At 36.1% G+C, this 144,179-nt stretch overlaps 7 protein-coding genes across 9 annotated transcripts in view; 5 read left to right on the plus strand and 2 right to left on the minus strand.

Moving 5' to 3' along the window:
• Positions 1-12,712: 12,712 nt before the first annotated feature.
• On the minus strand, positions 12,713-29,193 carry LOC135684928 (integrator complex subunit 4-like). The gene is made up of 13 exons (XM_065200634.2): positions 29,064-29,193; positions 24,129-24,561; positions 22,910-22,977; positions 22,688-22,726; positions 21,979-22,155; positions 21,426-21,565; positions 20,579-20,768; positions 19,421-19,968; positions 18,370-18,656; positions 17,545-17,900; positions 16,844-17,278; positions 15,526-15,646; positions 12,713-14,589 (listed from the first exon to the last, which is right to left on the minus strand). Exons 2-13 carry the CDS (start codon positions 24,523-24,525, stop codon positions 14,384-14,386), a joined length of 2,964 nt encoding a protein of 987 aa, XP_065056706.2. The 5' UTR covers positions 24,526-24,561; positions 29,064-29,193; the 3' UTR covers positions 12,713-14,383.
• A 21-nt stretch (positions 29,194-29,214) lies between these two features.
• On the plus strand, positions 29,215-41,291 carry LOC135684932 (COP9 signalosome complex subunit 6). The gene is made up of 9 exons (XM_065200640.2): positions 29,215-29,682; positions 32,593-32,724; positions 35,512-35,600; positions 36,053-36,115; positions 37,282-37,329; positions 38,016-38,130; positions 39,759-39,952; positions 40,361-40,429; positions 40,930-41,291. The coding sequence occupies exons 1-9, from the start codon at positions 29,475-29,477 to the stop codon at positions 40,999-41,001; spliced, it is 990 nt and encodes a 329-aa protein (XP_065056712.1). The 5' UTR covers positions 29,215-29,474; the 3' UTR covers positions 41,002-41,291.
• Positions 41,292-41,444: 153 nt separating this feature from the next.
• LOC135684930 (regulatory factor X 4) lies at positions 41,445-58,247 on the plus strand. Its single transcript, XM_065200638.2, has 17 exons — positions 41,445-43,172; positions 44,276-45,002; positions 45,848-45,886; positions 46,252-46,315; positions 47,123-47,246; positions 47,975-48,036; positions 48,552-48,681; positions 49,164-49,286; positions 49,787-49,864; positions 50,296-50,409; positions 50,623-50,773; positions 51,209-51,267; positions 52,146-52,290; positions 53,178-53,272; positions 53,662-53,779; positions 55,043-55,171; positions 56,593-58,247. Exons 3-17 carry the CDS (start codon positions 45,868-45,870, stop codon positions 57,069-57,071), a joined length of 1,890 nt encoding a protein of 629 aa, XP_065056710.2. The 5' UTR covers positions 41,445-43,172; positions 44,276-45,002; positions 45,848-45,867; the 3' UTR covers positions 57,072-58,247.
• A 3,411-nt stretch (positions 58,248-61,658) lies between these two features.
• LOC135684931 (beta-arrestin-1) lies at positions 61,659-81,954 on the plus strand. Its single transcript, XM_065200639.2, has 19 exons — positions 61,659-62,092; positions 65,423-65,453; positions 66,627-66,687; positions 70,268-70,312; positions 72,945-72,972; positions 73,097-73,154; positions 73,509-73,619; positions 73,963-74,022; positions 74,297-74,364; positions 74,606-74,666; positions 75,072-75,146; positions 76,639-76,723; positions 77,240-77,312; positions 77,615-77,690; positions 78,587-78,654; positions 79,026-79,109; positions 79,369-79,475; positions 79,895-79,946; positions 80,123-81,954. Exons 1-19 carry the CDS (start codon positions 62,016-62,018, stop codon positions 80,217-80,219), a joined length of 1,317 nt encoding a protein of 438 aa, XP_065056711.1. The 5' UTR covers positions 61,659-62,015; the 3' UTR covers positions 80,220-81,954.
• Positions 81,955-85,262: 3,308 nt separating this feature from the next.
• On the plus strand, positions 85,263-132,159 carry LOC135684249 (ubiquitin carboxyl-terminal hydrolase 9X). Of its 3 annotated transcripts, XM_089115148.1 has the most exons (67): positions 85,263-85,424; positions 88,795-88,874; positions 93,040-93,310; positions 93,576-93,795; positions 94,205-94,317; positions 94,864-94,976; positions 95,343-95,442; positions 95,701-95,816; positions 96,132-96,198; positions 96,572-96,670; positions 97,004-97,089; positions 97,486-97,534; positions 98,612-98,701; positions 99,053-99,115; positions 99,892-99,981; positions 100,699-100,803; positions 101,187-101,285; positions 101,479-101,586; positions 101,900-102,022; positions 102,244-102,382; positions 102,742-102,829; positions 102,976-103,027; positions 103,572-103,643; positions 104,608-104,711; positions 105,427-105,544; positions 106,107-106,202; positions 106,441-106,640; positions 107,988-108,116; positions 108,679-108,790; positions 109,482-109,619; positions 109,802-109,919; positions 110,696-110,823; positions 111,228-111,290; positions 111,508-111,599; positions 111,866-112,106; positions 113,162-113,287; positions 113,617-113,780; positions 114,321-114,429; positions 114,717-114,863; positions 115,326-115,478; positions 115,749-115,809; positions 116,146-116,292; positions 116,677-116,798; positions 117,071-117,175; positions 117,470-117,666; positions 118,114-118,287; positions 118,810-118,951; positions 119,307-119,392; positions 119,744-119,995; positions 120,317-120,395; positions 120,753-120,814; positions 120,984-121,084; positions 121,304-121,473; positions 122,210-122,307; positions 122,541-122,682; positions 122,986-123,091; positions 123,356-123,507; positions 124,120-124,293; positions 124,628-124,722; positions 124,962-125,025; positions 125,200-125,259; positions 125,375-125,483; positions 126,826-126,934; positions 128,514-128,607; positions 128,957-129,024; positions 130,603-130,669; positions 131,212-132,159. In XM_089115148.1, the coding sequence occupies exons 3-67, from the start codon at positions 93,167-93,169 to the stop codon at positions 131,428-131,430; spliced, it is 7,629 nt and encodes a 2,542-aa protein (XP_088971274.1). In that variant the 5' UTR covers positions 85,263-85,424; positions 88,795-88,874; positions 93,040-93,166; the 3' UTR covers positions 131,431-132,159. The 3 variants fall into 3 exon arrangements, with proteins under 3 accessions (XP_088971274.1, XP_065055792.2, XP_088971276.1); XM_065199720.2 differs by lacking the exon at positions 88,795-88,874; XM_089115150.1 differs by lacking the exon at positions 88,795-88,874 and having other exon boundaries at positions 128,517-128,607.
• On the minus strand, positions 131,149-133,274 carry LOC135684384 (pterin-4-alpha-carbinolamine dehydratase-like). Its single transcript, XM_089115151.1, has 2 exons — positions 133,141-133,274; positions 131,149-133,054 (listed from the first exon to the last, which is right to left on the minus strand). The coding sequence occupies exons 1-2, from the start codon at positions 133,246-133,248 to the stop codon at positions 132,737-132,739; spliced, it is 426 nt and encodes a 141-aa protein (XP_088971277.1). The 5' UTR covers positions 133,249-133,274; the 3' UTR covers positions 131,149-132,736.
• The window catches only part of LOC135684382 (peroxisomal biogenesis factor 19), a 32,749-nt gene continuing 21,813 nt past the window's right edge, over positions 133,244-144,179 (plus strand). The window contains exon 1 of the mRNA XM_065199926.2: positions 133,244-133,495. Within this exon, the coding sequence (XP_065055998.2) occupies positions 133,390-133,495 (106 nt within the window). The 5' untranslated portion in view covers positions 133,244-133,389. The remainder of the gene's footprint in view (positions 133,496-144,179) is intronic.

The following is a 144,179-nucleotide window of genomic DNA, read 5'->3' on the forward strand; positions in this document are numbered from 1 at the left end:
GCGGAGTGACCATAAAATATTATTCTGAAAGCATTTAAGATGCAGTATTGACTATAATGTGATGGTCTATGTAAGTTGTAATTATGCAGAAAGGTCTTATGAATTTTGCTTCAACCAAACCGAAGTCTAAGATTTGGATAAAATAATCAGTTTCGCAAACTGACTGGAAGAAAATCGATGTCAACATTATTATAACATAAAAGACCAAAGGCCAGAAGGTTTAATCATCAACGAAAAGCCTATTCTGTATTGAGGAAGTTGAAACATGAGATCGTGTTCATGCATTTAAGAAACAGGCCCTTGCACGCCTAACCACTCTTAATCCGCCGTAGAAAATCAAAAGAAGTTATACTGTTCCATTTACCCAAATTCAAATAAAAACTTTTTATGTTTTGGATTAGCATGATAACATGACCAGCTCTGGTGATACTAAAAGAGCTTTTACAACAATTGATTCTATGTAAGGAGCGCAATTTCAATTTGATAATGTTTATCACATGCTTTCAAATCAATCAGCAGATACTGAAATTGGACAAAGATACAAGCAATTTGTGGACATACTTGGCAGTCATTTATTAGCAAGAAGAATCACAGTTGAAACATGCGTAATGAAAATCGCATGGAAACCGATCGATAATTGAGAAAATAATTTGTGCAACAATGCAAAAAAGCACATAGACTGTTACAAAGTTACTCAATCTAAATGTTGCCCGTTATCATTGCATTGTTTATTGAAGGAATTCACTCAGGAGATCAATATCTTTGCAAAAAGTAGACCCAGAGTGGTTTTCTCAACTGCTTCCAAGCCATGATCTGATGTTTAAAGAGCTACCCAATAGTTATTTATATTTTTAAAAAAACCAGCAAAATGGGCCAATCAAAAACACAAAAAGGGAAATAAAGACCTGAAATTCCAGCAACTGCTTATGGAGAGGATTTTTATACATTGCAGACCTTGACCAGCGTTAGGCTTAAACTGTTGCTGACAGTTAAATACATCAATTTATCATAAGCAGCAAAAATCAATTCAAAAAAGCAATTCAAGAAATAAGGAAGTTACGATATAAAAAAGAAAATAAAAGAGGAATTCGAAGATTCAAAGAATCGCAAGAATCTGGTCTGACCATTCGTTTCAATTCAATTCGAATTTTTTGTATAGCAATCCCTAATAATACAGCTAAATTATCATTGCCGTAAATCCTCGCATAAGCACTCAGATGCTTTTTATTTTAGGCACTTTTATGCATGGGGGCTAATTCGAGGGGGGCTTATAAAAATCATCTAAAAGTTTTCATGCAAAGTGCTCCTTTCGTAGCTTCTCAACACGTTTAAAATCATTTCACTTGCAATTCTACTTAGTTTCTCTGCTTTGTACTTAGGTATGATATCTTGAGGAATTAGGATCGTAAGATAAGCCTCGGCGAGACAAGAAACATCATTAAGTCCAAAACAATGTCGTTTCTTTTCCTATTTGTCAATGATTCGTTTTGTTAGTTGTTTCAATTGCTGATTGAATATGTTATCATTCGTTTAATAGAATTGTGTAGCTTCCTGCTGCATCCCAAATAAGGTCCATGTGGAAGCTTATTATAATGCAAAAATGGGCATACTAGGATGAGGGCCTTTTCGAGGGTCGGGGGCTTAATAAAAATGCTACTTCCAAGGTGGGGGCATTTCGAGCAGGCAAATTAGAGGATTGGCGGTATTTGCAACCAGGGGCGCCTACCCTGGAGGGGCTGCAGGAGCAGCTGCCCCTCCTGCCCTCTTCCAGGAGGGGCAGAAGGAGCAAACAGTGCCCTTGAATATTAACTCCCAAAAAAAGATTATAGAATCTCGTAGATATTTGATGACTAGTTTAGCCAACCTCATTATGTTAATTTCCATTAGAAATTAAAATAAATCGAGAAAATTTCCATTTTTGCTGTCGGTCTTTGATACAGGAAAATTCCTTTTTCGGAAGAGGACAATAAAATTCTTAAAACCGATGGCGTCTTAAAAGATACTGAATTTTTTGCACATTGCCAGAGCAAATTGTTACGCTTGTTTCATACCTTAAAGAAGGAAACATACTGAAGTAAACAATTATTTGATTTACTATTGTTTCTTGCGATTATGATTTTCCTTGTTGCATTCTCAATGATTCTGCAATTATAGAGTATTGAGACTATGCAGAAAATCAAATTTTTACAACCAGCTCACTTAGAATTGTCATGACTTTTGCAAAACAAGACAAAAGTTTAAATATAAAAAAAAAGAGCATTCCTTCAGGTTAATGGTCTGGAGCCACAGCTACTTATACACCTGGACAAGTTTAGACTGACTTAGTTTATTAAGTTTCTGGAGGAACAAGAGGGCAGTCTCTGTCTTAAATGCAGTTTCAGCGGGAGTTTCAATTATAAATCAGCAACAAAGCAATCTTATTTTTGCATTACCGTCGTACAAGCAGTTACAAAACATGGTAGTTCATCGACACGCCAGTGGCTGTTTTAGGGACTGCGGGGCCCGGAGCCAAAAAAATCTGCGGGGCCCTTGTTCTTTACAATTTCTATCTTCTTTCTTAGGTTTGAGGCCCCTATTTGGCTATCATAGGCGCAAGGGGCCTGGGGCCATGGCTTCCCTGGACCCTCCTTAAAGCCGCCACTGGACGACGCAAAAATAAAAATCAAGCAGATCCCAAGTGTTTTGGAGTTTTCCTCGGCCCGAAGCATCCTGGTTAAAGCATACTTTACACGATGAACGAATATCTTATTTAGAGTTCAAGAAAAGCATGATGATTGAAGGGAACACATTTTGGAGCATTCTAAACATTATGCCAAAATTATTAGTTCTTATTCTAGGCAAGAGGCGATTGGTTTGCTCGGTTTTGGTTCATCTTTTCTTGAATATTGACTACAAAAGCACAGAATCGCAAGTCTGACAGACATGATGGCATCTCTTTCCCGTTTCTTGCTGGTTATTCCTTGATTTTCATAAAAAAGGTGCGCCGAAGTTTTGATCACCGGCCTTGACTCTCGCCGTTTTGATCAGACCCTGGTGCCATTTTTGCATTGGATCTGTTTAAGAAACAACTGCTTCAAAAAGATTTCACGATACCCTATCGTATGCTCTTTATTCCTAACGACAATCCTATTTCAGTTTTAAAAGGAATGCCAGCAAAGTGCTTCATTTATTGGTTTTCATTGGTATTCTTGATTGTTTTCACTTATTTTCAATATGACCGCAAGTGTTTTCTAGCCTCTGAACGTGGTGATAAACTGATGTATGACTGATCTATATCTTATTCAAATTTATTCCTGCAATGTTGCCAAGATTTAGAAAATAATACCTGGGAGATTTCATGAGCGCAGCTAGTGAACAATGGAACTGGGGTCCAGAGTGGGGGGCAGAGGAATTCCGAATTTTAGTAGATATGGAGTGCTCAAATGGCTTAAAACTAGACCATTCAGAATACCTGAACATTTGTTTATTTCACATTAAAAACATTCCAGAAAAACACAGAGGCTTTTAATCGCAAGAATATACAATTGAAGCAGTGAACAATAATAATATTGATACATTAACGTGTTTGACAATCATTCGCGCGACATGTCCGGGCAATTGTTTGTCATAAACAATATAGTGGAATGGAATGTGTTCAGCAACCACTGCAAGGAGTATGATCTGAACTGAAAGAAGAATGAGGCCCAGGAAGAAATCCGTGAGAAAAGTAACTCCCGTCGTGAGACTGTGAGAAGAGGTGAATATCCGTGATTCTCATGGCCAAACCATGAGACTTGGCAACCTTGTCCTGTAAATGGAAATTGTCTACGATCTCCAACCCCACCAATAATGCCTTCTAGATTACACTGACATACTGTATCTGTAGATGAAATCTTGCTTTTTCTGAATGCCAGTTGACATCAACTCTGGAAAAATTTTCCTATTGGCCTTGATGCAAAGACTAGCCCTGGTCAAACGAACTGAGTATTTCACTGAGCAACACTCAACATTTGCAAACCTTGCTTAGCTTTGCACAGCGTGCTGCTCAATACAGGGTGGTCAAACGAACTGAACATTGCACCCAACAACACCGGCATACTACCGGAAAACAAGGACCCAGGACCTTAAGGCAGGACCGAGGACCAGGACCCAGGACCGAGGACCAGGACCGAGGACCAGGACCGAGGACCAGGACCGAGGACCAGGACCAGGACCGAGGACCAGGACCAAGGACCAGGGCCGAGGACCAGGACCCAGAACCAGGACCCAGGACCAAGAACCAGGACCCAGGACCCAGGACCAGGACCCAGGACCAGGACCAAGGACCAGGACCGAGGACCAGGACCCAGGACCCAGGACCCAGGACCGAGGACCGAGGACCAGGACCAGGACCCAGGACCAGGACCAGGACCTAGGACCGAGGACCCAGGACCAGGACCAGGACCGAGGACCAGGACCGAGGACCAGGACCCAGGACCAGGATCCAGGACCAGGACCCAGGACCAGGACCCAGGACCAGGACCCAAGACCGTATATGTTTTCGACGATGCACTCGCTGTTTCCTTTATAAGAATACCAAGTTATAGCATTGCATACCATGAACAATTGTTCATAAAATCCAAAAGTTTTACACATCGAACAAAAGACTGCACATCATTGTAAGGGGGAAAAGAAACTGATTTTATTTCTGACTTTGTGTGAAAAACGAAAACTCGGGTAGCTCGGGAATATGTAAATGTACGATTAAACGAAAGCAACGCCTTGAAATGTGAAATACTCTTATTGGCCACGCAAACCTGACGTGGTTGTTTTAGCATGAATGACTATTGCTATTCTTTAGTAGGATCGGGGTATATTTTATGCACACTGCTAACCTTATATCTTTAGTAAGCCCACATCATTAAAAAGCCATTTAAGCATAAGTAGTCTTAATATGTTTAAATAGCAAGACATTAGAACGTTTCTATGCTCTAGAAGCAGGAATGGCTGCACTCCCTTTGGTATGTTTTTCATGAACCGCGGAGCATATTAAAGAGTGAGGGGGCTGAACCTTTTTTTGGGGTGGGGCGCTAAGCATGCTCATAATCAAGAACAAGTCGATTTTGTATGATTTTAAGAACAGCCCCCTTCCGCGGTACCAGTATGTTTATCATTTCAGCATAGTTAGCTAGCACAGCAATTACTATTCTATAGTAGGATGGGGGTATCTTTGATGCACACAGCAAACCTTATATCTTTAGTAAGCCCACATCATTAACTTACTTACTTACTTACTTACTTACTTACTTACTTACTTACTTACTTACTTACTTACTTACTTACTTACTTACTTACTTACTTACTTACTTACTTACTTACTTACTTACTTACTTACTTACTTACTTACTTACTTACTTACTTACTTACTTACTTACTTACTTACTTACTTACTTACTTACTTACTTACTTACTTACTTACTTACTTACTTACTTACTTACTTACTTACTTACTTACTTACTTACTTACTTACTTACTTACTTACTTACTTACTTGGGCCAAAGATCAGCCAGTTAGCTTGAAAAATCAATTTTTACTAAATTTTAAGATAAGGTAGGCAAAAATCCTTAAATTCTGTCAATAACGAAAGGAATAATGGGCAAAGTTTGGTAACAAACCTTTTCAGGTTTCTTCACCCCAAATCACTGGCAAAGTATGAGTTGTCTGATTAGATTTTCATCACAACAGCTGTAATTGCAGCATATCCAGATGATTTTACGAAAAATTTGGAAACCGAATTGCGATTATTTGCAAAGGAAAGCAGAGTGAGTTCATCCTTTCCAGAAGTGTACAAATTACTAATTCTGTTTGTAACAATTCCAGTTGCGGTTGCCACAGCTAAGAGATCATTTTCAAAACCTATATTGATTAAAACGTACTTAAGGTCAAAGATATCTCAAGAAAGACTCGATAACTTGGCAATACTGTCCATAGAAGATTCAGAAGCCAAATCAATTGATAAGACTGAACTCATTGAGCAATTCGCACATGTCAATGCTCGATGGCATAAAAGAATTGGCATATAGAACTTGAAAGTTCTTTTTCCTGATAACATTTCAAATAAAATCATATTCATGACGTTTTTTAAGCATTTGTGAACAAATTTTCACATAATTTTACGGAAATTGCATTGATAATGTTTCTTCATCTGGGTCTTAAAATATTCTTCATTATTCATAAGGACCACATAAGGATAGAAAGTTTAAAGCTATGTTGGAATTTGTTGCAGAAAAGTAGTCTAGTCATTCAAATTTTGACAGTATCTATAATTTTGAAGGTCTAATGCCCATTCACTTTTACGAGTTGAACCGGCTTAAAATCAGTCATATTATTGAGTTAGGCCATCTTCTTGGTCTATCCAACAAATTGGACGCGTTTGATTGGTTGAAATAAAACTCAGTATAAATGTAGCTGGTTTAACTACGCCAGTGTGAAGGCAGCATAAGCAAACATTTATTATTCACACCTGCACAGATTTCTTTAATGTTTTGATATGAAGTTTCACATTCAAAGTATTACGTAAGAAGAGGAGCTGTTATTTCATTTAATGTGCCACCATTAGAGAGCATAAAAGTTTATTTGGCGGCAGAATCTCTCTTCGTATATTGTTCTATGTTATCTGTATGGGGTTTTTCGGGAAAACCCGAAAGAGTGAGTGATTAAGCTCTAAAATTTGACTCAACCTTAGTTAAGTATGGGGGCCCCAAAACACGACTTTCACTAAGGGCCCCCACACTGCTCCGTTACGCCACTGGTTTTAGTGAGCACAATGTCAAAAAAGCTCTCAATGTATTCTTGGTACGAAACTTAGTTCAACTAGTGTGGTGGAATTACGATTTTACCCGGACAAAAATAATAAAAAGCTGTAATTTGGCACATAGGTTCCGTACAATACTGGGAATAACCAGAAAAAAGCCCCATCAATTGGACATTGGGAATTCCGTATTTGGGCAAATCCTATATGGCGCACTGATCATTAGGGGTACCAATTTTGATGTCGCTAAAACCTTGAATATGTACCTATTCTGAAAGACAGTTTCATGCTGAACGACTTTTATTCAATATACACGCCCTTACAATGTTGAAATAAGTACTTTCTGGTAAAAAATAGCAGATAGGGGGTAACTGGGCAATAGAATGTATACAGTGGTGGCGCCAGAGGAGGGCTAGGGCGCTACAGTCTCTCCATTGGAAGCATCTAGCCCCCCTTTCGGAATAAAATTTTAGGTTATTTTCGGAGCAAACTTGACAAAATAACGTACGAAAACTGCATATTATAGTCAATTTAGCCCCCCTGTTGGAAGCTCCAACCCCTCTGTCGGAAGATTTCTGGCGCCACCTCGAATGAATGTATATAAGTTTATTTATGATCAACTTTTATATTAACAAGATCAAAACATGCGATGATGAAATCCTATCCAACAAGGAGCAGGTTAAGAATCCCGCTAAACATTTTGAAATTTCTGCAATCCTTGTATTATTTTGAAAAAATCTGCGTCCGGCAAGTATGTAGAATTCCCTCGTTCCGTTGAGAAATTGCCAGATTTCCGCAATCTACGAAAAATTTCCCTAAAATTCTGTTCTTCCGCAAACTCTGATGACATTTCATTTGGAGAACCTGTGCCTTGCAGACAAATATTCTTGCTGGTAATAACTGCGGGTACGGAGGTCTTTTAATGCACGTGAAAAGTGAAAATGTGAAAAGTGAAAAGTAAACACACGGGAAAAGGTGGACCACGTTGAAGTATAGATATTTGTCTCAGGATTTTCCAATTTCCAAGTTCGGTTTTTCCCTGTTTTTTATAACTATTTTCCGGGTTTTGGGTCCACTCAAAACACCCTCTGTTTCATGTGCACACTTCTCAATTAAAAAATTTGCAATTTTTGGGATTATACGTAATTTGGAAGTTATCTCTTTTTCTGGTAAAGAAGGGCATAAAGGGAATATTACTGGCCCAGCATCAAGCTGTAGTTTTGTGCAGCCACTTTGAATTTGCACTGAATTTGGCAGTGTTTTTCACGTCTTAGTAACAAAAATTACTAAGATGGAGGATGTCAATGAAAAAGTTGAAAAACTGTCCGAATTGAAATCTTCATCTTTAAATTAGTTTATAATGAAAAAATCATGTTTTTTGGACCGTTCGGTCGCGAGTTACTTTGTTTTGAATTTTCAGATATTTCTATAGATTTGACCGGAATTTGCTGCTGCAGTGAAAAAATTTCACTAGAGTCAGCCCTGGCTGAGTGGGCCCGGGTTGAGTCAGCCCAGGCTGAGTGGTCCCGGGTTCAGTCAGCCCGGGCTGAGTGGGCCTAGGTTGAGTCAGCCCGCGCTGAGTGGGCCCGGTTCAAGTCAGCCCGCGCTGAGTGGGCCCGGTTCAAGTCAGCCCGGGCTGAGTGGGTATTATCATACTTTATCTTATTCACACACTTAATGATTTTGCGTCGATAGAATTTGCGATATAAAATAAAAATATTCAGCAAGAGGATCAGCCATTTTTTCCGCGCGCTTTTCAATATTCACTCGTCCCACTTTCTTTCTGCCCAATCACCACTAAATTTGCATATTATAAGGGTACGTATGTTAAATAAAAGTTATTTAGCATGAAATTATCTTTCAAAAGATGTACATACTATGTGGTTTTAACAACATTAAAATTTTGAACCACTACTGATCAGTGCGCTATTATGGTATTTGCCCAAATAAGGAATTCCCCTGGCCATTTCCAACTTAGTATAGAACATCTGTGCCAAATTACAGCTTTATATTATTTTTATCCAGGTTAGACCGTTTTTATATCTAATTCCACTACACTAAACGCCCGAGCTAGGCATGCGTGAGTTGAGCAAAGTTCAGGGTGGTCAAACGAACTGAGCATCGCTCAACAACACCCCGAACAAAAGAAATATTTGATAACTCTCTCAACATTTTTGATCGCCGTCAAACAACTCTGAGCAGGACTAAGCAAGACTGAGCAGGGCTGAGCAAAGCTGAGCAAGTGTTCAAACGAACTGAACTTTTTACAGAGCAGGCATGTTGAGCATTGCTCAGTGAAATGTTCAGTTCGTTTGACCGGGGCTTTAAAATACGACGCTGAGCTATTCAAGAACCCGGTGAAGGGCTTTTAGCTGTAATTTCTTGACTTGCTGTAAGTCTTCAGTTCTTCCAAAGCCTGTGAAAGCAAAGTAAAACGTAACATGAGATAACATGAAACAGAACACCCTACAATTTACAAGGAGCTCTTCTTTCTATTTACCTACGTCAGTTAAACGGGAAATAGGTATCTAATCGTCGATAGGACATCTTATATAAAAATGAGTGTAAGGTTGCAAAAATAGCTTTAAAAATTGTTTTCAAGTTTTTGGGGGTGCTCAGATTCTGGTTGTTCCAGACATGGCTTTAATTTATCGCTCGGGTAAAAAGAATAATTCCTTTGTCCTTCAAAAGGGTGTCAAAGCTTTCAATGCTCAAATTGCAACTAGATTTTGTTTTATAATGTGTAGCAAGGGCATTTTTATGTTTCTGAAAACTATTTTGGGGTGAATGCCCCTCCGATTCCCAACTTTGACAAATTGAGCTTATCGCAGACATATGACTGGGCTAGTTGTCATCTCAATGGAATACAAAGGACAGTCCCTTTATTCAAGGACAAAGGGAGCTTAACAGCGATTAATTCGTATAAAAACAGAAGGAACCATTGTCCTTTTGGAATCCAATGACTCAAGGATAATCCACATTAGCGAACAAAAGGTGTGGTTCTGGAATAGTCGTCTGACCGGGAGTAGTGTTCACATGCAAATCACAAGAACGGTAAACAGCGTAGTAAGCATAGTAAAAGCAGCCAAAGCTTGAAAAGAGCGTAACAGCAATGGAAACGCAAAAGGGACATTCATTGCAAGAGCATGTCTGCTCGAAAAAGAATGCTGACTGCTCGCCGGCGAAGAAGCCTTCGTTACTGAGAGCAAGAAGGAAACTTGTCTTCGAAGACCGAAGTGAAGGTGGAGGTGGAAGTCCATTGCGTATGGAGTGCCTAATGACCGAACATAGAAATTTGTTATCTGATGTTCAAGCTTCTGAACGGTCAAGATGCTTAAGTAACTTCAACTTTGATTTGGATGCGGCACAGCCAGCGAAAGGACGTTTTAATTGGGAAAAGGTAGGAGTTGTTCCGCCACAAACTGATAGTGGAAATGGAAGTCGGAAATCCCTGATTCATTGATGGTCTCGCATGATTAGATTTCTTGTTGTGAATCGAAGCTTTTTTCAGTGTTATAATTTCCACATTGGAAAACAAAAAGAATCGTAACTGTTGCTAATGCAGAGAAGATAAGAGGCGTTCCAGCTAGAGAAAGACGATGTAGGTTGAGGAAAGTGCAGTTCGAACAACAGACAACGCCATTATGCGGAAACAGCAGGATGCTGGAATGATGTAATAATTACAGCCAGTGTATCATAGAAGCCCTATTTAGCCCCTTATTATCAATTGCTTTCCACAGTAAGGGTTTTTGTAACGGCCAGACAATATCCACCCAGCCTGAGCCTGATTGATATTAAATCTGATAATTGCAACCTTTGCATTCAAGAAGTTTGTAAGGCAGGATCAATTGAAATGGCAACTTAAATTGTCAATATTTTTTGTTGCTAACACACCAATTAAGGCATAGGCCTATATTTTCCTTCAACTTTTGAAAAGAGCTGTTCTGTAACAAGCCATGTCGGTATTAAATCAACCATCTAGGGCATATAATAGGGCTTCATGGTAAGCAAAAGTTTCCAAACTTTAAACAAATTTGTCATGGGGCCTAGCCATTAAGTTTGAATTGAATTGAATCGACTGCTATCTTCTGATATATGCAAAGGCACAATCAGGAGGCAGCATAATTATAAATGTTTCATGACCTAGACATGCTTCACCACTGACGTATTAATAAATCTGTTTTGATTGACATGCACATTTTTGCTGCAAACTGAGTTTAAGATGATTTCCAAATTTTAAAGATGCAATAAACAATCTTAAATGAGAAGAAGGTTTTTTTAAACCTGTCTTTAAATGTTAAAGTTTTAAGACCCAGCTGATAAGTCCAATCAAGATTTTTTTATACTTTGCAGATAATTATGTGAATGTCATTCTAATGGCATTAAATTGTCAATTAATATTATTTCATTCAATAGGAGGCTTAAATTATTAGAAGTGAACTGAATTTTAATTCACTTTAAAACAATGGTTTATTGTTAAACTATTTTTACACATATTGTGAGCTACTGCTTGTAATGTGTATTCTTGTTGCAGTGTATGTCAATTTGTTTGTAGAAATATTTCTTGTTCTAAGAGAAATTTTAATTTAACCTTACTGTTTTGAGTAAGATGATTAGTTTACAGGCAGTTATGATTAGGCCAACTTTTTCCAGTATTTACTTATTTTGGCTTTTTACAGGAAATTCAGGCAAATTGTCCTTTATAAAATCGCAAAAATTGCACACAAGTTTTTTTTGTTTTAGCAGCAAGCTGCCTATTTCCAAAACCAATTTTTGATATAAAAACAGTTAAATTTTTTTTATCATTTGGTGTTGGAAGAGGGCTGTATGCCAGACAAATACCTCTAAAGTTGGCCTAATCAAGATGTCTTTATTATAAACTATGGCAATTTGAATGCAGCAGAAAATAGAAGATACTGTTTTTTCCGAAGGCAATTTTAAAATCACAATGCATAAAAGCTACTTTGAAAGACACTTTTCACAATGTTTTCATGACAAAGATGTAGACACCTTGTTTTGTTTTCTAAATATTGATCATTCAAGCAATACATTAATTACAATACAAAAAGGATAACACAGTGTAACTCAAGGCAATGCTGGTCGCCAAGGTCGGCTGTATTGGTACAAGTTCTTGTTTTAAAGGACCCTCAAAATAATTTAAACACTTATAAATCACAATTTCACAATAATTTTGAAAGTGCTGTATTTGGTTGCCAAGTATATATTTTGAATTTGCTCAGATTATTGAGTTGTGTTACCTTAGTCTTTTTTCAAGGCATTTGTATTTCATATCGGATTTGGTATGATTATTCAGAATTGATTGTACAATAACATCATTTGATGAAATTCCATCTTTGATGGAAATTTAATATTGGATTCTGCATAATTTTTTTGTTAATATTTTAATGTACAATGTTACACAAATGTACATCAAAATGTGTAGTTTTGTTTCTTGAAAATAATTAATATGAGATTTGTGGTAACTCCACAATTTTTCTTAATCTTGAATTCACTAAAATGAACCAAGCAATTCTAGCATTTTTTGTATTTTTGCTGAGTTTTTCATGCTTGTTTGTCCTTCTTTATTATTCTTCCACTATTGTTCCCCTAACTGCTCTTCAACTATCACAAAGTTCCAGCTAAGCAGTGAACATTTGTTGGTTTGGAGATAAGGACATCAGATCATGTCTGGGGAGCCTAACACTTGCCAGAAGCTACAGTATAATCCGATTATAACGTACTTTAAGGGACCAGTGTATTAAGTACGTTATATCCGAAGTATGTTGTAACGAGGGTTAGTAAAAATTGACTCAAACCAAGCACACCTTTTGCCGGGGCCAAGCACACCAGTACGTTATATCTGAAAGTACGTAATAACTGAGTACGTTATAACGGGATTCTACTGTAGGAGAATTCATTTCATCAAAAACATATTGAGGGTAACAATTCAGACTAATTCAGATTTGCAACTGGTCCTGTTAAAACTAAATTTAAAAAAGACTACAATATTGTCAAATTTTACAAAGAAAACAAAGGGTTGGACAAATTTTAGCCTGACACATGCAGTACCAACGATTTTAATAATAGTTAAAAAATGTTGAACAAGGGTGGTAATTGAGCATTGGAGCTTAGCTGGTTCCATATGCTGGCCTGCAATATGAGAAGGGGTCCAGGACTCCTGCCTATTTGTAGTTTTCATTATTGCAACACAAAGATCAGACTAACATAGATAAGACTCTCATAGATTTTTCTTAACATTTTGCAACACTTTCTGACAAACATTCTGGTGCAAGATTATTTAGATTACGTTACCAGGAAACGCCCAACCCAAAATTGAATCAGTGGAATATACAGCAGGTAAACTGCTTGTGAACATTCTTGTGGCTCATATTTGTAATTTCTTCAATATTCTATGTATGTCTAAGTCCACAGAAAGGTGGACTCCAGTTTAGTAGCTAGTAGCTTATGGACCTGAAGTCAAGAACAAAATTGCCGAGATAAAATGCAAATTTTGTGACCAATCTTTAGATTAGCTAAAAGTGTATTTCAGGATATTTCTTGCAGTCATTTTCTTGCAATCGTTTAAAAAATTCTACCATTTTAATGCATGCTTTTGTTACGTTTGATTTATTCCAGTTTTTAAATGGAATTCATTACTTTATGAGGCCCCATAGACCTTGGCTTATTCCTTTGATATTAAGCAAGGCAATGATTTATTATGATAAACTTTTCTTCTATTGCTTTTTCTTCATTCTCTTCTAATTTTCTCAAGAACGTTATTTTGCAAAAAAATGGGGGGCTGAAGTGACGGATGGAATCATAATACTAGCAACAACATATGGTGTGAAAACATGGACACTGGTATATGCGAAAACATGAACCAGTGGCCCAGAGGAGCATGGGAAGAGCAATGTTCAACATCACATGGTTGAACAAGTGGACGTAGAAAACTCAAAAAATATGAGTGGCGAATGGGCAGCCATGTAGCCAAATGGACACAAAAAGGTGGAAGGAGAAATTAACAATTTCAATAAAGAGAATGCGAGAGACTAAAAAAGGGATGAAAACATTATCTGTAGAATATCGCATATACCACTAAGATGAGATGCAATTTATAGAACACAAAGCTCCAACATCTTCAACGTCTACAAACTAGAGCTAAAACTTTGATAGAGAACTCTAGGTTAAAGGATAGGTGGAGATGTAATTGGCTGTCAGTCTCAAATATAATGCAATATGATAGAGCAGTAATGATTCATAAATTAGTGAATGGTCTATGCCCGGACAGTCTAAACGGGAGACTTGTTCCCAGATCTATTTTATCAAACTACTCAACAAGAAATCAGTTAGATCTGGACATCCAAAGGTTGAACCTAGAGTTCTCCGAAAATAATTTTTATTAATTCTGGAGAAATCCAAAATCCAAATATAATTTATTTATAATTCCTTTCTTTATTTTTGTGTGTTGAAAACCAAAGCCCGCTTTCCAAAAGCACGTTGATGATTTAATAAAAAAACCCGCAGCGGGAATACGGTTAGTTTTTACTGTCAATGGTAAGCGTCCGGTAGCACGGCAAGTTTCACTGGCTCAATAAGATTAAAGAGTCCTTTTGCTATTTATGGTGTGCCTTCGGCTGCACGGTCAGTTTCACTGGCTCGCAAAGACTGATGAGTCCTTTTGTGACATCATCTTTTGTTGGTTTTGAAATTCTCACAACTTTATCCGAATTTTTCTTTGGCTGCAAAAATGCAAGAACTTTGTCTTCATTAACATCTATTGAATGCTTTGCCACCGGTACTATTTGAATAGAGGATGACTCTAAAAGTAAACAAAATGAAACGTAAACAAAAAGGAAAGTATCATAATGCTTGCAGTTTCAGACAAATAGATGAACTGTTTTCATTAAGAATTTGCCTAGGACGTCGAAGTGAAATTCACCAATTTTAGCATGAGCCTATTAGCATAATACAAAAATACTTGTAGTGTTCCGGAATAAATTATGATAGGATACGGAATACTTGATAGGAAGCAAATATGAGACTTGATAAAAGATAAAGAAGTTGCGATGCTTCGGATGAATAGCGAAAAACTGCAGGTCAACCTGATTATAATTATCTGGATTCAAAGATGGTCAAAAGAGGCAAAGAACTTCCGCATGTTGTTGGAGAAATATGTGTCAATCAGCGGTAGAAATGTTTCTTGCAAATATGTTTCCGTCAAATTAGCATGAAATCAGCATCTGAATTGGATTTTTCTGTAATTGCTCAAAAAGGCATCTCAATGGAGAGATGGTCGCATTCTAAAGATATAGGCTTCAAGGTGAAATGAACAGTTTTCGTTGATTGGGCTCAACGTATTCACAGCCAAAAAATGCAAAGGCGGGAACTGAAGATCTTCAGAAAACAACACTACACGAATAGTTATAATTTTGTGTGTTATGAACATTGGACAGGGTTTGTATTTAACGTGTGAGAAGGAAGAACCGCAGGATAGGCTGTCCACCGGTTTCTGTGAATCTTGCAATGAGTGTTGTTACGAAAGATATACAGAAACAAAGCAATACGACGACGAGAATCCAATGACACGAGATAAAATTTTCAAAATAAATCAAATTTAAGGAATATACTGATATTTCGCCCCGGCATACAGGGCTTCATCAGAGTAAATGAAACGAACGAGTTAAATTTAAGTATTGCTTTGTTCCTGTATATCCTTTGTATTCAACTCCTTTAAATTTATGCTAAGAATGCATACCACTCCATGTTTCATGGGAAATGACGACTGACGTCACCAAACGGTGCTTCAAGTTATTGATTCGTCGAAAATCACCAGGTTTTGGTTTGATAAGATCGGTTTTCATGTCCGGATAGATGACCTTGAAAAAAATCGTTTCTTAACAGTGGGGAACTTAAATATGTCGAAATAATGTTAAGACAATGCAATTGAACGCCGGGAAGGAGATCAGCTCAGTTCCATGAGCCCTCATCTGAACAGAAATGATGCAAAGAAAAAAGGCGATTATCTACGCCAAACCATGAATTAAAATTAGAGTGAAATTCTTAATGGGCAATACTAAATGGGCACACTTCTAAAGGGCAATCACAGAGAGCAAGCAGATGACAAGCTGTAGCTGAAGAAGATGAAGTGCTGAATCGTGAGCTACATCCAGTGACAGATTTGAACGTGGATATACTGCAGTAGAAAGAACGTGACGTAGCAATGAAAATTGGTAACTTAATTGCGAATGTTCAAAAAACTGCTTTGCATGTTTGATTGATTAACTAGGCAAAAGTTCGAGGAGCTAAAAACTGAAATACAAATAATTAGCATCTACAGGAAAGCCTTGTGACATCACGAAGGGGCGGATGGACTGCAAATAACATAGAAGGTTAAACAGTGTATCTTTGTGAAATAGATGGCCTGAGGCAACATAAAATAAGCACACAAAACTACACGTACTGTGGATTAGATAAAAACAATATCACAATACTGCCATGAACCTAAAGTTTAAATCAATATCATCCAATGATGCATACGTTCCTTGTACCACTTGTTCAGGCAATTACAAAGGGAAGGCTAGGGCGTAAAAAATAGCTGCTAGACATTCAAATTGAACTCGTGCACCAAATCTCTACAGCAGTGTTTTTCAACCACTGTACCGAGAGAAATTGTCTGGTGTACCGAGGAAAATTCTCCAATTTCGCCTAGTTGGTCTAAAAAACAAGCCCAGGGCCAGGTTTCACTTTGGGTGAATAAAAATATTTTATTTTATTTTCTTTGTGTTTATTTGATTCCTATTTAAGACACAACATTAATGAATCGTGGCTATAGGCCACGGATTTTCATATTTCATACTTTTCTGTTATTGGTGTGCCTCATGACTTTTTCAATGAACTGCACAAAAGTTTTTAGAACTGCACAAAAAGTTTTTAGAACTGCACAAAAAGTTTTTAGAACTGCATATTTTGTGCAGATTTGCACGTTAAAAACGGAAAGTAACGAACTCGCAGTTCAGAACTAGCAAGATAAACGTGTTCTTACTGATTCAGAAAGAAAAATAGACTAGACTAACCATTATAAAGATATTCGATATATCGCTTGTATTTTCCAGTGTACAGTCCACATGGATGCCAAGGGTTAGCCCAGATGTGAACCTTAGAACAGTGTCTGAAAATCTACATGGTTCTTCAATGGTAGCCTTGGTTTCCCTCAGGGGGTTGTCTACATCCATTGGCCGTAGATCGCAGTTCAAAAGAAGTCCTTGTAAGTAGGACACTGCTCTCGTCATTGAAAAGGAACCTTCTTCGAGCAATTTCTCGCATTTTAAAATTGCCTGCAAACCAGAATCGTTCAAAGATTCGATCGACAGAGGGGTCTCTCTAAAATGTCGTATGCGATCGAAGAATAACTGCAAGCAGTTCAAATCATGCTGTTTACGATCGATAGATTTGATTGAGCTTGATCTTGAGGTAAGCACCACCTGCAAGCAGTGTGCGAGAACGCGAACCTATCGATTAAATGAATTCGAAATTTCATTAAGATAATGATAATGAGATTTCATCAGTAAAATGAAAATGCAATGTCTTGCTTCGAAGATGGAAAACAGTAATTTTTGCGTTAAAGGTGTCAATAAAATTTCAGTGAGTGGTTCCTTCGCAACATTTTGTAAAATTCTTTTTCTTGGCTATTTAGGAGGTAACTTGTAACTTTTAAATATTTAACAAATATTTAGTTGTCAAAAGAGTTGTTATGATTTATACAAACAAAACACACCAGTTTTACTGAGGCCAACTCACGGTTGCCAAGGCCTATGAATGTGTTCTCTAGTCGATATGACAAAGACAAAAGCTCCTCCACTGCAGATGTGAAAAACCCGCTATTTTCGACAGTTATTGGGGTCGGAACAGCCCATGTTCTCTTTGCTCTTACTCGGTACAGAATGTTGATGCATTTGATGTACGTGGAATAGAAGTGAGCATTCGGTGCTAGACGCTGTGATACACGCTCAACATGGGTAAGATCCCGTATACATGATTCTAACACGCTTGAAGCTGCTGACAGGTCAAAGCTTCCAAGATTGCGTGCTTGCTCCAGCGTGTTGCGATAGAAAGATTCAATTTCCTTGTCTCCTGTCAGAAACAGAGAATGGTGTGCTTAAAACAATACCTCAACACTATGGACACTCAATTTTAAAAAAAAAATGTACATTGAAAGTCAGAATAAAGTTTACTGGAACATTTTCTTGCAAAAAATTAAATGTAAAATAGGTATGTCGCGAAACAACCTACAATGGTCAGAATTTGTACCTACATTAAGAAAATGTAGCCACAATATAGGTAAAACACGTGCAAGCATAAAAAATGACAATTCTTTAAAGTAGAATAATTGCATCCCGTTAAGTCGTACTCAATTAAGCCGAACTGATTTTCAATTACCATTGGATTTTCCTACCTTATTTGAGTCATAAGCCAGAAATTTGTTAATGTCGGATCATTTCCCTACCCCCACCCCGCCCCCTTGAAGGTCCAAAGAAAAAGGAATTCAGCTGTGTTTGTAAAATGTGACAATCTTGTTAATAAGATAGTACGCAGAACAAACCGACGCCATTGCTATTTGTCCAGCACCTGACATCCTTTCTTAGTTCTGGAACGAGTTCTGGCAGGCTGTCTCTTAAGTAATCAAAATGCCGCTTTGTGTGTTCAGGAAGAAGAGATGTCACGGCTGGGCATTTTACTGCGGCATTAAAAACTAAAATGGCTAACGCAGTGTATACTTGGTCGTCTAGATTTGGTTCAGGAATTGCGAAATAAGGATGGGTGGAAAGCAGCTCGGAAACTAAACTAGATACAGCTTCAGCATTGCGTTGTCCTATTTCTTTCATGCATCTACAAAAAGAAGAAAGAAGAAAGGGAGAGTTGATTAGTGCAAGAAAGGTTGGGCAAGAAGATCTGTAAAAAACTATATATTATTTGAATAAAGTTAATTGTAGAAGACTTATAAATAATTATTCGAGGAATAAACAGGAGAACAAATAATGTATTTTTCAAGCCAATAAATAAACTTGGAGCCTTTGGAACTTTTTGCAAACACGTTTGTAAGGCTAAGACTTCTTCACATCATTTGCTTAAATCATTTCTAATTTCTTATTTCTGTTGTAACAATTTGAAAAAATTATCAAAACAGCCGCGGTAGCATTTCTCTTCTTGAAAGTTGTTACCATGTATACCCTATGCAGAAAATTTTGAAAGCACGCTTTCTTTTCCTTGTTAGGCCTTGCGATCTCTCTATTTTTGAAACTTTCATCAGATGAAGATACTTCAAACCTCTCAATTCTTTCGTCTAGTAGATCAATCTGCTTGTAAGACCAGTCAATCATCCATCAGCGAGTAGAGCAATCATATATTTTCCATTTTCAATTAAATTCAGTACTTTTTCAATAAGAAAACCTCAGATATTGAACTAGGTTGATTAAACCATGTTTATTTCTCCTATAGATTCTGTGCGTAGCCTGCGCGCAGACTCCAAGTATCTTACCAGACCTGTAGACCTTACCAGACCTACAGTTCTGGTAAGATACTTGGAGTCTGCGCGCAGGCTATCTTTGCGCGGATATTTAGCAGCAGCACTTCTACGTCAACGGATGCCTTACCTCCATATATGAGCTCGATCCTGTGGGTACTTTTTCAGGTTCTGCATAAGCGCCAGTATTGTCGCGTGTAAGCACGATCTAGTCGACAGATGGCAGTGCGAAAGGAGCTCTCTAACTCCTTCTCTGATTTCCCAGTTTGAATCACTCAAAACATTGAACATTGTGTCTAGTTGTTCCTCGCGCAAATCAACGTGTTCGCAAATCTTTATCAAACTGTTGATCGAATTCAAACGGACACTTTCGATTTCATCATTAAACATATCAACTAAAAAGTCACATGACATTGCAGCAAATGCCGAATTCTGATTGGCCAATTCACATAAAGAGTCAACAGCAGCACGCCTCACTTCCATGAATTCATCTTCGAGTCCTCGCACAAAGGCACCGCAAGCCCCTATACTCATCAAGGTAACCTCTTCTTCATTGACGTGCTTTGCACGATCGTTATCGCCCCACTTTCTGCCTGTGCTCCAACCACTACTAGATGATGAGCCATCCTTTAGTCCACGGGAACGCTCCTTTTCTTGCTCATGATAGCTCTTCCTCTTCTACAAGAGAAAGATAAATGAATCAGTGAAAGCAATATTGTTCAGCAGCTTTTGCAGTACAAGCAGAATCCATATTAGCACGATTATACACATTATTGCATTTCATAGTTGTAATATTCTGCAGCTTTCAATCAACAAGGTATAGTCTGTTTAAGACCAAAGGTGCAAATTGTCTTCACGGCTCGCCTTCACACCAAAATAGCAAGAGGCTGAATTTAGGAAACTTAGAAAAAGAGGCCACCGTGCACTTGAAAGAGGGTGAGTTACAAAAAGGCTTTCGTTGCATCATCCTGAAAAATTAACAAGTCAAGTTGCACATCCCACTGAGAGGTTAAAACTCGAAGCTCGCTGACTATGATTTTGAGAATTCTAGACCAACAACATTAAGTCAAGTCACATTAACAGTTTACTACAAAACTAAAATCCTTATAAAACTAGTATAATCAAATAGTGAATATTATATGATATGACTTCAGGTTTACAACCTATTCTTTAAACCAAAGCGTCAAAATCATTGAACAATCGCGACATTCTGTTGGATAAAAATTCTGTACAAAAGTTTTCGTCAATCAGCACTAGTTTTGAGAATTATATGAAAGTAATAGCTTACCCTTAGATGCGACATAAGCTTTTTATCCAGCGTTTGTTCTAAATAGATGAAGCTGACAAGATGGAGAGAGCCAAGCAGTCCTGTTGCTTCAGCTCGCACAATCATGGACCCATCATTTATCATGTTACAAATCTTGATGAAAGCATCATCGACCAGTCTTTTCTCGTCTGGAGATGAGCTTTTGATCCTCCTAATGAAATCAAAAATCGTCTTAAGTAAATACTTCGGCCCGTTGATCTCCAGTGAAAGGTTATTGAAGAAACGTGGCAATAAAACATTAATATGTTTAAATTGTTTCTAAAGAAGTAAACGATCTTACCACTATCAGAGAACAATCTATGCTACACTTCAATTTAAAGCGAATCAAACACCAGAAGGACACTTCTCTTCAAACAAGATGTGTTGTTTAGAACAATTAGAGCCTGAGCCAAGGCTATTATTTAGAAAAACTACAAACTACCAACGTAATATAGAAATACTACAAAAGTTATGTTAAGCTTCTAGAAGGGAGCTTAAAAGCGAGGAGTTTCTTGGAAAGGGGAAAACATTTCAGAAGTTGGAGGTAGACATGCTACGACACTGACTATAAATCTCAACAGTTTTCTGAACTCTATCGAACAGCAAATTTTCATAGGTCGCGATAATCATTATATTGTTTAACTACATCAACTCCACCTAATAGACTGACATCGAATTGAATGTTTATCTTCATGTGAGTTCTTTAAAGAAAGACAACAAAGTGATTATCGTAAGATTAACACTGAAGAATTGGATGGCGAAATATCTTCAGTGTCATTTTATGAAGCGACAAAAATTGCTAGATGGAGTTCAGATCAATAATTTGTACCTTTCCGGGTAAATGTGACTTATGACCCAAATAATCTTGACAGCTGCCATTCTGACTACCTCGTAATCATCATTCAAAGCATTAGACGCTTTCTCGTAGACATTCAGGCCGAGGCTGTGACCACGGTGGTGCAGAGTAAGCTGTGATGAAACGAAACATTGAATTTGCAAACAACTGCTACATACACTGTTACATACAAAAGTAAAAATACTTTCATGGCGAAACGAATGCCAAGGATAGATGGACGAACACTTGTTTTCGTTATACTTTCAAGCACTGTTTAAACCATTTTAGCAATAAAAGCTGTTTCGTGGTCTTCGGTGTTGACGGAGATTTTGGATCAAAAAGCGATTTGGATCGTTTTATTGAAATAAACATACAAAAATGCATTTTCAGACACTTCTTTAACGACTTTTTGACTATAAGGTATAAACATATTTATAACATATCAAAAAAAGAGGTTGAATTTGTCAAAAATTCAAATACGAACTATGAATCCTTACAAATGATACAATCAGTACGGAGGCACTTTTCAAAATGGAAACCAACTTACAATCCCTTGAATGGCACTTGCACGGACCCTTGGATCCTGATCAGTGGAGAACTCGCAAAAAAGATCTGGAAAATCAACATAACGTCCACCACTCAGACGCAAGCCATCTTTAGGACACATCTGACTAAGCAGCTTTAGACATGCACATCGCACGTCCTGGTGTGAATCCGTCAGTCTCTATAATGAAAAACCCATGTTACATAATCGAATTTCTAAGAGGATGCTAGTATTGTTTTGAAATGGCCGAAGGAGCAAAATCCAAAAACAACACACAAAACAGGATTACGGGGAGATGGCATTTTCTGTTTTAATCCCTCTTCAAAGGCCAGGATATGCGGTATTGATTTGATGTAGGTAAATGAATATGATAGTCATTATAGAGGTAATATCTATCTTATAATATATATATTTCTTATACAGGTAATAAAAATATATCTATCTTTAAAATACAGGAAATTGGATGGCTATCTTAGATAATGGAGTGGAGAAGGAGATTCTACTCTGACAAGAATGGCTGAAGATCGGGAAGGATGAAGACAAGCTGTCCACTCACGGGTGCACCCACCGCCGCCTCGGCTAACGAGCAGATGATGATTATCTATCTTAAACATATGAAGAGGTACACACTTTTTCCAGTGTACGTAATAACAACATTCAATGCCGTGTCGACCCTTGCATGCATAACCTAAGTTTATAAAAAGTTACAAACCTTGTAAGAAAGCTTTAATATCTTTTGTATGATGTCTGCCTGCAAATGAAATTCAGTGTACGGAATTAATCCCATTAAAATTATGTTTTATGTAAAAATCGAGGATTCCATATTTTGATCTTCTAGTTGTATTAGAAAAGTTTATTAAAATAATAAAAAGATTATGTAATAATAATGTAATACCCTCAAAGTACTGGTTTCTTAGTAAAAGGTTCCACAAACCTTTGCCGGTATCAACTGCCCGATGGTACAAAACAACTTCAAGTACTGTATAAAGACGTTGTGATTTGCTAGAAAAAACATAACAAACGATATTTGAAACAGTTATGCAAAAATTTCAATGGAAACTTTGATGACCCTTTAGGTAAGAAAGGTTTTGCAAAGCAATAAATAGGTACCCCAAACAAATAGCAATTTCAAAGTTAATCCCGATGAACGCTGAAAACAGACCCTCTTATTCATGGCAATTATCAAATCCAACAAAAGGTTTTTCCAGCACGAATGGTTCAGTAAAACAAAAGTAACGATGCAAACTTTAGACTTCAAGGGTTGACCCCTTATTCAACCTAACACACGGCAACTTTTCAGGGGCTTACACGAGGCCCCAAATTTTAGAAAAAGTTTTTTCAGTCCTTAAATACCTCAAAATCATAATCGTATTCATTCTGTTTCCGCCAATTTCGAGAGAGACTTGCTGCAATGGCAAGAGAAATGGGCCCCTACCAAACAATACGAGTTGCCATTTAATAGAAAAATTAAGAATCGCGATCGCCCGGTAGCCCTACCGGCCAGTCCGCTTCTTGCTGTGGTAAAAGAAAACCAACAAAAGAAGCATTTTTACATATACCAACCTTCCATTGATGAGTAATTGTGTCAAACCCAATCTTACCTCATTCTGCAACTTTCTGCATCTTCTTTGTAATTACCAAGGAGCAATTCAAAAACAATTATCGAAATCAAAATTGCCCTTTGAGCGTGGAAAACATTTGAAATGTTGGTACTTTGTTTTTTTAGCTAAACTTGAGAGATTTTTGTGTTTTATTTAGTCAGACTCAGGATTTGATACCAAAACCTTTGTTGTAGGTGCTGCAGTACAGAAGCTATGAGAACCTGGGTGTAGTCCGAATGTCCCCAATTTCGGAAATTTTGCAATTTTTAACCTCACATAACTCGGAAACGAGTTAACCTAGAACCCTGCAATCTTTGGCGTGAGCTTTTCTTATGAAATTCTCCGCCCATAGAAATTTTCAAGAAAATTCACGAGTGTGAATTAAAAAAGTTTGATATGGAATATCCCAGCCATTGCATTAAATTGAGGTAAAACATAACATTAAGACCATCAATGCAAGAATAAATTTATGGTACTTTCTACTGTAAAAGATGAACACTTTATTTGAATGTAAAAATCAAAGTTTAAAAAAAAGTTTTTGCTACTTCATACCTTCCTTTTGAGCCATATCAACAAGATCGTCCATATTGACAAGCCTACTCAAATTTGGAATCTTCATTACATCTCTAATAGCTAAAATGATCCTTCCTTTAACACCATGATTGTCTTCCTTTCGAAGAACTTCTTTTAAAACCTTGGCAAGCTGCTCCCCATCATCAGTATTCAGACCACTTGTTGGAATGCTTGATAACCTCAATAGACTATTAAGCCGTTCATTTAATCTCACACTGCTAGAAATATCAGAGATCAGCTTGTGTGTAGACGAGCTGAGTGGCTCTTTAATTCTCAGTTTCAAGGGTGGGATACCTGGCACGGTTGTGTCATCCTTAGTTTCAACAGTGGTGGTACTAAAGCTAATGTCAGTAGCAGCTGGCCTCTTCAACGACATGATTTATGCAGAATGACATATGAAATCTGAATGCACCTGAAATATAAATAGGAATCTATAAACAATGTATTTGCGATTGAGGAAAAATTAATTTACAAAAAAGGAGTTCCATAAATATACTGAACCAATTAATCACTACAAAAACTAAAATCAGGTGTATACACACACAAGACTGGAAAACAGTAATGCAATTATTTTACACAACTTAAAGGAAAATGACAAACAAAGCGATAGAATTGGCACAACTAATGTACATTTAGACTAAAGGTGGTGAGAAAACAATTGATAAGCACCCTTTTGTGGCATTGTTATGATAAAATGTTATTTGGAACAATTGATGTGGAAATCTGAGACTAAATAAGACAAACAGTCTGCTGACAAACTTTCTTGGAGAAGTCTGTGATCAGTGGAAACAGATCCCCAGCGCTTATTATATACCTCAGCGTTTTATAATATGATGCTATTTGTCCAGAAAGCTCCTTTCAGGGGGAGTTGATCCTCTTTCCTGCAATTACAGGTCTTCTTTTTGCTGCTCTTGTTTTTCTGTAGCTTTGTGTTTTTAACGTGTTTATAGATAAGGCTGAGGAATGCTCAGTTGACGATAGTGGAAACATTTTTACTAACGGGTGGGTTAAACCAAATGATGTTACATTTACCCTTGCCCTTGTTAGCTTTAAAGCGTTTTTCAACATAATGTAGCTGTTCACTGGATCCATGAGATTTAAGGGTTTTGTTAGATATATGCAGTCCTGGTATATGAACTTTGTTGCCATGCTTGTAAACACACACCTTGAAAAGTTAAGGCATACAATAGCATGCAATCCATAAATTGGAGAGCTTACGATTTTTAAGAAGACCTGAAATGTAATATATGTATTTGTATCGTAATATATGTATCGTTACTGGAAAAGCAAATGAGGTTTTCATAAACCAAATAATTTTAACGTAATTTTAGTGGACATTTCTTGTGAAAACAAAGTAAATATGCAACAAAAAGCATACAGGTTTTAGGTCCTGTCTCCATTACTCTGTTTTCATAGGAGAACAGCTTTGGATGAATCTGTTTTGGATTTTGCTTTCCCATTAAAGTGCTCAAAAACGGTATCATTGGATCCCAAACTGGAGTCATTCAAAAACAGTTCAAAGTGGCGTCATTCAAAAACGGAGTCATTTGAAAATGCATCATGTTACTGGGAACAGCATAGACAGAGGGACTAGAAAACAAAAGCCATTCGAAAACAGTGTCATTTGAAAATAGAGTGATTCATTCTCAATTTCAAAAGGTGCTTGAACAAAAGATATGAGAAGGGATGGAAATGGAGTAAATGGAAACAACTAGTCTTTTCTTATTTTGACTAGGAGCAATGGTAACCGTTCAAGAAAATATCAAATGGAATGATCTGGAAACAGAGGCATACAAAAACTGAGCGATAGAAAGAAACAGGGTCTTAAAGAGTGATTAATGCCTCCCGGACAATGCTATCAAGATAACTCACACATAAGAAATCTAAAAAAATTACTCTAGAGAATGATAGCAAGAAATTGAAAGAAACAAAAGAGAAATAAAGAATAGGCAGTCAAAATGTGAGGATGCTTGTGTCTGCAATCACAAGCCAAATATTACAATGTCTGTACATAGGTGCTGCTTGGTAAAAGATCTCTTTTTCCTACGTTCTGTCAGATATGTGTCTGCAAATTGCTGAAGGCAGATTTTCGATTTTGTTAGGTGGATGGTTAGATTGTTCATTAAGATATATATATGGTTGGTTTCTAAATAGTTATATTTAAGTCAATTTTTTTTAAATTACATAACTGCCCCCATAGTTAACATCTATAAGCATTGAAAGTTCTGATAACTCCAGAGACATAACAACTAAATATAGTAAACAATAGTTGCTTGATAAACGCTTTAAGTATGAAACTCGAAGTAGCAACTTTGAACCATCCTGTTCTATACACCAAATAGTGTGTACAGCTCTGCCTTTAGAGCGTAGGGTATTTATGACAGACATGTAAACTGTAGCTTTCATTCATACACTCCTGCACTAGTTGAGCACTATCAACCTTCTGTTTTATAGACAAAGAAACAACCAAAAGGAGTCAATTTCAACTACTCGCTCAAGAACATACTGATCCTTTCAGCAAATGCTTATCAAATTTCTATTTGGACATTTTCATTTACTAGTAGATGTGCTATATGCTATACTTATTAGGGTTTTATATTTTTTCATAACATAAGATATTGATGTATTACAATATGGTGTAATGAATATGCTACATTGAAAAGCACAGCATTTAGGAACATGAGCCTGATACATTCTCCAAAATTTATCTCCCTCTATCCATTTACAATACATAAAAGACTGCAATGTTTGTACCACTCTTTACCTATTCAAGACCAATAAAAATATGCACAAATCAAATATGGCAATTTAGCTGTGCTTTCTAACTATGAATCAAGATGAATATAGATGAATAACAAGTTAAATGGGGTAAGCATAAACAAAGGTAGATGGAATGGCCTTCTTTCAGCATTCATGACTAGTTATGTCATGAATAAAAGAGGTTATCACATAGATGGATCACCTCATGGATCAAGCTGGGACTTTGCCTCCATAAAGTGCAAACACAAACACAAAAGTTGGCCAAGTAAAAGTGGCCAGAAACTGTACTAAAACTCAATAGAATACAAATTAAATGGCTCATTCACCTCTTCAAGGCTTACTTCTGTCAAGGGTGGTTATGCTATGGACAACAGAGCCTGTCTTACTGTGAGTGTGGCTCCAAAAGTGTGTTTGATTTAAGGGCACACAGGCTCAAATTATCAAAATGAAATTGTGGGTGCAAGAAATTAAGTTCCCTGTGTGGGATGAGGAGGCAGACCCCTACAAAATGTTGATCAGTTTGCAGTAAAATTTGTCATAAATTTCTCAGCAAATTTGCTTTTTTTGAAGATTTTGCCAATGTGAACAAATATGTCACAAAGCATTAAAAATGCAAGATTATGGGCTCATTTGGCCACCCTGCTTGTCATTTGGAGGTACAATCTTTCTAGATTTTCAAAAACATTTGACAATGTGAATCATGAAGTTCTTTTAACTATACTTGAGCACTATGTAAATAGAGGGACAATCTTGGTTTTGTTTAAATCCTATCTTTCTGACTAGAAACAATATGTTTTTAAGATAATCAAGCTCAAGTTGCCTTGTCAATTGTGGAGTCCCACATGGTTCTGTCCTTAGTCCTCTCCTTTTCCTGATATACATAAATGATTCACCTTTCATCCTCAAAACTAACATTTTATCTATTTGCTGATGATACAAATATCTACAGTGAATCTGAAAATCTTTATCAGCTAGATGTACAAAGAATGGATAACACAAAACTTGAACATTGAAAACAAAAAATCTTTCAGTTGTTCTCTTGACATTGGTAGTCTTTTCACAAATGTCCCTTTGAGTGAGGCCATCAAAATATGTGCTGACGCTTTGTACCGGAGCGAGCTTAATAGCCTACCATTCCCAGAGGAAGTATTCATTGAACTGATGGAAACTGCAACATGTTCAGTTGAATTCAGTTTTAACAATCAAATGTACCAACAAAAGGATGGTGTCGCTATGGGCAAAACTCTGCGACCTGCCTTGGCCAATATCTTTGTTGGCTTTCATGAAGAGCGTTTGTTTGACTGCGACCAAAAGCCAGGTGTCTATTTTCGGTATGTGGATGACACATATTCCATTTTCAAAACAGAGGCTGAGTGTGATATTTTTCTAAAACACCTTAATAGCCTACACCCAGCCCTCCAAGTTACGTTTGAAAAAGAAGAAAAGGATTCCTTGCAATTTTTAGATGTTTTGGCCGAAAAGTCTAACTCTGGATTTCTTACCAGTGTATATCGCAAATCTACTTTTACCGGCCAGTACATAAGCTGGAATTCATTTTGCCCAAAACAATGCAAAGTCAAACTTGTCAAAACTTTAGTGCATAGGGCACTGATGATCTGCTCAAAATCAAAACTACACGCTGAACTGGAAAAACTTAAAACGATCTTCCTTGACAAGGCTGTCCAGAAGACGTCATTTTATCTTATACTAAGGAGAAGATCGCAAATTTTTTGGCCGTTTAAAAGTTTGATCTGCAAAAGTTCCCAGTTTATTTGAAACTACCATGGATTAGTAACACTTCCTTTCGATTCGAGAGTGACATTAGGCAAGCCATAACTAAATGTTTCTTTGCTGTCAATCCTTGTGTTATTTTTTGTTTCTATGTTCTTGTAAAGTATTTGAATTTCATGTATAAATCTGTATTTTGAATTGTTTGTTTAGTTATTTTCACTTACAATATGTACTGAATTTAAATGAACTGAACGAACTGAAATGAAAAATATAACATTCGTTGTGTGATGCTATGCTGAGAATGGTGATATTTTGCTTTTCAATGTTCTAAGAAATTTTGGGTTTGTTTGAACCCGCTTACAAGTTTATCACCAAAAACTTGCTTAAAGGTATTCTGTAATTTAATTTAAGAAAGATAAATACCCTTTAGCTGATTGTTTTGGTCAAGTCGTCAGTTCAGAGGTGCTCCACAAAACATCTTTTGGCAGCCATTACATTCCCTCGATTTCTGCATGGGATCGAGGCTCTAAAAACTTTTTCAATTTAAGTTGTTCTACAAGTCTGTTAAAAATTAGAGGTTTTCTTATTTTGTGTTTATTATCTCTTTTATTTTTTAAGCAGCTAAAAAATCTCTTTAATGTTAGGTCGAGCATATTCTTAGAGATCTAGACAGATGATCACGAAATTATCACCAAAAAGTGTTTTGAAAGGATCGAATTCGAAACTCTTGGCCACAGCCTCGTTTCAAGATTGGATGAAATCTGCTGGAAACTTTGAGGCCCTTTTTGAAAACGCAGCTGAAATTCATAAAGATCAAAGAGAGGAAGGCAACTGATGTTTGCAAATAACAAGAGGCCTAAAATGACAAGTGATACAGCTGAAGATATCCCAATGCAATCAGAGGCACCCGAAGTTGATTCAACAGTAATGGCACCCTCTGGATCAGCCAGTGTTAGCATTGCGCTGCATCCTTTGGTAATTATGAATGTGTCGGAACATTACACTCGAACAAAAGCTCAAGGAGAGATCAGAGATGCGAAAGGTGTGTATATGGGAATCGATTATGAATTATTTCATTTGCTAACATAGGGGGGTGGATGCAATCAGAGCAATTTTATATTACCCAGTTTCTCATCCAGTTAAAGTATCGATGATGTGTTGAAATTCCATTTTAATATACAGTTTAAAGGAGACAATCAAATAATCCTAAACTTGAACAAGCATTTGAAGCTTTCCTTTCCAAAATAAACAAACAAGTATGCATTTGTTTGTCGATGTTTAGGCAATCTTGGTGCAGAGGACTCTGCAAATTCTTCATGCTCCAAGGTGCGTTTCATGTCAACTGCATGCCGAAGATCCACTGGGGCATTTTTTTAGGTACGCCAAAGATATTATCAGTTAATAAAACTGTAAGTATTGTAGGCCAGACAAAAAGAGCTGTGTAATAGAGAAAACTGTGGAGTATAAGTCATTTTTTATTCTTTTTCATGTTAACAAAAAAACCTGAGTTTATGCCATTGGCTTTATTTTCTTGGCCGCAAGTCAAAGACACCTTTCCATTTTCTATTTAACACTCTCTATCTCATAGTCATAAAGAGAAAAGCAAAAAAAACAGGGTATGTTTGATCTATGGCCACGGTCAGAGGTATGTTTGATCTCCAGAGCAATATGGCCCATTGTCAGACTTATCAGACTAATAATTTTGATACTAATCCCAAAAAGATTGTAAAGTTGCAACACGTTTCTTAGTTCTGAATAAAATTTAGCGGCATTTTTTCAAATTTTTACTAGAACAACCTTCATTGGAATACATCTATAGTTCCGAAGTCATGTCTACACATTCAGTCTTTCAATTACGACTGCAGCATGCAGATAAATATCATCAGTTTACAGTGAAAAGGCCCTCTGTCTGTAGCCGTTGCCTCTTTTTTGTTGCTATTAACGGCCCTCTTTTAAAAGCAAAGTCATATCTGCAAGTAAAGAACATTGAAATACTCCTTAATGAGAACAAATATTTCTGTGAATACTTATTGTTAACATACCAAACCAGAGCACCATATTTTTTAATCCAATTTAAATGCAGATTTAAATTTTTGATGAAACTAACATGAGAGCTTGGGAATAAACTTCATAGTGCTACGCCAAAAAAAATAGTAAGAGAGCACTATCCTTCATATATTTAAACAAAGTCGCTGTTGGTGCGTTTATTTTTATTGTGAAGAAAGGATTGTTTATCAGTAAGTTGTTAAAACCCCCAACATAAACTAAAAAAGGCCATATGATTTATTTTAAGGGCAATATGCCACAGGAATGGAAAGGCGGCGAACAGAGGAATTTTGCTATTAAAGTGATCCAGCTAAATAGCAAGTCCACATATATTGGGTCTTTCACACAACATAATTGGCAACTTTACGTATTACAAGGAGATACAAACAAAGGTGGATAAGAAGGTTGCTATTAGGATTCACAAACCTAATAGCAAAATTTCAGGGGTGTGGCTGTAGTATTTGTTTGAGACCATCCGATGAATACATCACAGTAAGTGTGATAACAAGTGTAGGAGGGAGGTCTTTTTTTGAAAGGATTAAATCAGTTTCAAGAGTAGCGGCTTCTGCTCACTTTACCAAAGCCATAATCAGGGCCCCCACCATGAATTTGAAAGTGGGGCAGTAGCGGATTTAAGGGGGGCAACTGGGGGCACTTGCCCCTCCCTCGACAAGTTGAAGCAAGTCTGCCGCCCCTTTTTGGAAATTGTGTGCCTCTTTTGAAGAGTAAGAATCAGGTGAAAAAGTTTCTGAGAGGGATAGGTTAATTTGCTTCAAGGATTACCTCAAAGTTATGTTGTTTATCGTTTCATTTTCAAAATACATGACCTGTAGATTATGAGAGCCTTTGCTGAAAAAAATTGCTTTTAGACCAATAACGCCTATGAAACTCCCAGCCGCCCCTAAGAGAGAGGCATAATAAAGAACATAACCACAGTTTTCAGAATGATTCATCGGATGGTCAGTCCCAATTAAATAATAATAATAGGGGTTGATGTAATATTCCTGACTAAGGAATTTTCAAAGAAAGATTTTACAGACAAGACAATTACATCTCCATTGGAAACTGTTTAACTTGATATCTTTAAAAAGTTCAAACACTGAATGCATCATAAATACTAATATTGTGGAAATCGTCATGCATTGCAGGCCGAGCCAACAAACTCCTTTTTCTTGCTTATGTAGATAGATTCCAAAACTGCTAGATGAAATGACCATCAGGCTCTACCAATAATCCGAAACATTTTGCCATTATAGTTTTTTGCACAATCTGGGTTTTCTAGTAAATGCTGCATGATAGCAGAATCACAGGTTTTAGTTGTACTTTTAGACCTGTGAGTAAATGATCATAAGGGTGCCCGCTCTTTTGTATGACATTTCGAGTCACAAATCACAGGTTGCAAAAATGACCGTACCTGGAGACCATGCACCAATGAAATATAAAAAAGATGCCAGTTTTCATCATTTTAAAGATTCATCTGCTATATCTGATAGGGATGTATCCCCTTTTCTCTAACTATAGTCTCTTTAAAGCTGGAACAAAGCCACTGCTGTAGTGCACACTTGATACAAACACAAAAGCGACACAGAACTTATGTGCACTGTGAGCAAAGAGATTTCAGGGCAATTTAGCAATCAATCATTTAATCAATCAATCAATGAAATCAACCTTTCTTGACAGAGTTGCCAGATTTTGAAAGATGTCTTTAGGAAGACAAATTACCTCAATGTAACCTTATTGCTATATCTTACCTAATGATATGTGTGTAATAAAGCCACCGTTTGCACTCCCTCCAAGTCCCTTCACAGATTTCTATGATCTTGCAAATTTGTGATGTTGAAAATTCCTTTTCTCACAAATCATTCTAATTATTTTGTAAATTGGTTTTCAATTTTTTCCCCCTTAGTTGTTGGAGCTCTTCTTGGAAAACAGGAAGGAAGAAACATAGAGATTCTGAACTCTTTTGAGCTTCAATATGATTTAATTGAGAAGGATATTGTTATAAATATGGAATATTACAGAGCAAAGGAGGAGCAATGTAAGCTACTGCTTTATCTCACCATTTATTTGCTATTGATTAATAATTTTATATCCTTCCTGTTTACATTGGTTTATATTAGATATATCTTCATTAAACTAATTTATATTGTTTAAAATTTGTTAAGCATGAGCAACAACTATATCAGCAAATCTGCAACCTCTTAAAATCTTAATGGGCATTGCTTGTGCTCTACCAACCATCAAGGGTTGTACATCTGTGGACATGGTTGTATATAAACACAGGCCTTCCTGGGAGTAAATTAGCACAAGTGTGGCATTTTGCACCCCTAAGCCTGGTTCATAGTTCTGAACTTATTAGCTTACGCTAAATTCTGCACAAGGGTAAGCTTTGAAGCATACGCCTTTTCATCTTGCATATCCAAAAAGCGTAAACACATACGTTTTCCGCATGTCCATGCGGGAAGCTTGAAACGATACGCCATAAGCTTTTTCGGTTCATAGTTTCCAGACATGCCGTCGAGGAATGTTCCTCTTGCCCTTCTACTTGTACGGAGAAAAAATAAAAAGAACAGCAAACATGCTGGTATATTCTACCTACAAATACTTTACGAACCGTTTGCGGGAATTGTGCCGTTATTGTCAACGATTCGCGTTTGATGTCAATGATTCCGGTATAAATAGCCATTTTTCTCGCTCCTGTCCAATAATTTAATATTTGTCCCGATTTCTTACCCTGAGTTCCAGACCGATGGTTCTCTAGCAAGGAATCATACATGTGCGCGTATTTGTGTATCTCTTCACAAAGTTTTCCTTCAAAATCGGCCATTGCTAAGAAATTTTCCGTACGGAAGGCAAAAAAAGTTGAAGATTTCTCAACTCGATAAGTTCGAGGCATACGGGTTTGCGGAAAACAGAATAAACTTCCGTACGCAAGACCTATGCCTCTGATATGGGGCGAAATTTAGCGTACGCTAGCTCTTTGGCAAGCCGACACCAGACAAGCTGGCGCCTCCTGCTTAGAAATAAGGTGTACGGGTAAAAGTTTTGATGTAATGCATCAACTATGAACTGGGCTCTAGACTGTTTTAGGCATGTGATGGAGTGCTACTGATGTTTTGTCTTATTTTTACAAAAGTTTAATTACATATTATATGGAGCCTTGAAAAATCCCATTTCCTAAATCATTTCTTCAGTTTTCACTTCAATTTGATGCTTAAAATATTTAGATGCAGTCTCCCGCAATCCCTCTTGCCGCTAATGGGAGCTCTCTGAAACCCTTAAAAATTTTAATATTTTGGCCCCCACTTTCAATTTTATCTCGTCAAAAGGAACATGAAAACAATTTTGAAACGACACGGTTATAAAACAGCACAGAACATTTCAGTGCAAACTCTTGAAACAGAACAAGTCTATTGCAGCTTTCCCTCTCTTTGAATCCAGAGCACTATCGTTCTGTTTCTAAGTGTAACCCTTGAAAATTACGTGCCTTTGTCGCAACCTGACTTTTTACATATTTTTTCACTTTGACCGGTCACAAAAACGTTGTCAATGAAATAAAGAAGGGCATGCCTTTTTCATTTACATATAAGACAACATCACATTGACTAATTTCAGGGGTCGTGAGTTCGAGCCTCGCTCGGGTCGGTTATTTTCCCGCACTCTCTATTAATTATCTTCAAAATCCTGTTGTCTGTAAACTGACTAATTTGTGGAAAAATGGGACATTACCTTCGGACAAATATGCATAACCCTTTCTGGGGAGGGTTGTAACAACTTGTTTAGCACTGCGCTTTGTGTCACTTATATTTAACCCAGCTAGTGCTAGAACTGGACACTGAAATCAATAGGCAAAAAACCAATAGCATGCACCAGAAAGCGAGCTTTTCAGCATTGGCCATCAGCAAAGGCTCTCACATGAAAACTGCAGCTCCTTAGAATGATGGATGCCTCTGATTACGATACTTTGCACACAACTTGCACCAAATCTTTGTTACATATTGCTTGCTGCCATTGGCTTAAATGGTATGAACTAAAGTGTCATTGTTGCCCCATTTCAGGAATATCACAAGCTACTTTGTGACCCCTTTACTTTTCTTGCTAAAAACAGACAATTTATGAGTTTAAATCAGAATAAATACAGCACAAATCTTATCTAAACTGTATGAAAATTCAACCTAATTTACCATATGAAATTGGTATTTAGAAACATGTACATTTTAGAAACAGGTCTATGATAAAAATGCGACTTAGTTTTCACGAGCACTGGGCTTGAAGATGATTGCAAATTGTTGTATTAGAATGGTTTCTGCAACCTTAGATGTAAGAATGAAATTTAGTGGACTGCTACTTGTCCCAATACTATGGGCATTTGGTCCGTGTTTGATTGCATCCAAGTGTGGCACAACAGCTCTTCAAAATTATTATGGTGACCCAGGACGGTGGACAAGACCGGTGAAACACAACAAAATTAAAAAATTTCTTGTTTTTGTCAACTTATTAGTTTCCAACACCTTGGGTAAAAAACAGACAAAAAGTTAAAAAAATAGGCATACAATTTAACACACTCCTCAGTGTGGAGAGACATGTACCAGCACATGCAAGTGCAATGGCACACTTTTCTTGGGAAGGCCAGTAAACAGTCACAAATATAGTTGCAGAATGAAAATATTAAGTTGAACTAGGAGATCCATAATGTATAAATTATTAGATTATAATTTATCTAGAATGCTGTTACAGTTTTTTTCAGGTATCATATTTGAAAATCAATTTAGAAATATTCTTCTACAAATTATAATCTTTGCTATAAAAAAGTAATTTTTTGTAGTCAGGCAAGTTTTCAAGGAATTGGATTTTATTGGCTGGTACACAAATGGTGGTCCCCCAAACCCTGGTGATGTTCATATCCATAAACAGGTTGGTATAAAATTTTTGTTACACAAATTTACATGCTATTGGAGGTGTTTATAACATCCTAAAACTTGTAACTATACCAAGCACTTTGTCTGAAAATTGAACATGATTTCAATCAGCATTTTTTTATGTAAATTTCTTTCTGCTGGTGATAGCTATTGTAATTTGTACCCTGCTGTAATACTTTTATTTAATTACTTTATGGTTGTAAAGTGAGCATCTTGGGGGAGCAAACTGATGTCTATGCTATGTCTATGCAAAGTGTTTTAAAAGCAGCTTTAGAAATGTGCAGCCAAACTCATAAGAAATTAAGTTTTATTGGTGTTACTAGTTACCAGTAAGAGGACATTAGCTTGTACTGACTTTTCTCGAATCAGACATTTTTGTGGAAAGGGTTTTGGCATTTTTAACCTGAATACCAACTGTTGTCTTGATTAGAAGTTTTTATTCTCCAGATGTCACAAATAAATGAAAGTTCACTGTTATTCAAGCTCAATCCACTTTCAAAGTCTTCTGATGTAAGTTTGCTCAATGTTTAGTTTGATGATCTTGTTTGCATAATTAAAAATGCAGAAAATCCTCATTTGTTTACTCCTGCTCTTCTTTTACTTGTTTACATATTGCCTCTTCTTTTTACAAAGATGTTCAATCCTTTGAAACCAAAAACCGAAACTTAAAAAACATTTTGTGATTAAGAAAATAGCTATCATTCTTTGTAAGGTTTTGTTTATCCAAACCAAAGAACCCTTCATGTTGGCTTTGCAAACCTAAAAGAATGCAGAGGTTAGCAAAAAATCTTGATGGACAGGGACAATTGTAAATGCCTGACTAAAAGAGTTAGATATAGAAATGTTGTCAGCACATCAACAAGTTACTATGGCTCTATTTAAAAAATGTTGAACCAAACACGTCAAAACTTGTGCATAATTCTCATACTTTCTATATGTACATTTAGGTCTGATTTGGTTGAGATGTTGCCTCTGTATTGTGCAGTTTTAACCCTAACCCAAGAAATTTTATTGTAAGCTGATACCAACAGCAGTTTATAGCAAATTTTTGGTAACAAAAAATGTAAGGACTAGGTTCTGTGATGGCTTAAATTTCAATTCCAAATTCCTTTGTACCATCCAAAACAGCAGAAAAACTGGAGATGGGAGAATATCATGTCCATCATTTTTGTATATTCAACCTGATTAACCAACCTTGCAAGTTTTTTTCCAAATGTTGAATATGTTAGGATTGAGAAAGAGGCAGCTCTTATTTACTGCCACAAATAAGTGTGTGAAATGCACTTATTTAATCTGATATGTAAAGGAGTTGTAAACAAAAGCATTCTGGAAAGTTCTATTTCCTAAAGAGGGCTTTGGATTGGGAATACTGCAGTTACTTTATACCAAGATCACTTTGGCTTAAGTAAGCAATGTGGGCTGAAGCATTTTTTGTCATAATTTGAGCATTTTTGGTGCATCTTATTCCGGCTGCTGCTGCATATTATTTTAGACATTACCTTATTTTGGTGTGCACATTTATATTAAATTTACCAAAATTCATTTTCAAACGCACTACTTTCTTGTTTAGTATATCTCTCAATTTTTTTAAGGCCTACAAATATATGAATGAGCAAAGCTATCTTTTCTTGTTCCAGGTTGTGAAATGATGATTACTGTATTTATTTTCATTCTAGCTCCCAGTAAACATATTTGAGTCAGTGATCGATTTGGTTGACAAAGAAGTAAATATGTTACGCTAGTTTTATTCATTTTACTTGTCATTTATCTAGTATTTTTTATGTTAATAGTAGTTGTATACTTACATTATTGAGCAGTAAAAACACTTTTAAACTGCAGATCTTTGCAATGTGTATTCTAACCTGGTCAGTTTTGTACTTTTTTAGACAACTGCCTTATAACTTTCCCACCAATTTTTCTCCACCTCTTAACTCGTTTTAATTATTTGTGCTTAAAAGGTTGCTTTGTATAAAAGTTACTTGTTCCATAACTTTAAATCGACTTCGATAGTCTGGTTTTTTCTTATTGTTATAAAGATGTAAAGTACAATGTAATGGCATGTCCAAGCACAAAACTACTCCTAAAGTGTAACAATTGCTGATGCCTTTTCTATCTATAAATAACAATTCAGCAGGCTTAAAGAAGTTACCCTCAGTATCCTGGGGAGTTGCCTGTCATGTAAGATCCAAATTAGAAATTCAAAAATTTTAAGCAGTCCAAAGAGTCTGGAACAAGCAAGAGTTTCCAGTTCTCTGATTTCCTCTGGAGAGACTTCTATACATTTTTCTGACCATTGTTCCAGGGTTTTGTAAACGCTCTTTGATTTTGGCAACTTTGTAGTGAACAAACTTGTCCCAGTATATTGCTGAGAGTGATGTTAATGTTATGGATTTTTCTTCTTTTTTTACAGCCTAGAGTTCTTTTTATTGATGTACCATACACCTTAGCAACCGAGGAGGCTGAAAGAATTGGAGTAGATCACGTCGCTAGAGTGTCGTCTGCTGGGAACTCAGAAATTTCATCAGGTTTCTATCATTTTCGAATTACAGGAACTTCAGCAAAGATTTTTCACCATATCATCTCACTGTTTATGAATAGTACACTTACACTTAGTGAGCAAAAGTATTGCACAGGTTTGACAAATGAGTAATGGCGACCGCGCTGTAAACAACAAGGCGATCGATATTAAAACCACTTTTGTGAAGCCATTAGGCGTCTTTTTATAGTTAAAAACCAATCAAATCAATTTTTAAATTGTTGGCAACACTTTTGGTTTAAAGATTTGAAAAATTTACTTTTTCAAAAGTAAAAATTCTCAACTTTTAATTGGATAGTCTCGCGGCTTTGAAACCTTTATGAGACTTGCTAGAAGTTTGTCGAAAAGCTTTGTAACAGGTACTGTTAATCGCGACGCGACATGTTAAGAAAAACATTTGCAAGATCACATTTAGGTGTTGAAGTACCAAGTTGATCATAAATGGACTTGTATTTGGTGGAAAGTGGCATGTTTTAAGCCATTTTATTAAGCCTACTCTTTTACAGCTATTGAGGCACTTAAGTGAACCTGTTTATCGCGGGAATTTTGGTATTTTCATTTAATGAGAGGACGAAATGTTTTTTTACGCAATTTGCAACATTATTTGTTCCCATTATAACATCGCAATGGGTTGGAGAAGATGGACTTGACGATTAGTGACACATTTTATCAGTTGAATTCTGCTGCAACATATCACGAATCGGCCGCTGCGACTAGGCCCATTGCAGCTCAAAATTTTCGACCAAAATGATTAGGATATAAAAAGTGAATAAAAGTTAAAAAAACGAGCAGTTCTAGATACCCAAGCATGAAGTTAGTACCCTCGACTTCATTGTAATATGACATCGCAAATTGATGCAAGGATGAACTTTTTTACTGCAAATATTTCACAGGTACTTCAATCATTATGGCTCAATTTTTGTGATTTTGCAAATGTCGATATTGTTTAGAAATACGCAAAAATCAAGAATATTCTTGCAATTACTATTTTCAGCATCAAACCTTGATAAATTTCCTGACATATTCCAGTTAAAAAGTCATCTTATAACTTTAATGAATCTTGCTTTGGCAACTTGAATTTTGGTTCGCTGAAAAATTTTCTGTTTCAGCCTGTGCAATACTTTTGCTCACTAAGTGTACACTAGAGACAAGAATACTTCGCCAAAACTTCGGTTTTTCTACTCAATATTTTTTCAAAAGTCTTACATTATAGATCCTGACCGAAAGGTTAAATACCTTCACTTTCATTTCACGTCATTTTTATTTATAACGGTAGCCCTATTGGTGACAATTTTTTCTGCGCGATCTTGCAATTTTTTTAAGGTTTGCAATCTGGTTTTTTGCTTGTGCAAGCACTCGTCTTGACCATCCTCTCATTCAGTCCCAGTCGATTGACAACCTGTAATGGCATGTCAATGCTTTCTAGGTGAATACTGAGAAATTTCTGTTTCGAATTTATAAGATTTTTGTCTGTCTGAAGACTAGTCTTTCAGTGGACATAAAAGACCTTCCTGGACACCCAATAGAGATTTTAAATGCGTTGATTTTATAATATACATTTTTAGACTCAACTGTTTTAAAACAAACTGGTTTTGAATTGGGAAATCCTTTTTGTAGCTGCGGAGCACCTACAAACACAACATAACGCGATAAAAATGCTGCATAACCGTATAAAAACCATTCTTCAGTACGTTAAAGCTGTCAAGGCAGGTGAAATTCCGTTAAACAATGAGATAATGAGGATGTGTCGAAGCCTTTGTCAAAGATTGCCTGTTCTTGAGTCATCACAATTTCAAGAAGACTTTTTTGATGTGAGTATTTGAAGTGTTCAAAAGGCACTTAAGATTGCCTTCATATAGAAACGTTTCAGATGAAGGAGTTTTTGAATGCTGCAGACTAAGACATTCAGGCCCCTTTTCAAGAATTTCTAACAGATTTTGTTTTTCGCAGCACAGCAAAGCTTCTCGTGAATGTAAATTTTACCTTCATTGATTTTCTGTTACCAAAAAAACCAAAAGATCTCTAAAGGGCGGAAAATTAACAGCTGTTTTTAATTGTTAACATTGAAGTAGATAAAGTAGATTCTCTGCGAAATAAACCGCGCTTATGAATTGTGAATTTGTTTGAATTCATCAATTAACTTTTCCAGATATCTTTCCACGTGATCGCATTTACATCCACACCTGCAGATTTACAAACAGGTTGACGTTTCATTTTAGCAATGCAATGATGTTATGCTGTTGACGTATTTGGTCACAATCAACAAGGGTTGTAATACTGCAAGTGATGTAAGTAGAATTCGTTTTTTCCAACTTCTCCGTGACACACTTTTGACACCAATATTTGCTGTACATGCAATGGATAACTCTTTTCTCCTACCAAAATGATCCCCCTTTTCCCCTTTTTTCCCTGAATTAAAATCCTTTTATGTCCGGTGCTAAAAAATCGTGGTCAACTGCAGTTTTGCTGCATACCTCCTGTGGTCTGTTGATATGAAATCACAACGAGTTGCAGCTAGAATCCTTTCTTGATTGACGGAGTTACAGTAACACTTTGGCTAAGTATTTGGAAGCTATAAAAATTAGCTGATTTGATTTGCTTGGAAACTCGTCGAACTTGTAATTATCGACTTTTCTATGCAATGGTCTCATTTTTCTAAGCTGCGATTTCAATTGTAAGTTCATATATGTAGTAATACTCTTAATTCCACTGTTCTGCTTAGAGTGTTTCAGTAATTTCCAATCCAATCAATGGTAATGAAAGTAAACATTTCTTTCTTTCCTTGTAGTTCATCACAAAATTCAACTTGGCCTACGACAGACACGGAATTGGCCGCCGAATGAGAGGACTTCTCTACTGATTGTCGCTAGGATTTGAATTGTTGGTTTAAACTATTTTAAACCAGTTAAACAGCTCCAAGGACGGTGTTTCTCCATTGGATTATGGAAAGAATCTATTGCTGCAGGTCTATCGTTGACGTCACTGTCTGAAACTACCTGAGTCACTTTGAGCTAAAACCGTTAAACGTCTAATGGTTCATGATAGGCTCATTCAATGGGTCCGTGAAATTGACCTTTACATTCTATTGTATCCGTTGGTAGCAATTGGATTAATATAAGTGTTTCATAGTTTTGAAAGATAAGTGAAAAATTCCTGCCTCAAGTAATCTTCAGCCTAACTATCTGTTGTAATGAAATTCTTATTGATGGCTGCAGTAATGCTTGTCTGGCCAATTTCCAATATTTGCTTAAGATTGGAGAATCTAGTATAAATGAAGAAAAAAGCATAAAGGAAATTAAATCGAGAGTGAAAGAAATAAAATAATGAATATTCGAGAAAGAAAGAAAGAAAGAAAGAAAGAAAGAAAGAAAGAAAGAAAGAAAGAAAGAAAGAAAGAAAGAAAGAAAGAAAGAAAGAAAGAAAGAAAGAAAGAAAGAAAGAAAGAAAGAAAGAAAGAAAGAAAGAAAGAAAGAAAGAAAGAAAGAAAGAAAGAAAGAAAGAAAGAAAGAAAGAAAGAAAAGAAGAACAAAAGAAAGAACGAAAGACAGACAGAATATTCCTTCTATTTAAGTAATCAATTTTATCAGTACATTTCTCTGTTCATGTCGTCAGTACATGTCGAGCGATGTTGAACATACAATGTCTGCCTAATTGTTCATGGTACTCGAGACATTTACACGTTTAGTTTAGTGAGAAAAGAAAGAGCTTTCAATGACGATCTAAAATGATACAGCCTAGCCATCGTTTGCTCTACTTAATCAAAGGTATGAATAATAGTAAATTGTAGTTGTCAGGAAAAGGAGATTTTGGAGGAGCTACCGCAAATTTTTCTATAAAAAATCCTAACCGTCTATCATAGAGTAATCACACCTACAAGGTTGAGGATGGATCAGTGGAAAGGGACAACAGATCCAACGTGGACAGCATATCCAACTGTGGCGCGAGTCACTGACTTGACGAAACTTTCGCTCAGTGTAAGGAAAGTCGCCAGCTCTCTGTAATTCCAGTGGTAGAAGTCACTAGGTTTGGTGGAATCGAGAGGAAGGACAAGACACGGCTTGGTGCCCTGAAAACTACCTTCGCTAGGTAGTATCAAATACAAAGGGGTTTCCACATATCGAAATCCAAGTTATGGAATGCATATTATGAGTGAAAGAGAATTGCCTGATAGAATGATTAAAGCGCCTGCAGTTAAAGTTGTTCAAAAACCTCGAACTTCAGCCAGTTTGATAACCATGTGCTTCTTTAACTCAAGTGTACGGAAGCGTGTGTTCTGATTGTTTCAATTGACTCAGAACTGGGCTAGCTTTACAAGAAGCACGTGTTTGTTAGTTGATCGTAGAAATCAAAGGTTTTCTGTATTGGAAAAGAATTAAAGGCAATACGATGCTTGGGTGAAACCATGAAAAATGTTTTAGAAAACCGAAAAGCCGAAATGGTTTCACTGTTTACAGAATATACAGTGTCGCTATAGGTTACGTAATTCTGAAAATTTTAAAAACTTTTTTACTATGAGACGAGTATTCAGCGCTGTCCTGCGGCTTCTGAAGGAGCGACGTGATCATTTTGCACATAGCCAGTCAATGCGGTCGATCTAGTCTTTAAAAGGCAGTAATTAAATCCTGCAGAAAGTAACACTGCAGCTCATTGTGCTAGGCAGGTATCGCCAATGAAATTATTTTAATTCGCCTGTTTTCAGAGAGCACCGTCGCTAAAGTACAGAAGTCTGCGCCCATTCTTTATATCTGTCATATTGATACCCAGTTTGCAGTGCAGGGGTTATACTAGCCTAAAAATATTTTCAGAGATCTTTTTTCATCGCAACCTCGGAAGGGACAGCATATTGTGAATTGAGCTGCTTTTACACGAGGCTGATCGTGACCATAGTCAATAGAATGGTGGGCATCAGCCCGTCCTCGCTTTTATGGACTATGCTGAAACCAGGACGGATGTCAGCCTGTTAATGATATTTTTGCCAAAGCAAATATTTCACCGAAGATTGGAAGTAAAACTTTTCAGCTTACTCTATAGGTGTGTGCTTAGCAGAATTTTGCGATCTTTTAAACATCAAAAAGAATCTGTGCTAGATATTTCTGTTCTGCTATTAATGTTGGCGAGTAAATTACTATCCTTATGGAAGTTTTGAATAATTAGATTGCTTGGCCAATCCTGTTTTCTTAACATAAAACCGGTCAAATAGTTGGACTTTGTTAGGAATGACTCATTCATGTTTTCCCTTAAGCCGGTAAAACTTTAAAATATTTCATCGCTGGCTTTTTTTAGATTCTGAATGTCCCTCTTTCGAAAACATCAGGCAACGTCCCTATTATACTGGCAACGGGAATAAGGGGAATACTCATATTTGCAAGGATTTCTGCTGATCAATTCGTCCGTCCTTGCCGTCATTTTTTTCAGCTTGTTTGTACCTTATCTTGTCGACATATCACCTTTACTCGCCTATACAGAGCACTCCCAAGATTACTTTCTCTCAGTTACTGCAAAACATTAACATTTACCAAACGCTTTTTGATGGAGGTACACAGAGGGGAGCCGCTTGTTAACACTGCCTTTAGTTTCACTGCCTTTAGGTTGCATATGGCGTATTGTTCGTGGTAATCAATTTCATGCAAACATGCGATTGGCCTAAAGTCACGTGATGTCTCCTTTGTAAAACGCATTATAACAACACCTTGAGAAGTATAATGGAGCACGTGTGTAGAAACGTATACAAATAAACACTTGAATCGCAGAAAATCAAACGTTCTTCAAAAATCAAAGTTGTTGTTGCTTATGTTTTCTGAGGCCTCTTTCAAGGAGACATGTAAACGAACTATTTTCAAACATCTCCAAAAGTAGCTTTTCTATTGAAACCTTTAATTGCATATCAAATAATTGATTTAAACAGAATAAGTCGTTTACTTAAGTCTTCCCCATACTCCTTTTGCCTAGCTGTTTTATACTTTCGTCGGTAAGGTAGGTGGGAATGTTTTGTCCAGGGGCACGAGTAGTAGGGAATTATAAGTAAACAAAATTTTGCCAAGGATCTTTCAAGATCCAAATTTGGCTTAATAGTAAAAGCACAATAATGTGAACGATTTCATTAGTAAGCGTATTGCATTGACTTTCTTTTGAAGATGAAGCTGAAATGTTGCAGCTGATGATTAACGCCAATTTCACTGCAACTAGATTACAATAATTGACGTTGATTTCAACTGACTGTGGTATGAAGATGACACAATGCCGCAGGCGCTTTTTTGATGACAAGGACAGGCTAAGAACCTTTGAAATTTCTTTTTCACTATTTTAAATTTTGAGAAACTTCGTTTGATATTCGAGCTATGATCCAGCGTAAATTCCCCTTTTGTTGCTAAATCATGTGGACTAAATCCCAAACAGAGGTTGACATATTTCTTTTTATTCCCATGAGCCAGATACTTCATGAAGGAAATTCTGTATATGCTGTAGTATAGTGTAGATGTGACTGTTGTTGTCACACTGGGCTTTCGCCTGCATTACGGCCGTTGCATGTCGTCTTCATGGTGTCCAAGCAACTTGTAAAAACTTCGCAAAAATCTCAACTTCAACTCAACTCTACATTCTGAAGTAGAATGCTACGCGATAACAATTGTCTCCGGGACAATTACCGCCCTGGACACGCGTGGGCTTTGTTCCTCAGAATATCGTAACGCGTGTTTTAGCACTTTGTCTGGTTGCTTAGAAATGGATATTTTTGTTTCTAGATCTAGAGGCTACATTTCTTTTCAACAGTCTACGAAAAGGGGGCAAGATTTTTCTTTTGAGAAAGCAGAATTGACAAGGCTGGAATTCGTGTATACTGACTAAGAAAAACTACTTTCGAAGGTAAATTCGTTTTTTTCATTTTTCTCTGCTTCTTTTCCATTTCGACAGAAGAGCTAGCTAAAGACGGAGCTAAAGATTCTTTTCCGTATCTTGGTAATGGTAACCTAGGGGAGGCATATTTTTTACCTGGTAACCTAGAGTTGCTTGCTTCTTGCCCAATCTGGTCCCACAGATTGCCTATGACGGTCCATTTCACATATAAGCACATAACCTGTTCGATATGTGATATGTTCCCATCAAATTTACCAGATATGAAAGTATATTTCGAACAGAAAAATACCTTAGAAAACCTTAAACAAAAATATAGGTAATTCTCTGAGTTTTTTTGTTAGGAAATTTACGTGATCGAAGATAATGGACCTTGGGTACCCTGTGCTGTACGCTATTTTGGCATAACTTTGTTTAACTCTAAAACCTCGTCCTCACACCCAACCTAATAGGAATCTCCATTAAACTATTACTGGCTGCATTAGATGTGAGAAAATCTCAACATCTTCCAAGAAAATTGGGGAATGAATCATTTCATTGTCAATATGATCTTTTATACAAATAGCAAAAGTTACAAATTACGAAATATCTTAAACCACTTTATTCTGCATAACACTCTAAAAACACCTGATCCTAAACCTAAATCAAAGAAAATAAATGAAGTAAGAATTGTTTAAGAGTCACAGGGGATTTTAAACAACAGATTAAGCACTCGTAGCCATTGTCCACATGAAAATATCTGGCCATTCGCGAGCGAACGGCTAAAAATAAATAAGACTTTTTACCATGCAAATGTCAAGTTTTTAGCCTGCTTTTTGAGTGTAAATGTAATGTTCGTGTTTATTTCCTACTTACAGAGCACCAACATTTGGATAAAATGCCAAAATACGTGGATGGTATGTACTTTAGTTGTTTATCCATATTTCTCCAGAGGCTCTATAGAGTTAGAGACGGTGAACTGTGGTTACATCATGTTCAAAAAGAAAGGGCTTTTATAAAGGCAACAAAATTGTGCGCAACATAGACATTACTGAAACCTCCTGGCAATGGCGTGTTGTGGGAGATTGTTCTTGTAACCTTTATTCATTTTTCACTGAATGTCTGTAAGAGGTTTTTCAGGATTTCTTAGATTGGCAAATAACAAATTTCCAGGAGTTTCATGCGATTCCGATGAATTTGATGAAAATGCGATTCCGATGAATTTGAGTTAAAGTCTTATAATTCAGACAATTAATATAATTCTAATAAATTTACTTCGTAGACTACACTTCGAGAAAGCACCAAATGTCTTTAAGTAAACTCCAGTCTCCTATGACTACAAAATGGTGGGTTATTTCAATTTTTTAAAAATGGCTAGCAATAATGCTCTATGATTTTTAACGTATCTTTTTATAGCCCTGTTGCTCTTCAATGATAAATATTCATAGTCGCTCAAAATGCGTCGAGCTAAATTGCGTCGACCTAAATTGCTTTCACTCAACTGACCAACGAGAAATATAATCGTTAATGTTTGCACCCTTTTCGTTCAAATGAAATTTTAGCCTGTATTTGTATGCTGTATTACCCCTACCGTTCTTTCAGAGAGATCTTCTAATGAAAATCTGTTTCAGGTCAACTTCTTCGTTTTTCTATTACCCTCCTTCGCTCTATTTCATTTCTGCGTACCAATTTATGTGATCATGATTTCATTATTTAAGTAATTATTTGAGTGAGTGAGTTTTGCAATTTTTCAAACTGAATTTTGCCATTTTAAAAAATTCAATCTTGCTTTTTTAAAAAAACAGGCTTATTTTCAACCTGAAAAGATGATCTTAATTTTAAAGGAGACTTCGTCAATGTTTGCTAACGTCACCTTGCAGAATGAAAATATCTTTGGCCGTCTTACACTAGACAAACTTACCAGAGTTCGGCCCGGGTTCAACTAATTCGGGTCAGCTTTAGCCAAATTGTAGTATCAGGGTTACTGAGAAATGGCCTTGGTCTACATCTCCCGAGTTTGCATTTCGCTGCACTTTCTCGAGCGAACCATCATGAAAACAAGACGAATCCAGGTTATTTAGTGCAGTTAAAGCTTACTGTGCTTGAGATAAGGAAGGCCCCTTTAATGATAACAATTCTGTATTTATTAACAGGCTTCACGAGAACTATGAAATTTGCAGTGGCGTCAGTCTGCCCAGAAGCTCTTTATACAGCCATTATTTAGATTTTTGCCAAAAGAGTGGCCTAGAGCCAGTTAATGCAGCCAGCTTTGGAAAGGTTTGTTAAAGCACTAGTTTTCAAATCAAGTACCTTAAAATCGCGAGGATATCCTCTAGAGCCTGTTACTATCAATTTTATCCACCCAGTTTAGAGAAACATCAATTTTTTTGTTTTTGTTTCCCTTTTCGGTAAAAGAGAAACCTCCCCAACCTTTCCCTCAACCTCCTTTTCGGTAAAAGAGAAACCTCCCCAACCTTTCCCTCAACCTCCTTTTAGGTAAAAGAAAACTATCATGACTACTTCTGCCTTTTAACATGGATCTAAAACAAAACTACAAAATGATACTTAGTTAATACCAGAACGATTTTACAAAATAAAAGAGAAATGAAATGTTTCACGAGAGAGTAAAGAATAAAAAGTTTTTGTTTCTTATTCAAAATGTTTGGAGGCGTGAATATGATCTAGCGTTGCTTTTTTGAATTTTTGCATTTAAATCGAGAGATAATTGTTCATGGCCGGGCAGGGTGACATTCAACAACTCTGCATTTGAGAGCCTTATTAAACCATGAGGCAACAATATCGCATTTAGTCTATCTGCGTGATAAGTATGGCAGAGCAAGAAATACTGTTCCGTGTCCTCAACACTGTCATTAATTACACACAAGGGGCTCAACGTATCTCTGAAATTATGCTTAAATGCTATTGCTATATCTAAACATATCTCTAATGCTATTCAGGGCCTGGATCAACAGATTGAATTAACTATAGTATTTTAATACATTTAGGTTATCCGCAACACATTTCCAACTCTGAAGACTAGAAGACTTGGAACAAGAGGCCAATCAAAGTATGATTCCAATTGTATTTTCTGTTTTTTTTTATCTCCTAAGATACGTCCAATTTACATTGAGGAAAACGCTGAGAATTTCATAAACAGATATTTCATAACATCTAAAGTTTGAGCGAATCACGAAATGAAATAAATATCAACATTCCAGTTTGAAAAATTAGATGTCAGACTATAACAATTTTATCTTCAATACCTAACGCTCAAATATTCGATTAAAGTCTGCAGTAAAAATGTCATTTCTGAATACATGTATCAACAAATTGACAATTAACCTCTTCCTTGGAACAAATAGTTCATGTAGCTCTACAGAGAAATCATTTTTCAAGTAGAAAAACATTAACGAGGCCTGAACCTGTCAGAATTGTATTTGAAATTTGCAAATCACCTACATTGATACATGATACGTAATGATTAAGGTGATGCATCATACATGATGATTAAGGCAAATTCGTGGCTCATGAAGGGAGGTGCATTCTTTATCTCAGATGACGTAAGAACCACTCTTTTTTCAGGTATCATTACTATGGGATAAGCGTAAAAGAATCTTCTCCCTATCACGATTCGGTTTGCAACTCTACTCGTCAGAGTGTCTCGGGCTTTAACCAAACGTACAGCAAGCAGGCAACAGATGAAAACGTGCAGGTAGATCACTTTTATAACCAAGCATTATAAGCTGGAAGGCCTTTGCTCAATGCCTAAGCACATATGGTAGTGTTAAGAATTCGGTATAAATATTTAGCTGTTTTCACAACAAGTGCGCAATCGGGACTCTGGTACCTGCGCCATGGCAAAAGGACACACCTTTCTCTTCAAGGAACAAGTACTTTCTGAAATCGTTTTTTCTCTTTTCGTCAATATTGATAGCTATGTAAAGAAATTTTTCATTTTATCTTGACAACCCCAAGCGTGTCATAATTTGACATGCTTTCTGACAACTTCAACGAGCAAGATAAATAGCAGCTGAAAGAAAATGGTGGACACAAAACTTTTAAACATCGGACCAATTTCCAAACCATGCCTTTCAGCTTTGTCACTGATTGAATGTGAACATTCTCTACGATCTTCCTTTGGATTGACATGCAATAATTCAGTTCAGCTAACGTTTTCTTTATCTTGCCTTTTAGGTCTCTTCTGCTAAAAATAACGGCCAATCTGCACAGCTAACTGCTGTTTCAAATAGTGTCCTGCTACCTGACTTTCCTTCTGCGGATAGCATTGGCATTAAAGATCCGAAGACTAAAGAAAAGGTAAATTTATAGAGATCACTGGCCCATGCCATTTCTGATGAGGATAAATTTATTATGGATTATGCAAATAACGCATATTTGTTGCAAATAGATGCAATAAAAGACAATGTAACTCTAGTAAGAGTCCTGAAAATTGTTTTGCTGAATACCAGCCAATCACCTTCGCATCGTTCCTCACTTGCCTTCTTTCCCTTGCAGTGTTTGTACAATGTAAGAGACGCTTGAACGAGACAATATTTTTACGTGAATGAGAATCAAACAAAATACACAACCGAAGCTAAATGTCCGTAATTGAAGGACAACGTTTCTCAACGCGATAGACAACACTAACCAGATAAGAATCCATCTCTTGGGACGCTTTTATCAGATACAGTTCGCAACGAGCAAAACTAATAAAAAGTTGAAAGAAATTGCCCTCTAACATGTAAAGCAGCTCACAATATCAAGCACGTGTTTTTAAAAGCAACAAGACAATCAGTAATTATGTCTCTTTTTCGTAGATTAAAACATTTTTAATCATGTATCGAGCCCACTGTCAAAGAATTCTTGACACGATTTTGAGAGCCAATTTTAGTGAGGTATGTTCCGTTCTTTATCATAAATTCGTTCTATGTTCGATTTCATAAACTATCTAATGAGTAATAGAGTTTTCAACTTTGAAGGTGAGCTAGGGTTTATGGAAAATGACCTATGTCTAAAGGTGGATGTTAAAATGATTAGCAGTTCAAACATGCGCATAGGAGCTGTGGTGTATAGTGACCACAGGGAAACTTCAATAAATTTTGGCTTTTTATAGATTGATGATGAAACATATTTTATCAACAGAAAATGCTTGGAGATTGAAATTTGAAAGTCAGGTTATTCAATGTAATCATTCACATGAAAAACTAGTCTGTTTTTATAATTTCAAAGAAAACCTTTTGTCAGTGCAACTGATTTCAAAGACCGTAACAGAACAGAAAGATAAAAATGTGAAGCTCGTTCAAAAAGTTTTACTTCTTTCCTGTAGGTTCAACATTTTTTGCTCCACTTTTGGAGAGGCATGCCACAACATATTGCTGTTATTCTTGATATTAAAGATGTTATAGAACTAATTGCCAATTGCGATAACATCTTATATAAGGTGAGTGGGGAATCGCGTTTTTAGCCTAATAGTTAAAGCTGATTTTCCACTATCCTCCTTCTTTTCTTTATTTTGTCTTTTTACGTTTCTATAATTTACAGACTTTTCTCTGCCGTATTATGCATCTAAAAGTTCGCGATTTTGTGAAGCACATAAAACTTCATAATGTAGACGTTATGTTTCTAAGATTTCTCGATCATTCTTTGTCTTTAGGCTGTCAGTGGAGTTCTGATCCCCGGTACTTTGCAACCGTTGCCTGCCAGTTTGACTCAAGCAATAAGACAATTCGCCAAACAACTGTGTAGTTGGCTTGAAACCTCTTTGCGGCATGTTCCTGAAAGTCTTTCAGATAAAAAATTGACAGGTAACATCTTTAATAACGAGCTATATTCATGCATGTTGCTAGTTTGTTTCTCCCTTATTTGCCTGCAAATCCAGGCAGGATCTCTGTTTTCCACAAAATTTACTTCTGCTCTTTTTGTTTATGTTTGCTTTGCTAGAAAAAAACAAATATTGATTGTTGGCGAAGGAATATCCAATATTACCCTAAATGTTCCTATTTGCCAGATTTTTTGTATAATGGTGTCCAGGTTTTGAAAAAATTTTCAATGCAATGTTTATAAAAATCCACCTTTCAAACCATATTTATATGACAAGAAACGTATTGTATTTACAGTTGAATTTATTGCTTTCCGTTCTGCTTTCAATTTGACTATCGACCAGTTTGCACAAAGTAGAGCGCACAGCAATAAACTATTGTTCAAAATTTGAACTTCAATCATGTTTTAATTTCTTTCAGTTGCAAAAGCCTTTTGCCAAATATTATGCAGACAAACTTCACTTTCCCATTTAGCGCAGGTAAACTTTGTCTTTGATAATTTCATTATTAAACATTTATGCCAGCTACCACTTCTGTGCACACATTAATATTGTCTATGCAATTTGCAGCAGATTTTCACGTGTTATTGCGGCCTTTTGCTTCCAGATGCAAGTAATTGGCCAGCATTTTTAACGATTTAGTTTGAATTTTGCCTGCTCTTACTGAAGCTGCCATCTTTTTACAATGCTGATCTAAATTTAAAGGGCTTCAAAAGAATGTTGTGTCAAGACAATCATAAATCTGCTTCATGTTTCAACGAACAACCTTATTTATTCTTTTTGTTTTAAACATAGAATCTCGTAAACACATTTCTTATTCATTTGTTCATACGTACATTCGTTGCACGATGGTTTCTATCAATGAACATTTGTTGTAGAAACATCTTGATTCCTAGAGATGTGTGTTAAGATCTAAATCATTTTGAATTATATTTATATCGACTGACTGGAATGTATTCTTGAAGTCCTTGTTAAATATTTTTCTTGTGTTAAATAATTAGACGCTATGTTTTGAATGTACCTAAGGTAATTCTGTAGAACGGTTGCCAAAATCAAGAAAGTGAACGGAGCTTAGCACTTTGATTAGATCTTCTACAACAATGAACTCGAAACAGTAACTTTGTACCACCATTTGTCGAATAGATAAAAAATCATTTTGATTTTCCTGTCTTCCTTGGGCTTAATTTCTCTGAAATAAAGCGATTGTCACACAAAAAGCGACGGGCTAATTCTAGCATCCTGCATTGGTATAAGTGATTTGAAAAAGCAACTTGCTTTTTAGCATAGATAAGCCCTTTATCCTTTTGATCGCCTATTATATTCATGGGTTTTTTATTAATGAATTTTCATTCTTTTAGGCTGCCCGAACCGTGTTGCATAGCACTGACCCAGTGAGCCAAATGGCAGAGGACCTGAGGCAAGTAAAAGTGTCAACAATAATTGAACAAACCTTATGGATGACGTCGAAAAGACCCGAAAAAGACTTCAAACAGATCTATTCATGTAAGTTTAAAAAATCCTCAATGAATTTATTTAAGGCTAGTTCTGTTTGAAGCTTAGCATTCGCCACTGCGTGGAAAGTCAATTAAGACACGTGCATGACATAGTCTTATCGACAAATAGAAGTACAGGATACATTAAACATTACACAAGGAGTAAGGAAGATGTATTAATACTTTGATTCAAAGGAATAATGAATGGAAAAAATAACAATGAAAGTCATCAAAAGCAATTGAGCAAACGAAATTGTTGAAAATCTTTTGAAATAGACATTTCATTTCAGCATTTCATTTCAGCAATTTAGATTCAATTCTAGTGTTTTAGTTTTTTGCACCTGTCAAAAGAGCTTTAGGCATTTGTATGTAATTTTCAAGTCAAAAGCAAGCGCCCGCAGAAAAATATTTAATATTGAATGGTAATGTTTACTTAGAAAAAGCAGATGTAATCCAGAGTCCTTTGTTGTCTGCTAGATCTTATAGATGCCAAAATTTAAAATCTTTGAAAGTGTTCGCGATAAAATATTGAAAATATTAGGTATGTTCTGGTCTGTTACGTGTTTGAAAAGGTGAAATAATATTGAAGTTTGTTTATGGGTTTGTATTGAATTTTGATTTCTTTGATTTGCAATCAGTTTTATCTTAAAGCGATGCTAACAAACTTTGTCATAACTTTCTTTTTTCGCTTGTTGTGAATAAATTCGCTTATGGTAAATGAATAAATTCTATCATTATCAGTTCATTGCCACTATAATACAAGGCCTTTTTCCATATACCTTTGCGTTGCATTCAATGCTCGGCTGTTTTTTCTAAGCCTTAATTTTCCTAACTAACAAATTTGCCATTTCTGAAACTCGGAGGTGACATTAATCGAACGTTTCTTGCACATCTTAGATTTTGATGAGTTTGCAAGTCTTCTTGAGCAACAAGCTACTGTCGACCAGTATACAGACTGGGTCTCAGGCCTCGTCAATAGATGTGTCATCAAGGTTAGTTTGGAAGTCACCCACCAATTGTCAGTTTTTCAAAAGCACACTGAGCTTGTCGAATTTTTCATTCTTAGATAAATAGTTTTGTATCACTGCGTCGGCTCTTTGATGCTTGTAATATGGTGCAGAGCTTAAAACAATTAAACTGTGTCAGTTTCATTTTTATCTTTTTTTATTTACTTTTCGACGTTCTTTAAATGCGATTACTTAGAAGAAACATAAAAGATTTGATAGTATTAGCAGACATTATTGGACAGAAAGGCCCACTTACCCTCTCCCTTCAAATGGCCAGTACAAAGACATTGATTGATTCTAAAGTGAAAGAATTTCCTTCCCTACTGCTATTTGATTGAATTGCATTTATTATGAATTATGTTTTTAACCTTTAGCCAAGTGAACAAGAAGAGAAGTCATTTCAGTCGTGTGCTCAGAATTTCCTGCTTATATGGTCATTCGTTTGCTCAAAAGTTATTCAAGAACTGACCCTTAGGAGTGCAAAAAGCTTTGGTAAGCTTAATTTTATTTCAATGTCAAATAGTCAAGCAAACTCTTCCTTATCAGGCCTTTTTGATAGCATCTCCTGCTTCATAAATCACGCGAAAACAAAGTTTTTCTCCTCCAAGCACCTTTTGCAATGTTTTCCTCTTTTTTTCTTCTGGAAGATTAAATTTATGAAGATGGCCTTCTTCAAAGGTGCAATCAACTGCTGTATTTACTGAATTGACTATTTGTAGGTTGATGAGCCCATATCAAAATAAAGCGTCAAATATAATAGTCACCCTGAAGCAACTGAAACAGCGATACATTGCAATACTAACTTTGTAGTGAATAGTCACAACTGATGACTGATTCAATTTTAAGAAATTATTTTTCTTTGGGAAGGTGTGACCAGTTGATTAGCTGGTACTTTGCATATTCTATGGTAAACTTAAGGCTTTTCAAGCGTCTGAATTATTTAGCTAATCACCTTGCAACATAGATCATTACCACTGGGCTGACAGGTGCGTCTCTCCAAATCACAGCTTCTACAATTGACAGTCGCTGCATTACTTAATAATTTATCCAGATACACTTATCTTTCATGTTGAAACACCTGCCTGCATCTTGGATTCGCTTCATTTTTTATTGTGCTTTTTTCACCTCGCATAAGGATGTGAAATCCGTCCATTATAGCCTGTGTCTTACCTAGCCCATAACTGAACTTTAGTGTATTCCCATGTGTGTGTTTACGTAAAGATTACAGCTGCGCATTCCATATACCAACTATATAAAAAGCTTAACCCAGATATTTTGCTTTAGACAAAATAGATTTTGATATTTTGCTTTTATATAGCTTGGTTTGACGAGTACATGTTTTCCTTTACCTTCATTATATTCACGAATAACAAATATCATTGGAAACTATGCTGTTGTGTTAAATTTGTTCTAATTTGTTGCTGCAAAAGCTGAGCTGTCAAGTCTATAGACCTTTGTAGAATTGAATTTTGAAGCGTGAAATCGAGATGATAAGTAAATCTAAACTCACAGTGATCATGACCAGAAAAAGTAATTTACAAAAATGCTTGGGCTAAAAGTAAGAATTAATTTAATAAGAATTTTTGTTATTTTTATCACTTTTAATGGCATTGCATACAATACAAGCGTTGCGAAGAAACCAGAGGTGCAAAGACACTTTTACAGATTCGTATTACATTGGATATTCCGAAACTTTTTCTCTATTAATGTAATAAATGGTCTAAAAAATTGAGACCTTTCTGCTTTCATTTATAGGATCGTTTCATTTGCTTCAAATGCTGTTTGACGATTACATATTTTACTTGATCGAGTCACATGCCATTGTTTCCGAAGACGCCGAAGATAGCTCCTTTGAATTTTCAATAATACGAAATCGAATTTCAGGTTTGTAAAATAGATTCATTTTTGCAGTTTTTAATATTTCTGTACACGACGTACTCTGTCCAATTGAGTATTATAGGATTCATGGGGAGCATAGTCCTTTGGATTTAGTCCTCATAGGATTTAGTCCTTTGTTGTTTTTTGTGTGATGCATACAGAATTGGAATAAAGAAGAATTTTTTCAATCCCAGTTAAAAATATTTCTTATAGGTAAACGGAATTGTAGCCTTGGTTTTCTGAAATAAACCAGTTACTTGCACGTAGAAGTAAATGACCGGGTTCACAAAAACATGTCCTTTAGCCGACATTTCAAAGTGTGGTTGCTATTGTTTAAAGGATCAGCCATCTTGCCATATTTTGATACAGAAAAGAAGCAGGTTTAGCAAAGAAATTTCTTGAGCAGGTCTTCAGCAGGTTTAGCAAAGAAATTTCTCAAGTATGTGGGTGGTGGAAATAGTTTGCTGCACGGACAATAGGCAGCTTAATCTGAGCTAGAATTTCTTTGAATTATCTATCTCCCCTCACTAGCCTGATATTAACGTCCTTGTAAGTCCTATTAATCTTGTGAAACTTCAACGATCATTTCAAAAAATGAAGATTTTAATATAAGCTGAATCGATTTTTTTACCCGAAAACTTTATCTGAGAGTAAATTTGTGTTGATTGGAGAGTTAATTGAGAGTTCAGACAATCCAACATGATCACTGTAGTGTGGAAGCAACTTCAATATATGTTTCTCTTCGGTTCCAACCCCTGATTAAATATGCAACAGCTTTAGTTTATTTGTTAATTTACTTTGACAGCAAAACTGAAGTTCCCTAGAAAAACTGTTTAGTTCTAGGTATTCTAGAAATAAATTATACTGCAATGTTGTTTATCCACTTTATGTGAGCCAATCGACCGTGGGCAATTTTTCCTGAATACCAGCAGGATTGATTTTAAATAGAGAGCTATGGTTAGATAATCAGGCTGAAAAGATTTGGCTTTGATTATTGTTAAGAATCCGCACTTCGAGGTTTTATTAGACATCTGCTGCTGATTCGATTACAGCGAGCCCAGCAGACCTTTAGAAAACATCCAATGTTTAACCTCTCAAGGGGAATAGAACAAGCACTTTAGGAGGATGAATTGTATATAGCTGGATTAATGCTTCGATTTCTTTTGCTGTTCTTTAATATGATATGTAGAATAAATCGGAAAATGTCTGCTAGCTCACTTCTATCAAGTAGAACGTTTTTTGAGGGATTGCGCAACATCTCCATATTGATCTGCATTCTCTTTCGAATGTGCGCCAATACAAGCTTCGCATAGGTAGCCGAATGACAGGATCAAATGAATCTTAAGGTCTTCAATTGTGCTACTGTAATGTCCAAAAGATGTTTGATTTTCTTGCTTGCTTTAATAAGACGTTTCATATTTTTGCAGATAATACTGACTTTCGTATGTACAACGAGAGCCTTTACACAGATCTGAATCAAAAGCCGAGATCTTTTCAAAGTGCTCATTTAGGAAGAGGAGTTTTGCCAAGCGATACCCAAGAAGAACGAGATATTGCTAACATCCAGTCAGCCATGGCACTACCATGTACGTTCTTGCCATCAAGCCGCGTTCTACACCCGGCTCACTTCCCCTGTGAAAGTTCCATGCACCAGTCTGAACCTGCATATAGTGGTTTTGTGCCTTACAGTGGCCGCGAGCAAGGCATTACTGAGGAGTCAGGGCTGACGTATTACGAGGATCGTGTCAGTAGCAATTCACGACCATACAAGCAACAATTTGAACTTGGGGGACAAGGCTTCAATGGACCATTTTTAACTCAGGAGCTTGAAAGGCTTCATATGTCATATGGTACTGAAAACCTCTTTGATAGAAATTATTTTTTTCAACGAGAGTTAAGGGCATGAGATGATAGTACTAGTAATGGTATGGATTTTTAAAGTGTTACAATTTGCAACACAGAAGGGAAAATGGAATGGGATGAAAGACGTAGTAAAGGTGTCAATGCATCTTTCATTGGTTTAAGAAAAAAAGCTTTGATTTATGGAGGGTCTCCTTGATTAAGAAAAAAATATTTTATGATTTTACATTACCACAATGGGGGTCTAGGCATGCAAAGTGAGAAACAAAGGATGTAAAAATAATTAGCTTTCTTTCTTAATTGAGCATCCATAAATAGTTTTAACTATTACCAAGGCCGAACGAATTTCACACGTTTTCTCGTATTGAAGGCATGACTCATAATATGGGAGTGAAGGGTAAATAGTTGCAAATACTACTATGCCTAGTCTCTAAGAGAGGATTGTTTGAGATATGCTATATCCTGGCTATTTAGGCTCCATATCAATGTAAAGAATTTCCCATAGTCAAAAGCTTTATAATTCAAATTAATTGAGCCATTCTGAAAGTCTTCATTATCGAGCAAACGTGTTGACTGAAGTCTGCTGCTGTCAGCAACTGAAAAACTGGCAATAAACGACAGTGCTTCCAGGCGTAGCGCTGGAAATTAAAAGAGAAATAGTGCTGACAATTAAAAGCTACTTGTTTTAACAGCTTCGAGATTTCGCAACTGTTGTCTTTATTTACTTAACAAAAATATAAATATAATACAGCCAAAATGCAACAAAATGTGAAGAAGAAATAGTTGAGTTAACTTAAATTAGCTCTTCCTGTACATCCTCTTCATCTCAAAACTTACTCCACCGTCACTATATTCTAATTGAAAAGTTCGAGAAAAATTTCAAGAAAGGATATCGTGAGGATGTACAGCCCTAATATCGACCTTGTTTTTTTGTATAGCTGTCATTGTTCAGTAGATAAATCGGTGTTATAATAGAGACATAAAATTACGGATGGCCCAAGAAATATTCTCGTGTTTTTTTCCTGTATTCATACGTTATCAGGAATGGTTTAGATTAATAGTCTTTGATAATAAAGGTCCGATATTATAACTTATCGACTATCTTATTTTCTGTAGTAACATGCTTGTCGCATTTTGATAAATTATTTTTGCATTTAAAATGTATTGAATGCATATTTTTGTATAGATTGTTTAAATTCAAAAATATTTACTTTATTACCTTTTTTACTAGTTTTCCTTGGATATCTACCAACAGCCAGCACATGCAAATATTTTTACGCGAGACAGGGTTTTTTTAATTTGATAGCTATTGGGGCAATAGCTTTTTGAATCCCAGTGACGGTTCTCTGTTTTAGAAATAGGATGACGAAACTTCCTGATAGATCTTTTCGAAATTGATTGTAAAATTAGAACAGCTTAATCGTTTATCGGACATCTAGCTACAATTTCACTTTGAGCAAACAAAATCATTGTGTGCTGACTATCGGGGAATCCTCAGGGTCGTGATGGGTGGGACAGAGAGAGGTACAGCCCCCCCCCCAAGACATTAAATGTGTCAGAAAATTTCAAAAACTTTGTTTCTTTGACAAATTTTTCAGGAAATCTCTATCTTCAGCTCCTTCAACACAAACCACACTGCAGCCCTGGCAATTTTCTACATTGCAGGCTGAGCTTAGCCTGAGCACAAGTTGTTCTAAAACAATTCAAGGAACATTTAATGGTTACATGTACATTCATGTGAATAAGGCGTTTAAGTGTTTAGGGAAATTTCTTCTGTGAATCATGCACTTTTCTTATAGGGTGGCTTTGTGCCTCTGAAAGGGTCCGTAGGGCGTGTCCAGGTCTTTAATAGGTGTGGTCACTTTGAAAGCCAATTTCCTCGTATTTTGAAATTTGAAACGAGTTTTACATGGCTCAATCGATCCATCCGTTGGGGAAGAATCATTGCAGAATTTAGCTTCTTAGGCCCCGTTTACAAGAGAGAAAAAGGGACGGATCCAGAAGATCCGGACTTTTTAGTTACGATGAAATGGGTACGATCCACAAGCGTTTACACGAGATCGGATCCTAAACTATAAAGCGTTTACACGGGAACAGACCAAAGTCGAATCGCTTTTTCTAAGCATGTGCAAAGACAAGGTAATTGTTAATTTTCATTTTGGCGGGAGAACATCTAAGATGGCGTCATTTGCAAGCAACGATAAGCGTTCATTTTTTACATTGACAGACGAGGAGACAGCTTTGTTGATGAAAGTAGTTATGGATTACAAAGCTGCTAAAATGCAAAATGGAGAAGACTGGGGGACTGTTACGTCGAAATACAAAGGCATTCTACTTAAATTTATCGAGGCCTATCCAGAAACAGCAACAGAGGACTTTCCAAATATCCAGGATAGAGAAAAAATACAAAAGAAAAGGTGAAAAGAAAATAAAACAAGACGAAGACAGGGTTCAGAAAGGCTGTCGACTGTGGCAAAAAGAATGGGGGTGGGAGAGTAGTTACTTTGCTGTATGATGAGTGCTGCGCGTAAACGGCCTTAGACCCCGTTTACACTAGCACGGATCCAAATGGGTACGGATCCACTTTGGATCCGTGACCAGTTTTGTTGCTGTCTACACTGGAACAGATCCAATTTAGATCGCGTTTACACTAGCACGGATCCAGTCCACTGTCTCGGCTACTTGACCTCCCATTGGGTTTCAACAGACAAAGGCTTTCTCAAGTGAGTTGTTCGCTTTTGCAAGAACGATCGTAGTTAGTCTTAAATTCTCGTACTATTCTTCAGGAACTACCAAAAGCGGGTTCTTCCTGGTCATTGCCAGAATCTTCTTGGTTTGCGGTGCCTATGTCGCTGTTGTTGAAAGTTATGATGTAGGCCTAGTCCCAGGCTGCTTTGTTTAGATATAACCAAAGCTAGTCTCAACTGACGAATCCTGTGTTGAGCACATAGAAAAGCAATATACTGCAGCCAGGAATTAAACCATAACACTAACATTATGAGTATAAGAAGAACTTTCTGTTTGTATATAAAATTCGAGATTTTGGCGCAAACAATTGACCTCTTAAGGAGAAAATTTCATGCCTCGTATCCAAAGTGTGCTTGGTTTGGTTCGGTTTCAGCCGTTTACACTAGACCTAAACGGGAACGGATCCAAGTGAGTACACCTTGGAAAGCGATCCCACACGGGTCCAGATAGCAAACCCAAATGAGTGTAAACAAAAAGCCTATCCGTGCTAGTTTGGGTACGGATACATTTGGATCCGTGCTAGTGTAAACAGGGTCTATTTCAACGAATTCGACTGTTCAAGAGATATTTCTGCTCTAGTGCAACCAATTTCACACAGATTATCAAATCTTTGTGATGATGACTAAGGTATCCCCATTTCTAGATTCTTTTTTACAATTGTAAATTTCTGTAAAACTATCAACAGTTTTTCAACAGTTTTGAAATGGTTGCAAATTTGTGGATACATCAGTGACCTGAAATTTTCTTTCTTCAGTCAAAAGTATAAGCAGTGATTTTGGTAGAGGCTGGGCTGGCTTAAGATTGATTGCAATATATTATTAAGTATATCGAGTAGTCTCTCTCAGACTTGTGCACTACACAACTTGAATTTCATCACACATACAGCATCTAAAATACATTTTAACAGAAGGAAAATCTGAGGCTACATTTTCAAATTGTTAATAATTTCTTGATCCTACAGCTTAATCTATTTAAATGTTGAGATAAAATAAGAAAGGTTTTAGTGCAGCGATTTAACGAGTAACTAAAAAGTAAGGAACCACAATATGTTGAAGGGGACGCATTGAGCAAAATAGAAGAAAGCAACCCTAACAAAGTAAAAAACGATTCAACAGCTATTGAAAAAACATCAAATTTTAAATAGTTGCTTTTGTAAAAACTGGGGGGCCAAGCAAGGGGCCAAGAAAATTTCTGGGAGGCAATAGCTCACTTCGTAGCTTATTCATTGTATTGAAGTTCATTTCATTTGTAATTTACTTAATAACACTTTCAATGATATAATACCAAAGAATGAATCAAAGCACAGAAATACATTTTAGTTTTGAAAATATTGATAGTTTCATTTTCTTCGGCAGTCTTTCCGTCAACGTCTCCTTTATCTTAGTTCTTTTCTTTCGCCGCATAATGTGTAATCAATCATGGATCGCGGAAGCGGGGAGTAGCGGTGGTGTATCTTGCAGGGACTGCGGAAGCGGGGGGATACGGAGGCTTTACCCCCAAAATATTTAGAAACGCAATTTATTCACAATGCTAGACTTACTCTTACTTTTGGTTTTTTCTACGCAAAAACTATCTTTTCCACAAGACGTGCATTTCTTGACGTTCTAAATGGTATAGTTTCAAAAATTTACCTGTAAAGCTCACTTCGCCACCTCTATCTAAGGGTCCCATTTTATGATATTGCTACGGCCCCCGAGTGTCTTCGTTACGCCATTAGGGGGGAGGTGAAGGGGGATTCGAAGATTTACGGACGGTAGCGATCCTAATATATAAGGAAAGATAGAAATTTCGTGACTGATTCCACAATGCTGATTCTGATTCTAAGCTGTCCATGCATCTGCGCATGCGTCTAGTTTTGTGGACGCTGGTCAAACACCTCGCGGTAGAATGAAACCCTTCATAAACTTGTTGATGATCAAGCGGCAGGAAACGGATGAAGTTGGTCCGGAGGAAGAATTTGTGTCTTGGTGATTGCAAGAACTAAGAGAGGCATTGGCTAATAAGCGTGAAACATTGCCGCGTGAAAGGAAAAAAGGCTTTGAAAATTCTTCGTTAACATGCACGACCTAACCTAGAAGAAGGTAGAGCGGAGCAGCGGATAGCCAGCATCTGTTCAATTTCTAACCCGACCTTCTTGAGATAAAAGGCCTGTCGTTTTTTATCAACGGACGCTTCAAGGTCATTTTGTGGTACGGTTTCGAAAACTAAAAAGTCAAACTTATCGTTGGAAACTCTCTCTGCAATGAGTCAGGCGAACGGATCGGCGAATGAAGTATCTGGGCAAGGAGATCTACAAAGTTTGAAGCGTCCAGGGACCAGGTGAGTTTACCAAGATATTGTACGTGCCTTGAAAACTAAAAGGCCTCCCACCCAAAAGCCGTTTGATCTAGCTTTAGATGCTATTGTATTGTATAATGATGTTAGCCTAATGTCTTTATTGAAATTAAAGAGGCCACTTCATCTTAAACCCTATCTTGTTCACCCTTTTCTTGTATCAGTGATTTTTACATTCTTTCCTAATTTGTCGTTATTTGCTAAATGTTGGCCGAAGTGATGGATGTTGTAGTTTTAGTTCAATGTAAACTGACAGTGCAAAAATTCCTTGTTTGTTTTTCATGATGCTTTTTGTTGATGAAACCTTTGCCTCCTTTATTGTCAAGTTCAGAGCTATTTATCAAAGTTCTCTGATGAGCTTAGGCCCTTTTTATTATTACAAACAATTAGATATCCAAATTTAACATTTTTCTAAAGTTCAACAAATTTTGAAACTCAAAAAGAGACTTCTTTACTTCTCAAATGTGTGCGTTATAGTCTAGCTCTCATAATCGGGTTGCAGATTTAATGTTTACCGAAACACACTCAAAAGTAATTTCCTTTTCAATCCAACGATCAAAGCAATCTTTTTATGCATCGCCTTCATTTGATAGAAATTTTTAACCTTTATTACTGCAACTGGCCTGACAAACTGCCTTTGTAGGAGACCCCCGTTTTTAAGATATAACCCTTCTGAGTATCATTTGGTTTACGGCATTCATAAATTTGATTAAATGTGCAATGTAACACAATAAAGCTATTGGCTACCTGTCTCTCGGATCTGAAAGTTTTGTGGTTAGCCTGTTAATTTTGCTTTTTATTTTTTTATCTTCGAGTGTCAGTTTTGAGTAACCACTATCACACAGTAAGTTAACCTGTACATATTTTATATGCATGGTATCATGGAAGAAGTCATTTGTCGCAGAGTTGATTGAAACAAGTTCAAATGACATTAGAGATAGATATGTCATAAGTTAGAAAACTTTTAATAAAGAGTAGTACCAAAAGACTTAAATCAAGAAACTCCTTGTTGAGATATAAATTTAAGATATATTTAATTGTCAATCGAAAACTTTTTGATGAGTGTTTACGTAAGACTAGATCCAAAATCTCTGGAGATAAATAGATCTAGGGTAGTTTGGGATGATAAAACTATTGTTTTTGACCTTTCTAGGACTGTAGTTCTTCAAAATATTGAAAGTTTTGCTTCCAAAAGTTGAGCAACATTGCCTTATTCTTACAATAGCTTTTAGGTGGAGCCAAAAACTGCATATATGCGGCAAATTTAACGTACCAAAATTTCAAATCTCATCATCAATACCTTATGGCTTGGAGTCAATAAAAGCACCATAAAAGGCAGTTTTCAACAATACTGTCTTTTTCATCGCAAATTTCACTGTTTCAAATGTTCCCTCCACGGAAAATCTTTGTCTGTAAAATGTTTCCGCCAGCATTAATTTCTTCATATGTTTTTAGGATAGGGGGCTCACAAGCTACTTTTTCGGGTCTAGAATTGGAGGGAAAGTTTTTAATTTCTGAAAATACATGCAATGGGCTGCAATACGCCCACCAAAAACGCTCACCAAAAGTAATGTTTTCAAAAATAAACAAAGATAGCTAACATAGGCTCTGACGCAAGTTGGAAAGTGGGGGACAAGGGCAAAATAAAGACTAATAACAAAATATTTTGTAAAAAATATTGTTTGTTTTGTACAAAAAGTGGGAAGGGGGCATGGCTCCCTGGCCTCGTGTTATTGGAGACCCTGGGTAAGAGTGTGAATCACACACATGAAATATATTATTTGTGCGATTTACCACACACATTACAATATCTTTATGAAGAAGACTGAAATCCCCTATGTCTGTTTGATACTTTTTTTTCACCACTCTCAATTTGGGGCACCTTGGATCTGTTTGCTTTTGATATTGTGAAGATGGCAGTTTGTTTGTCTGGTCAATGAAAAGGAACTTTTTGAGTGTTTCCTTTTCTTGCTCTAACAAACAGCGATAAATGAGCATAAGCCCAATAACGATTTTTGTACCCAAGCATGCAACAATTTCCTTTTTGTTGCAAGTTAGAGCCTTACAAGTCCAACTCCAGGTGTCATTTTAGATAAGCATATACTTGCTGATTATGCTAGATCATTTTCATTTTACCTGTTGCTGCCAGACCTTTGAGATCAAACCCAGAGCTAATTAACTATAGCCAGCAGATCAAAGTGTGGTATTGCCCATCAGGTCCTTTGTAAAAGCATGGCCAATCTTTGCTGGCATGGGTGAAGATCTTTTTGGGTTGGATCCTATGTAGGGGGAGGGGGGCTTTACCATATGAACAGAGATGTCTTTTACTATTTTGTAAGTTTTCCTTATAGTTTTTGGATTTATCCACTTTTGCAAACTGATGACTCTAGCAGAGTCTGGACAAGCTAAGCTTTTAATTTTGAATATAAATTTCATGTTTGTGTCTAAGTCCTATAGAAAAGGACTAGCAAAATTTCTTCATTCAACATTCATTTTTCTATGTTATGAAACATTTTAACTTCAAGTCATTGTGTAAATTCTGTAACAGTAAAATCTTTAAAAACAAACCTTCCTCCTCTTACTAATTATCTGAATGCCATGCTAATAAGATTTTTTATTACTTTAAGTAATTTTATTGGCCTTGATTAAATTAATCAAAGCAAAAATTGCTAAGCAGATTTTAATAGCTTGGGATATGATATTTTTTCAAAAAATAATCAAAGTGGTTATTGTGTTTTACTTATGAGTGTTATAGGTAAATTTTTAAAAGCAGCATTACTGACAATCATGTCAATAGAAAGGTATTCTATTTCCTTATCCAGACAGGTAGTTGTTTGCTTAAACATTTGTACAAGCAACAAGCTCAATAACCTTTTGTTTAGTTTTCTCAAATCATATGTACACAGTTAAAAATGAATTAACCAATCAATGCTTGTTGTTATTTAACATGAGTTTTTTTTAAAAATGATAGTTGTTAAAATGGTTGCACAAACATTTTGCAAACTAAGCTGTCAGGCACTTGACATGAGATGAACTTCAAGATCAGTGTCCAGTTTTATTTCAGAGGGTTGTTTCTGCTTGAATATTTTCTTAAATAATAGGTATTCTACTTGTTTGTTGGTTATAGCTTTTTCTAACTTCAAGTCAAGATTTGAGAAGCAGGTTTTCTGCATCAGTTTCCCACCATTGTACAATTCTGCATTCCATGCACAAGCCTTGAAAAACCTTACTGAATTTTTGAGAATTTTTACTTTAGCTGTATTCTTCTGGAATGGTCCTTTATTGTTCTTCTTAAATTGTTTTTTTTCTCATCAGGGTTTTCAAGAAAAGCACACCAAATGGGAAAGTATGTTTATATCTACCATTGCTATGAAAATTTTTGGTTGGTATATTGTGTTTGCTTTGTTGGTATATTGTGTTAGGGTATTCACTTAAAAATAATGATAATGAAATTGCAATCTAATTGCCTTATACCATGTTGCTATCTGCTATGTTTCATGAAACATAAAAATTCTGTTTAGAGACATTTGCACTGTTCTTCAAGAAAAAATTAAATATCGTAGCAATTCGCTACAACTGCCACCATTTTAGGCCACAACTCTGTAAGTGCCTATGTGATACTAAGCCTTCTTGGATCCATAAACTCATAAAACTTCACCAAAGGTCAAGCAGGATTTGGTATTCGATGAAAACCTGTAGCTTTTTAACGAAATTACTTTTCGTATGGAATTTTTCATCAAAGATTATATCCAAGAAACTTCACCTTGTGTTAAACACTGTGATACCCAAATTGCTTAAAATTGAAATACACATTTACTGGTCAATCAAGTGTCTTTAATTAAATATCTGCTGACTTTGTTGTCAATTGGATTAATTTTCTATTACTTTTCATTATTTCTTCAATTCAAACGATTGACCTCATGTTGTATCATGACTTACATGTTTATTGTTGGTATTGTACTTTATCCAAATTCTGTTCCACATTTATTGTATACCAAATTTCTACTGTTCTGCAGCTTTCTGTATATATTTAAAAATCTATAAGGTATTTGTGTGTTATGAAATTTAGAAGATCAATGTTATCAAGGCGTGAATACAGTTTTAACACAGTTTAAACTCCGAAAGTGAATGGTTTTTAAACCTCAGGGATATGCCATCGTTTTGGCCTATAAGTTGGAACACTCATCGGTTTTCCAGCCTGTTTTATCTAAATAAACTGCAAAAAACAGTTTTTTCCAAAAAGTTTTCAAAATAATAACAGAGTAAAATGAATTCAGAACTATTCAGAACGACAAGACACTTTTTCACTTGTTTATTTGGCTGGGTGGGTAATGGTGTCACCAACGCATGCAGCCCTCCGCTTTTGTGGTAGTTTGTTCAACAAACTTTTTAGATAGGAAAATTTATCAGCTTATTTCATTCTACATCACTATATCATTGGATTTTATGATTCTAATTTGTTCAAATTCAATTACTGTTACATTTTCTTATTTGACTGATGTCTTTCTTTTGCTTGCAGTTAACTGTCTATATTGGGAAACGTGATTTTTATGATCATATCGATTACATCGAACCTATTGGTAAGTAGATTTATTCGTTCTACCTTAAATCAAGTTGTTTTGAAAGCATTAGGTGGAGCACACACAAGTCATTTCTCTACTTTTTTTTAAAAATATTTCGTCTACGCAGAATAATAATACATGTAATAGTAGTTTGTTATGAGCAGACAGCATAATCTTGCATTTTAGAGTGCGTTTGTCGGCCCCCTAGCCTCAAACGTTTGAGTGTGATTTTGGTAAATAATGAAAATCCAGTGCAGCTGTATTTTGCGTTGTATAGAAGCTTACTGTCGCAAAAGCAATGAAGTTGTTGGTCAAGCGCTTAAAAATGTTGGTCAAGCGCTCCAACATCAAGCCAGCTGTCAAATGGAAGTTTTATCCATGCCATGTTATATCTAAAAATCTGCCTGTAAAACGTTTGCGGAGAATTTTGTGAAAAATATGATAAAAATCATTGGTCAGCTAATCAAGATTTAAGAATTCGTTTGAGCTTTATAACATTTTGCAAAAACATGCTGCTAGAAGAACCATTTAATTGCACTGCTTCTTATCGTTTTTAAGGCCCCGCGCCCTTCTTTCGATTGGCAAACTTCATAAAATTGGCTAATCATGCTAGTCGTCTATATTTTTGTGTCTTTTCAGACTCATAAGTTTCTCTAGAGCTGTATCCATAAATTATCGCTATTTCCTTTGTCTGCTGAAATTTATTGGAATTTTTCAAAAATAAACGAGACAGAGCAGTAAGGACTCGTTTGCCTACATTCTATGCGTTAGTTTGCAGTTTTTATTTACCAGATCGCATCATTAGGCTGGTGGTCTGGCGTTATCATTTCAATCATGTTTGAAGATAAGCGAATACAGGTCTTGAAAAAAATTTGCACAGGACACGTCATATCGAAAGAGGCCGCTTGGACAGTACATACAAACAAATACACGATATTCAATCCAAATCATATAGCCATTGTCATGCATTGCAAACCTTTCCTTTTTTGTCAAAGCAATTCTATGATTTTTGGAAGTCTCTAAGAATCGATTGGCTTATTTGCAAACCCGCCGAAATGATTCGCTGTCCTTTCTTATACAGATCAAAAGCTTGCGATTGTGTGGTAAAATTTTAATGCGGTATATGACAAGAATTAGTATACTATACCTTCCGTGCGAACGCAATTATCTCTATTCTTAACTTTTTTGGAGCCAAAATGTATTTGGATTAAACTATCGAAATGATTTTTATCTTCGAATGTCCACATTTCCTTAAAAAAAAAATTCAAATCTTTGCTAAGCAAGTCTCAAGGGGTACCTGTGTAGGTGCATGTTTCTTTATTGTACGAAATCGGTACAGGGTTCTTTATTTTCTTAGACCCCGTTCACACTGTGCCGGATATATTTTGGCCGCATCAAAATTAGTTCAGATAGGCGTCGCGTTTACACTAGACGCTATCCGCACGAATTTGAGAGCGGCTATCCGAACAAAATTAGTTCACCTAGGAAAGTGGATTAAATTATTTCAGATAGCTATGTGGTACAGTGTAAACGCTTTTATCCGGATAAATTTTATCCACATCGTATCTTGCTCGAAAGCGATTGGCTATTTCATCCAATTTAGTTTTTTTATGTTTCCCAATCAAGACCTTTCGCCATCTTGGCTGCCTTGTTGTCGATAAATACTCATGTTAAAAGTGCAGTATCTTGCCAGTCCACGTAAAATTGGCTTCTTTGTCAGCTTTCCCTACTTTCGTTGCTAGTTCAGTGTCATTTTGTTTCATGAACAAACTATTAAAACAAACTAGGTCTAATTTGTATTGACAACATCTTTGGATTTGTCTAAAAGAGAAGCAGATGATTCTGAAGAGCGAATGAAGTCTTTTTACGTTGGCGGGAATTTTGTTCTTATTTTGTTGCCCAGAGAAGACTTCATTTTGGGCGTTCTGTGCATGATTTAGCTCATGTGACTGCAGTTATCCGGCACAGTGTAAACGGGAGGGCAAAGTGGACAAAATTTGTGCGGCATAGTGTAAACACAAATCAATCCGAACAAGTTTTATGCGGATAAATTTTATCCGGCACAGTGTAAACGGGGTCTTAGCATTCGTTAGAGTTCTTTTTACGATTGGTGATTTGCTTTTATTTCTACAGAACGAAATGGATTTACGAGCAGTTTTAATCCCATGAATCCATCTATTCTCATTGCTGTTTTGTAGCCATATGAATTCTGAAATATGATTTGACTTTCAAGTCTTTGGCATTGTAGAGCAATAAAGCTCTGACTTTTAACCTTTATAACAATGTTATATAAACTTTACATGTTAGAATAATAATCGTCTAAATTGCTAAATTTCACCAATGCGAGCATATTGGGAGGTCTGTGGTCTTTTTTGGAAATACAACGAAGGGCTTGTTATGCAGTAATAGTCTTTCGAGTGGTTGAAAAGCACAAACAAAGAGCGTTTCTCATCCTGAGATGCACCTCGCATCCTTTTTATTACTCTAGGGTTCTGTGTTGCTTCACACGCAGGCACGTAGATAATGGGGGGCGTGGGGGTGTGACGTCCCCCGAAGTTTGGAAAATCCAATTTCAGTTGGAAAACTTAACAGATTACTTGGATTTTTTTAAACCAAACTTGTAAATTTTATATTTTAGGAATTTTGGGAATTTAAATGTAGATACATTTATCTTATTAAAATGACAGGTTGGAGTGGACCCATCCAGTAATCGGTTTCTATTGTGTATCAACTGGATCTTGAATTGCACAATTGCATCGTTTACTTTCTTTTTGGCGGGATTTAATTTGAATTAAATTATTTTTAACAGGCAAGGTGAATTTCCGGATGAGAAAATTGAAACTTTACAATCAGTATTGAGCCTACAGTTTTGAAAAATTAATATCCTGTACTGATCAAAAAAATTTAAAGTGGGAGCTACAAGAAAAAAGGAAAAAACTACAGTAGATAGTCAGTTAAATGAAAAATTAAGAATCTTTCAGTACTAGAAATGTTCAACGCTTCTTAAAAAACCAAGTGTTGGTTATAATAAAGAAATCTGGAATTAGGGGTATTTACAAAAACTATTCTGTAGGTACAGTAGATTTAAAGGTCGAAAGAAAAATTACTCAATTAAAGTTGAAATTTTCATCGTTCTACAACCCCCAAATTTAGCGACTTGTTTTCGTCCCTGTTCACACGTCAAATAAACATCCTTGTTTGGGCGTTTCTCAACCAGACATGACCACTGTTGTCGTATGAGAAACTGTTTTAGATGTTCTTCCGTTTTTCTGCGGGTTTTGAAAACCCATCTTCCGGCTTTAGCTGAATAGAGCAAATTACGTTTTGATGTAGATGCAAGTTCCTTAGTTTTGAAACATCGGCTGGCCCGACATTTTGTCAAAATCGGATTGAACGTGTGAGGGGTTGTGCAGCCAAGGGTTTGGTTTGGAGTAAGCATTTACTTTTTTAAAGTGCATCTCAAGCCAGAAAAAAAATTAAGTATTTTTTCTGTAAGTTCTGAAGGCCGAAAATTGTCAAAGCGGGCTTTGTAGTAGGCTGATTGACATATTTTGAATCTTCACTTTTTTCAATTCTAATTGTTTTATTTTGCTTACAGATGGTGTTGTTTTGGTTGACCCTGAGCATGTAAGGGCGAAAAATGGTGAGTTTTGTCGATTCAGAATTTTGTCGCTGACGAAGAAAATATCTGTCCACACAACGGCTTTTTGTGGCTCGTTCCCATTCATTCTAGCATGGGCTGACTCTTGGTCATTCCTTTTGCCACAGCACCACATTTACACTGTTTATCATTTGGGAGACGACCGACCATGTTTTACTGACTAGGCCATTATCCACAATTGTAGTCAAACAGCATGCGCAATTAGGTTGTCGAGCCATTGTACGCGTTACAGTTAGAATGCCAGTTTCATTTTTCCAAAAATACCTTTCTCTTAGACCCTCTAGTCGTATTTTAATTCTAGATAATTACTGTCAGTTCATTCTTTCTCCTTTGTTCAATTCGATAAGTTTGCCTGGTCGCATACAATACATCCAACTCTACGTGTCAAGAGATTAATTAAAGCGTCGCTGCTTCTAACTTACGTAGGTTAAACAAAATGTTAGGGTAAAATACTGGGAAATTTGCCTCTCTGATATTTTCACAAAATAAAAATAAATATGCATGGTGTTTCGTTTTTGATGTTGCAGGAATACGTTTGTTATGATTTTTTGAATTCTTTTTTGCGAAGAAAGCAGACCAAGTTGACAATAACAACGAAACGTCAACTATTTGTATAAGGACATTGATATTGCGCAAGTAGAGTTAATCAAATGATCGATTAAATTATGTTATTGTTATTAATATAGGAGAATTGCATGTTAAATATTAGGTTTAAAATGAATATTGACAAAAAATTCGGTAGAAATATTTTATAACCAAATTTAAAAAATTGAAATGAATTTTTAAAGGCCAATAAATCTAAGATCGAGGAACAAACAAAAATACATTTTCAGGGTATTTAAGGGAAATTTGTAGCAACTGAAAAAAGAATGGTTCGTTTATTTTAATTTTGAAGTGCTGGTTCGCGAGTAGTAAATCCTTGATTATTAGTAGATCCGCAATTTTTATCGATAGTTTCTTTGCATTCTGATCGGAATTAATATAAAACCATGTAAACGTCCGTGGTTTTTTACCCTTACATGGAGAGTGGGCCAGCCCGTTCAGGTGAGATACGCGAGAAAGGATAGGTGGGATCTGCGTCAGGTGGGATGGAAGTTATCCATGTAAGCGCAATCAGGTGGGCTAGCTCACTCACTGAATGTCATTGCGCTTGCGTAAAGGAAGTTAGCGCTAAACCAAATCATAACGTCGTACGAATCGGCAGCAACAGTTCGGGCTCTTCTGCTAAAACCGTAGCAAAAGTATAAAGAAACAAAAGATAATTTTGTTCTCACGATTGAAAGGACGCAAACCTGTTGATTGCATACTTTTTATAGATCGAGCACAAAATCAAAAATTCGTGTAACTGAAGTACGAATCCGAGCATACCGCATAATTTAACAGTAAGAAAAGGAATCAAATTGTTATTCGCCATCGTTGAGGAAAACTGATGTTCAATATTGTGCCGCCAAGAACTAAAAAAGTCTCATTTACAAGTTTCAAATAAGAGGCCATTCCACCTGAGTGGGAAAAATCGCGTCCTCGCGTAAACACTTCCGAATTCGATGTGACCCGTGAAAACTGGCCCACTTCATGTTAACTTCAATGCCCTTAGGCTAGTATTGCTTTGAAATTGTCAGCTGAACATGAAGCGTATTTGCGTTTTTCATTAAATATTTAGAGGATGTATGAACCAACTATTTTTGTCTAAAAGAATCAAAATAGTAGTTTTATGTTACGTTCAGGATGCTATTTTCCACGCTCTAAACACAGTATCAAAATTTTACCACGATCCTGCGTTGTTAAGTTGCACAAATTTGATTAGCTTCTTATGACCACGTGCTTCGTATTTTTTGAAAGAACAGAAAGTAGTTGTGATCGCAGATGTATTTGATTGATCTAACCTGAGACTGGTCAAAGGGACATGATAAAGCAAGATTGCGTGGATTATATTAACTCGTGAAATACTAATGGCTTCTTAATGACACCACTTAATAGCCATCCAATTTTTTATGTGTCAGAATATTTAAGTTGGCAACCAGTTCTCATGCTAAATATCACGCTAATTTAAATAACTCCATGGTCTAAACATCTTTAAACGATTTACCCGATATTTTTCAGACAAAGCCACCTGGCCTATCTGCTAGATGTTTCTTCATCTCAAGACTAGTTTTTCAATTTCAAAGTAGCATCCTACCTCTCTTTCTCTCGCCTTTCTCCATAAACCAAAACCGTGCTTATTAGTGAAAATACGGTGATTAAACATTAGATATAAACTTTTTGCTGAACAAGATTTCCCTATTCATCAGAGCTTCCTATTCATTTGAACGCTGGGTTATTCCGTAAAAAGAAATGAACTGTTGATATAAATTGATGAGAAGCATCGCATATTATAATTTCATAGAATTTCTTGCAAAAACATAAATCCAAGCATTTCAAAAGCGTGAAATATTCTATAATTTGTAACTACAATAGTGCCGCTTATTTACTTTCTTATAAATCTGGTGAAAATAGCTATTTTCAAATCTTTCCTTTTCCCTCCCTTTGCAATCTATTTCTCAATAGGTCTAAAAGGAAGTAATTTATGTACAATTCAATTTATTTCAAGGAATGATTCAGGTTATTTCTTTTTCAGTTTTTGTCCATGTGTTGGCGGCATTCAGGTTAGTATGTTGTTGTTGGTTTTTTGAAAAGTATGAAGTCTTTTACATTTTTGCGTCATGTTTAAACCACAGTGGATATAATATATAATAAAATGAACACTTATACGAAACTTTATTTCTTAAGGTACGGCAGAGAAGATTTGGATGTGCTTGGCTTGACTTTCCGGAAAGATTTGTTCCTTGTATGTATTTGTTTTTTTAGATGTTCCTTCAATGGTGTACATAATTATGGTTCTGGTTGCATATACCTATAAGATGAATAAGTATCAAAGTTGCTGGTGTTTTATAGATATCTGAACTGCTTGTTTGTAGCAAATGATTATAGAAAATTCAACGAAGCTGTCATTGCATATCTTGCCGTGTAACTGATATTACAAGATATAATGTTGTATACTTTGCAGTGTTTGACCATAGAATGTAAAGATCTTTCCACATGAAATCACTGAATGGGGTCTCTTGCAAACCCGCGTAGTTAGTTGCAAATTTTTTCGTCACACAGTGACAAACTTCATCTAATTGAAGCGTTTTGTTTACAGGCACGGCAACAGGTTTACCCTCCAAGACCCGAAGATGATGCTCCAATGACACGGCTTCAAGAGAGACTTCTGAAGAAGCTCGGCAAAAATGCTTATCCATTCAAGTTTCAGGTTTGCTTTTCAAGTTTCTTCTCCCTCGATTTTGTTAGATGTTTGGTTTTTATGAAATCCCGAATGAAAATTCTGGAGCGGGTGTCTTTTTAAACCAGTTGATAATTGGTGATAATGCCGCTGAGAAGAATTCATCTTAAGAACGCAACATCTGGATTGACTGAATGTGTCTGAAGAACTGCAAAAGCTAAAAATTTACTATCTTTTCAAGCTACATTTGACTTCACTTTATCCATTTTTCTTTTATTTCGGCATTGTTCCTAAGACATGTTTTTAAAAACCTGCTTTTTTTCAAAAATCGTACAGGCTTTCTCCAATTGATTGCTACTTACTATTATTTTAGCTGACCAAAGGTGCTCCATCATCAGTCACTTTACAGCCAGCGCCTGGAGATACCGGGAAGGTAATGACAATAATTGCTTCAGTTGCCTACTTTCTGATAACGGGGAAATTTGTCTCCTATCTTTGCAAATGGTAAACCGAGGTACTTACATAGAGTACGGTAGGCCTTATCTTTGTGAAAGTTGCATGAAAGCGTCTATTTCTAACTTAGTTTATTTCTGAGTAAACACTAGTATAGAGACTTTGTGGTGTTCTCTGTGTCTCTACCATCATTTTATGTACTATGTTACTTTTCTCGTTCTTTTCTCGTTGTAACAAAATTAATTCGATTTCAGCCTTGCGGCGTAGACTACGAGTTGAAAGTATACATGTCCGATACATCAGATGAAAAAGAATATAAAAGGTACCCGTTTTGCTTCGCACTACATGTCGTCAATCTTATGAACATTAAGTTTCTGCAATTCGTGAATCTGCACCCAATGCCACTATAAGCTGGCAGTAAATGAAAGGGACAGTCAAGCCGTGCATTATGGGATTTTTAGGGCGTAGTGTTATCTTGTATGCGTGGTCCCTTGTTGAAAGCTGTTGTCCTGTCTGAGCGCCAGAGAGGAAAAATTGATAATTTTTCAAATGTTTCTCTTTAGAAATTCTGTGCGACTGGCAATAAGGAAAATAACTTATGCTCCTCCTGTTCCTGCCCCCCAGGTAATTTTTTCTGTTAATGCTTATTTGTATCTCCTTGTCAATGAGTTTTGTCCAACGTCTCGTGAATCGTCAAACTAGTTGAACTCTCTCGCACTATGTTGAATATTTCTTCAGTGTAAAGTGTTTTCAACAGTGTCCACGCTAAGGTGTTCTTTCAGCTGTTGCCGCAGCAAACCGACCCTTTTATTCATACTTTAGCTGAATTTGTAAAAAGTCAATTGCCTGGCTATTATTGATATCTTCATCATTGCTTTTAAAGAAAGCTGAATTATTTGTTGATCTTGGTAACAATTCCTTTTTCTTGGGTAACAATCTAAAATCTTTGAATGTGAAGTAATTTATTCATTCATTTGTTCAGCTTAAGAACCCCGTTTTTATCGATTTGTTTTTATCTTTTCTTTCTAGCCCATGATTGAGACATCCAAAGAGTTTATGATGTGTCCACATCCTCTGTTTTTAGAAGCAAGTTTAGATAAAGGGGTATGTTTAATTTTAAACATACATGATGACTAATGGCTAGAATCTTTTCAAGGGAACACCAGCTCTTTGAATATGCTTGACTTGTATTTTCCCTTTAAATGAAAAGTCGCCATTATAGCCAACAAAGCATCCCTGAAACAAAATGCATTCTGAAACAATTCTGTAACAAGAATCAATTTTTGTTTGAATTCTTTATCAATTGGTCCAAATACAAAGTGCAAGGCCTGAATTAACAGTGGCTGAATTTGTTAAACTTTGCTTTCCGCTTTTCTGGTTGTGAAGAAGTGAGAGAAAAATCGCTTGTCAGTCCAAGTCTCGCGATGTATAGGCCAGAGCTGCAAAAAGTATCGGAGCCTGGGAACTAGATTCCCAGAAATTTGTTTGGCTTGGCAGAAAGTTTTCAGCAAAACTTGCTAAAAACAACAGCAAAACCAGCTCCTTTGTCAAATATCACTAAAAATTATTAAACTGGGAAGCAACCTTCAGCTTCTTTGTCCAGGACTTTTTTAACAGATAAAGCTGCATACCTGAAGTGAGCAATGTATGTGCTTTGAAAATTGTTGTTTTAGTTGCCTTATACCAGGCTATTGTTTTGGATCTTTAAAGATCAATAGCAATAAAAATTACATGCATCCTAAGTTTTCTTCCTGCTAGCAATGCAATACTTGATTTGAGTCTTGACTGAGGTCTTGACTGAGGTCTTGATAGGCAGTTTTTGATTGATACTGAATTACATCTTGATGTTTTTTCAAGATCATCATTTGTATATAGAAATGTCACCATTTATTATTGCAAAATATCATGTTGACATGTGTACCCATCATATGAAATGAAAGGCTAAAAAAGCTGGCTGATAAGTATAAACAGGTAACCAGATTCATCTTCCCTAAAGCTGGCATCTTTTACCTTCCCAAAACACCAGGTAATTGTGGAGAGCACCATCTGTGTTGAAGTTTTCTGCCAGTCAGTAAACATATCCCCATTTGGTTCATTAATCAGTTTGACTTTTTCGCATAGACAAAAAATATGCAATAAACAACCAAATTATATATTTTATTGGAAATTTTCTCTAGACCCAATAAATTAGAAGCCCTTGCCTAAAATGTTTGCGTACTATTGGTAATGCACAATGTTTTCACCTAGCAGAAAAATGTATGTCCTGTTTCCCAGGTTCCCAGAAAGAAAAATATTTTATGAGCTCTTGTATAGGCGCTGGGTTATTGGAGCAATTATTATCCGGTGCAGCCATAGACCGTTTACAATGGAGATACACTTTGAATTTGAGTGACAAATCGTCAGATTTCAAGCATCAATTTTAGAAGTCCTTGGCCCCAGGCTACGTATTAGCGCTGCATCAATTATTTGCATTCGATTTTTAAGATTATTTCCAGTTCCTTCTTTCCTCGTTTCTAGTTGGTCATTTTTTAACTTTGGTGTTCTACAATTTTTCTTTGGGTTTTTTTAGCTGATTTCTCAACCCTTTTTTCCCTAGATGTACTACCATGGCGAAGCAATCAATGTGAACGTACATATATCAAACAGGTCAAGAAAGACGCTGAAAGGGATCAAACTGACTGGTATTTGTTTTGCTCAATGCTTTATAGGTATACACATGGCCTTGAAATGCAAGAGAGAGTATGGAAGTCAGTGCAACTATTAGACCTAGCTGGGGTCATAAACAACTCTGGATGACATGCGATTGTTTGAGTCAGCAGTATTCAAATCTCGTTTATTTGAGCACCAAAGGCCATATTAATCAAGCCTGCTAGAAAATCAGTTGATTTATTTCCTGAGTGGATTTAGTTGATCGCTTCCTGCCAGTGTAGAGAACAGAAGACACTATTTTATGATTTGTTGATTATTTTCACTAATTGTTTACAATTATACATTTTTAGAATGCGTATTTATTGGTAAAACTGGTTTTTGCTGGAAGCTATATTTATGTGTTAGTGAAAGAGTTACATTAAAGTGGAAGATTTTTTGAAGCCAAAACAAAATGCTGAATTTCCTCCTAAGAACTTTCTTTCAGGCAGCTTTTCTGATACACTCAGTCATTCTAGCTTTGAAGTACTATTCTATATTTCCTATTATAGTGAGGCAGTATGCGGATATCTGTTTATTTTCAACTGCACAGTACAAATGCCCAGTTGCGACAATAGAATCAGAGTAAGCTTTGAGTTATTTTTAATTAGGCAATTTTCTTCGTTCTGAATTTATTTCTGTTTGATTTTTCTTTATAAAAGCCTTGTTGAAAAATACTTGAAGATTCACTACTGGGAAAGGTTTTCATGTTGCAGATAGTTTCATGTTGTACATGCTTTACATGTTTCATGTTGTACATGTTGTACATTCTGTTGTTCTTCCAGTCACCACCTTCAGTGCATCTTTGAAACTACATGTTTTCCTTGTTGTCTCTCCCCTATTTGTTGCAATACCTGCATTGATTGTAAGGGCTCTCTTGCTTACAGGGATGGATTTCCGGTCGGCTCAAGTGGAACCCTGTCAAAGGTCTATAGTGTAAGACCACTTCTAGCTAACAACAGGGTAAGTTTTTTTTCTATCCCATATAAATGTTTACAATAACGAATTATTATCCAACGAACTACTACTATACGACACTACGAAGACGATACCAGGAGGAGCAAAATATCATGACTACCCCCTGGCTTTTAACATGGATCTAAAACACAACTACAAAATGATACTTATTTAATACAATAATGATTTTACAAAATAAAATAGAAAGAATTACAACTTACGAGATATTCCGAGAAAGGAGAATTACAAGTCTTCTTTCAAAATCTTCTTACAAGTCTTGTTTCTTATTCAAAATGTTCGGAGGCATGGATATAAGCTAGCATTTGAATGTTCATGGCCGCATAGGATGACATTCAACAAATCTGCATTTGATAGCTTTATTAAACCATGAGGCTACAGTATCGCATTTATACTGCTGAGAAAATCCCGTCTACCTGCTCCGTAAGTATGGCAGAGCAAGAAATAGTATTCCGTGTCCTCTACACCGTCATTAATTGCACACAAGGGGCTCGACGTATCACAAGGGGTTAAATTATTCTTAAATTTATGAAAGTTCAACTTAATTAACCCGACACGTAGCTGTGTTAATATAGATAATCCTTTTGGGTGGTGAATACGATAGACAGGCTTTGGTGGTAGACGGATTTTCTTGAAAGTATTTACAGAGCTCGATAGTCTGATCGCAGGGTCAAACCTTTCCCATTCGAATAACCAGTTAGGATAAAAACTCGATCTGAATGCTTGTGTTCTTGTTTGTAAGTTTAGTTTAGCCCTTAAAAGACTTTCAATTGAATTTCCTGATGCAGTTTCCCGGACTTGTTGATGTATAAGACTTTTTTATGTACAAGATAAAATGTTGAAACATTCTCAGCTTAAAGTTTTCCTTAACACTCATATTTTAGGACAAGAGGGGCCTAGCATTAGATGGACAGCTAAAACACGAAGATACAAATCTTGCATCATCAACAATGTATGCCATTTATTTTTTCTGCACTGTAAAGTAAAAATAGCCCTAACATTGTTCTATGCAAAGCCAAATCCGTTAGTAATTCCCCTGTCTTTTACTTGCTATCCAAGCCAATGGTCAACAGATTTAACCTTTTTTCTACATAATAATGTATTGTACAGTGTGATATTTTACATATTTTTTTCACTTCGCCATCTAGTCAATCAACCAGAAGCATTATACTATCTTAAACTTATTTGAGAGAAAAAACCATGCTATGGAGAGAACTTCTTACATAAATGCTCCAAAAGCCACTCCTCATGTTGATTTATACTTTCATTAGATCGGTATATTATACTTTATTATTGATCGTTGATAATTATTTCCAATTGTAGAACTGATCCGTCTGTGTCAAGAGAAAATCTGGGGATTATTGTTCATTACAAAGTTAAAGTCCGCTTAATTGTGCAATTTGGCGGGTAAGTGTCAATTTTGGCTTTTGAGTGCAAAAATGTGCTTGCCACGATGCTTCTGTGATATAAGAAGATGTTTGTGGTATGCTACGTATTCGTAAATATTATCTAGAGAAAGTTATATAGTGCCCTGTATTATTCCCCTGTACGGTAGCCGGTGCCACTTTCTTAATTATTCCCTTGCTTAAAATCCCAACATTAACCAAGTATGTAAGCGAATCTCAAAGATTGCATGGCTCCACTAAGAGGCATCTTCCAAACGTAGGGACCTTACAGTTGAATTGCCTTTTATGCTGACACATCCAAAGCCACCTGAAGATGTCTCGCCATCACCGTCTCCAGTACCTCAGAGAAGACCGTCAGAGATTGGAGGTATTTCATGCTTCTTCATTGTTATTCATTCCTGTCACAGCAATGATAAATTGCTGGAAAGGCAATCTAGGCCCAAAGCATCGAGTCTTCATGCAAAGAAAATTTTATTAACAATGAATATATAATTATTCAGGTAAAAGTATTTGAAAGCAAAAAATACAAATATAGTCTCATTGTCTTACTGAAACATTTCAGAGAATATTTATTATATTCAAATGGAAACAATTAAAAAATTAAGCTATATACATGTTAAAAATTCAGCTTTGCGGTTATACATGTTAAGTCAAAGATGAAGAAGCAAAATTGTTTTTGCGATAACATGGTCACTCTTCTGGATCACTTTCTGTTTGGAACAGTTTTAGCTGTATCGTCTAATTTTCTTCTAATGTTAATAATGAACATATGTGGTCACTTTCCAGGAGACGAGAACGAGCCCCCAGTCGACAGTGACTTGATAACGTTCGACACAAGGTGAGATGTGCTTTACTTGTTGAAGGCATTAAATTTCTTTTCATCTAATTGATATTTTTCAGCTTAGCAATTTGTACTTAAAATTGCCAAATGTGTCACGAGGAATTAGCTGGATATTTTACTGTATTTCCACCAGCCACTTCTCCGTTGTAATAACAATCTTTTCTTTTAAACAGTGGCCCAGAAAGAAGAGCGGAGGACGATGACTTGATATTTGAAGAGTTTGCACGCATGCGCGTGAGAGGAGAGCATGTGCGAGAGGAAAACGCGTAGATATTGGGAAAATCTTTGGCAGAAACTGTAACATAGAAGCAAACATCAATTTCCTGGTTAATTTTCAGCGTCAAAAGAATTTGCCTTTGCTGCTCTTGGCGCCAAACATTGCTGTTTTTTATTTTAAGAAGCAGAGAAATATAATTTAAAATTTCGACCGAAGTAATAAGTTGCAGTCGGTAACCTTGATAATTATTGTTGGTATGAATTTCGATGGTTAATCAGTATCCTAATTTTTCTCCGTATTCAGTGACAGACGGCAGCTGTCGGCGTCAGCTTTGAGCCAATCAAAAGGACAAAACGCCAATATTCCCATCAATTGCGTCACATGTGACCTCTGTCGAAATCTGTTCGACTGGTCATTTTGAAGTATTCATTCTGTTCTATGCAAAACAGAAATTCTTAGCATAAGACCTATATCGAATATTTGAGCGAAAAATCTTAGATATTGAATTTAACGATTTGAATTTCAGTCGAAGTAATTTTTCTTAATTGCGCTGTATGCTGTATCGAGTTTGTAATGTTGATAAGCTTTACAGCTCATTTTTATAACCGTAATTAATTTAACACGTTTATGACTCTCAACAGCTGTATCATTTTTTGGTGCCATTGCTGATACCCAGACATCCCTTTAATGCTTTGCGATTACAGCTTTCAGTATTGAATTCATTTTTTATCTTTTTCTTTCACATTTAGGTAACAGGATTACGATTTTCTCGGTTAATTTAGCGTTGGCGATAATATCTTTGAAAACGAGGTTATGATGACTCGGCCTACACTCACTTGACCAGGTGATAAAGACTTACCCCATGGAAGTAAATATATTTTCGGGATACATATCGTCATAAAGTTATCTTAATAGACTAACCTTAAAGTCGATCTTGATGTTTGGAATTTTGTTGGTAATAAGTTGCACTTCTTCGATTATATATGTACTTGGGCGTAGGAACATGTTAAAAATGGGAGGAAACACAGCGAAAAGGGCACCATTTTGTATCATTAGGAACATGCAAAAAAAGGCACTTTTCAGATGAAAATGGCACTTTTCACCAAAATAGTGGGGCCCCTCAGCCCTCAGGTTCCTACGCCAATGATTTAGAACAGACTTACTCTTGTTGATTTACCAAGAGTATGTGGTTTGTTTTAATTTACACCGATGAAGCGGGTTATGGAGCTGGAATGAATGCGCTAGTAATGGACAGAATTTTATGTTAATAGTTTTATGTGATCGCCAGCGAAATTTTTTAAGGGGCTGCATTTCAGTTATGAAATCTCAGCCCTAAGGTTAAATCTAGTCTCGTAATTTATCTAGTGCTAAACGATCCTGATCAGTTTACAGTCATTCCTGAATTCGATGTTATTTATAGAGGAACCTTTTTGGAGAGATTTAATGGAAAAAGACGATTTCAGACGATTCACTTGTAGGTCCCTCGTGTAGTCATGTCAGAAAGCACATGAAATCTCTTGTCGTTAGATAATCTGCTCTTATCTGATGCTAGGAATACTATTTAGCAAAAGTTTGGATAAAAAAGTTCGGGGGGCGAGTTCGAGTGAATCATTTATAAGACTGTTTTTGCCCAGTGCTTGTAATATTTTAAGAGCATATATAAAGGCGATATAAACCCAGATTACTTATGGCTGTACCATAATAATGCATTTTATTCGCTTGCATTGTACATTATCTAAAGTCTTTATCGAAACATATATATAAATATATATTACCATTTTGCTTTGACTGGGTCTCATCATTTTAGCTTCTTCTTGACCAGTGACATAGGCAGGGAAATAATCCCCCGGCTGAGGAGTGATACAAGAAAAAGTTTTCCTTCAAAATTTCTCTAACAGCAAGCATCGTAGACCTTCATCCTAATAGATCTTAATTATCAAAGTTCGTTAACGAAGTTGAGCAAATTGATACACCATTAGCTCTAAAATCATTTGCCATATTTAATTTTATCGATCAGTGGTGGACGAAACTAGATGCCGAAAATTCCGTCTTGGGGTCAGTGATACGGAAGAGCATTCTCCAAAGACAATTTTACATCTAGGAGACTTCTGGTGCCTTTTTGCAAACTATAAAAGTTTACTCTGTTAAATAATATAGTATGTACTGTATTGTCTGTCATTGTATAGTATATACTGTATATGTCATTGGAAGATTCTTTTGATTTGACTTATGAGAAGTACAAATACAAGTGCAAAAATAATTAATAATGGCTTTGAAAAAGCAAACGTTTCCAAACATACTTATGTCCTTTTTTCTGAAACGCTTCCTAGTATAAAACCTCAGAATATAGGTCGATAATTCTTGCAAGGAAATAAATGTACCCAGCTGATGATTTGGTTTCACAAAAAAGATAAAAAGATGAAAACAAAAGAAGCAGAATAGAAGTTTATTGCGAATAATCGTACAGACTTTATAGTTAAAAAGTGGTAATTTTTCCAATATTTCACGGCAAAAGAGATTTTTAGATATGTAGCGTTAAAAAAGTGCGACAGGAAAGTAACAGATTTTACACACACTGGCTTATAACTTAACTCGGAATTCTTATTTCGAGATGCATTTTGATAATTCTATGTTAGATCTAAGTTTAATTTTTCTTCGATTGAAAGTTTGTCTTTTTGTCGACATCCTTGTCATAATCTACAGAACTTTCCAAGTTTTACTTAATGCAAAATACCATAAGACTTTAAGTTCTGTTTGGGGGGGGGGGGGTGGGTCCTTAACCGTCTTGGTTATTTTATAATGGCAGCAAGAGCCACATTTTACTGCATCTCAAATTTTTGAAAATTTTACTAAGAAGTTAAAAGTTTTTATTAATTTTGTATGTATGATTTTATCAATAAGTCTGAACATTTGTTGAGTTCGATGCGCCTGCCACAAGTATGTTTGGAATAACTCAACAGAAGAGTCTGTATTGGTGTTTACACAACTAGTACTATCACAGAATGACTATGCAGTACAATGTTATAGAATATACATATAGGTGTCAGGGGGTAACACCAGACTCCAACATTTCCCCTTCCCTAACAAAACAATGAACATTTCAAAAATTTCAAAACAACACAAGGCTACATTAGATTATATAGTCAATGCAGTCCAAGGAATGCTTCCTGGGATCTGTCTTGCTCTTCGAATTCGTTGAGGATAACGTCGATTGTTATCTTGAATATTACTATCCGCGTCAACATCACTGTCTTCAGAAGCTGAATAAGAGGAACCTGAATCTGAGGACAGGCTGTTATTTGAAGAAAAATCATTAGAGCAGGGTAGGGTGTCTTCGTCTCTCTCAGAATGGGGTGACACTGGAACAATGTCTGTTGACGGTAACTCATTAGAAATTACTGGGGAGAGTCTATCGTGATGAACTATTTTTGCTTCATTGCGATGGTTTTTTATCTGAGAATTAACACCATTTGGGATCTTCTTAACGATTGTCTAGGGACCAGTACGACGAGGAGCTAATTTACGATCTTCACCCACTTTATAATGTTTTGTTTTTAACCATACCCGCTGTCCTTCGGCGTAGTCGTAAAATCGCAAATTCTTGTTGTAGTATTGGTGCATTTTTTGTTTGTTTAATTCCAATGACTTCACGACTAGTTTGAAAACATCAGCTAAAACAGAAGTAACCTCTTCTCCGTAATCTCTTGCTGTTAAATGTTCGTGTTCGTCAATAGTAATAGTGGGAGGGGGGGGGGGGGGGGGAATGTGTGCCTGCCGCTTAACCGGGGCCACCTCCTCTTACAATGCAAAATTATAAGAAAAATATGTACAACATATTGTAAAAAATATGAATCATATATGGACAAAGAATTTACATCTCAAAAATTTCAAAACTCATGAGCTGAGGAGTATCATCAAGAGTGCGTGGTCCCTAAATGGAGTACATTTATTATTTTATTTTATTTTATTTTATTTTATAATATTTATACAGGTTAAAGGTTCATACATATGTTTTTCAACCTGACCTGTTTAAAAGATTAAAATAAGAGCTAATAACTATGTTAAAATACTAGTAACAAAAGAAATTTACCAATCAAACCTAATTTACAATATTTAATAATACTAAGGCTATAAAAAGTGAACGTAAAGAAACATAACCAAACGTAACCAAACGTACATAGCCATGTCTGCCTTCATTGAAGATAGTTCTCACCATGTGCAATGTGTTTTTTTCATTTTATAAAGTCTAAATTACCATGTTGAACCGGCAATTCCTAACGTTTCGGAAAAAAGATGCCTGTGCTCGAGGTACGGCATATAATTGATCCCGTTGGTTTTGGGTGGAAGGTTTCATGCCACATAATGCCAATGACTGAAAATAACTAAGTATTACATGATATCATACAATATCATAAAAGTAACTCTTTAAAACCTTAGAAAAAATTTGATTGGTACAACTAAAAGAGAGAACCGATGCACTTCTAATGACGATATTTCCAAATACTATGCGCTCCTATCGAGACAAATATTTTTTCAAGATGCTTGAATGGATAAATTTTTGCTATGGGGAAGCAAAATTGAAGGTAAAAACTAAGGCCCCGTACAAACGGGAACGATTGCGTAATGTTCCGTAATATTCCAAAAAATGGAAGCTCAGGGGCTGCGTTTACATGGGATGGGAACATTTTAAATCGAACAATTCCGTTCCGTTTTTGTGTCCGTGTGAACAGGTGAAGTGATCCGAAAAATGGAACGAATGCTAATTTGGGTAAATGTTTCAATTGTTCATGTGGAAATACAGACATGCGAATTGGCAAAATCTTTGTTCAACAAAAAGTGGAACTAAACGATTGTGTTCCCATGTGAACAGAAGAAACAATTGGTACATAACTTTTTGCGAAGAAAGTCATTTAAAGCTGCAATAATAGGAGAAAAAAGCCTTCCCCTCCCCCCCCCCCCCACTTTAAAATTCGTAACGCGGGCCTTGAGTTCCGTTTGGTTCAATAAATTCTTCAATTTTAGCACCAGACAAGAATGTCTCATATTCGATAACGTAAAGGAGGCTATGACATAAGGCATAGGGAAAATTTCCCAGGATGCCACTGTCTTGGAGGAAAAGCTGCTGTAGCTGATCTCAAGCAAATGCGAAACTGAAGCAGCGAGGAATTAATGTTGATAAATGTTGCCTTCTGGCTGTTTTGATAATAAAATAGCCAATCCGAGCGTTGCTAGAGGCCTAATGCTGCAATTTACCGAAGGTAATGTCTAATTGTTGCCACATTCTTGCAAAATTATTTCTAATAATCTCGCAACCCGGCCGTGTTTGGCCTTGAATTTGGATAGGTTCCTACCCTGTGGTTGAAGTGATAGTTAGCATTCGTTATTTGTAGTTTTTTGAAATGGCTTGTAACTTTGGTGCTTCTCAGCTTATAGAGATACGAAATTCAGTGAGACATCAACAACTTAAACCGGGTATCAGTCAGTGCTTTATCAGGTTGGTACTCCGATGTGTACCGCCTTTGTCATGTTATGGAACTGTTATTATAAGGGAAACAGAATTTGAATGGTTCGTTGTCTGTTTCAACTTTATTAAGTGTGTAATTCAGTCGGATACAGATACTGCTTCCTGAAACTGTTGTCACAACAGCTACAAAAGTGTTACTAAGTTTTCGACCTTTTCAAATAATTGTTGACACTTTGACGTTTTATAATGATACATCCTGTGCGAAACTATTAAAAAAGTGTCAGTCTGTTATCTTGTTTCTCAGATCCTTCTCAGAGCGTTTTCAGTCATAAGGAAAAAAATCTCAAGATAAACTCACTATTTTAACAATATATTTGTAATTAACTACACAAAATATCAGTAGTTGGTTCTTATTAATTTTGGAAATAAATTAAAAAGGATTTGCTTTATGTTGCTTTCCCAGTGATCTTGTAACTCAGGTATCTTAAATTTTGGAGTTGTGATTCTATAGAAACATAAGACAGTCATGCAAAGACTGTAAATTGTTTGTAAACAATAATCCTTGGAAGAAGAGGCTCCATGTTAATGTGGGCAAGACCTGTATTTAAGTAGCATTATCTAACCTTTGGTTAATGTTTGCCATATTTTAGCACAGAGCATTTTTTAACAGTGTAACTACTGGGGGAAATTCCCTGTTGGCCCAATGCCTTCCACTGTAGTGAGAGCCCAAATCACAGAATTTCCTCAGTATATTTGGGCCCTGGCGATTTCCAATTACCTCTGTTGTTTTTTTAAAGTAAACTTTTAAATGATATTGTCTGTATATCTTGACTTTATACTTTCTTTTTTTGCAATTTATGAGTTAAATTTTTATTGTATCACCTTTTGTATCACACCTTTTTTCTGGTCCTGTAAAAAAGGATAACAGCATTTATATCCTACTCAAATTAATCCTTTCTACTCACACTACAACGTCATAGTACATTGCTTTTATCAGAAACATTACATATAACTCTATGGCGATGCTGTGCTCCTTTTATTTAGCCACAATAGTCGAGTGGACATATGCTCCTTTTATTTAGCCACAATACTCAAATAACAAACTGGGTCCTACCCTGGGTATCATAAACACATAAATTCCATATGAATTCGTGAATGGAAATAGAAGATAGGAGCAGAAACAGAGGAGCATCTATTTGAGATGAAGGGTTAGCCCAGAGCCACTTTTCAATCTTCTCAGGAAGACACTCCTCCACTTGCTGTTCCTACCTTCTATTTCTGTGCTTGAATTCATGTGGTTTTAGTACCCAGGGTACTTAGTAACTGGATCCCTCAAGGTTTAAGATTGTGTGACAGTGCCGAGTGTGAACTTGCTGAGGCTGGCATCACACTGTTTTTCTTAATTTTGCTAGGTGTGCTTGTTTTTTTCTATGGTTTAAAATAAACGTTTCACCGCAGCATAGATCCTTGTATTACTTTTGGTTATTTCTCATTGGGCCCTTTTTGCAAATTTTCCCCAGTAGAGAAAATTTCTTAAAAATGCTCTGATTTAGCACCATCGTTGAATAGGTCAGGGATGCCAGAGAAGGGGGCATGAGGGCTCATTTGCCCCTGTTGCCTTTTGATAGGAAGGGCAAGGGAGGCAAAAGTTCCCTTTTCACGAAGCTGCCCTTGAAACTGGCCTTTTATAAGCAAATTAGTTGCAGTACCTAATTAAGGAAGATATTTCTATAAAATGTTTGAGATACCTACAGAAGATGAGAGAAAATAGTAGTTTTGAAACATTTAGTAGATGTTGGGAATCATCTTTCAAATGCCCTTTCATTCAAGCCTGCCCCATTGCCCTTGCTCATTCTGGCGTCCCTTAAAAATAAGTTGAATCTTGTAGAATTGTCAGACCAAATTGGAAACTTTGCTGCTTGTCCATAATATGTTCCCTGCATACACACATTTTCAATCGGCAGGCTTTCTACATTATTAACTCTACTACAAATTTCAAGTTGTGCATGATTTCAGGTGCACAGTCACCAATTTTCAAAATGAACTTGTCTGCGCAAGAGACAAAGTTTCCAGTGTGATTGTAAGAGAAATCTTGTAATAAGGGGCACTATTTTAAAATTTGTCAGAGAAAAAGCAATTAAAAAAGTTGTTTTCTTTATCCAAAACCAGATCTTTATCCATGGTTACACAAAAACCCCTAGAGATGACCTAGAGGGGTGTTTCTCTCTGATATCTGACATAGCTCAGACAACATGTGAAGAGAACAATTTTCATTTGTTTATTTTTGTTTTAAGAAAGGAGTAATCCATGCGATCATACTTTATCCAAGTTTTGCTATGGCAAACAGCAATTGGTTAACATAGGAATTACTATTCTTTTGCAATTATCATAACAATTTTATTTTGAGTGAACTTCCTTGCCAATGGCAAATCTGGTTAGCATCAAATACATTCTGACATGCACTTCCAAAAGAGCACCCTATTCTATGGCTTTATCAATGGAGTGAATATATTTATTTCCACACTTTTTGTTATTTGCTTCTGGAAGTTTCTTTGGTAAATTTTGATTTGGAAATAGTAGATATGTATCAGACCTTTCACATTCAATGTTTCATGTGAGCTGTCGATAGCACATTTAGATTATTCCTGCTTCAAACAGGTTGTTTATGCAGTTAAGGTGATTATTGTGTCTATTTAGCAACTAAAACCACTGCTGTTATCACCTTTTCTGCTATTTTCCTCACTAGTTTTTTTGCTGTTTACCTTTCTCTTGGTCTACTGTTTCTTATTTGTCAACTTTATTTCTTTTTCCTGATTTTGAGCATATATAGCTTCATAATATTTTGTTGTTGTATATCAACAGTGCTGAATTAAAAAGAAATGTATAAAGAATATTAATCAGTGGCAGCAAAATACCTGGCTGAGTTCCAGGCCAAGGCTAGGGTCTTTCAGATAATGAGATTGATGGTTTATAACTGTGCCTAAGACAACATCATTAAAAGTGCCACTAAAATTTTTGCAACCCCCACCCCCTCCCCCCTTCTCAAATCTCTTTTGTTTGTCTTGGATGTCATAGCAAAGTTTTTCCTTTTTGTTTTGTTTGCATCATAACAAAATCCAATCACTTTTGAATTAAGCATATATTTATTGTTTTTGCCTCCATAGACACCAGCCAATGCATCAAAATATGGTGTTATTATTCCATCTGAGCATGTCTCCCCTACCATCTAAGACTGCAATTCAAGGTAGGGAATGCTCCTGGAAAATTAATGGATACTTCCCGGTTTTTATTTCAAATGCTTGATAATCTGCTAGAATGCTACAAGGGTGGCAAATGTAAGACAAGTAAATACTCCCTGCATCTGCAATTTCGAATTAAACGTTAGGCAGTCCCATACCAGAACAGAAGCAATAGGCAGCCAATCAACTAAATCTTTCTTTCAAATATGGTATCATTTCGGAATTCCAGGCTCTTCTGACTGAGTTCCATCTGAGTTCCAAACAATAATTTCATTGTTTTATTTCTCTCACTTCTGTGGAACAAATCATTTTTTCCAAGGTTTAGGATTGGCTTCCTTTGTTATCAGAGCTAGTGACCTCTAGTCCTCCTTAGTGTCTGGGAAATCGTTTCTAAATCCTGACAAAGAAGAAAGGACAACAAGGGCGAGCAAATTGTATCAAACTGGTAATTAAAAGATTTTGAAGAGACTATGATAAACTTGTATCAGTATATAATGAAGAAACTAAAATACCAATGTGTGAATAAAAGTGTAAAATCCAAATTGGAAAAATGAGAAAAAAGGAGATAAAGAATAGTCTATACCACCTGGTTACAGCCTCAGATGGGGAGTGGTTGTGTATGCCTGAGATGGGGAATTTTTAGGTTTCACTTTTTTAGTAAAAATATTACTTCTTTCATGTAGCACTATTTTTAGCTCTAAACTCTCTTCTTTTTTTAAGAACAATTTTATAAGAACACGAGCCTCAAAATTGGTCAAAAGTTAAGAACAAATTAAAAACAAGCTGAGGCTGAGCTCCTGTAAAAGGCAATTTTAAACAACTTTTTATCTCATAAACAAAGGATTTTTAGCCATGTTTGGGTAATTTTCTGTTAATATTCAAACTTGACAGCGAATTAAGGCTGTCTTTGTTGGCAAATGGAGGCTGAACACCCCTTAGAGCAAAAAAGCTAGCAATCGCCTAACACCCTGTTAATTTAAGAACAAATTAAGAACAAGCCAGCCCCATATTTTCGAAAAATTTAAGAACTGTCAGCCTGAGCTTAAATTTACTGTGTGTTGGAAAACTGACTGAGTTCTGTGCACCAAGGAACTCACTCTTGATCTGCCTCTGTTAATGACTGTGCTGGATGTTCCTTCATTCTTTGAATTTCTTGTGACTTACTACTTTGTAAAGGTTAGGAATTTCTTTGACTATGAATTTCTGCATTCATGATCAAATTCCAGAGTGCTTCTAGCTGAATGCATTAGCATTAAAAATTTTCAATACCAAAATTCCACCATTCTCTGTTGTTCTGTTTCCAATACTTCCTCCTTCCCCTATCACATATAAATGAACTCAGTTAAACTTTTATTCCTTTACTTAACAGCAATTATTTAAACTTTTGCTTACAATAAATTATCTATAAATTATAATATGAATATTCTGTGGTCAGTTGAATAATATTTTGTGTGAACTTTTCTACTTATTGCCTATAAATACAGCCATTAACACTAGCTGTTCAAGTATGGCACACAATTAATTGATAAAAGCTGTTGCTGCATGAAGTTCTTTGCTCAGGAAATCAGTATACTAGAAAGGTGTTTGATAGCTTAACAGTTTGATAGAAATATTTAGAATACACATATGACTTCAAAGCAATTCTTTGACACAATGGACTGCTTGGGTGACCAGGTCTAGGCCTGCTCCTGTGCACTAGAGCAGAATCATGAACCTCAGTGTGAAAAGTCGGTGCAATTTTCAATTGCTTGGAATTCAATGAACAAATGGGATAGTATATAAGAACATGGACATGCTTTCTGTGTGAACATATTTTCTGCACCACAAACTAGCAGTACAGAGAACTGCCATTTTTAAATTGAACATTTGACTTTTGTAGACAATATTGCTTTCCCTTGTGCTTTTTCCAATGAAACAATACCATTATACTCCAATTAAGCAGCAACATTTGAATTGAACACAAAAGTTTGTTAAGCTTAAAACATTCCATCTTACACTGATTCAGGGTATTTCTACATTTCGTTTTTAAGATTAATTGATCATTGCTGGCTGATCGGTCAATTTTCTTTTTCTCATAACCTTTCTTGATTTTGAAGATTCTTTCTGAAGCTTTAGTATCTTTTTTATAATTTTTGCTTTTTGATTTTTTTTTTGAAGTCCAAAATATTTTGTGGGGCCAATGGTCACGTGATCTGATTATAATCTAGTAGATGTTGCCAAACAAAGCCAAATCGGAATGTCAGGCTCCAACTATTGGCAGAAGCAAAAGTATTCTCACATTAACTGCATTATATTGTTGTGACTATGCAAAGTAAACCTTTTACATTGAGACTTATCGATGTCAGTAGCTCAGGCGATTAAATTTGTTTGGAAGTCACAGTTTACACTAGCCCCTTGCAATATTGTGTTTCAAAAATTTAAAATTAACAAAAGTGGTTGTCAGTAATATGCCAATGCAACTTTTGGCCTAATACTTCATTCTAAACTTCATTTTATGAATTTGTGGAGCTTAGCATTGAATTTTCCATGTTGTTTGTGTGGAACAGTCTGGATAAAATTCTCCATCTTGTTTGTGCTTGTATTGTAATTTTAATTTCCATATAGAGTTTAAACACTCAAAAAGGATTCGACTGAACACGTTGTTCCAGTTGAATCTTTGTTATGTGTTTTGCTAATCATACATCCATTATGAATTTTTATATTGTCCTAAAATCAATATGAGAATTAGCATAAAAAAAACTTACAAGAAACCTTTATTCTGGCATCCAATCCATATCTAAAGTAAAAGAATGGTGAATTATGATACATTATGACATACAAAGATGCTTGAAAAGTGCTGCTTGCCTTAGTGTTTACTAATGCTTTCTTGCGAAGAATATCAAATAACCTTAATACATGACTTATGGATGTTTGATGTTTTCATTTCTTGTAGCTAATGCTTTCAAGCTCCTGAAACCAATACTTTTCTATAATGTGATTTGTGGTCCAAATTGTCCCGTATCAAATGTTGAAGGCACTGAGTCATGATAAAAGGGTACACCTAAATACACAGAGTTAGTCTCAATTTAGATGCTTTGATGTTATTAGTGGAGACTGATCACATGGAAGCTGCCTCATACTGATTTTTAATGCAGATTTTGATGGCTTTGTTTAAAAAAATGTCTGCTTAGATCATTTAAGACTATTGTGATCACGCTAAAAGCAGATGACCTTAATGCTTATTTACCTTGATTGGACGTCTTTAAATGATAGTCCCCCCAGCAAATTGTTCTTTTATCAAACAGTGTTCCTCTTCCTTTCTTTGCCTCAAGACATCCAGTGACAGTCAGGTTTTCCAACCCTTCCCAGGGGTGACACTGAGTAATTAAAAGTGGGGGGGGGGGGGGGAAGCTGGAGTTGATTGCGTTATTTGACTAAAAACCAACTTTTGAAAATGCACTCAAATGCGTCACGCTATTTTATGCTTATGATTTTATGGGCGCTCGTTATGCTAGCGATACATAGTAAGGGTCGCCGATGGGTTGTCAAAGACCTCAGGTAAACCTGAAAGAAGAGGCCCCCCTGCGAGCCAAGCGAGCTGAAAATTCTTTCGATCACGCCCTTTAGATTAGCTCAAGATACATTTCAGAAAGTTTCTTGCAGGCATTTTTTTGCAATCGTCTTTGTGTACGAAGAATTAGTACACGATGTTACTATTTTGTAGGCACGATATTATTGCGTTTGATTAATTTCAGTCTAAAAATGGAATTCATTACTTATGAGGTCCCCCTCATCTCGGCTTATAAAAGGATCTTTTGCACTATTCTATTTCTTTACTTTTATTCTTTTCCATTATTCTTAAAAAGTTTTTTTGCAAAAAACTGGGTGAGATGCTGAAGTCCCCAGCCCCCCTTTGGTGCCTCCCATGATTCTTTCCTAATTTTTCCCCGAAATTTAGTGTACAGTAAAGAAGCAAAATTTGTCCAATTATGTTTTATTATGTTTTAATCTGGTTTGAGTTGTTTGAAATGCCAAATAATCAGTAATTTTACTACTAAGGACGTCATATTAATTTGGGGAAAGGGTTTTCGTGACTTGTGCCCAGTTAAATACATTCTCTATGTTGAGCATCAACTTCCTTCATGTTTTTGATTGGCTATTCATAACTCTCGTCAATGGTTTCATTTCTAGGTCGTGGATGTCCTTGAAATTGCTTTGACATTAATGTGTAACAGATTTGAATGTTGGATTCATTGTCTTCACTTAAAAGATAGCGAGAAAGGTTAAGTTTAGCCCCCAAGAGGGCAATAAAGAAACCATGACTGTTTTACCTCGAACTGGGGATCAGCAAGGCCAGCCAGACCAGCAAAAAGAAACCCCCTCTTCTGAAGGGCAAGGAACGTCAAAGCCAATTACCCAGAATGAAATTGAAAACGAGGAATCACCTCAAAAGACCAGTGAGGTATGTAGCCATAACAACTTATAACATCTGATTTATGTGTATTTGTAGTTGTTCATTTTCGTCGCGTTGCGGTGTTACTTATTTACTAGATTTTAAAAGACCTTGGTTTCGAAGAAAAGAGGAAGAAGACAAGGAAAGTGAAAAAACCACAAAATTTAACAAAGCTTTACAAATGATTGCTTTAGAATTATAATGTATGACATTTGATCAAGACACTGAATTCGAACCCGTGAATTTCTGTTGCTGAGATTTGAATTTTTATCAGGTAATAGATGAAGTGCAACAGAAGCTGGAAGGGATTGACATTGACAAAGAAACACAGGTGCTCGACAGCGATTTTGATGAAAATGGTGAACCTGTGTTTCCCAACAATGAACTGGCTCGACTTGATGAAATGGTGAACAGACCAAAGTGGGTGATCCCAGTTCTACCTAATGGAGAGCTTGAGGTGTTGATTGATGCTGCTATAAAGCTCTCTAAGAAAGGTAACAGATTTCTGTGCATGCATGCAACTTACATACTAACATTTATACGTCTGTTGTTTGGAACAGTTTGCTGGTGCTTTTTTAAAGACACATTATCAGAACGTTTATTACCGCCTTGACAGTCAACTGTCTGTCCGTGCTATAAACATGGGTAAAACCACAAAGAATACCCTCATAGTTTTATCCAACATTAAAATCCGCTCTCGACGGTGTTATCTTCGCAAATTTTGTGACTATTGTCGATTTGTATGCTTATGCCATTGCTTCTTGAAAATCTGTATTTAATTTCTATTCCTATAAAAGATTATCACTTATCCATATTTTGTCCAGTACTGAATCTTGGCATTGCAACACAATGTGTATTTTATTCAAACAGGCAAAATCTCCAAAAATGAAATCGATTTTCTAGGGTTGGATACAAAAAGCGAGAGCTGTCAAAGGTTCATAAAGGATGGAATGACAATATCGTTCAACAAGATTTTTCTTGACGATGCTGTTAGCACTTGGAAGTTTGAAATTCATGTGAGTATGCCTTCTCACACTCAGATAATTGTAATTTCAAATCAAGTATGAGTTGATTATTTACCGCTGATATAATTATATATTTCACCATCAAATTGTTCTTGCACACTTAAATCTTAATTAGTTTTGTTCATTATTGTCCCCTTTAATGAAGAATGTCGTTTTACGTTACCAGTAAGCAACCTTTTCCATTATCTTGGTTTTTCAAACAATCATGAAGCACTATTTGATACGCGCGATAATGATACTCCTCTATTCTTCATCGTCTAACGAAAATTTGACAAGTTTTTATCTTATCGCTATCTTTTGTCTTTTGATGTCAAGTTTTTATTGGGGATATCTCTTTGCTAACAATAATTACGTGTAGGCCAAGATATATCACTGTTATAGGATGCTCTTGCTTATGATTCAATGGCCCAAGTTGCTCGCCAAATTTCTACGACGTTGATGATAAAGGTTAAATAATTTGATAGTTGCAATTTGATTGTTTGAAATGATAATTAGAGTTTCTGTTAATGCCATAAATTTCGGCACCTTTGTTTGTAGAAATACATTATGAGAAATGCAGAAAAGCTGATCGAGCTTTGCGTGGTCAAGCTGAGCAAAGACTGGTTTCCTCTGCTCGACCTACTTGCCGTTGTTCTTGATCCAAAATCCAGGCAAGTTCCATCTTCCTTTTAACCCTTCCCTTGAAATTTTTTATGTTTCACGATCGTAAAATACAATTTGGAACTGAAATTCAAATGAGCTATGCATGTCGATCCCTGTCAATATTTAATGAATTCATCTGAATGTTGTTCAATGCCCACTTATACTACATAAGCTTTGACCTTTTCATCATGTTTTATTGATATAAATCCTTGTAAACTTGACAAAACTCCCGCTCTATTAAGCGATGTATGTTCACGCAGAAGATACATGTTAAGCAGAAATTCTGGATTCTTTGATTTAAAGGGAGTATCCAATTATTTTCAGAGCATTCAAAATGATTTGCACAGTACACTAAATATCACGTGGTTTTTCAGATTCCACCAGTACAATGCATCACGAACGCCAGAAACAATTGCTGGCGCTGAAGAGGATAAACCTTGTTACGCCAAGCCATCGGACCATCGTCAGCAAAGGGTAATTTTCGCCACTCTGTTATCAAGTAGGATTGATGACAATTTTGATTGACAGATAGCATTGCATCTATATATCAGGCTGAATTGCGAATAGCATAACGCTCTTTTGACCTGCAGTAGAAACAATTTTCTGTTGTAGACCCTTTTTTAAGTAGTGAACCTACGTGATGAATGTGTTTAGATATAGTGTTCCTCGAAGTTTGCGAACGAAGAGACTTAAATCGTAGATGCGCTGCTTGACATCTGCGTTTTTCTGCAGGGTTGGCTCGTTGACCTCATCAACAAATTTGGAAGCCTCGGTGGTTTTGACATATTGAAAAAACGACTTTGCGAAGGAGGAAACATTAACATACCCGTGATTTGTGCCCACCTTAGGTAATTTTTTTATTTTGTTTTGTATCGTGTGATGATATTGAATCTATTGCATGAAGTTTTATATATGGTATGATGTTTATAACTATAACAAGTTTGTTTTGATTATCATTAAAGACTGTGATTAAGTAATTTAAGTATTTGCAATTTGATAATGTATTTGCAATTCTTTATCTAGAAACTCAATTTTCAGTTGTTTTATGATTCAATGTGTAGAATTATCATTCGATTTTCTTTAACAGTTTACTTTTTTGCTTGATGTCGATTTTTAAACTAGTTGAGTGGAGCAACACCTCTTCACATATCTATCTGTTTCAGGCCATTTGGACAATGTGCTGACTTCCTTACGATCAAGACCATTGAAGATTCATTGATGCCGTGTGTAGTAAGCGAAGCTCCTTTTCTTATATGAGTAATCAGCTGCCAAAACCTAAAAAAATCAGTGTCAGGCTTTGAACCCTTTGAATTTTCTTCCTTTTCACAGTCTCCTTTAAAGCTACTCGAGTTATTTGTCTGAAGGTTTGTTTCATATCGAAAGGCATAATTTGACATGTTGAATAAAATGAAAGGCAGACCCATAGAAAATAAAAACAATTCTACAGCTGGTGAATGAAATAAGCAAGTCAATGTAAGAAAAGAGCTTTTTAAAAAGTTTTATCAAATCTGGCATGATGTAACATGTTTGCAGTATTTGCCAAATGGTTTATAGTTCCATTCCCAGCAAACTGTTTCATTGTTACTTTAATTTGTTTCAAAAGCAACTAATAAAGAAATACATGGAAGGACTCACAGACGAAGAGCTCAAGAAAGAATCGAAACAGGAGTCTAAAAACGAAGTTATTTCAACAATAATAAGGGTGAGCAGTGCAGTTCTTCAATAAGAATGCCATCATAAATAACTGACGCTGTTGTATCATAGTATGTACACTGTTATGTAATTTCGCAGTGTTTAATAGCAAAGAGTTTTCCATAACCCAATTCTAAAAGGGTGTTATTTAAACAGAATCCCGTTTAGGCGTACGAATTGAGCAAGGGTACTTTTGCGTGCTACAAATCGAAAATCATTTCAACTTTCGAACAGCCGGTTTAAGATAACTTTGTTACTTGTTCTCTTCTTTTGCCAAGGGTGAAATAGAAAAATAATAATTTTACTTTCTTTCATTTTGTAATTATTTTTTATTCTCTTCCAGAGCATGAAGAATTTTGCTTCTAGATTGAATGACCAAGAAGAGTTTTGTAAACAGCTAGAAAAATTAAGGTTGCAGATGATTCTTAGGTATGTAACCAAAGGACTTCTCTTCCTTAATCATAACATCATATTCCATAGGTATGTTGCTTTCGTCTCACAGACAGCAATTACTTGTTCATTACGATACCAGATGATGTTCTTTAATGTTTTATGAGAGGTAACCAACATCTCATGAGACAGATCTGTGATATGTTGGTTTTCAAAGAGACGATAACCTAGTGGAAGCAACAGTCATTGATTTTGACCTATGTAATCAGATATTTGATAACATTTCGTTAAGCAATGATATAAAGCTAAGGGTGCATTGACGTGTTGAAAGACGCAGAAAATTATTCAGAATGAATATTTTATGTTATTTTGACTATGAATTATTCGTGTTGTAATTACACACGAATACCAGTTAATGTGTTGGTTTTTGTCTAGGCTACTCCAGGTATCTTCTTTCAATGGAAAAATGAATGCGTTAAACGAGGTAAGCTTTTGGTGGTCTATTGTCGACTCAAACTTCTTGTTATCTTAAGATTCAATTATTAAAAAACCTACTTGGACAAGGACATGCTTTTTATTGCACCAGCATTGTCAATGTTATTTTTACTTAACCTACGGTGCACGTTTCTTTCGACAATTGGTGAATTGCTCATTTTTCTTTAGATCAAATTGCATTTGTGAGTAGTCTTGATCCTAAAATTCTTCAAAGTTCAACTGCAGTTTAATAGCCATTTGTATTCTGAGGTCCTTATTGGTCCACACGTCTTTCGAATTGTAGAGCCATAAAGGTCTGATATGTAACCCTAATATTAGCGTATTAAAGTGGCCTATTTAACTTTGCATGTTAAGAGATGCGTAATTATTACCTTGAGTTGTTGAATTAAAAACAGCCTAGGTTCCTTGAAGCAAAAGAATCTTTCTATGAATGATCTCAATCTATATGATTGTTGATTATTTGTTTTATGAAAATATACCTATTGTTTACTGTCCAGCTGCCTTGAAGATATTATTTCCTTCTGTTTTGCTAGACGATTGGCTATAAATCATTCATTTTTTATATTTTCATACCCTTATTACTTTTTAAAGAATATATTTGGTTAAAACAACGCATAAATGAAATTCCTTTGATGTTTCCTTACGCAAGAGTGGGTTATCCGCATTTAATCAAAGGAACGTTTGCTCTAAACACACTCCCAGTTTCTGCAGGGAAAGTTAACATTATCACAAATAATGCAAAATTGCAATGCTGTGAAATTCTGGCATTTGATTGTTGCAAATAAGGGTTAATGGATTATGATTAAATGTAATTTTTTCGGATTTTCGATGTTTATATTTGGTGCAATGAACAAAAATTTATCCATTAAAGCTCTATGTGCAGGCATTATCGAACAAAGCTTTAATCATTGAACACGCGTTTACTTATTATCGTATTACAATTGAATTTATTCAATCTTCAATAGCAAGAGCCACTACTTATTTCGCCTTTTGGTGTAGGTGTAATGAGTACACTCTTCGTCTGATCACAGCATATGTTGCTTTGATCATTGCGTTTTTCATACAGATTAATCGTGTCATCAGCAATGTCTCATATTACGGACATAGGCATCATGGTTATGATGATATTGAGTACCTCACCATGGAAATGGTTGCCGTGAGTAAACATTTGTTATTCATTGTTTCATGCATTCTGAATTCCTCGCGAAGTCCAATCACTACCCTTCCTTTCAAAGCCAATACCAAAACGATTACCAAATTCATAAGCAAACCCTAGTCCCAGTGAGCATAACTTCCCTGAATGGCCAGAACTTGGCTCGAAACCATGACTTTACGCGCTGGAGCCGAGGGCACTGCCCAACAGTAAGGACAGCGCTGATATTTTCTAATCAAAGTAACGATAACTTGTCTTGCATTGGCTAGATTGTTCAATGAGTTTCAGCGTATTGACTTTGTCTACATGCCTTGATAAACACATCGAGCTAAGCGATGCTTTTTCAATTTAAAGGAATGGCTTCAAGAAAACAGGGTTCTTAGCGTTGTTCTGAAAGACAATCTTCACCAACCTCAGGTAATTGTACAGAATTTTCATGGTAAAAAAGTGTTTAAAATAGTAATCCGCTCAGTATCAAATCAAACAGGTTGTTTGCCACATAAATTCAATTCCTGTATTGCTAAGAATACTAAGGTACCATTTCCGTACGAGAATGTCAATGTGACCGTTTTGTCTAGATTAAAAGAGGCCACTGATAACATTAACTTCTGTTGTGCTATTTTATCGTAGATCTAAATGTTTTAGAAACTCATTTCTGATTGGCACTATGCACAGGCTTTTTCACCTATCGGAATCTTTTGTGATTATTTTACTGTCATTATTGCATTCTGCGGTTATGCTGCATCGAAAAGCCCACAAGGACCCCTTTAATATTATATGTTATAAACTATTCCCTTTTTGCTGGGCCTTCAAAGCGTTAGAGTGACGGGAAGAACGGGTGGGTTTACCGTCTTCTTGAGTCCAAACACGTGTTCAACTTCTGTCATTGGCAGAGAACTCTCTTTTATCCGAACTGGGATATAAATAATTTGTGCCTACTTCTCAAGTTTTGATGAAGATGAATCTTCCCCTGGTTGTGTCGTATGGAGCTCTATGAATTGATACATCATTTAGGAAGATCCATATTTATGTCAAAAGAATTTAATAACGACATAAAGTGAAAATCTTGGAATTTTCTTTTAGACTTAGCGTAAGATAAGTGATTTTTTAAATCTTTTATTTTTTATACTCTATCATTATTTACTATTTTCAGTTATTAAATCATCATGCATTGTTATTTTTCTTTTCCTCAGTACGTCGAGAAATTGGACAAAATCATTCGCTTTGCAATTAAAGTAAAAACGTTGACATTGGAAGATCTTGATACCATTTGGAATGCTCAGGTATGTGGTTGTCTCATTCTTACACATTGCACACGAAAAGGCTTAAATATACTAGGGTTTTTGTGGCCACTCCTTAGGCTTTTTTAGCATCGTCAACATTTAACGATATATGCACAGAAATATTTGCAAAGATCATTTTTTCATGATTGCAACGAATACACCTTCCAGTATATTTGTGACACTTGAGTTCAAATACATGAGTCACAAGTTATCTGCTGAGGGGCCCATTAATCACTGGAGTAATGAAATCGTTTAGATATTATGTTTAGTTGATATTATAAACCATAAGTAATTTTCACAGTAGAAAAGTTGCAGGATACTAGATTTCTGAATAGAGAGTCATTATTTGTTCAAGTGATGCTAATGTCACGCGAGAGTGTCTCGCCAGTGGTTTCGAACCCGTGCGAAGTTAGGCGAGCGTTCCCACGGTCTGTCTTGTGTTATGTATTTAACCGCTAGACATATTTAGGACAGGATTAAATTATTTATCAGTCGAAAGATGATCTGAAAGGATAGCCATGGGAAGAAACTCTCATATTTGGGTGAACTGAGACACGTTTTTATTGGAAAGAAAACTGACAAGTTTGAATGAGATCCCATTAGACAGGAGATAAAGAACAATTTGCGTTGTTGGACATGCGACCTTAAGTTGCCTTGCCGGAAACGTAATGCTCTTTTGAAATTTTTGCCTTTTTAATTGCTTTAAAAACATTTTAGATTGGAAAACACGAAGCCATCGTGAAAAATGTACACGATTTGCTGGCGAAGCTAGCTTGGGATTTTTCAGCTGAGCAGCTAGATCACTTATTCTCCCGGTTTCAGGTTTGGAAACATTTAATGCTTGCTTGTTATGCTCCTTTTTTAAATCATTAGAATAAATTCAAACAGGTATTTGAAGGGCTAAAAAACGAAGCATCTTTTTAGCAGAAATAAGATAGCGGAAAGATTCTATTGATTTTTAAAACAGGAAGCGGCATCCATTTCAATGTCTGATAGTGCCATTTTTTCAGTCCAATTCTATGACCATAATTTGTCAATTTTCATCATGGAAAAGTTTCGTCTATTTTCGTCATGGAAAAGTTTCTTCCATTTTCGTCCATTTTCGTCATGGAAAAGTTTCGTCCTTTGTTAACAGGCTGTACCAAAACAAGAGGTTTCCATGATCCTATTTTTTGCAAGCTTAATTTATATTTTACTTTCTTTAGGCGAGTTGGAAAGAAGCCAATAAAAAACAGCAGGAGAAGCTGCTTGAATTAATACGAAGGCTGGCAGAAGATGACAAAGAAGGTGTCATTGCCCATAAGGTAATGGAAGTACTTGTTCAAGAGCTCCTTATAAGCGAGATCAATATTATTTATGTCTTCAAATGTTACCAACTTTTTGTTCTAGTTTACTATGTGAGCAAGACTGAACGTCATAATAACCAGGTGTTTCGTTTCCGTTATTATGGCTAACAATTGATCATGACATTTGACTGGGTTGTGTTCTTTTCCAAAGGTCCTCTGGCTTTTATGGCATCTTGCACACAGCGATGACTTGCCCACTGATATTATGGATCAGGCTCTCGTGGCTCATATCAAAATTCTCGATTTCAGCTGTTCGCAGGTTACACCTTTGATTTGCACTTCCACTGTGACCCAAACCTCTTTCCTGATACACCTGCATTCTTCTAAATACCATACAATTGTTCTTTGAAATTGACAATCTTAATGCCAGTCTATGTTTTCTGAGTTTTCTGAATAATGTTGTTGTTGGCCAAAAAGCTTGCCGTGAAAATATCATAGCTCGTAGCAATAAAGTCTTTTTGCTAGGACATACCCACTGTTATGCCTTGTGAATTACACATCTTTTTTGATGCTGTAGACGCTACGCATCTGGTTGCTAGACGCACATCCCAAACGCTTTTTACTTTTCTCAGACGCAAGACCGTGACAATTTAAAGCTGGAGTGGATCAAACATAGCTTAAACGAGCTACGCAATGGCCGATGGGTGATACCAGCGTTGAAGCAGATTAAGGCAATTTGTGAACTCTTTTATGAGGTAATTTATTCTCTGCCTATTAATACCGTATCTACTTACAATTATTCAAGTCTTTTCACAGGAAATGTTAGTATGAACTAAACTTTTTTGCCAGTTTATCTTGTGATTAGTTGATGAAGAAAATCGGTTGGCAGAGATAGCTTGTCTGTCAGTTTGTGCAACCAGCTACTGTATGCCAGCCAGCCAAGAAAGATATGACCAGCTACTGTTTTGCTTTGTAGGGCTATGGTCAAATGCAGAATCCACATGTACAGTACAGGAATGTTGTCATTGAAAAAATACAGAGCACCTACAGTGTTGTGAGCCTTGTTGCCGAAAACCTTGCTACTTATATGGAAAACGTCAGAGAGCTAGTCAAAGGTAATCAACAGATCCCATTCATCACAAATATATGATGCATTTGAATGCTTTGACGATTCTTATCGATCATTCTTTTATCAAAGATACACAGTTAAAGGGCCAGCCTGTTGCTTTCATTTACCAGCTGATCTGAGTGCTGATATCCTTCGTGGTATAAGTAGGCCAAACAGGTTTCCATAAAAAACAGTACTTCAATTAAGAGGCATGATGGTAGAATAAGACTGCAAGGCCGCACAACTCCAAATTCTCAAAGCTATGAAGCAGTGTAGAAGCGCCGTTGCAATTACAGTCATGCATCTATGATTAGAAAAATTTGTTTTCATGATGCTGAATTGTAAAAATAATGATTCTGATTCTAGCTGACCCAAACATTGACCCACAAACATTGGCTATCGATGGACGATACACACATACTCAACAGATACAAGAGAGATTGGATTTTCTTAGGTAAGCTTGCTTTACATGTCTTTTCTTTGCTAATATTTTTGTGCTCTTTTACTGTTTTCGCTTGAAAGTCGTGCATGCTTTTTACTTTGCAAACAAAACATATTTAGCTTTTACTTTGCTCTAAGATGACCTCTTTCTACTTGTAGATTCATTTTGAATGATGGTAAAATGTGGCTCTGTGAACCTCAGGCCAAGCAGGTGAGATACTTTTCTTTCCTATCGTTTGGTTTTTCTTATTATCTTTTTCTCCTGCTGTTCCTCTTAAAATCCTTGTTTTGTTAGAAAACTTCAAAATGATAACAACAGAGGTAGCTTTTACGTAGAATCGTGGTTGAACCCTCTTTAAATCGTCTGTGGAGCTGTAGTGAACTTTGAAGCCAAGCTTGTGAAATAATTACACTTCGAACTATTTCCAGCATGTTGACATTGCGAACAATGAACAGCTTTGAGTGGCACTTCTGTAATCCATGAATGAAAAATAAGACCTTTAATGGAAATGTTTTTGAGAGTTCTGTTCAGTTTACAAACTATTGCTGCGTTAAGTATTGTTCTAAAGATGTTGTGTTGCATTTTTGCTTAGAGATTTAGATGGAGAAGGTGAATTTTCTAGATGTTACATAGATTACCTAAATTGTCAAACGGATGACTCATTGGTTTTGTATATACAAGATCTAATGCTGATATGTTAGTTTATTCATAAACTGTAAAGCCATAGCTTTTAGGACAATAATTTCTACCCTAGATTTGGATTTGCTTGGCGGTTCGATCTGTATTTGCATGTGACACCGATGTGTGTTTCATTTGGTTCTCAAAGGTAAGCAAAGTATTTAACTATGTTCATTGATTTAGAGTAAAATGACCCGAAAACGATTAAAATCTAAGTGATGTCTTTCGGCTAAATGATTTGCATTGCTAACCGATTTATAAAAGCAGTATTCAGTTGAAGAAGAAACGAACATCTTGTTCAGCGGGTGGTCTGCTGTCTTCGTTCATGGGTCTTTGAAAAAACGCCATCCAGCAATAGTCAAAATGAATTCTTCTTGAATGTAGCTGGTTATATATTTTCTTTTCGACACATGTGTTGCGTAAGAGAAATCATGCTCATGGCTTGCTTGTTTCTTTTGATGTATATGTCGCCAGCTTACTATCTTAGGAAACCTTAAGGACATCACTGGTTCATAATTATATGAAGCCCCTTTACAATACACGCAATCCAAGTTTTTGATTGATTAAAGAAGTCAAGACAAACCCTTGACAAACATATTCGAGAAACTATTCAGAACCCCAGTTTTTATCTGCAAAAATCCATCCATTCAATTTGTCTGAAATCGTGAATCAAGTTAGGCGGAATTGGTGGTTATGTTAACTACCATTGTGACAATGTCGCTTGTAATTTCAAGCTGATTACTTCTTGGTGTATTTTTGACAAAATTGGCAAAACTTCGAGTTTCCATCTTATTGAAGAGAAACCTATTACATTTAACTACAGGGGCAATTATTTTTCCGCAATAATGTAACCATACGCGAATCTGAAAACCTCTCGCACAAAAGCAATCAAAACAAGCTGCGTGGCACTTTAGTGAACTATTTTACACAGTTCATTAGAAATCGTAGAGATGATCATCCGTAGAGCGTCTTCATTTATCCGCCCCGATGATAGGTGGGTCGGAACTGGAAGGCCTTTTATCTGTGAAGTGCTCGTAGGCTTACTTTAATCTGTTTTTGTATTTTGATGCTTGATAATTTGAATCAATTTGAATCAATTTGTTACTGTTTAGGTGATGAGCGATGATCCAGATCTGGACCCCGAAATTTGCAAGCAGTTCTTCGAAGACAATGTTTTCAAATTGGATGCAAGTAAACTGAATGAACACGGTCTGAGGTATGCAATCCTGCTATACTAGGCAGAGTAAGGCAACTAGAGGGTATTGAAAATCATGAATGCCTCGATTCGCACTGAAATTTTGATCTCGATTCTCGTTTGCGAGGTTCGTCTGCTATTCTTTATGCTAAAGTTGACAGCTATAGATGATATATTTTCCAGTTGAGATTGCTGCGTGTGACAAAGCTGACTGTTCAAGCGAATCTACCGTAGTTACTGCAGCACAGTGTTTTTCCATGCATTTTTCCTTGTTTTTCACATTTCCCCATGTGGATTTTCGTGTGTCTCGTCTATTTTCTTAGATGTATCACGCTGGAACTGTTTTTAATCATTACAAAAAAATTACAACTGAAAAAACGAGGAAATGTTTATTTATTTATTTAAGTTCCTTCTCAAAAACGTGAAATGGAAAATAGGAAGTGTTGTCTATTGACCTAAATTTGGCAAAACTTTTACAAAGGTATAGATTGAATGAAATCAGACAAGATGGTGCGTCCGAAGTGAAAATGATTGAGTCTTTGATAGGCTTCGTCCTGAAAATTGAGTGTCCTAAGAGTTCTAAAGAGTGAATGATTTTGTGTCGTATGCATAATAGAATAACTAGAATAATAGTTTTGTTTAACGTCTCTTTCGTTTTTATTGTATTAAATGATACCTCTTTGAATCAGCATTTATCGTGTAAAAGCTAATTGTGACATTGTTAATTATTTCAAAGGTGCTTTGAAAGATTTTTCAAATATGTGAATACAAAAGAAGGTATTCTGTCAAAGAAGCGAAACGGAACGTATGTGCTGGAAAGCACTCAACTTGTGGGATATGATTACCTATGGAAGGTAACAGAAGCATCATATTCAGATACCCGTAGCCTTAAAATTCTAGAAAATCTCTAATGCTATTCCAGTTATCATTTTTAGATAGTAAATATATCTGTCTTTGAACTTGGAGTAGTTTCTTTTAACAGCCGAAGTTTTTTCACAAACCTGTGCTTTTCCTCAAAGGTGGGTCATTCTGGTCCAATTTCTGGTCGAGGGATTCTGCTTTTCGTCAATTCAAATTTCCCGAATCATTAAGTGGTTTTTGGTTTTTGATTTTGCCTTGATCGGATGAAATTTAAATTCACTGCATTTTGTTAAAAAATCTTAAGTAACCAGGCATACATCACGTTACATAGGCATGCATTTTGTTATCTTATATACTTAACAATATAAACTTACAGAAAATTTAAAAAGCGCTGATTAACCTTACGATGATATGAATGTAGTTCTTTACGTTACCCAAGAGTGATCTTTTCTTTAAATCTTTTATTATGGTTGAATGCTACTTGAATCTCTTTGGACAAATGTGCCAGTATGGTTGCTCTCAAGTTGCCCATATTTCTGTATTTTTTCTGTTTAGATCATTCTCAACGCACCCCTTGAGATCGCAAACAAAGCAATCGAGATTTTAAAGGAGATTTACACAAACCTTGGAACTGATCTTAAGACAAAGCCAGTAAGTTTATTCATATTTTGTCAAGAAGTGTGTTGAAAGTATAGCAAATGCAGTTGAAAAATTTATTGTGAAAAAAGACTTATAAATTATTGAGTTTTTCAGTCATCATTTGAAATTACAGGTCATAAAAATACACAAGGTTCGCATGTTTTGTTAATGCAGTGGCATATTTTGCAGTTGCTAATTCGTGGCTCTAGCAAAAAATTAATTTTAACATATAACAATTTCTAATTCTTAGGTAGATATTCACAACAAGTTTATTAAGGATTGCATGAATCGGCTGAATCCTTCTTATGATGTTCTAATAAGCGAATCGGAACAAAATTCAATTCCTCGGGAAGCCAGGAAGATTGTTCTCTGTTTAAAAACTTTGAAAGAATACGTCGCTGAATGTGATAAATGTTACCCCGATGAAAGATCGTTTCTTCCTCACGAAAGGTCGGTTCCTTTTTTGTTATTACAAAGCCTTATTTTAACCTGTGGGTAAAGACCCCTTAACCCCCCCCCCCCTTCACAGCCCCGTGTGAACGAGATTGTTAGCCATTTGTCTGCTCATTTATCGCTATACTTTCCCATTCAACCATAGTTTCCTAATAAGCCATAGCATCTCAGTACTACACCTTGTTACTCGACGGCGTGGACTTTGTCGTCGTAATTATAAATTATGTGTTTGCCAACCAGACCCTTTTTGCATCTGTTTTTATCTGTATCTCTCATTTCCTCAATTTTTAAATCTAATCATTATTAGGCTGGTAATATTTATAAGGCACCCAGGGAACTATGTTCCTCCTGATTAATGATATTCGAAGTTTTATTGTTTATAACTTTCGATAACCATCTCAATACCTCATAAAATTTAAGGCTATAAACTTTAGCACCTGCATTGACTTTGCAGAGACCGCTCCTTCTGCCGAAGCTTGTTTATTCCCAAGAGCATCCAGCTCTATTGTGAAATTCAATTGCGTAAAAATCCCGACAAATGTGCCGATCATAAGTATTTGACAAAGTTTATAGTGAATTTCTTTCTGTTGTGAACTTTGTACTTGTTTTTCGGCTCATTGAGTGAACTCTTCCATTCCATTTGCCCTGTCTTCCTCAACAGTTGTCAACTTTTTTTTTATTCATAGAAATTAAAAACAAAACAATTTTACATTGACTATACTACCCCAATTACTGTACTTCTCTATGGGGACGATACCATGAAGAGAATTAAAAGAGAATTATATTTATTTTCATCGCTAATATCAACATTCTGACATTTTTCCATTATATTATCCACTAAAGGAAGCAATGGAACAACTGATGCTTTTCACTGACATTTTATGTGATTCCGTCTTCGGTTCAGTTGCTCCCTCAATACCCCCTGCTGCTTTGGTCTTAGTTCGCTGCAGTCTTCTCCTGGGTGCGCTCTTTCAAATTGCGATTTAAACCGCGTTTTTTAATAACTAAATCAGCTTTAAACCCCTGCTCTATGGTACCATGGTTGTCAGAACTTGCCAGCGTTACCAACGGTTTCGTAAAAAGGATCAAGTATAATTTTTTTAGTGAAGTCAATGAAAGTTCAAAGAGTGTCTACATCGTAATGCGAATAATTAAAACTGTCCCTTCGACCGGTTGTTCGGTACTTTTTCCAGCTTTGGGCTACAGACTAGAGACAGTTGTTGCATTGACATAAGTGTTGATATTATAATATGCAGGTGTGCTAGGGGTTTATATTACTAATTTTCAGTAGAAAAGTTTTCGGATTGAAAAGATTTTATTTTGCTTGCACCTTTACATTGACAGGGCCTGTCGCGGAAAGCACATCACACTTTTCATACGATTTTCTCCTCAAGCACGACAATCAGATGATTTTGAAATATGGTCACACACAAACGAGTCTTTGGCCTCTGTTCGACGAATTATTTACAATCGGTATGCTGTTCTTGTATAGTATTTTATAGTTTTTTCTTAAATCTTAGCGTTTAGATGCTATTTGTTGAGAAGTTAAAAAATTCCCCGAGAAAAGAAGTGCTGAAAGTGCGATCTTGAAGGATATACGTAATTGTTAACTTTGTTTAAAGAGCTTGGTTCTATCACATGGAATTTCAACCTCGACTTCTTTATTTATAAAAGGTGCAAAAGGTAGATTAAAAATTTCTTTTCGTGTGATGAAATATATTATAAAAACAATGTATATATTGTAAGAAAGTGGCAAAACCAGTCAGGAAGTTGCTGTTACAAATAAGTGTGTAACGGGGAGAATATTTTAAAACTTCAATTTTCCTGTGCTCATATGAAAGAGTTATCTTGTGTCGACAACATTATTGAAGATCTATTTATTGACAATAGTCGATGTAGTGTGTGATGAGACAGTTGTTCAAATGATGTAGAGCATGATAGTGGTGCATCAGTGTTGAATAATAAAGGGTTTATTGCTGCATCCAGCCCTTCGTTCTTATGGTGTTAGAAATGTTAAAAGAAGTTGCTCTTGCAGATTAAAAATGTCGCCGATAAATGTGAAACTTGAGCTGCATTTCAATGGAGAAATCCTTTCGACTGCGGATGATCGAAAATTAGTTGGGCAAATTCCTTTTAAAGATCGAACGGTAAGATATCTAAAAGTTACAGATTCGTCAAGCTTTAGGAACGTGCAGTCAGTGCTACTAATAATGATGAATGGCCTTTTCTTTTATTCCCTGTATTTTCCCAGTATTCATGTATACTTTTTTTCCTGTATACTGTTAAGCTAGATGTAAGGTAACAATTTATGTGTTGAATGTATTTGTACTGAGTGTATACTTTATTTTACGGAAAGAACCACTTTGTAAATTTGCGGTAGATTGATAATGGCTCGTTTAGGCATATGATTGCCAAGAGAATTCAAGTTTTGTCTTTTCTGGTCTTAGTTAGGACTCTGATCTTACCCTCCAAGCATCATATTCAAACACAGTAATATTTTGTATAGTTAGATGGAAAGCACCCAAGGGTGATAGGTTACACGTTTCTGCCTTTGATAAGTGCAGTTCCTGCCGATTAACTGAAAGATAGTTTTTATGAAGTGCAGGTATACCAGAGATACGTAATGGATTGGAGAGATGTAGGGTGGATATCGTAGAAAAATTCTTGCTACTGATAAAAATGGTAGTGAAAAGTGATTGATTCAAATGGATGCATAGAAAATGTTTGAGGGAACCTACCAAATTCACTGTGTAATATTGAAGACTGAACAGTAGAGGTGAAGGAAATCTTATATTTTGTTTTTTTTTAGTAATATATTTAATCTTATTTGCCTCTCAGATAATCACAGTAAAACTTGGCGCAGTCGGTGGAAGCTCCCCCTCTTCCCCTGATTCATCGTCTGATTCGTCTCCACCGCCTACCCCACAACCTGGGGAGGGACCGAACCTTGAAGCTGAGCATTGTTTGCCTGGCGTGGTAAGTAACGCTCGGTTTGACATTAAAGGACTGTTTTTTGCAGCAATGCCCATGTTGGTTTTAAAGCGTTGGGCTTGCCAGCTAGCTCAGTAGCTGGACCTTTCTGTTTTCGTTTGGCTGTTGTTGCTTTATATAATTAAGTCATGACTTTTGCACTCCTTATAACTCTTTCTACGTTGTAGGTTATGTCAAAGATGAAGTTTGCCAATTCGCTGTTTCTTCTTGGTGATCTTGGCATGAAACACAACATCCCTGAGCTAAGGGATATAGCACTCAGCCTTCTAAACATAATCCCAACTGGTAAGTAAAGAGGGTGTTATGGTTTTATGCTTGATAATTTTCCCCCAGATAAACCGATGCCTTCCATCTTGACAAGCATTCTCCCCCCGAATAAACCGATTCCTTCCATCTTGACAAGCATTCTCCCCCCGAATAAACCGATTCCTTCCATCTTGACAAGCATTCTCCCCCAGATAAACCGATGCCTTCCATCTTGACAAGCATTCTCCCCCCGAATAAACCGATTCCTTCCATCTTGACAAGCATGCTCCCCCCGAATAAACCGATTCCTTCCATCTTGACAAGCATTCTCCCCCAGATAAACCGATGCCTTCCATCTTGACAAGCATTCTCCCCCCGAATAAACCGATTCCTTCCATCTTGACAAGCATTCTCCCCCCGAATAAACCGATTCCTTCCATCTTGATAAGCATTCTCCCCCCGAATAAACCGATTCCTTCCATCTTGACAAGCATTCTCCCCCCGAATAAACCGATTCCTTCCATCTTGACAAGCTATTCTTAATGTATTCATGGATATTTCAAAATTTCAGACAAATATTTCAAAAGATGGACAGCTTTAGTATAATCCCCGACCCCTCTGTTCTTCCTTGAGAAAAGGGTTATGTTAAAATTTTCCAGACAATTCACATTTTCGCATTAAAAAGTTTATGCAGTGTTGCAGTAAACAGCAAAAAAATATCATGTAAAAAAAGGTTTTAATATTATATAATCTTTTCTTCGAACGAGCCAGAAATTTTACGTTAGTGCATCAAACTTTTGTCTTTTAATTTCTAGATGTCGACACAATACGAAAAACAAGATTAATATGTGAAGATAGAGCACTGAAAGGATCAAAATCAAACGTTAATTTAGATATTTTGTTTTTCACTCCAACACCAATCAACGTTCTTTATAATTTGCAGGTAAAGGACTTTTTGTCTTTACATTTAATGTTCAAGTTTTTTGCCATTGACAATTGGACAGCTGTTAAACCGAACCTGCTAGTGTTGGGTACCTCTTAATTGTTTTTTTGGGGTATTTGTATCCACAACCTTTTAGAACGATACATAAAATGTTGATTCTTGACTAAAGGTGACTGGCCATTAATTTCCATTATGTCCTTGGTTGTGAGATCTTTTATCTACTGCCAGCTTAGCGGACCAGTTGAGTAGATGTCTTAATCATCTATAAGACAATATCAAAATATTGCTTCCCAGCTGAATAGCTTCATCCTGTTGTTGTTTTTGCAAACTGGAGCCGCGAAGGGTCCCTTTCAATTTTGGTGATTTTAATTTAGTACTTGACACTTTCTTTTATTATTTTTCAGGTTGTATATTCTTTGCTAATGCCATCTGCACAACCGTGTAATGAAATTTCAACAAACTTTCAGGTATTCATTTTCAGTTGATTCTGCATTCTACACCATAAACGTTGAAAGTGTTTGACGATGATCAAATAATCGTGGAATATAGTTAGACTATCGAAAAGTTCGCTGGTGAATTACTGACAATGCAACTCATTTATATTCCATTAGGACTTTCATTTTGATAATTTTATCCTTATATGAGACTGTTTAATTTGACGTACTTGTATTTTTGTTTTTTCAGCTCAATTTCATTTCTGCTGGGGGTATCAAAGCCGTTATTAACATGTTAACGAAAAGCAGTTTTATGTCAAATGCCGACACATTGATGCAAAGGTATTCTTTTTGCCATATTTTTCTCGCTTTATGTATAAATTTGCTTTATTCTTTTTTTTTGGCTATGGGTGAGCTCGATAGAGCATTTTCTGTTTTTTGAACGAGATTTTGTACTTAAGAACCACTTAAAAGAGGCATTTTTAGGTTTAGTTGTTGCAGTCGTTCACTCGGTATAACCTTAATGCATCTGTTTTTAAAAGACTACGAATAAACTTACACCACAATGTGGGTTCTGTCTTTCTTTGATATTTGTACTTTTGCCCTAGATCTGCATACCAAACGCTGCTGAAGATAGCAAAGCTGATGTTCACTGTAATTGGCTATGCACAGGTGCAACATGTTGCCGAGGCTCTGCAAAAAGAACCTGGAAGAGAACTGACTATCACAGCTCAGCAGCACAGTGCTGCGCTGGTATTACAGTCGGCTTTGAAGAGCATTCCCAATCTATGCCAAGAGTGTGTTGTCAGAAATATCGCTTATAAGCTTGGACTTGCGCTGTCCCAACAGGTGCTTTTACCGTAGCAGTTTTCGACGCCTGCATAAGAGCTATCTTTCCTGTTTCTATTCTTGGTTATTTTGCGTTTGTCAACGGCTTTTCTCTTAGGAAAAATACCACTAGTTAGATGTCTACGATTTTTTATGTTGTTATTGTCGGGCAGTTTGTACAATATGCTGATGAGGTGATAGATATGTTTTATCCAGTACCATGCATATGTGCTTGTGAACATGAAAAATTGCAAAACGGGATGTTTCAGACGACCTCGTTTAGTTTCCAAGAATCTTCATTGCGAAGAGTCAGCCCCAACTGTTGATCTAGAATAAGAGAGAATAAACTCCAACGTTTGATCTAGAACACAAAATTATCTTCCCTTAGGTCTCTTTGAAAATTGGGATTTCTTTCAAGCACCATTGTCACGTGCTAAATCTCGTTTTTTTGTTTTATTTCACTTTTCTTTGCTCATGTAAAATCCCGATAATCTTCTTTTGATCACGTGATATTCAATTTCCTTCCTCAATGTTTACGGTCAATAAAATCATCATCAAAATGGCAATAAAAGTTGCTGGAAATGTTGGCTGAAGCTTGAATAATTGAAATATTGTTTATTTGGTTTCAATTAAATGGCCTATTAAGATTATTTTCAGCCAATGTAAATTTGCAACTCCCCAAATGCTTAAGGTGTGTAGGGAAGGAGATCTGCCATGTGGCGAAAAAGGTTTTCAATTAAAGATATCCAGATCCACTTTTGTCTCAGTACTTTTAATGCATTCCTGATGCATTTTTCATCTGCTAAATAATACGCATTTCTATTTTCTGATCTGGTTTTATCGCCAATCTCCACTACTCTTGAATGCAGGTTCCGAGCTTTTATCAAAAATCTGTGTTAAAAGCAAGCTAGGGCCTTGGATATGGTGCCATAAAGTTAAGATGGGAAGCTGCATGACTTGGTTTTATTATAGCATTCTTAGGTTGCTCTCCGTGTCCTTCAGCACATGTGAGTTCATCTGTGAACGAAATTACGTCTCTTTTTTCGTTTAATAATAGATTCCTGTTCTGTATTTAGGCCATTGCCTGCATTCCAGACATGAATGTAATTGAAGTTCTGCAAAGGCTAGCATGGGTTTCTGCAGTTGGATTTACTGTCATGGCACAAGCTCCACTCTCAGAAGTCCACTTAGCATTCGAAAAGGTATCGCTAAACTGACCTCTGATTTTTATATCGTCGCTCTAATCCGTCACTTATAATAAGGAATTGAAGGAGACGGTTAAAGGCAAGATTTGATGAAGTTAACCAAAGAAATGAAGTATAAATGGTCTGAGGTCCTTTTCTATTTGAAATATGCTACATAATTTTTAAAAGTGACCAGTTAGATCATTGGTAGAGCAAACAACGTACAGAGTCGCTGGTCGCCGGCTCGAACCCTGCCCCGGTCATGTCACTCGCTCGCCATTATATTGTTTTATTCTATTCCATATTTCATGGATTCTGTTCTAACGTCTCGTGTTGATTTTTTGCAGGGATCGCAGTGTCAGATTGAGCCTGAAGATATCGCACTTGCAAGAGAGGCTCTTGAGGTGTTAACAATAGCGATTATGCTTTTTCCGTCGGCTCTGGATTCTTTGACAAAGGACAGACAATGGCAGCTGTTTATCAATGATATGATTCTGATATGCAGAAGCAGGTACGATTAGGCTGGTTGTTTTGCATGTTTGATTTATTTAAGGTTAATGTCTATTTGCTATGTGTAACGTTAATGTACACTAGCTTATGATGTTTTTATTACCCGTGATTTTAGTGCCTTCCACTTTGTAAATTTAGGCCGAAATGTTCTCAATAAAAGAAAAGTTGCACAGAAATATGTTTTCTGTTTGTATGGTAAAGAAAACCAAGACCATTAGAGAAATACATATCAATAGAAAAATTCAGTTTGCCTTTTCAAACCAGGCATTTTTAGCTTTCATATGCAGAGAGGAGAGTCTGCAAGGCACACAGATTTTTGGGACAGTACCATAGCCTCCAGAATAATGGAACTTTGGTGGTTCTCCGTCTAAGATAATGAAGAAAATTGTTCTCTAATTTGGCTAACATTTTCATAACAAAAATCAACAGCTAAAAAATATAGAAAGCCGAGGAGATTGGAAGCTGAAAGAAATATACATGATATGCACTTCATTTGAATTTTCACTTTTTGTTTAGCAATAATATCTTTATGTCCTTTCAGGACCGTTCGAGTTACCGCTGCAGAACAATTTTTCCTTATGGCAACCAAATGTACAAATGGAGACAAACCCATACGCTTTTTTATTCAACTTCTTTTCACTGTTCGTGATGTAAGTTTCAGTTTCTTTGAAATTCTTCATACGACAAAGTGATTAGCTTCGTTATTGAGTATATTCCCTTTTGTGATAATAGTGGTCTTCTCTTTGTTTATAAGAATGAAAACGCTTTTGGTGTATATAACAAGACGGTTCTAAGTTGCTACCTAGAACTGTCATGTTTTATTCACCAAAAGCATGTACTGCTTTGCTTATTTGGCATCGAGCACTTTATGGCAGACCAATAAAAAGTATTTTTTATAATTAGAATGAATGAATATATTTTGAAACTTGACTTTCAGACTGTTGCTTCTGAACATGCTGGAGCTTCTTGTGAGTATTTTGGTCTTCTCTGTCGCTTACTAAACTTTGGTCGCATTAACGAACTGCAGCTGAACAACTCGGAAGCCATCCTTGGCCAAGAGATCTCGTGGCTAGCATCTGTATGGGTGAGTTTATATTATACTTTATGTCTGGTTTTCAAATATATTCAAAGTAATTCTGGTTTTTAAGGAGTGAGGACAGTACCATAGGTCTTGATGAAAAGCTTTCCATAAGTCTCAATGTTAAAAAGCTAAGAGGATTTTTAGTAACAGTGCTTCTCAAATGGCATATCAAATTTCCTTATCGTTAACTGGGGCGCGTATCATTTAACATCTTTAGTATGTCTCATTAGAATGTTGGCTCAAGCACAGTCATGGACATCTGGGGGCGAGGGGGCGGTCATCCCTCCCACAATATTTTGGAGGACAATCGTCTTTTGTTCTAAAACAATGGGGAAATGTGACGTCATCTTATTAAAACAATAGGCTTGCACTCCCCCCCCCCCCCCCAATATTTGACCAAATGTCCAACCCTGCTCAAGCATTAAGCTATTTTTAGTTGCACGACTGCTCTTTTATATTTTGTAGGAAAAGGCTATAAATTCAGACGATGGACGAGAGATTGTAAATAACGAGTTGCTGGAAGGGCATTTAGGAATCACTCGAGAGCTTTTATCATATCAGACACCGCAAAAGAGATATTTTATTGGAAGTGATCCAGATGGGCACAAACTACTCAGGGTAACGTTTCCTGAATTTTAGTGCATATGCTCCTTTAAGTAGGTAGAGATAGGAAGTTTCTTAGCGGACAATAAGTAGGTAGAATTTGTAAACAGAACAAACAGAATAGGTGAATATGTTTTAGGTTAATGAAATATTGGTAGGCATCAACGAAATATTTTTATTACAAAGTATGGGCATTAGTATATTGTTGTCACGATTTTCTGCTTCACTGATATATTAATCAACTAGCATGTCTCAATTATTAATGCTTTTTTCTTTTGTTTTCAGCATCTCACTGATGATTTCATATTTTCTGGCTCGCGACTAGCTGTAGAAGCAAAGAGAGGAGGTGTCTAAATTTCACTATAGACAACTTGAGTAGTCTTAGGTTTTGGGTTGAGTTCTATCGCTTCTTCTTAAATGATCTTTTATTTCCTTGTGTCGCAAAGTTGGTTAGCAGAGATCATTTTCTTTACGTTATATAAGGCTGCCTTTGACAAGACATCTCTGAAGTTTCTTTTAATATCATTTTAAAATGCGTTTTGTTTTTTTAGCAAGTTAATATAAATATGCAATAGGTGACCATGTTTTGATTATAAAGTTCTATCAACCTCTATAGATTCTGTTTGCCTTTGCTGACATATTTGTAAAATCCATATTATGATAATTGAAAATGCCTTTTCAGGTGACATCTTCTCTCGCCATGTGAATCCGATTTGCGAAACACCGGGAACAATAGTAACAGCCCTAGATCTTCTAGTTTCTCTCTGTTCCGGATGTGTTCTAAACCTTCGAATTCTCAGCCAGATTTTGATCGAAATGTATTACGAAGGTCAGTCTCACACATCTGCTATGCTAATTCAAAAACGTTCCTTTTTTACCCATGAATGTCTTTCATAATATCCCTGCATATTTGATGGCAGTGAATTATAAAGTACGTAATGTAAGAATTTCTGCTGAATTGTGGGAGTCAAAGGATAAAAAAGTTTCTCTTTGTAAGAATGGCAATTAATCATTCCAGCCGCTGTACTTATGTATTTGTTTTAAAAAGTGCACGACGACTGGTAATTTGAAATAGAGCCCTAAGAATATAACTGACCTCAATGTTTGTCTCTTTTTGAAGCCGAAACGGACTTAAATACCATAGTACCATAGGAGCATTTTATAACATCGCAATTGTTGTATTGACTTAATACCTTGCCAACTTTCCTTTCAGGCATTGATTTGCCACTAACAGAATGGGAATATCAGCCACCTATTGGCCCAAGACCAGCACGTGGATTTGTAGGCTTGAAGAATGCTGGGGCCACGTGTTACATGAATTCAGTCATTCAACAGGTAATGCTGCTGTTTTATGTTTTGCCATCGGTTTTTAGTTCTTGCTTAAAAACCTTAGTTAAACTTTTTAATAATGTGCAATTCGCAGTAACCATTCAATTTGGAATATGGTTTACATCATTATTTAAAAAGAAAAGTCTAAAAGACCCACGATATTATAAATATGTACAAATTAACTTTATCTATACCTTGGTTTGCAAGATGTCTTAGTCTTGTAAAGCTGTAGTTACTTTTTCAAGTTACCCTTATTCATGCTATCTTATTGTTTCAAGCTTTACATGATTCCGGAGATTCGAGCGGGTATACTTGAGGTTGACGTGGGTCCTTTAGAAAACGAAGATGAGCATTTGGAATCAGATGAGAAGACCGACAAAGAGGTACCATCGCCTTTCACTATCCCCCTCTCGTTGAAGTTTGTTTTGTTGTCAAGTTTCCTAAGTATATTTCAACCTATATTTCCAGTTGTATACCTCTTGATAATTGGGACACCTTTGCCATCTCCCTTCCATATTAGAGGTTGCTTTTCAATTATTTTGTTTAACTGTCAACCCACCTTATCTTTCAAATGCAACAAGCTGCTTCCGTCGATAAGTCCACCTGTTTCATCATCCATTATCAGATTACATCATTTTTCGATGTGTTTTGATTTTTTGCCTTTCCGTTCCTTTTAGAGTTTTTCAATTCTGAGTTATAACAAAGATGTTGAAAAGTCAGATCGAAAGTCTTCAATGGAAGTTGAGAAAACAAAGGAACAAGAGCGAAAAGAATATAATCAGAAAGTTTTGCGGCAGGTTCAGGGGATTTTTGGGCATTTGTTGGAGAGCAAGCTGCAATTTCATATTCCGAGAGGTTTTTGGAAAACGTTCAGGTATTTCCGTTATAATTTCTTTATCTTTAATGTTATAAACCTGCATTCTGTTTCAGATCCTTCATGATTTTTCGAAATTTATTTTAGTATTGTCTTTTGCTAGATTAGATAGATTTTAGATTACTTTTCAAGAATGAAGATGCCAAAATTAATTAGCTTTTTCATTTATTGCTACTGGATTATTCTGCTTTTGTATTATTTGTGATCATAGAATTGTATATTAGGTGGAGGACCTTTTAAAAATAAGCACTTGCTGAAGGGTTACCTACTGAAACAAACAAGGCAAATCAAGCATAATAACATTTTGTGTAATTTAATCGATTTTTGAGTTGCATACACCATAAATTCGCAAGGCTAATTCATGGCTTCAGAGTTATCTCTGGTAAAAGCAGACTTTCATTTTGGTCAATTATTTCTCATACTTAATTTTCTTAAATTAAACTAAAGGTTATGGGGAGAGCCAGTTAACCTGAGAGAGCAGCATGACGCCTTAGAATTTTTCAATTCCTTGGTGGAGAACTTGGACGAGGGACTGAAAGCGTTGAATAAAAAAGGCATGTTGACCGAAGTCCTTGGTGGATCATTCGCCGACCAAAAAATATGCAAAACATGTCCTCACAGGTAAGACTTATTTTTGGCTCGAATTTCAAGAATTCCTTCTCTCGACGTACCTCCATGTTAGTTTTGCTTATATGTCATGCTGTTAACAAAATTAGAGATTATTTTTGTTTTTATTACTCCGCCTATACTGCGCCAGTTGTTTTTTTTGAACAGCTTTTGAAAAATCTTTTTCCTTGAAAGCCTTTTCTCCTTAACCTTAGTTCAGCTTTTGATTTTTCTGTACATTAGATTGCACTTAATCATTGTAAAAAAATGATTGTCAAAAATCTCAAACGACTCACAGTTTTCCCATTCTTTGGAGAATTTTTACAGACAATTTATAAATAGGCATTTTTGTGCAGTGATGAATACATGGTCATTCCACCAGGGACATGCATTGTTCTTTGCCAGGGTTGGCATAGATTTGCTGTGCGAAGCTTTCTGAACAATTTTCTTGTTTCTGGGTCGTCGTTAGCCTGGGTCTTCATCAAAGTCAGTAGAAAACATCTTCCATGAGATAAATACCTCTGTTTTCTTTTGAAGGTACTCAAGGGAAACTCCGTTTACAGCCTTGAATGTTGACGTTCGAAATCACCACACCCTGATCGACTCACTTGAACAGTATGTTAAAGGTGATTTGCTCGAGGGTGCAAATGCTTACCATTGCGAAAGATGTGACAAAAAGGTGCGTCAGCCAAATGATGCTCTCTATTGTCGTCTCTTTATTCGTGTCTTTATTCGTCTCTTTATTCGTCTCTATGAAATTAAATGTTTTGACTTTGTCATCACGCCTACGGATCAGTGCAAAACTTTGGGTACTGAGTATAATTTCTTGCATAGGGTTGAGAATCCTTGATGTCATGATATCATTTTGTCAAACCAATTTAGTTTATTTGGGGAAACCAATTGCTGGCCGTCTCTCTCTCAAAATTTTGTTGTTGTTGTATATTTACATGGTTATGTTTAGAAAGCCTGGCAGGATTGGAAAGACCTTGTTTGGTTTCATCTGAAGCAAGAAACTGAATTTTTTCCCTTTTTAGGTTGACACAGTTAAGCGCATGTGCATCAAAAAGTTACCTAAAGTTTTAGCTATTCACTTGAAAAGGTTCGATTATGACTGGGAAAGGTACGTTTCTCAATTTGTCTTTATCAACAGAGACTATGACATTTTCTAACTGACTTTGGGTACACTTTCTCAGAATTTTTTGGACAGAAATATTTTACTTAAAAGTCCAACCTAGTTAAGTTATCTGATTGAATAAGAAATAAAGATATTGTCTTGTTGCTGTTGTTTCCAGTATATAAATGTCATAAGTCTGCATTAGTGTTTTCACCCAGTTTTCAAAGCTCATAGTGCCCCTGTGACAGGCACCTTGCAGTTAGAATGATTCTTGACTCCTTGTGGCTGTCCTTTGCCTGCTGTGATTCAATATATAACCGAGTACACTATTCATGCACCTTTCTATTTATTCCACAGAGATTGTGCTATAAAGTTCAACGATTACTTTGAGTTTCCAAGGCAGTTCGACATGGAACCTTTCACTGTGGAAGGCCTAGCGAAGATTGAGGGTGAAATTGTAGAAGATGATAGATGTGAGGAGAAAGACAAGGACGATGTTGAAAAGGAAACGATTGAAGTACCTGGAAGCACAGTGTATAATCTTGTTGGTGTCGTTGTACATAGTGGACAAGCAAGCGGGGGACATTACTACTCTTATATAATTCCAAGGTTTGTACAACACAAGCTTGATGAATATTCTCCTAATTATAACAATGATCTATTAACCCAGGGAATGGTTTCTCATCTATTAACCCAGGGCAAATCTTACTGTATGGTATATGACAACTTTTTTAGCAGCAAGATTTCGAATAAAACTGTCGTTTCAAAATATTTGTAATGATGTTTCCACGTTGTCCATACATTTGAAAACGCTTGTCGTAGTACATTAAGTGAAATCGTAATTAGTTGTTTGCTAAGCCAAATGAAATTTGGATAAATTCAAATGATTTGAGTTCTTATTGCCTTGCTTCTTTTTATATTTTATTAAAGGCCGTCAGTTGATGGGGAATCTCGATGGTACAAGTTCGATGATGGCGATGTTTCCGAATGTATAATGGATGAGGACGAGGTGAATATTGTTTTGTATTTGTTTTCAATAAGTCATGTTTATGTGCTAAATAGACGCTTCCTGTATTTATTGCTGTACATAAAACCCTAATTGACCATAGTTCCAGGACTCCAATGTCCGTCGTGTTATTAGCACTCCCCCAACCGCCCCCCTCCCATATCTGTAACCCCATTTACAAATTCAGTATCTATGCCCTGTTAGGAGATAATGGCTTTAGTTTAATCAAAGTTAATTTTGATAAATTGATGGCATTGCGATTCATCAATAAACTTCAGTGTTTTCGTTGTTTCTGCGGCCCTTTGCACTTTGGTATTGGTTGACACCTTCTTGTTCTCATGTACATTTTGCATTTTGTAGATGAAAAACCAATGTTTCGGCGGTGAATACATGGGTGAGGTATTTGATCATATGCTGAAAAGGTAAGAGGAGTTTAGATATTTGTCAACTTGTTGGTGTTTCCACGATATAGGTGCTCTATTGAAATTGTTTTCAGGTTGCTGTGTCTATTTTTGCTGAAACGTCCTATTCGAAAAATTTAAATGAGGAACAATTACTGTATTACGAATAAAGAAATTTATGTTTCCGCAGAATGTCGTATCGAAGACAAAAAAGATGGTGGAATGCCTATATATTATTTTACGAACGATTGGATGTTTGTGGTAAAGCAGATCGTACTGACCCACAGAAAGGTATGTAAGCCTACAGTCAACAATGTTGGTTTGTTTGATGTCCCTTGGAGTTCACTGATAAATTGAATAGCGGCTAATTTGAAACCAAATGTGAACATTTCTTGTTTCCACAGCCATTTTAATAATTTGTAATAATGTTTTTATTTCAACTGAAAATGTATTGCTGAGAATTCTTTATTTTTATTTTGCCTTAGCAGCAGTCTTTGCTTTGCATTGTAGGTTTTAAAATGGAGATGCCTGGAGTAATTGAAAGATCAGTGAGAAGACAAAATATACTGTTTATGCACAACAGAACCCAGTTTTCAGCGGAGTATTTTCAATTTATCAAAAAGCTAGTTATGTCCAATACGGCCACATTCCAGAGCATGAACCAACATTATCTATCAAAGGTGACATTTTCTCCTGTTTCTTGTACATGTTTTTTTCTCCTGTCACGAATCGAACACCCGGTTTTGGATAGACGAATGTTTGCGCACTATGTTGCCTGTTTCCATTTTTTTGATCAAATCCTTTTTAATTTTCGCCAAGAATGCCTAGCCATGTTGCGTCTCGCAGAGAGATTTGCTTCGTTATCCCTCAAAATAGTTTGTACCCAGCTGTCAAGATGAAATCGCTTTGCTTTGTCTCATGGATTGCCTTGGGCGTGTCCTACCTATAGTTCTTTGAAGATTCATCCGAAAATTTTGTTTACCTTTCCCGGCGGTAGTACAAGCAATAGCAAGCAGCAAACCAAATTAGAATTTTTAGATCCCGTTACTGGGTTTTATTTTCGATGAATTTTTCTGTTCGATTTCGTGTTTTTGAATTGTTTCAAAAATTTTAAGTTTTTTTTAAGATGGCTCGAAATAGCGGAAGCACAGTTTAGTATGCTTTGTTTCTGCTATTTTGTGCCATCTTGAAATTTTGCGGTACCAAAAACTTATTTGGTTTACGGCTTTTTTTAAGATATCGTCAAGCCGGAAGAAAGCTTGATCAACGAAACAATACCAACATTCGTTATCGGAATTACCATCATTGGTGATGCGTCGTCAGAAATGAATGTTTATGATTCGGCTCCTGCTCCTTAATTCCTGACCCTTGCTTAATATGGCCTAAACTGATTAGCTTGTGTTGGTGTCATTTTAGATCAGCCAAGCTGAGAGAGATGAACTGGCCTTGCTCAGCCTGCAACTTCTATGTAAATTCCTGTTTATGGTTGGCTTCCATACGAAGAAAAATATTAGGTATCTTTATTTGTGAAGTTTTCAAACCTTCATTAAAAAACCTGGAAATTGACTTGCTAAAAGTTGTATAGTTATGCTGTTGAAGTATTTTTGATGGCGCAATGATAGCTTTCTTAACGTAAAAATTCTTAAGCATCAAAGTGCTTGCCAATTTCTTGTTTCAAAATCTTTTTTCATCTATTTTAACTTGCTATACATTGTAAATTGCTTCAATTATCGCCTCATTATTGCAGAGGGCCTGCCTCGGAATGGGGAGAAGTTTTGTCAGGTTTGTTGAAGCAGAGTGCGAAGCTACGACAATGGTTCGCAATCGAGGTTTTGCTCTCACATCCTGAAAGGATGGTTGAATATTTAATCGACTGCCCAGTTGCAGAGGTAAAGAGTTACCTTTATATTTTCATTATGACTGTAATGAAAGTAAATGGAATTGCACAATGCGAAAACGCTAAATAGTTTTTGCAACTATTTGTTGATGCGTCGATGTTTTGTACTTCGCGAACATTTGCTTTTTTAGATGAAGGATGCAGCTAATTTTGTTTTTGCCCATTAACTTCAACGCTTAACATAATCTTTCGGTAATATTTGTACTTCGCTAAGGCATTACATATTAGCTGTCAGTATTTGTTTACAAATCCGAATTGCCCGTTTTTGAGGCTGACTTTGAGATCTGATTTGTAGATAAGAAGTGCTTTCGCAAAAGTGATTGTTTACCTTGCCCATGCAACAAGACAAGATGGCCTTTGGAATGCCAAGCTGCTAAACCGCCCCATCGAAATTTTGACAAGTAAGTGCAACATAATTTTAGTTGCTGAAGGTTTTAACGTCATCTCCAATTGATTATATTAGGCCGACACAACTGTTGCCCTCGACTCTTTCTGTCTCGACCCTTCTTAATTTTCTGCTTACATCTGCTTGTTAATTTAGCTTACATCCACCACCCTCATGGTACTGCAAATATTTTTTCTCCATCGTAGCAATTACTCTATTTCTCTTCTTTTGCGTTGTTCATCGTATTTTCTAATCAGTTTTCTCTTGAACAACTTTTTAGGCATAAGACTTGACCCGGAGACCTCCACTCTCAGTGATTACATCCTGAAATGTGTTCTTGAACTGATCAACAAAGATGTCACTGATAGCAGCAAATACCTTGTCCAATACTTCCAGCTCTTCGTCATGTACGTTGGCTTTGGAGTCCCAGAGGTAAAATCCTTTTTCTTCAAATTCTTCGTCAAAAGAAAGGTTTATCGAAACATTATATCAACTATTTCTGGCCAAATATAAGCTGGACATTTTTAAACCTTTTGTTGTTGATTTAGTGTTTTTTTAAGCGTAGAATGTAAGATCTGATCCTTGATTGAAACAGCCAATTTTTCGCTTTTTTGCCTTGCTGATTAATTTTTGTGTGATAAGAAGCTGAGCATTGCTGAGAAGAATTTGCCACTTAAATTAATGATGAACGTCGTTGAGTGATCAAAGCGGCGTGGGTGAAACGATTTTTCACAGTTGGAATATTGGTTTAGAGGGGACTAATTGCGCTGTTATTTTTTTTAGTTCAATTCAAACTAAACTATCTGCCCAAGATGTTTTTCAATGAATGATAGGCCTTCGCTCTGAATAGAATAAAAATGTTTGCTGAGAATCTCCAAATATTCATTTGCCTCAGTGACTTCATTGCTATTTTTCCGCTTAGTCCAGCTAATCGTTTGATAAGCTCTTTGAGTTTACACTGGTGAACGTCTTATTTTAATAAGTGGCCAGTGTTGATTGGGTTTCTGAATTTATTTTGATCTATTCACATTCCTTTTTTCGCAGCGGAAACAGTTGCTTGATCTCGGCGTTCTACAGACGTTCATTCGATTGGCCTTTGAAGACGAAAGAAGCAGTACCTCTAGATATCCGTATAGTGAACTCACCAAACTGTATTCTCTTGTGTCTATCCTTATAAGAAGCTGCGATGTTTCAAAGTCAATGAAGTCTTCAATTGAGGTACCGTTTCAACTTTACTTGTCGTATCAAAACAATGTCAGATAAAAATTTAGAAATGCCTAGTTTTCTCCCGTTATTTATTATAATTAGATGATTGTTATAGTTAGACAATTGTCGCTTTTTTCTTATTGCCCTTTGCCCGCGTGAAAGGGAGGTTACAAAAATCTGCCTCATTCTCCGAAGAGTCTGCACACTATGGTTTAAGATCAACACAAAGGATTGGATGCAATTTGTTGTGGCGAGCTGCAATCTGGCTTTCGGAAGAATTCATATTATTTGGTCCTTCTCTTGGCTTCTGCAAAGATCCAACGGTGAATGTTCTTCTTTTTTCCAGGACAATGATCCGAAGCCGAATAGATTTTATGATAGCTTAATAGATCATCCAATAATGCCGATCCCACAGGATGTTGAAGGCTTAATCTACACAAGGTAAATATTTGTTTTTTGATTGTTTGCTGTGATCATTTTCTTTAAGAAACCACGATGTAAACAGCTTATATCCTTCTATCATTTCCATATATTTTTTTCCTTTTCTTTTTTCTATAAAGAACCTTATATTTATCTCAGCCTGAAAGGTTCTCTAATATAGGGTATATGTACTGTCATTCAGCTACATGTTTTTATGTTAAGATTATGGATCACTTAAAAGGATGCTTTTCAATTTTTAGCAATTATGTCAAAAAGCTGCTCGAAGAAAGTGCGTCATCCGAAGAGACAATTTGTCTTCTCAAGGTAAAGGATAAAAATGGTTTCCATCTCAATGTTGACATGAAATTGACGACTCACAGGCCTTTCCAAATTCTGCATCAAGCGGGAAGTTTTTGATCGAACTATCAACTTTGAAAATCAGAATTTTAGACACACTGCTTCTCGTTTGTACTTCAACTTTATACATTCCTTTTTCAGTTTTTGAGTTGGGAATGTCTCAGCTTCTCCCTCATCGCATTGTCTGAAGTCTTATTCCAGGTATGTGATTTTTAATTTTCAAAGAAAATTCTGCACTTTTTTCCAAGCATTTTTTGTCGCGGCATATTAAGCAATGTAGAAAAGCACTATGCTGATACGCCTTTTGCATTTTCAGATATCATACACTTACTCCTATGAACTGAGACCATATTTAGACATTCTTCTACATCTCCTGTTGATGGAGGATTCCTGGCAAACCCAACGGCTGCATCATGCTTTTAGAGGTAGGTGGTGCTATTTTTGTAATCTTCCATTTTTCCTAAAATTGAAAAATTTACTTTGGCGAGACCGTTGTTTTCTTCACAGGTTTTTAAGGCTGGTGTTATTCATCGGCGATCACAACATAGTACGGTTGTGCGATCATCGCAGACGAATTGCCCCGTGCGATTTTTCTTATCAAATATTATCGGTGACCATAGCTTCGCCCTCAAAGAATCAGAAAGTTTTGATTTTCCCATCTTCGGAGACTGTCTGCGGAGACTGTCTGCGGTTCTAAATTCATAGATAAACAGGGGACCTTGATTGACATTTTCTTTCCGCAGTCAGACTCAAGACACCATTTGGCTGCTACCAATTTGTAAGGCGAGAAGAAAGAAAGCCATCAGAATATGAATCTTTGAATATTTAACTCATTGAGTCTAGACGTGATCGTCAATTCTAGTGCCAAAACTAAAGGAGAAACTTATACTGATATCATTGTTTTCGTGCTTGAGAGTTTCCCTCAACCAATCTTTTTGTTGATTAGTTATAAAAAACCGACATGTTTCCCCTCACAAAGGATCGAATACAAACATCAATTTACTTTCAAAGTTGCTGTCATGTTTACGATGAACTACACGATGTGAAAACCAACCTCGAGGCACGTAGAAAGTCAAAACACCGTGCTGCTATACACCTTTGCTTTGAAAAATACTCAAGACTTCTCGAACTAATATTTTGACTTCAGATTTGGTCAAGGACTAGAATTTTTGTATACATTTCAGTTTTCATGAATTTTATAAGGGACTGTCCCGTGACCAATGTCTTAAGTGAAAAGTTTTCCCAGAAAGACTTTTGCAGTCAGTACCCGTTTCAGTTTCAATGCTTTTTATCGTCACAAAATATCAAATACAAACATAAACAATATACAAAAACGCACCCGGACTAAAGAATGGTGGTAAGTCCTTATATGAGCTCAAATAGTCGTTCCATGCAATAAGAAGTATTATCCAAAACGAGGCTGTATTTCAAATTGGTCTATTTACTCAAACTTTTATGTGCCTAAGAGGGGCTCTTTTGAACAGCTTGCAATAGTGGCAGCTGGAAAGTTTTCAATTGCAATTAATTTGAATCTAGATTGGTTTTACATGGTTTTTGTTGGTACTTAACGTAGAACAAAACTGAGAGCACCGCGTGTCTTGCACTGCTTGTCTTGCATCAGTGTGCTGTTGCCTATATTCTGCCAATGAAGCTTGATCAAACAGCAGATCTTTGAAAAATAGCATTTGACACTAAGTACTGAAAGCTCTTGAATCAGATAACTCATTAGTGTTTTATCAATATTTCAACTTCTAATCTCATTTGCAGGGGTTTCAGAGGATCGTGAGGGTCTTTTTGATACGATACAGCGATCCAAAGCGCACAGCCAAAAACGAGGTTACCAGTGCATCAAGGCGATTGTTCAGTTACTCAACAAGTGAGTTGGCTTTTTGCTGCTCGTCTAATTTTTCCTCTCACCTGCTCGCCTCAGCTTTTTGTCTCAGCCGCTCGTTTCACCTGCTTGTTTCAGCTGCTCGTCTCGCTAGTCTGTCTCGCTAGTCTGTCTCGCTAATCTGTCTCGCTAGTCTGCCTCGCCAGTTGTCTCCTTGTTGTTGTTCATTGAAGAATTTTCTTTTTCCGGCTATGACTTGATTTCCTTTGGTGGCCTCATCAGTACTGTTTGCTTCAAGAGCATTGGTTCAAAACGTCAATTCCTAACCTCAGCAGTCGAGCAGTGGAACAATGTTTTCTTTTTATTGTCAATGATTATTTTTTTCAAATTAGAATAACTCCAATTTCGGAAACCGAAATAGGCATGTCTTTTTTATAAATGATATCTTGTATATGAATTTAAAATTTTGCAGCCATATGTTACAAAAATGCATTGCCCTATTTACATCTCCTTCAATTTTCGCCGCTCGTTATAAATCCAGAAAACCGAAACCTGGATTGAAATAACGATAGCGCCACACCTCGTACTGCTTTAAAAAACAGTTGACGTTTATATCAAGTTGTCAACAATGGATCCTGATATCACATGAAACTTCAGACGACCCCCCGGTAGAGAAGGCTTATCAAGCATGACTTTAGTATTGATTAACAAAAAAGACAGGCATGTTTAAATACACACGGTGACCGGATCTGATTTAAATCTATAATTATTGTTTTTAATATATTGTATCTCCAGAGCTAGAAAAATTTCATAAATTCCTGCTGTGTTGAAATCGCAAACCGTTGCTCTCTACGATGTTGCAGTAAGGCAGTTCTCATGCAAACTTAAATATAAATACATTTCTTGAAAATATACCTTGATATAGTTTTAGTTCACTGCTATTCTTTAGCAGGGCCCAAAATTGTTTTCTAAAAGAAGTGCGATGTGGTACTTGGGTTGAAAAATTAAAAAACTAAAAAATGTGCGCACAAGTATTAAAATCGAAAATCCGAAATCTCAAAAACAATACCATGTCATTTTAGAAATTCTTTATCATCAAAATTTGTTCATCCTAATAGTACACTTACGTGAAAAAAGGATTAGGACGATGAAAGAAAAGATGGCGTCTCCATAAACACTGTTGTTAAATTTGTGGCTTTTTTGGCGGGATTAATGAAATGGCGTCAGCAAAAATACAAGTCCTAGCAACACAAATGTGTTTCCTACCTTTTTCATATACATATTTCATAAAAATCATAGGGAATTTGAAAATATTGATGTTTTTATTACAATGACGAAAAGAAGAGAGTATTCTGAAAGTGAACGAGAGGCAGTTAAATTTTTGCGCAAAGCCGGTCGTTTGCTGAAATCTCAAAACAAGTAGGTTGCAGCATTACATTCATGGTGATCTTCAGAGTGTGGTCAATCCAGTGTTTCAAAAGTATTTTTCTGGAATTCCCTAGATTGGAACACTGCTATAATCGATATAGTGCTACAGAGGTAACATTATCACATGCCCATAAAATACACAGCAACATTATAACAGGCCCATAAAATTTCATGCATATCTTTTCTATGTTTTTAGTAGTGAAACTGCAGTGAAAATGATAAAAACAAATGAAGGCTTGAAACAGCGCTGGAATTCTGCTATTCAGTGGCTTGGTGATGAACTAGAAAGGGTTTGTTGCAATTTTTCAGTTATTTTGTGTAACATTGTAGACTGTGATATAAAGCTGTATGCTAGACATCCTTTTCTTCACCAAAAAAGACAATTAGAATATTAGCAAATGTTCATTGCTTCCTCATTGGTCAAGGAGAGCAATAGCAAGGATATATGCATGGGTGTTAAAGAGACCCACTTTAAATTTCTCAAAATGAGAAAGGTTTGATTATTTAAACGTTTTTTTGTAAATATCAAGAAACTGATTCTTGTTGACTGCTGTTAAAAGTTTCTAGTCATCTAAACTTAAAGTGTTCACTTTTGCTTGAACTACTTATAACAGTCACAACAACAAAATTTTTCCATAGCGAGCACCATCAGCATATAATTACAACAACTGGTCACCCCCCACTCAGTCAAATGAAACATCGAATGGGTAAAGTATCTTTTGTTAAAAGCTTATTTGTGTCTAGTGTTCACTATTGGTTGAAGGGTACCTTAAGAAGACTGGTTATGAACCCAACCAAATCTTTAAAATCTTTTTTCGATTTTGCTTCTTGACTTTAATTATAGGTTGGTTATGGTGCCTTTCGTATACTTGTGCTCAAAAAGTATTGCAACACTTGCTACAAATGGCAGAAAAGATGCAAGAAATTTTTAACTTCCTAAAATTCAAATATCTGCAACAAGTTATGTAAGAGTTTTGTGATAGCTGTTACAGTCGATAATTTTCTGTCCATGTCTATGGGTCTATGGTATTTTTTGTGCAGCAGTGGAATCCAGTTGATAAAATGTACCACAAATCATTATATTGATCTTTTCCAATCTATTATCTAAGGATTTTGTTTAAGGACCAATAGTACCGAGAATTGCCCAGAACAAAGTTTCTGGAAATTGCCAGAAAATATGAAAATGTCTGCAAAAACAATGACACTTAAATGTCTCTACAGCAGTAGAAGAATTGTTCTAACAAACAGCTGTAAATTTGTCATTTTCCGCCAACTACAAAGCAATGCTCAAATACAAACTTCACAAATGTTCTTCATGAATTGAATCTGTTTGATGGAAATATTAGATATTCAGCTACAATCATTTAGTTCAAGTGCAAATAACTTTCTTTGATAAGACTGTTAAAAGATCCTTGTTTGGAGTATTCAGTATCTTTGGTATTAAACAACTGACAATGCTTAGAATTGAATTTAGCATATTAAATTACTGTATTTTGCCATGTATAAGATGCACCTTTTTCAAATTATTATTGGCTTTGTTTGATGGTGCGTCTTATACATGGTAAAGAAGCCTGGTGTCCATATAGACGTTGAGGGTCATTGACAGTCTTTGAAAGTCATTGGTAAAACTGAAAAACCGTCAACATGGAGACATCACAAAACATTTCACAACAATCCACACATTGTGGGTCGTTGAGATAGAAAAATATGTGACAAAAGCTTTTTTCCTCCCAAATGAAAGGGTTGTACCCTGTATTCTCCAGATTGGAGGGCACATCTCTGTAATCGTTGTGAACTTTGTGAATGAAACATATAAAGAACAAGGATTTTATGGAAATTTTATAGAATAATAATGATGATTTTGATTATTTTATGATGTTAAACACTCTACTTGATGATTTTGAACGTAATATTTGGAACATTGCGGTTTGAACGAATTTTCCTCCACAGAGAGAGTATTCTCGATTTTATTATTTTGCCAAAATATATGTACTATACAAAAACTGACAAAGGGGGATGCGTCTTATACATGGCAAGACATGGTAAAAACTATTTTTTCAGAATTCAAACATGGAATTAAGAATGTGTCTTATGCAAGGATGCATCTTATAAACAGCAAAGTATGATAACATAGATTTTGTCACAATTTCAATGAACATGTTGCTTACAACCCTGTCACTGTTACTTTTTCGTCAAACCAATGCAACACGTCTCTAACTAATCCAAGAATGTATAAATTGCTTTTTGATTTATTGTTACCATTTGATAATTTGTTTATTATTTAGATATTTCTTGGAAAGATCTCAGAGTGCACGAATGACATATACAAAGGCAAGAGAATTCTTTGAAGAGGTATGTTGTGGAGAGACTAATTTCCAAATCAAATAAAGCTTCCTTGTGCAATATGTTGCTTGTGATGGCATTTTTCTTATCAAGTTCAACAGCTTCAGTTTTTGAGAAAATAAAAGAGTTTGATTTTTATTGCTTATGATTGGTGATGTTACTGTCAGACATTTTACAGGTTAATAACAAGGAGGACAACAAAAATCAAAATTTTGTTATTGTGGGACAATTATTATTGTGACATTCTAATTTTAAAGTGACATAGTACCAATAAATCCAGTAAAAACTTGACCAGAAATTAACAATAATGGCATTTCAGATCTGGCTAGTGTCATCTTCAGCAAAATCAATGAAAGAAAAATGACTGTTTGTATAAAAAAGAAAAGAATAGGGATTTTGAACCATGTGACTAAAGGGTTGTAGAAGAAGCAATAAGGATGCATCTTTTTATCTTTCTGTCATCATCCTTGTTTTTCTTGTACTCATCAAGCTACACTTTCTAACATCAGAATCCATTACTTCTATTTTACTGTTTTGTATTTTATTCTTAGGAGGAAGAAGAACCTGAGCTGGAGGGAGATGCAGAGGCACCAATTGAATCAGAGGAGAAGAATGAGTCTCCTACCAATAAACTGCAAAATAACCAGTTGAGTCCAAAAGAGAATGCAGATTGTTCTTCTAGAGATTCTGATTCCATTTTACAATATGTTAAAGACCAAAAGGCACAAACTGACAAGATTTCTGACAAGATACCCCAAATTGATTTCTGAATAGATGTAAAAAGCTTAGGCTTCTATGGGTTGTGATTTCAGGACCCAGAAAACCGTGTCAGTAATACACTAGAGTTAAATAATTCCATTTTGTAGGTAAATCTCCACACAGTATTGATTTATTTGAGGAAATCTTTAATGTGGAAGAACTAAAATACAACTGAATGTATCAATTATGTCAAAGGTTTATAATTAAAAGTTTCAAACTAATTGTTAGTTTAAGAGTTGTTTGTACCCTTGATTTGTACAATTGAATTCCCAAAAATGCCACAGCTTTAAACTACTAAAGCTAGCTTTTTCAAGAATCATTAATTGGCCTTAACAGATATTCACCTGAATCAAAAATAATTTCTGTACAGACATCTTTTTAAAAAACTTGAAACTAAAATTACTCAAAAATTGTTTGATTCCCTGGAAAATCCAGCTTTCAGAGAAAAAAAGGTTGTCTTTTGATATGTTGTTTTATGTGAAATTTTTATTTATTTGCCTGCTTTCACTTTTGAAAATTCTAGTTGTTATTAGTATAGAAAATATTGCTATTGATGTTAATCTCTGTCCATATTATGGATTGCTTTGGTATATTTCTGTGTATCTGACATGTTAGTTTCCTTACACCTTCACTGACTGTTACTTTTTTGCAAGCAGTTGGATGAATCAACTTGCATGCAACTACTTTCATGTTAAGTATAACTTTGAGACTCTAATTGAAACATGAATTTATTTGCAACATTTGTCAGTTCTCTTTTTGTGTTTTATAATGTACCTTTTATGTTTTGGTTGCTTGTACTGTGTATAAAATTTAAGCGCTTAGTCTCATAATGATCTGTCTTTCTCTTCAAAAACTTGTAAACCCTTAAAGAGAAACACATTTTTGGAAAAATCATACACATTTAGAGCTTTTATAAAAGTTATTCAATTCATTTTGATGAATTCTAATAGAATTAGTTGTTAGATAAACAAAAGTCTAAAAAGACTAAATGGGTTTTATTTTCTGTACTGGGCCCCATTACAGTGGCTTTATTTTATCATATTGCATATGCATAATATCTTTGTATGGTGTTCCAAAAAAAATATAGCTGGTGATTTTGGTAAACCTTGGTAGTTGATTTTTTGCAAGGGATGGGGAATTTACTCATTGAATGGCTTAGACAAAGATTACATATTCTTGATGACAGAATGCTTACCAAAAATCGCAAAGCAGCAGCCTTCGGTATACTTCCAAAAGAAGGAAAACTCATTTTGATTTACATACCTACACATTTTTTGAAATTTATGCAAAGTAATTGTTGATTAACAGCTGTTAGGTCTATTTCATAGATCTTTCTACTACACCAATAAATTTAGCTAATGCAATGTCCTTGTCAGAAAGGCCCTGACAAACATGTGTAGTGAGTGTGACATCAACTTTGTTGTAAACATTGAACCACTCTGGATGGTGATCCATTTTTTCTGACTGCAAGGCAATTCTTGTCATAAAACCGAATGCCTGGTTAAAGTTCTTAAATTTGAACTGTTTGTATATGGCATCTCGATCCTCTAGCAATGACCATCCTGTTTTCAATAGTGGTTCCAGTTCACCTTTTCGTGATGTATCTTTCAACTTGCTTGCTCCACAGACAGATACCTAACATTTAAGAGGACACTGTAATATTTGAAGTCTGTGTTTTCATTGATATTTTTAATTGCAGCGAAACAAAAAGACCATTTTACCTTATTTTTGGCTTCAGCCATCTTTGTACGGTTTGAATAACTGAATTCCCGTGACGTTATCCGCCAACTGGTGCGTTCTATTGCTTTTCGAAAATGGGTAATTATCATCTCTCCGCTTTTTTCAAGTGATTTGATAACTGATGATCTTGTTTACTTAGCCTCCTTTTGATATTGAGTATGGCATATGGTTAGGCCAAATGTCCAGGGCAAGACACAAGGGGCGTTTTTTGACAGGGGTACATTTAAAACATGGCTGAAAAAGATATAGCTGGGATAGGAAGAAAAGAAGTTGATAACTCTGTGCAGGCTAAAAATAATGCTTTGGATGATGATGAGTTGGATTCCCTTCTGGATGGTAAGGAACACTGGCTTTGAAAGCTGGCTTATCTATGTATTTATTGTTGTGATGCTAGAGACGGCACTAAGAGTATTGAAAAATTAACAGTATCGGCGCAAATTTGTCGGCCTCAAACAAATAAAACACATATATTGACGTAAACTCGTTTAAAAGGATTTCCCCCAAAATCAAACTGTTATGAATATAAAATGCAGGTAAAGAAGCTAATATTAATCCAGTCTGCAGAGCATGGCAAGTCTCGACAAAATCTCGAAATGTGCTTTGTGTGCAAACTATTCAATTTGGGTCAAATGTGTGCACTGTGCAGCATGCTTCCAATGGACAAAATACAGCTTGAGAAGGTTCTCACAATTTGTGCACAGCAATTTATTTCTGTGCCTATAGCAGTGACAATTCAGGTTTTGAGGTTTTAGTGTGGGACTTGTGGACCAGTTTGCAGAGCATAGTAGCAGGGGCGGATTTAAGCAACAATGATTGGGGGGGGGGTGTTAGACACTAAGTTTGGTGCCACACCCTTCAGGTTACTGGTAAATGATGGAAACGCCCATTTTTAAAATTGTGGCAATTTCCCTTTATTCAACGTCATAGGTGGCTGACCATATTCTGCAACTGTCTATTTCCTTCACAATTCCACTAACGTTTATATCCTGAATTGTGTAAGGCGAGGAATCTCTATGTGTAAAAAGTGATTTTCCAAAGTTGTAATCAAATATCTAAAAAAATTAACAGTATTCAAAAAGTTTAAACCAAGTCTGTTTTCCTTGGAGCAACCTCCACGACAAGCACTTCAGAATCCAGTTTTTTAAGGATTGGACTGCTTTAGCATTTTAGTTTCTATTTTATCAGGAATGTCTCAAGAACATGAAAGACTTTTCTATACAAACCCCAAAAAGAGGGGAAATTACTGAATATTGAAGCTCTAATTACTGAAAATTTTTGTGAGGATGCCCTTGAGATTAGCTTAAAATACATTTGACAATATCCCCCCTCCCCCCGTGCTACACTACTGATAAGAAGATAAATACTGAGAAAAAATAAATGAAGTAAAATCTTGGGATCACTTTGTTACTACTGACTACCAACAAATGATTTTTACCGAATGAAACAAAATTTACTGAAGGACACAGAACTACTGGGGGGGTGTTGCACCCCCTACACCCCCCGGTAAATTTGTCCCTGCATAGCAGTTCTAGACAAGTTCTTGTGTGTGCAATTCCAAGTAAAATGTGCGCATGGCTGTAAGAGTGCTGACAAGGCGTGCAATGCATGCACACTATTCAGTTTGTGTGAAATGTGATAATCATTATTTAACATGGGGTTTGCTCGTATATTTTGACTATTCTGAACTCCATCCCCTTGAATCTAGGCAATAATTTAGGAGGGTAGCAACAGGGGTGTGCAGTTTAAGTGTAGGACTTGTGGAGATCTCATTCAGTAAGGCAAAGCTTTATGGAGTAAATTGATGTCTATTTCAACACAGATGCTTGTTAACTGCAAAGAATTTTGCAAAAGCAGGATAACACAAGTTATTATCCAGAATTTGAAGGTTGAAAACCTGCGAACATACCCCCAGTTTTAAGCAAATTTAAATATACAAGATCATTGTCTCAAATTTCTTTACTGGCCTCATGAAAATCTAGCTTTTTTCCAGTCAAGTTTTAACATGAGCATGGGCCATGATTTCAAAACATCAAATCCATATATTGAGATATGAAATGATTTCAAGACCATTCTACGTCAATCTATAAGGTGTGATCCTTTAAAATGTTCCTGAGGGAGTACCCCCAGACCACCCTTTCTTTTTCCTGGTGAACTTGGGTATTTCTTGTTTCCAGCACAGAAAATTAGTGGCTTGCATGCTATTTAAATTCCAACTAGAAAAGTCTTTTTGTTGATTCTTTTGGATGCTAGGCCCTTCAAAATTGGGATGGGAGTATCTTTAGAAAAAACATCACATGCTACACACATGATGGCATGGTTTCTAACTTGGTCATGCCTTTCCCATTACTTTTATGAGAGACCAAATTGGCCGTATAATTAACAACATAATTTTTACAAATTTATAAATTAGAGTGCTTCAGGCGGGCACTCTCAAATTTTCGAAATGAACTTGTCTGTGCAAGAAGCAAAGTTTCCAGTCTGGTGTGATTGATTGCTATGTTGAATACCGATGAACTGAACACTAAACTGGCAGTTTAAAATTGTATCTTTTTACTTGAATTGTTTGCTTGTCTAATGGTTGCACTAATTAAGACAATAGGAATGCTTTAAATAATATGATAATATCAAATATGATTTGACAAGTTAAGAACAAACTGTAAATGGCTTATAGCCAAATATGTTCCTTGCACATCACCAGAAATTAGCAGCCTCCATGCATGTTTTTGCACCTATTTCGTCGCAGCAATGCACTGGCACCTGTGTAAGAAGTATCCCCGGTGAAAAATCTTGCAGGATCCTGTATAGGATCCTCGCAGGATCCTCACAGGATACTGGTAAAGGATCCTACAGGATCTTGTGCAAGATTCTGTACAAGATCCTATAGGATCTTATAGGATCCTATAGGATCTTAATAAGATCTTACAGGATCCTGATAAGAATAAAAGTATTCCGTAAAAGATCTTAATAGGATCCTATGTATTTCTTGAACCTTAGTGAAAAATCTTGCGGGATCCTGTATAGGATCCTATATAGGATATGTGCAGGGTCCTGAATAGGATCTCATCAAGATCCTGTAGGAAATGATTCGGGTCTTGGACAGGATATTTTTAAGATCCTGTATAGGATCTTATCAGGATCCTATATATGATCTAAACAGGATCCTGTATATGATCTGTTCAGGATCCTATATATGATCTTATCAGGATCCTATATATGATCTAATCAGGATCCTGTATATGATCTGTTCAGGATCCTATATATGATCTTATCAGGATCCTGTATAGGATCTAATCAGGATCCTGTATATGATCTGATCAGGATCCTGTATATGATCTGTTCAGGATCCTATATATGATCTTATCAGGATCCTGTATATGATCTAATCAGGATCCTGTATATGATCTAATCAGGATCCTGTATATGATCTGTTCAGGATCCTAATAAAGGATATTGTAGGACCTTCTACCAAATAAGAGTTCAAGAAGTAGATCTGTAGAGAGCAAATCAAGTTTCATGTGATTCACATTTAATAAAGTCACAATCTTTGTATACTACACTTCATAAACTATGCTTAATTTACTAGTTTGTCAAGACATTTCTGTTTAATTGTTCTGTTTATAACCTCACTCTGCTTTGCTGTATTTTACTCTCTTTAAACTGCATTGAAAGCACCTAGAATGAGAAAAGATTTAAAATTTCAAAAAATAGAAGGTTCCAAATGAATCATAAGGATTTGAAATTGGTTTTAATCTTACATTGTAAAATTAAGTCTTGAAATGTCTTACGATAAAAATATCGCAGAAGGGTGACTGTTTTGCATGGCCATGCCCTCTTTCCATCAAGTACAAGAAAGGATGGTGCAACGGACCAAGGGGGCCACTGAACTCTTGTTTTTGCATGTTTACATGGCAGACAAACTTTTATTTGCATTTATGAACTTCATTACAGTATTATCCCTGCTATAATCCTATATATTTTGAATATAATAATGTACGGCTGTACCTGGTCCCGGCAAGATATACAATTATAGCGATTTTAAAATATTTTCGGTTATGGCATGATTTGTCTTCAATCTACTATTTTGTCTTCAATCATAGTATGGTAGAACGCTTTATGAACCGATTTCAGTTTATCAACATCATCAACTGATTCTTAACATCAACAAATGTTGCTTTTCGGAACCTCTTGGTATTATGGCCAAAGATGTGACTTTCTTGCAAAAATCGTAAAATCTTTTAGCCAAAGGAAATAGTAGATTGAAGACAAATCATGCCATAACCGAAAATATTTTAAAATCGCTATAATTGTATATCTTGCCGGGACCAGGAGGTAGATCTTCGTGCCTTGACAATCCAAGGTTGAAATCTCCACAGAACATTACTTGTTTGTTTTCTTTTGTAACCTACAAAAAATCGTTTTTACAGACAAAAAAGTCAGAATCCCCTTTTTATCAACAAAATTATCATAACCTGGAGGACTGAGACTTTCAGTTACAGTTTTTCATAAATTAGATGTTCTAAAGCATTTTTCTTGAAGTCAGTGAAGCTACAGCCCCCCTAAAGCATCTCATTGTTGGAAAATGTGTACGAAATTTTGCTACTCTGTCGAGATTTTTAGGAAATATTGTCTATCGACAACCTCCTAATACGAATTTTGACTCTCACTGCGCCTGAACTATTTATGAAATGCACGATCATATTAAAAGTATCATGGTGGCATTTGGTTATAAGTATTTATGACCTGGGTCTGCGCTATCAAGCCTTTCAAGAAGACTGCAACCATTTCCTTGCAACCGATTGTTTGACAGAAACAAAACAAATTGGAATTCAATGTGATTTCTAGTAATGGGATGTCATATAGATAATTGAGTGGAATTTAGCTTGTCGGCATTTGGAACAGCCCCAATTTTGGCAGTGGGTTGAAAGATTTGTGCCAGCTCTTTATTTTAAAAGAGAAAGCCTCTTGGATGTGCGTCATGAAACTAATGAGGCGCCAGAAAATGATTCTCTGAATAGCATTTTTTTAGTAGCTTTTTTACAGATTTTCCATAAGAACGAGCCCAAAGATGGCCAAAAAATTAAAAAATAGTTCTGATCACCCCCAACTTTAAGAAGCTGCTCGAAATTTAGTTCTTTTAGTCGATAAGAAACCTATTTGTGGTTAAATTTTCATAGATAATAGAAAGAATATAACTCCTTACAACTGATTAGGTGTTTGTTACGTTTGATATTCTGTTGCGTTTGTTTGTGTTTTTTCCCATAAAGTAGCTTTTTAGTTCTTGGTATTAAAGCAAACTTTCAATAATAAATTCATTAATAAAGTTAAGAAAATTTTAACTGGTAGTTTGCTTAGTTTCTTATGAAAAGCGCATGTTAGCTTTTGTGATGTAAAAACTTGGCCCACTAGGAACATTTAAAACGATACAAAGATTTCTAAACTTGGTAGCAAATTGGCTGTTGGCGGTTTGAAACAGTTTTTGAGCAATTTGAAATTTTAAAGTGCAATTTTCAAGGTTCAAACAAAATCTACTCATTTAAAGTGTTTCCTGAAATTAGCCTTCTTGGCCTTTACATGTTTTAGCAGCAGTTTTAGGTCAGACTCCAATTTTTTTAAAATAATCTCTGGTCTAGCACAGTACCAAAGAAGAATATTCATTTACCTACTGGGCTGGATCCATTCTTCTCGATTCTTTTGCTTGCAATCTTGACTTTTTGGAAAAAGCGCCAGACAGATGTTCAGCATTTTGCATCTCTGGAAGTCTTTCTTCTGTTTTCCACCAACAGATTGTCTCGTTCAAAATGTGACCCGCTGGACTGCCAAGTGTCCTCTGATTGGTTGGTAAAAAAGGCATGCGACAATTCACTTCATTAGCGATGGTTATCGCAGTTTATGAATCCCCGTACCTACCAGAACACCGGTTACAGCACGATCACCCCTTGAAAGTCCCTGATTTTGAATAAGTCGAAAACAAGTTATTTGAAAAATATTCTTTCCAGTTCAACATCGTTTTCTATAACCATATTTACCCGACAGCATATCTAATTTGGGGTGCAATGATAACCAATTTGTGCAATGACAAAACGGTTTTGTGCAGTGCTAAAATGGAAAGCTGCTCCGTTATAAAACTGGTGCTTTAATTATGGCGGACGAATTTTATGCCTTTTAGATAAACTTCAAACTTTTTTAACCTTAATAAGAAAATTGATAGCCTGAACATGCCCAGGGCCCCCAAGAGTTGGGGAAGAGGCAGGAGTGTAGCCAAGAAAATTGTTTAGAGGGATGAAGAGGCGATTTTTGCCGACAAAAAAGGGCGCGTTTCATTCTTTAAGGGTGTGGTCAAAAGATAAATACTCTTGCATGCTGCTTTTATTCCTTTCTGTTTCAAAGTTTATACTCTAGTGCCATACTTTGATAGTTCAACTACACAGAAATGTTGCAAAAAGGTCGCAGAGCGAGTGCCCAGCAAAAATCCTTACTGTGCCGACCAACAAATTGTTGGGATACCACACCCCCACCGTACCCCCCTATGCCGACGCCTCTGGGAAGAGGGGGCAAACTGCAACAGAGAATCAACGTCTAGCATCTAAGGGGCCACATAAAGTAATGAGTTCCATTTTAAAAATGGAATTAATTCAACTTAAAAAGAGTATGCCTAAAAATAGTAAATCTATTTAAGCCAATACATGAAAGTGACATGAAGAAATAATTCTGAAATGTATTTGAAAAAGCTTAACTAAAGGGTGTGGTATTTATATACATCAGAGATTGATATGATCATATGTTTTGTTTTTCTTGCGCTTTGCTGCATCAAAAGTCCATGAAATTGGTTGATATACACTTAGGATCAGGGGTGTAGTGTTAGGGGATGAGCCCCCCTTGTTAACGCCAAAAACTTGGCAAATTTGTATTTTTCTATTGTTTTTTGCAACTTTTTGTGCAAGAGCCACCCTTGTTATTTTGATAGCACTACACCACCGCTTAGGATTCAAGATGTTGGTAGGATCCTGGTCAGAATGTAACAGGATCCTCTTTAAGATTCTACAGGATCCTATTGTTATATTCAAGATCCTGGCAGGATCCATATCACAATCAAATATGATCTTGGAATCGTTATGTGTAAGATCCAAATCTAGTTCTTGTAAGATCCTGCAATGTCACTATGGATCCTAGCAAGATCCTATTCAAGATCCTGTTTTAGAATTCTGTAAGATTTTTGGTAGGATCCTGTGTAAGATCTTCAGTTGTTTATCTCCTACAGGATCCTTATGTAAGATCTTGTATAGGATCCTAAACATTTAGGATTCAAGATGCTGGAAGGATCCTGGTCAGAATGTAACAGGATCCTGTTTGACTTTGTACAGGATCCTATCTTTATATTCAAGATCCTGACAGGATCCATGTCACAATCCAATAGGATCTTGGAATTGTTATATGTAAGATCCTAATCTAGTTCTTGTAAGATCCTGCAATGTCACTATGGATCCTAGCAAGATCCTATTCAAGATCCTGTTTTAGAATTCTGTAAGATTTTTGGTAGGATCCTGTGTAAGATCTTCAGTTGTTTATCTCCTACAGGATCCTTATGTAAGATCTTGTATAGGATCCTAAACATTTAGGATTCAAGATGCTGGAAGGATCCTGGTCAGAATGTAACAGGATCCTGTTTGACTTTGTACAGGATCCTATCTTTATATTCAAGATCCTGACAGGATCCATGTCACAATCCAATAGGATCTTGGAATTGTTATGTGTAAGATCCTAATCTAGTTCTTGTAAGATCCTGCAATGTCACTATGGATCCTAGCAAGATCCTATTCAAGATCCTGTTTTAGAATTCTGTAAGATTTTTGGTAGGATCCTGTGTAAGATCTTCAGTTGTTTATCTCCTACAGGATCCTTATGTAAGATCTTGTATAGGATCCTAAACATTTAGGATTCAAGATGCTGGAAGGATCCTGGTCAGAATGTAACAGGATCCTGTTTGACTTTGTACAGGATCCTATCTTTATATTCAAGATCCTGACAGGATCCATGTCACAATCCAATAGGATCTTGGAATTGTTATGTGTAAGATCCTAATCTAGTTCTTGTAAGATCCTACAATGTCATTCTGGATCCTAGCAAGATCCCATTCAAGATCCTGTTTTAAAATCCTGTAAGATTTTTGGTAGGATCCTGTGTAAGATCTTAAGTTGTGTTTGTCTTACAGGATCCTTATGTAGGATCTTGCATCAGATCCTATGCACACAGGATCTTGCAGGATTTTGGTAGGATCCTGTCCAGGATCCTAAAAATCTAGGATCCTCCTAGGATCCCACAGGATCCCACAGGATCCTGCAAGATTTTTCACCGGGGATGATTTTCAGTGTGGGGGAAAAAGCTACCAGCATTTTGCTAGTAAAGATAATAGTGTCCTTGAGAATGATGAAGTGAAAATTCTTTGGGACTTCAGCATCCAAACAGAACAGAAAATTGAGCACAACAGGCCTGACATAACTGTTGTTGACAAAAAAGAAAAGCTGTGTGATGTAATAGACATTGCATGTCCATTTGATAAGAGAATACAGGAGAAGGAAAAGGAAAAAGTTGATGCTTACACAGATCTCAAGTACAAAATTCTAAAAGTTTAGAGAGGGGAAGTGAAGAAAGTTGTTATATTGCAAGTTATAATTGGTGCATTAGGCTCGGTGACAGAAAGACTCCAAAAGGAACTGGAAAAACTTGATTACAGAAATGGACTTGAAATCATCCAGAAAGCATGTTTACTGGGATCTGCAAGAATAGTCAGGAAAGTGTTGGACACTCCAGGAAAAAACTGAAAAGGAACAACTCAGATGGAATAACTCAGATGGAGCACTCACTATCTCAGGATCTGTGACAGAACTTGATAGTGTTTTTATCCAGAATTTGATGCTGTGTACAATTGCAATAATAATAATAATAATAATAGTAATAATAATAATAATAATTTTTTTAAACATCTCATTTTCATTGAATAAATTTTGAATTTACAATTATACGACTCGCTTTTACAGGCATCATATAATTGGCTTATCTGCATTACAATATTTAGAAGTCAATGAGTTCGGGGCTAAGCCATGGTTTGTTTCGAAGACAGAAGATATAGTAGGTGCAGCGGATAGAAATGTTCATGAGTTTCATCAAGATGGATTTAGTTTGATTTAAGTCAAAATCAAGTTGATGTAGCATGTCGGAGAGAGGGGTAGATGAGGTTCCCAAATGCCAAGGACACTCATAGAAAGGTTAACAAAGGTAACATGTTTATAGGCCAGGCTCAGTTCCTTGATAAGATTGCTATTGTTGAATAATAAGTTAGGTATTGTCCTCAGTTTAAGAAATATTGTCCTGAAAAGATGTTTAAAAAAGTGTCTATTAAATACTTTAAAATAGAAGGGAAAAACAATTTCCTAAACTAATTTAATACATTGTGCAATTAAAAAGGGTTTATTTAATTTATTAAAAACATTGTGAATTTATTCTTTAAAAAGTCTTTCGATAATGATACAAATTTACTTAATACACTACAGTTCCTTATGTTTTCCGGCAAAGAATTGAAGAGTCTTGCTGCATTATCCTGGAAGTTTCCCGTTTCTTTTGTAATTTGTGATTTGGTTCTGCTTGATCAATGCTCTCTGGTAAATTTTTTCTCATCTAGAGTCAAGTATGTTGGCCAGGACTTATCATTAATCACTTTGAATGCAGATTTTAGGAGGTTTAGCTCCCTTCGGTATTTTATTGGCAACCTTCCCAATTTTAAAATCATTACAGGATCCCTTTACATCTTTGCCGGTTACAAAAGATGCAGCAGCTTTTGGATATGTTTCCAAGCAATTCTTTGGATTAAGTCTGTTTCTGAGATTTTACTTCCTTTATTTCTTATCAAGAAGATTTATATGCTGCAGAATAATCAATCCACAGAATATGTGAACTTGCCCACATAGACTATCATCCTGTTGTTCATTTAAAGTATTTTGATGTGTAATTCATCAAAGGTAGATTTGCCAGATTTATAAGAACAAAATTTGGAATAGTTTATTTCAACTACCACAAGTATATAATGTGCATCCTCTTATGTCACCCCTGGCCCATTTTTATTGTCAAATTTAATTTTCACCCATTTAAACTTTTACTTAAGCTGTGGTGGCTATTAGATAGATTTATGTGAAAAGTAAGCAGCCTCTTGAGCTACACCATAAGCATGCCATTAAGCACATCAAACTTTGTAGTGTGAATAAACATGTACTATTGTATACATGGAGCTAACATGTATACAAAGTTAATAGAATAGAGTTAATGCAATAGATATGGTACAGTTGAGTCAATACAATGAGGAGGTTAGAGTAGATTGCCTATTTCAGCAAGAGATTTCACCAGAATGAAAATATTGAAGTAGACTATCAAAATCTTTTATTTTCCAATGAATCCAAGAGGTACCAAGTGTAGTGGGAATCTGGCAAAAACACAGAATTGTGACATATTGGGAAACCGTTGCCATCATTACATTACATGTTTAATTGTTCATAAATTTCTCACAATCTCCCCCTGCTCCTCGATGTTTTTACAGCCCTGGAAATACAGCAAAGTTAAAAATTGAATTTTAAGGCTGCTGCTTTGGCTCTGGTGGACTGACACCATTTACAAGACAATTTGGTTGATTTGGCTAAAAAATATCACTGATCTCACATATGCACTGATCACTCTTGCCGACATTTGCCGACAATTTTGAAATTTCACCGAAAAAGCACATCTAGATGGCAAAAAATTTCTCGTTTTATATATGAAATTTTTGAAGGGGCTTTCACAAAAATTTTTCAAAATCATATTTTACAATAGCTCAGCTTCAGCTTGTTCTTAATTTGTTCTTAACTTTTGACAAATTTTGAGGCCAGTTTTCCTTTAAAATTATTTTTATAAAAAGGAGTGTAGTCTCCTCTTCCTTGCATTCTTGCCTATCGCTGATGTTGAGTGTTTTTGATCACCGGCAAAAACATTTCATTCA

The sequence above is a fragment of the Rhopilema esculentum genome, chromosome 21, assembly GCF_057945365.1.
Source record: "Rhopilema esculentum isolate cy_ngs chromosome 21, ASM5794536v1, whole genome shotgun sequence".
NCBI classification, from domain to species: domain Eukaryota; kingdom Metazoa; phylum Cnidaria; class Scyphozoa; order Rhizostomeae; family Rhizostomatidae; genus Rhopilema; species Rhopilema esculentum.

Bases quoted from the DNA above. Each gene is read 5' to 3' on its own strand.
- LOC135684928 (XM_065200634.2), bottom strand. From the start codon at position 24,525: ATGTCGTTGAAGAGGCCAGCTGCTACTGACATTAGCTTTAGTACCACC. The intron at 19,969-20,578 runs GTAAGCTATTAC...TTTCTCTTGTAG, and splicing joins AGCTTATGTCGCATCTAAGG to AAGAGGAAGAGCTATCATGA. The intron at 15,647-16,843 runs GTTAGTCTAGTC...ATTTTTTTCAAG, and splicing joins TATCGAATATCTTTATAATG to GTCATCTATCCGGACATGAA.
- LOC135684932 (XM_065200640.2), top strand. From the start codon at position 29,475: ATGTTTGCAAATAACAAGAGGCCTAAAATGACAAGTGATACAGCTGAA. The intron at 32,725-35,511 runs GTAAGCTACTGC...AATTTTTTGTAG, and splicing joins CAGAGCAAAGGAGGAGCAAT to TCAGGCAAGTTTTCAAGGAA. The intron at 38,131-39,758 runs GTTTCTATCATT...TCCTTTTTGTAG, and splicing joins GAACTCAGAAATTTCATCAG to CTGCGGAGCACCTACAAACA.
- LOC135684930 (XM_065200638.2), top strand. The intron at 46,316-47,122 runs GTGGGTTATTTC...ATTTATTAACAG, and splicing joins TCTCCTATGACTACAAAATG to GCTTCACGAGAACTATGAAA. The intron at 50,410-50,622 runs GTGAGTGGGGAA...CTTTGTCTTTAG, and splicing joins GCGATAACATCTTATATAAG to GCTGTCAGTGGAGTTCTGAT.
- LOC135684931 (XM_065200639.2), top strand. From the start codon at position 62,016: ATGAGTCAGGCGAACGGATCGGCGAATGAAGTATCTGGGCAAGGAGAT. The intron at 73,155-73,508 runs GTATGTATTTGT...TTTTGTTTACAG, and splicing joins TCCGGAAAGATTTGTTCCTT to GCACGGCAACAGGTTTACCC. The intron at 77,313-77,614 runs GTAAGCTTTGAG...TCTTGCTTACAG, and splicing joins GTTGCGACAATAGAATCAGA to GGATGGATTTCCGGTCGGCT.
- LOC135684249 (XM_089115148.1), top strand. From the start codon at position 93,167: ATGACTGTTTTACCTCGAACTGGGGATCAGCAAGGCCAGCCAGACCAG. The intron at 95,817-96,131 runs GTAATTTTTTTA...TATCTGTTTCAG, and splicing joins GTGATTTGTGCCCACCTTAG to GCCATTTGGACAATGTGCTG. The intron at 116,799-117,070 runs GTAATGCTGCTG...TATTGTTTCAAG, and splicing joins TGAATTCAGTCATTCAACAG to CTTTACATGATTCCGGAGAT.
- LOC135684384 (XM_089115151.1), bottom strand. From the start codon at position 133,248: ATGATAATTACCCATTTTCGAAAAGCAATAGAACGCACCAGTTGGCGG. The intron at 133,055-133,140 runs GTAAAATGGTCT...CTTAAATGTTAG, and splicing joins TGGCTGAAGCCAAAAATAAG to GTATCTGTCTGTGGAGCAAG.